Source organism: Pan troglodytes, chromosome 19, assembly GCF_028858775.2.
Source record: "Pan troglodytes isolate AG18354 chromosome 19, NHGRI_mPanTro3-v2.0_pri, whole genome shotgun sequence".
NCBI lineage: Eukaryota > Metazoa > Chordata > Mammalia > Primates > Hominidae > Pan > Pan troglodytes.
The window spans coordinates 32,943,717-33,086,380 of record NC_072417.2 but is presented as its reverse complement, the minus strand read 5'-3'; the positions used below and the strand labels follow the sequence as shown (position 1 = coordinate 33,086,380).

At 50.3% G+C, this 142,664-nt stretch overlaps 2 protein-coding genes across 3 annotated transcripts; one reads left to right on the top strand and one right to left on the bottom strand.

The window, feature by feature from the left end:
• Nucleotides 1–51,991: 51,991 nt before the first annotated feature.
• Nucleotides 51,992–57,311, bottom strand: TMEM132E-DT (TMEM132E divergent transcript). Of its 2 annotated transcripts, XR_675287.5 has the most exons (3): nt 56,742–57,311; nt 54,995–55,487; nt 51,992–54,441 (listed from the first exon to the last, which is right to left on the bottom strand). XR_675287.5 is itself a non-coding variant. In XM_003315524.6 (2 exons), exons 1-2 carry the CDS (start codon nt 57,149–57,151, stop codon nt 55,394–55,396), a joined length of 504 nt encoding a protein of 167 aa, XP_003315572.1. In that variant the 5' UTR covers nt 57,152–57,311; the 3' UTR covers nt 51,992–55,393. The 2 variants fall into 2 exon arrangements, 1 of the variants encoding a protein (XP_003315572.1); XM_003315524.6 differs by having other exon boundaries at nt 51,992–55,487.
• A 124-nt stretch (nt 57,312–57,435) lies between these two features.
• Nucleotides 57,436–117,191, top strand: TMEM132E (transmembrane protein 132E). Its single transcript, XM_016932005.4, has 9 exons — nt 57,436–59,017; nt 103,960–104,890; nt 106,405–106,551; nt 106,854–107,046; nt 107,851–107,994; nt 110,548–110,753; nt 112,643–112,931; nt 113,851–114,042; nt 115,052–117,191. The coding sequence occupies exons 1-9, from the start codon at nt 58,951–58,953 to the stop codon at nt 116,105–116,107; spliced, it is 3,225 nt and encodes a 1,074-aa protein (XP_016787494.1). The 5' UTR covers nt 57,436–58,950; the 3' UTR covers nt 116,108–117,191.
• The last annotated feature ends 25,473 nt before the right edge of the window (nt 117,192–142,664 follow it).

Below are 142,664 nucleotides of genomic sequence, written 5' to 3'. Positions count from 1 at the left end.
AAGAGGGTCAGGGCCTTTCTTTCCAGGCTAAGTGGTTGTGAGCCGGATGGGCAGGAGGGTAGAGGGCCAGGAGAGAGGGCCGTAGATCTCTTGCCTCCTGCATGGTGGCTGCTACAGTCACCGCTCAGATTCATCGGGAGGGCCCACTTCCGGCAGAAAAGCAGGCCGGTATATCTCCATCAGAGACTCCTGCTCAAGGGCAGCACCATAAATCCTGGGGTGGGAGTGAGCAAGCGAGCAGGCCAACCACTCCTTGGTGAGCATCTTTCCTCCTGGGGCCTGGATGCTCTGCACGAGGTGGGCACGGAAGCCCGTGCAGGAAGCATAATCTGCAGTTCTGCATCTGATCCATCAATAACACCAGGAGAAGAGCCTTCCTCCTGCTCCAAGCAGGCGGAGACAACTGCCTGTTTCTCACCTCCCCCTGAAGTCAGGAGTTTAATGCTCCCCCAGGACCAGGATCTCTCTCACTTCCTGCGATGCTTCTGCAGCTGCTTGCCTGTGTTCACCAGCTCAGCCGACCCTTCCCAGCCCAGGCTGCTGAGGAGAGAAAGGAGTACTCTGGCATCACACAAGAGGGAGGGGTGGGTGGGAAAGGAAGGATGGGAGCCAAAGCAAGGAAGAAGAGGTGGGCGGGGCTGGAGGCCTAGAGCCACAGACTCCTCAGCCAGCAAGCTACTTGTGCCTAGATGTTCCCTTCTGTACAATGGGTCTCCATGCATTCATTTATTCATTCCACAAATATTTATGGGTCAGAATCTTGTTCTGAATGTTATATCTAGCAATGAATAGCAAGATCCTTCCCTGAGCAAGCTTGCATTCCAGTGAAGGAGACCAGCAGTGTCAAGGTAAACAGGTAGAGAAACTAGATTATTTCTGGTAATAACTATGCAGAAAATTGGAGGAGTGTTGGAAGAGAGGGTGGCTGGGGTAAGGATACTACATAAGCTAGGAGTTCAGGGAAAATCTGAATAAGTGGCATTCGAGCTACGGTCTCAGTGATAAAGAATAGCCAAGCAAGGAGATGAAGGGAGTGTGTTCCTGGCAGAGAGAATAGCAATACTAAGTCCTGAAGCAGAAAGGAGCTTAGCTTGTTCAGGCAGAATGGAAACCAGTGTCACTGAAATGTGGGAGGTGGGTGTCTAGGAAATGGGGTTAGTGAGGAAGGCAGAGGCACATAATGCAGGGCCTCGTAGACCATAGGCTGCAAAAGGGCTGTGGATTTCACTTACAATGGAAACACATTGGAGGGTTTTGAGCCAGGGACATGCTCTGATTTAAATCTGATGCAGCCTCCTGGAGCTGCTTTGTAGAGAGTAATTTGAAGAGGGCAGGAGTGGAAGCCCTAGGTAAGGAATGAGGCCCCATAATAGTTATAAATATTTGACCTAAATGAGCTTAGAAAGGAGGCAGGTAAAATGCAGCATTAAAAGGGCAGATTCAACAAAGATAAGCCAAAGAGCCAATGCCATGCCAACCCTGGTAGGCCAACCTTCTCGTGTTTAGTTGACAATCCAGCAAACATTTATCTAGCATCTTCTGTATGCCAGGTGACGGGGAATCAGACATAAGGAAGATGTCCTCAAGGAGGTCTCAGACTAGTGGGGGAGACAGACAAGGAGACAAATGACTTCAGGCAGAGGCTGCAAGTGGCCCCCTTAACCAGAGAGATGGCGGGGGGGCTTCCCAGAGGAGGTTACCTCTAGCATTTTCAGGAAGAGAGGAGGTTAAGACAAATATGACATGTAGTAGGGAAGTCTCAGACACAGATCCCAGGCCAGGTTGAATGGCCAAAACCTGGACTCCAGCCCATGTGGAGAGGAACTGAGGCCCCCAGCAGGAAACCAGCATCAACATCCAGACAGATTCCAGCCCCTGGTCCTTGAATGGTCCATCTGAGACCCCAGATATCACAGGGTAGAGAAAAGTCCTCCCCACTGTGCCTTGACCCAATTCCTGACCCATAGACTCTGGGAGCATAATGAATGGTTGTTTTACACCACTCTGTGTTGGGGTAATTTGTGACACAGGCAGGGTAGCTAGCACAGCTCCCCATTGCCAGCTCTTATTATTAAGTCCAAGCTCTTCAAACTTACTGGGCCCTCCATGACCTGGGCTCCTCTCTCCTCTCCTCTCCTCTCCTCTCCTCTCCTCTCCTCTCCTCTCACAGCCTTTGCTTCTGCAGATGAAATGCCTTAAATTCTGGATCACAGCAGGCTCCACACTTAAGGTGGGCTCTCCCTGTTTCCCAGAACACTCCTTACTCCTCAACGGCGCTGGCTAACTACGCCACCAGGTCTCACCAGAGACCCCATCTTCCTCAGGCAACGAGTGCCCTTCTCAAATGCGCTCAGGATACCCTCTGACCCCAAACACGGTAGTTATCACTCACGCTGAGACCATTGCCTGTCCTCGCATCCATCTGCCTCCCTTGACCAGAACCTCTGTAAGGGCAACCACGTTGTTGTCCCTTTCATTGTTTAGTCCCCCAACACAATGTCTGGCACAAATGTGTTGAACAAATGCACAGTTGAATATATGAGTGAATTCTTCCTCAACAGGAGCAACGAAGGGCACGCCAGGCATTTCTTGAGCCCCTTCTATGTGTGGAGCACTGCTGGGTGCACAGTAAGTGCTGTCAATGAGGAAAGAAGCCAGCTCTAGGGCAATCGGAAGGACAGCTCTCATCCATTGGGGCTTCCCAGAGGAGGTGGCATTGGAGCTGGGCCTGGGACTGCTGGGCCTGTCCAAGGATAGACAGGATTTTGACAGGCAGGCAAGGAGGGAAACAGCACAGTCAAGGGAAACAAAATGAACTGCCTGGATAAAGTCTAAAGCAGCACAACCCAACATGCCAATCCACGGATCACACTTTGAGTAGCACCGGTCTCAGTAGAGAGACCAGGACCCAGAAATGGCCAAGGCATCCTGATAGAGGAAAAGTTGACCCCACAAGGGAGAAGTCAACCTGTGTGCCGGTATCCAGTCCCTGAGGGAATGCAGAAGAAAGGTGTTTGGAGCTGGGGATGGGGAGCATATTAGGGCAGAGTCAGAGTCTCCAAGGCAGAATAGCCAGGCAGAGATGCCCTACTCAGAGGCCACAGGCCCCAGATAAGACAAAGCATAAAGCTGCCCTCTGTGTGCACTGTGCGTAAGCAACCAGTTCCTCAGTGATTCCCGTCATTCGCAGGCTGGTGCGATGTCTCCTAACCTTTTTGCAACAATAGACCACTTCGAAGACTCTGTTAGCGCTGTGGACCCTCCCTCTGAAATATTTCCACGTATCCGTGCACTCACATGTTGACCTACAATTTCAGAAGTTCATAGACTTTCACCGTCCCCCCTACCCCTGCAGCTAAGAACCCTGGTCTAATGTACCGAGAAGCTCCTTGGACAATGTGTGGGAGCCCCTAATTCCAGGATCACTAGAGTCAAGCAGGGAAGGCACCACACCTCAAGAAAGATCTGAAGGCATGTGGGGCTGGAAAAGCAGGAAGGGGAGCTGATTCAAACTCTGCCTAAAGGCAGGGCAGAGGCTGGGAGAGGCAGCCAGCCAGGAAGTGAGGTGGGAGGGAGGAATTAGGCATCTGTGGGCTGGGGGGTTAAAGCCATGGAGAGGGGATGCGGCTGGTGAGGCTGAGGCAACCCCAGGGGAGGGTGGCTGATATTTGGTTCCCGGGCAAGGGGAGATCTAGGGAGAGATCCGGGCACCAGGTGTCTCAGCCTTAGCTTCCCCATTTGTGAAATGGGAAAATACTCCTCTTACCTGCTTCCTCCCCAGTGGATTCCAGTGAGGAGGGCTTCAGTAAAGCCCATCCGGCACCCTGGGTCCCTCAGAGAGGAGCCCTGGATTAATGTGAAGATTAGGCTCATTATAAGGAATCTGCTGTACTGCCCAGGAAGCAGGAGGCATGTGAAGCATCCAGCCTTCCAGGGAGAGAGATAACAGCCAGACCGATAATGCCGGCAGAGGAGGATGGAGAGCATCCAGAGGGTTTTTATGGAGATAGGAGGGAAGAAAGCAGCCGACTATGCAGAGGGGGCAGGAAGCTGAGGGGAATAAGTAAGACAAGGAGATAGTTGGAGTATTCCACATCTAACACTGGTTCCTGCCCCTCTGAGGACCTTGGAAGTTGGGGAGCAGCCCCCTAGCCCCACACCCCGACTCTGCCTCTTGCTTACCCCATGGCCCCCACCCAGCCCCTTAGCCTCTATGAGTCTCAAAGAAAGGGGGGTACTTGGTGGTGCTCAGGACACATGGGCACCCCCTATTCCAAGAACATGTTGCTCCCTGCCTCCTGCCTGCAGGGAACACAGACCTAAGGCCTTCGTGCCACTCTACCAGGTCTACAGATGAAGAAACTGAGGCACAGAGACATCAAAGAGAGTGTCCAACTTGAGAGCTCAGGTCTCACTGTGTTATTCTGGGGTCTGGGGTAGGTGGCTGAGGCTGGAAGAGAGAAACTGGAACATCCTGGCCTAAGGGGAGGACCCTTCTTACAGGAAGAGCTGGCCTGGGGCTCATGGAGTAGGCAGCCCTCTGGCTAGGCCTGGAAGGAGGAGTGGGGCTGGAGGTGGAAGCAGCAAGTGTGGGGGTCAGGGACATTGAAGGCAGCAGGCAGCAGAGCCTGAGCTAGGCTGAGAGGAGACACGAGGTTATTAATCATTTATAACAGCTGTAATTAATTGAGAACCTACTATGCGCCAGACACTTGACTTACAGAAGGTGTCCCACTGAATCCACACAACGGCTGTATGAGAAGGACTCATTAGCTCTTTCTGACAGGCAGTCAGAGAGGTTAAGTGACTTGCCTCTAGTCACCCAGCCAGGAAGTGGAAGCCAGGATTTGAACAAGGTGTGTCTACTGCTTTTCTCACTGTCTACACTGCCTCTCAGAGCATCTATTTATGTTCCCACCCACATCTAGGGTGGTTGGGATTTAGGTACTCAGTAAGTGGCAACCACAGGAGGGTCCAATTCCCACTGTGGGGAGGAGAGCAGGTGTCAGTGCCTCTGAGGCCTTAATAAACAAGCCCATGTGTCTCAGGAAGGCCCCTGCAAGCAGGAGCTGGAGAGCAGGGCATTCCCCTGCTTTGGCCCCGGAAGACTGCCTGTTTTGTCCCTCAGTCAGTCATCAGACATCATTGGGTCTCTGGCCTCTCCATGCCCCAGAATGCCCGGCAGCATTGGCTTTGCTTCACATGTTAATTTTTTGATCTGATAAAAGATATTTGTCTCCCAGCCGCTTCTCTTTTCTACTAGAGAGGGGCATTTCCTGAATTCTGACCCTCAGGGAGACAAACACCGTTAAAAAATCATCAGCCTTCAAACAAGGCTCAGGGACACAGGGCTGGAGCCTGTCGCCTGGCTCTGAGCTGCGTGTTAGATTCCTGAGCATAGCCCCCAGCTCCACGTGGGGTGGCTGACATTCCTTGGGTTTCTCTCCACCCTCCCTGCTGCCCACAGCCCGGAGGTCCCTGAGCTCTGCCTGTTCTCATCCTGGTCCACTGCCCCTTCTGGGGACCTTGGCATCTCTTGGCTGTACACTGGCCATCCTGCCCGCATGACTGGCCCCCACACCAGCTTCCTGTACTTATACATTGGTTACTTGGTTCATTCAACTCCTACTACGTGCCAGGACCTACTATGTGCTAGCACCACTGCTAATCCCTGCCTACTGGAGTGAAAAACATAGTTCCTGCTTTCTAGGAGCTTACAGGGTAGTGGAGGCGGGATGGTGGGTTTCGGGGGGGTTGGGAGGGGGACCATGAGACTCCACGAACTTGGGAATGAACTCTTTCAGGGAGGGGTGGTGAAGCTTAGGGTGAGGTAGGTCCGGTGCTGTAGGAGGAAAAGGGCGGCGCAGCTGCTGCCTCAGAACGGGTCCCAGCACAGGGGAGGCATGAGTTCAGCCTTAAAGGACGAATAGGAGTCAGCCACCTGGGCTTTGCCCCTCCCTGTTTTCCATCTGTCAAAATTCTAACTAAAAGGCCCAACTTAAAAACCCTTTCCCCACCACGCATGCTTCCACTCTTATGAGTACTCAGTAAATGTTGCAGGCAAGGTCCTTCCCTAGGCCCCTGCTGACTGTGCAGGGTCCACTCAGGGCCTCCCTTCCCAGGGTGGTAAGAACAGCGCCCCCTAAAGTTCTGCAGTGCATAACCTGCACAGCTACACAGGATGGCCCTTAGGCTATCGGTGATTTTCTTCCTCAGCATCAGCCCTGCCTGCTTTCACACAGCAGAATATCAAATCCGTCCTCACCTTGCTCGACTCTGCCGCCCATCCACCACTCTGTCCATTTCCACCTGCCTCACAGGCCCCTCTCCTTCCTTGAAACCTTACCTCTGCTTTCAATGGCTTCTGCTGACGTGGCAAACCACGTTTAAAGTGACCACGGCCGTAGTCCTGTCCCATCTGTGTTCTCAGAATCCTCCTCTGAGCATCGTTTTAAGAAATATATCGATTCATGGAATTAGGGAGTGTCAGCATGTGTGCATGGACTACAAATGGAAAAGGGAAGTCACGTCATTGACCATATACTGTGTGCAAGCCACCGTGCTAGCTGCTTCACATATCTAGATAGAGACTATTTTAAGTGAAAAGAAGAAAATTATCTCAGCCTTTTAGGATGGAATGGAAGGGAGCCAAAGCTGGAGGCGTTTGCTGAATGCACACATTGAATACATATATGACAAAGCGCTTCAAGTTCCATTTTCTCCCTTCCTGAAACTCCTTCTGTACATATAATGCCCTTTGGTCTATCATGATAGTGTAGATGAGTGTGAACTGAAACAGACAAATGAGGGCTTGAGACTGTCTTCCTAAGAGTGGGACTTGAGCCCATCATTTCAGCTCTCCAGGCCTCAACGTCTTCATCGATGCTGTAAAGGTAACACTAGAAGCACCTCGCAGGCTCACCAGGATTTACTGGGCAACCCCACACCAAGTGTTTAACATGCTGCCTGTCACATATTAAGCAATACACATGAGCTACTCTTACTGTTGCCGTCATTGTTGAGATGCCAGCTTCTTTCCTTGTTGGAGTCTCCATGCCTGCTCAGTGTACATTTGAGTGATGAGGATGAGGATGGCAGGAGCTGCACCAGCCCCATTCCCATGCCCATCTCCATGGGTCCAAGCAATCCAGCAAGTGGGAGTCAGGGGGCAGCCCTGTGAGAGGTATCCTGGAAAGCACTAGTTGGGGCACTGGTTCTGCCAAATCCACTTTTCTGGGAGCCACTGTCACCACACCAGGGTGGGAGAAATAAACCAGGAGTATGCATACAGCTCCCCAAAGGGTGCTGAGAGGCTGAGAAGGTTGATGTTTTCCAAGTGGTTTGAGATTGTCAAGTAAAATCCCCTATGTAAATATGATTCCCTAATGGATTCATGGCAGCAAGGGAGATGTCGTTCAACTGACTATTTAACAAAGCTGTTTAAAGAGAGAGATGGTGGAGATCATGTTTTATGTATTAAATGTGAAAAAATTCTCTTTAAAATTTGTCTCAGTCATCTGAACGCTGGAGTTCCGATAAAGACCCAAGCTTTATGATATATGTTTTACAAGGATGCACACCTTCTCTGGCCTTCTCTGGCATCACCCCACCCTCCACTTCCTTCCCTGATCAAATCCTCAAGAGATACATTTAATCCTCCCCCATTCCCAAAATGTTCTAAGGCAAATATGCAATATCATTTTTCAAGTGTGCATTAATAATGCAAGCTTTACACCAAGTTTTCAAACTGGATTGGCATCCTGGGCCGATGTAGAAATGTCTGGGTCAAAAATACTTTAAAGAAAAATTTCTTTAATTAGTTTCTTTTGAACGTTACACAAAGGCCTTGCCTGATAGCGAGGCAATTTATTGCCATCTTGACATTGCCTCCGTGTTTATCAGTTAAATGATTCTATTGCATTGAAAATAGGACATCTTAGCTCTGAAGGACCTTGCAGACTTGTGTACTTACTATTCTTCTCCTTGTCTGCTTTTGAGAAGGCTCTGGGCATTGTTCTCTCTGGTTTGAAGGTGAAAGGGTGGTCAGCCTGGCCTGGAGATCAAAGTCATTTGGCCAACATTATAGAACAAGGAGAAGCCAGAGTTAGATGAATAACTCAAATCTCCCTGTATGGTCCTGGCAAATTGCTCTATCACCCCAGGCTGAGTTTTCTCATCTCTGAAACGGGTGTAATGATGATATCTCCTTGATAAAGTTGTTGTGAGGATCAAATAGGATCATGAATGTCAAGTGCCTATCACATAGTAAATGCTCAATAAACTTTAGCAATTATGATGATAAAAATCATTATTAGTCTCCTCTCAAGATGTTTCCTCTCTCCATTCCTGAGGTCCTGGTATTAAAATCCTCTCCAATGCCTTCCTTATAATGTTCAGGAAACCTGACTACTCTCTTAGAGGAATAGACAAGGTTCTAAGTGCAGGTCATCTAGCCCCGCACTAGTCAACCATTAATGTGCACATAAATCTGAATATCTTGATACATGAGAATTCTGATTCAGTAGGTATGGGTAGGGCCTGGGACTCTGCATTTCTAATAGCCTCCCAGGAGATACTAATACTGCTGGGCCATGGCCCACACTCTGAGTGCTAGGGGCTAGCCCACAGGGTAAACATTTGTTCTTGGGAAATGTACACAGCTTGTGGGAGGGAGGGTTGTAGGGGAAAAAGGGGAGATATTGGTCTTTTCTCTCCCTACCTCCCTCCCTCCCTTCTTCTTTCCTTCCTTCCTTCCTTCCTTCCTGGTTACTTTGCTTTCACAGGCTGAGCCTCCACTGTCCAAAGAATGGAGGGCTATAGAATGACCCAAGCCAGGACAATTCAGTTGTTCAATCCAGCCCTGCTTCCTTCCTCTTTCAACAAGCAGGAATTGCATAGCTATTATGTGCCAGACACCACACACAGAAAGAAGGCCAAAGAAACAAAATTCCTTCTTATAACCAAAAACCAGTGAGACAGCCCTTGATGGCTACAGGACTCTGGGTGAGATCTTTACACTGACATATTTTAGAAACTTGGGACCAATAAGGAGAGCAAAGCCACTACAGAGGTCAGAGTAGATATTGTTTCCATAGCCACTGATCAAGAGGTCAGGGGATTGCAGGCTGTTTCCAGGAATCGTGAGGGGCCAGGGGAGGGGAGGAGTCATAGCAACATTGACCCAGACAGCACTGTCTGGGAGGAAAAGGGCACAGCCGGGATAGGCAGGCCACGGGCCCAATCCCAGCTCTCCAGGTCCTCCCTGGGAGACTGAAGCTCCCTAACCTGTTAGTAAGAGCACCTCCATCCCAGAGATGCAGGAAGGATGAGTGTGATCCTGTGTGCACAGTGCAGTGCCGGGTACATCCCTCTCTCCATGTCTGGGAGCTCCCTTCTCCAGCCATCCGAGGGAGCTGGGGATTTGGTCTGCAAGTGACAGATTGAGCAGCATTGAATTATAAGGCGTTGGTTCTTTTGTTTGTTTATTTCCCATCGCAAGCCTGTCTACTCAATAATTCAATTCAACAAGCCCTACTTAAGCTCTGCCTTATTCTAAGGGCTGTACAGTGCACTGGAGGGGATAGAAAAATAAAGACAAATAAGACTCCATTCCTGCTCTCAAGGAACTTCCTGTCCTGCCAATGAGGAAGCTAGACACCCTTACACAGCCCTGCTCCCCAGAGAGGGGCCCAGGGTAGCAGCCAGCAACATAAACAACTATCACAAGTGCATGGAATCAGCTGTGGGTATTATTGCAAAGACGGAAATCTGATTCTATTTGCTCTGTAACAGGGTTAAAATTTCCCAAAATTTTATTAAAGAAGAAAACAAAAATACAGATTCTTGGTGGCATCTGATGAAAAGGTCAAGACATCAAAGATACCTGAGCATGCCCTCTGAAATACATCCACTATTGTTCTTTTACTCCTCACTCCATCTATACACACACATAAATCTGATGTCAGGTAAATTGAGATCAATGCTATAATTAAGATGCCCAAATAGCCCAGACTTTTGCTGGCCATCACAATTTCCCATATTCCATTCTGTTGTCTCCCTAGGTACATGAGTGCTTGCCGGGTCAGTTGTCCTGATGTGGGGCTGGGAAAATGTGGTCGCCATAAGGATAATGGACAGTTAACCACGCTGGCTGCCTTATTTTGGAACACCTAGCAGAGTGCAGCATAATAAACTGCTTTGTTGTCTCTCTCCAGCTCTAGGACAGGTTCTCCAGAAAGGCAGGGACTGTGTGTTTTATCAGTGGAAATTCTATGTGTCCAGGGACTGGTATGTAGATTGCTTTTCAAATAAAAAAAAAAAAACAACTAAATAACAGAAGGCCCATTGCATCTTGCATTGGCGAACAGCTGAATAAAAGGAGAAGGGTAGAAAAGAAGGAAAGGAAGGAGGAAGGAAGAAAGAGAATGGAAGAGGAATAGATCCCTTCCACCTTGGAGGAATTACTCCTTTGAGGAGGTGGGAGTTGTATCCGTTTATTATGATGCTAATGAAGTCTGACTTATTCTGGCAGGTTCCCAAACCTCTGCCTTTCTCCTCTGCCCCGTGCTCCCTCCAGTTAAAGATTAACGTGATCCTGATAGTGATGCTGTTTTGTGTGAGTCCAGGGCAGTCAGCACTGCTGAAAAGAAAAGAGCATTTAGAAACACTTGGGGCTCTCAACCCACACTCAAGGCCTAGGGTGCTTAGAGATTCCTGTGGCAAGGGGGACTAGCCCCAGAGCTAGGGTCCCTGTTGCAAACCCAGCATTGCACCCTCCAAGACTCTAAGCAAGTCACAACTCGCTCCTCCTTTCTGAGTCTTAGTTTTCCCATCTGTAAAATGAGCATTTGAGATGTGATCAGTGAGGTTCAACCTCTGCTCCCTGCAGTTGTAAGGAATCTACCAAAGTGGATGGAAAGAGGGAAGTCGAAGCTGGGAGAAGCCTGGCCCCACCCACCACTGTCAGAACAACTCAGCTTGTATCTATATATAGACTGGGCCTCTGCATAAAGTTTTCCTTTGAAGAAAGGGTTTTGAGGTTAAAAATAACTTGAGAATTACTGGATTGGATGTCCTCTGAGGTTTCTTTCAGCTTTGACATTCTACTTCCTTCCTTGAATCTATATCTTGAGCGCCCACTGCAAGTCAGGCACCAGGCTGACTGATAGGAAAGGACTGGCGATCAAACCCCCATCCCACCCACAGGACCTCACGGTCCCAAGGTGGGGACGATGCAGCCATTCAGAGTGCCACACTTAAAAGCAGCAGCTGGCAAGTACTTAGTGGCAGGAGCCAGCTCCTGAGGGATCGCACTCAACCCCAGGCAAGATGGTTCCCAAGCCATTTCTAGGAAATAATTCACAGGAGCTACTCCTCCAAAGTGAGTTTAGACACATGAAGAGGACAAGCTTAGGGATTCAAATGTGGAAATGCCCTGACTGCTACCTCTTATCCCCAGGATTTCGCACAGGCATAAGGACACAAAGGCATCGGGTGCTCACCCGCATACCAGCACTTTGCCTGAGTATTAAATCTTCATGCTCTTACAATCTGGGCATTCTTATCCCCCTTGTACAGATGAGAAAACTGAGGTTCAAAACCACAAAGTGACTTGCTCTCCACCCTGCTTTCCACCGTCTAGAGTCAAGACTCGCCACAGCCTTTACTAAAGATCATCTGGTCTCTACTTGGCCCTGTTATAGGGTATAAAGAGAAGAGTTGTTTGTCCATGGTGGGACCAGAGTGACACTGAAGGGCCAGCATCCCCCTAGGGCCAGCGGCAGAAATTGGAATGGGAATCTTTGAGAAGAGGTGGAGCTGAGATCCTTGTCCGCTGCTCTCCTGCCAGCCCCTCCTTCCTACACAAACTTGGAAGCATGGAGTCTTGCATCCAGACCCGTGGCATTTCTTACAGTACGCGGATGGGTGAGAGGGTGCCCGCCACTCCACAGATCACTAGGGCTAATTGGACTGGCTTTGCTGGCTGGACGAGATCACCCTCATTTGTCCGTGGCCCATGCACAATCCCCCAAAGAGGCTGATTTTCCAAGGAACATCTGATCCTTCTTATGCCTAGAAATGGTTAAACATTAGGACTCAAACTGACCTAAGTTCCAATTCTGGCTCCTCTGTTTATTAGCAACCTGACCTTGAGTGAATTATTTAGCCCTCTCTGAATCTTGGCTTCTTCTCTGTAAAACAGAAACAGTAATACATTACAGGACTATTCCTCTTTTTTTTTTTTTTAGAATTAGTGTGTGATTTCTAATTTAATTTTTGTTTTCTTCTGTGTTATACATGCTTATTGTTTAAAGGTCAAATCATTATTCAAGACTTTTGAAAAATAGCTGCCATCTCTCACTTCTCTAAGACACTTTCAATTTTAGCAGCTTTATTGATATATAATCCACAAACGATACAATTCACCCACTTAATATGTATGGATCAGTGGCTTTTAACATATTCACAGAGTTGTGCATTCTTCACCACCAATGATTTTAAATATTTTCATTATCCCCCTAAAAAGTCTCACCTCCCTTTAGCCAACAATTCCCAGCTTCCCTATCCCCTCCCTAATCCCAGCCCCTGTCAACTACTAATCTACTTCCTGTCTCTATAGATTTGCCTTCTCTGGACTTTCCTGTAAAGGGTACCATATAATATGTGATCTTTTTTGTGACTGGCTTCTTTCACTTAGAATAAGGTTTTCAAGGTTCACTCATGTTGTAACATGTAGAGGTACTTCATTTGTTTTTTTGCCATTTTGTAGATAGACAGTACCACATTTTATTCATCCACTCATCAGTCAATGGCTATTTGGGTTGTTTCCACCTTTTGGCTATCACGAATAACATTGTATGAACATTTGTACACAAGTCTTTGTGTGGACATGTGTCTTTATTTATCTTGGGCACGGACCTGGGAGTGGAATTGCTGGGTCATATGGTAACTATGTTTAACCAGCTAAGGAACTGCCAGGCTGTTTTCAGAAGCATCTTAGCCATTTTACATTTCCACCAGCAGTGCATGAGGCACAGAGTTGTTCTTAGGAGGTTTCACTGAGATGATGTTTATAAAGTACCTAGTATGGTGTGTGACATGTAGTCAAAGAAATAATAGTTTCCTCTTTCCCTTGCTTTATGATTATAATATGTCAGTGTTCTTAACACTTTTAACTCTTCTCAACACATAACCTAAGGCTACCTGCTCACCTAATTCTAAATCTAGGGCAGAGTTCCTTTTCCCAATTTATATCACAGTTGCATAGAGAAAGTTTCTTTAATCAAATTAACCCCATGCATCAAGGGAGGGCATGCTAGGAGCCCCCAGCAGGACCTCACTTGCTCATCCCCCAAACATAATTGGGAGGGCCAACTTTTGGCTTAACCTCACTTCATCACTATTGCTCATTCTTCTGGCATCTTGCACATCTGCACTGTCCCAGAGGCACTTGGGAACTCACATCCAAGTCAAGAATATGCTGTCTTCTTGGCATTAGGGTTACAACTCAGATCATGTACATCCTGCCCAGCACCCAGTGTCTGTAGATAAGGCCCACCGAGCAAAGCTAGAACAAAATTCTAGGTATAGAATTCCAGCCCTGACTATCTAAGCCTCCCTCAAGCACAATGGGAGTCTGTAAAATACTCTAAGATAAAAGGGCATGAAAGATGCAAGAAATAAATACAAACAAGAGAACCATGGCAGGGGAAATTCACTCTAAGACAGGCTTTCCTGACTTTTGACAGGGGACACATCTGAAATGATACCACCACTTAAGTGCCCTCTTTCTTATATAAAGGTCTGTGGCCCTTTCCTGCTGGAGACAGGCTTCTCCATGGGGTTGTGTAGGTCGGACAGAAGGGTAGGGGTAGGTGTTGTGCCCTAGATATTTCTAGGCTTAAATAAATCCAGCTTAGTAATCTCAAGCAACAAGGAAAGAGTTTTTTGCCCAAGAGTCTGATATAAAATTCCAGGTCAAGCTTGGGCCATATGCCCACCCTGAGTTTGAAATGCTGAGGTTGGAGATTCCACTAGTACTGCATGGAATGGGAGACAGGAAATTCCCCAAAGATGGGGAGTTGTTTCCCCCAAGACGGGGAATCTTGAATAGACAAACACAACAGCGCTCCTATGTGTGGCTTTTCCATCTTCCCAACAAGCACCACAGAGTCTCCCGGCGCCTGGCTCATTGGCATTTAGGCCTCCTTATAACCACACCTTTTACCTACTGAATGCCCAGGATCTGCCAGGCACTACCCATGGGATTTCCCTAATCCTCCCAACAGGGTTCCGAGATAGGTGTTAGCACCCCATTCTACAGATAAAGAACCTGAGGCTCAAGGAGGTCAAGTAAGTTGCCAAAAGTCACAAAGCTAGAAAGTGGCTGAGCTGAGATTCAAACTCTGAATCCAAATCCCATGTTCTTTTCTCTCATTCCCTCTCCTTAGTGACAACCCAACAGCCAGCTGGCATCTGCATGCTAGCCGCCAGCACAGGTGTGTTCTCTTAAACTTTCTGACAATGACTGAAGCCTTTTGAAGGAGGTTCCTCTGCCTCTCTCCATTCCCCATCATCCTTAGGCAGGCTGGCTCCCACCAGAGGAGGCTGGGATATTCATTACAAGGCTAACAAGCTTGTGCACCTGTCATTCAGTGACAGCACCTGAATAAGCTTTCAAGACTCGCACAGAAGGACTGTCTCCCACCAGGCAGGGATGGCAGGAGATGTTCCAACAGGGTTAGGCATTGCCTGGGTTCAGCAGCAGCCACAATCCAGCAGAGGGGTCTATCCTGGGTGTTCTGGCAGCTGGTGACCATGTCCTCTGGTTCCATGCTGACAAAATGACAGCCTAGCAGGCAGCCAACTTTATTTCCAAGCTTCAATGGGCAATATAGCATGTGGGGTCTGGAGCCAGACTGTCTGGGTTTGAATCCTAACTCTCTCACTAACTCTACAACCTCGGTCAAGTTATTTAACTTTCTCTGTGCCTCAGTTTCCTCATCTGTGATATTACCATCAAGGTATTGTCATGAGGGAATAATAGAATAATACTCATAAAATGTTTTAAACTGTGCCCCATAAATGCCAGCCATTACTAGTCCAGTGGCTCTGTGTACCCTTGACCAAAGGGAAGAGGAGGGAAGGGAGGGATAGCAGTTCCTTGTGCTCCAGGGTAGAATGACTAGATCTACCTCCTCCCAGGGGCAGCTATGACATCTTAGCTATCACCCAGATCTGGCTCCCAAGTTGTCTTATGGCCCTGGATGCTTCACTTGACCCTGAAGAGCTTTAGTTATGTTATCTGCAAAACAATGGTGATAACACCTGCCACTCCATGTAGTTTATAGCAGTGACAGCAACATGTGAACTCTAAATGATGATTCACATTCAATAAGATGTCCTGGTAGGATTACTGGGAAAGTGGATGCAAAATGAAGGTAAGCAGGACCTTTCCCTAAGCAGATGCAAAAGTTAAGACCAGGCTCTGGGCATAGAAATCTGTGGGGGTTAAAATTCTCGTCATTCTTATCACCATCTCCATCATCATCATCATCATCATCACCATCATCATCAGAATATCAAATGTTGTTACTAAACGCTTGATTGCATATGGTAATTGATGGGACTATTTGAAAATAATTACCTGGTTTCTGCCCTTACCTGTGGATAAGTTATTCTCTACATTAATGGTTCTCAACTGGAGGTAATTTTGCCCCCCAAGGGACATTTGGCAATGTGTAGAGACCCTTTTTGGTTGTCATAACCAGGGAGGTTGTCACAACCAGTGGGTAGAGGCCAGGGATGCTGTTAAACGCTCTAAAATTACAGGAGAGTTCCATAGCAAAGAATTATCCAGCTCAAAACATCAATAGTGCTGAGGTTGAGAAGCCCTGCTTTACACTCTTGATATTTAAAGTGTGACTGAGGTCCAGACTTACCTGGGAGATTGTTTCTCAGGACTGTTGAATAAGAATCTGTATACATATTACAGTTGAATAAGCATGCTTTAACATAGTGAGATTCCATCTCTACAAAAACTAAAATAAAAAAAATGAACCAAGTATGGTGGCATGCACCTGTAGTCCCAGCTACTTGGGAGCTGAGGCAGAAGGATCACTTGAGCCCAGGAGTTTGAGACTAGCCTGGGCAATATAGAAAGGCCCCGTCTTTACCAAAAAAAAATTTTTTAATTAGGTATGTGCAGTGGCACATGCCTGTAGTAGTAGCTACTCAGGAGGCTGAGGCAGGAGAATCACTTGAGCTCAAGAGTTCAAGGCTGCAGTGAGCTATCATCATGCCACTGCACGATCTGTCACTCCAGCCTAGGCGACAGAACAAGACCTTGTCTGAAAAAAATTTTTAAATAAAAAATAAGGCCGGGCGAGGTGGCTCAAGCCTGTAATCCCAGCACTTTAGGGGGCTGAGGAGGGTGGATCACCTGAGGTCAGGAGTTCAAGACCAGCCTGGTCAACATGGTGAAACCCCGTCTCTACTAAAAATACAAAAATTAGATGGGCGTGGTGGCACATGCCTGTAGTCCCAGCTACTGGGGAAGCTGAGGCAGGGGAATCGCTTGAACCTGGGAAGCAGAGATTGCAGTGAGCCAAGAATACACCATTGCACTCCAGGCTGGGCAACAGAACGAGTCTCCATCTCAAAATAGATAAATAAATAAATAAATAAATAAAATTTTAAAAAATAATAATTAAAAAATTTCCTTAAAAAACCCAGATGCGTAGAGAATACATAGACAGCAAAACTCTTTAACTATTAAGCATGTAGGCCAAATGCAGGGCATTTGGGCATAGGAAAAACAGCAGACAGACTAACAGTGGGTGATGGGAGGATAGATGGATTGGCAGAATTAAGATTTGTTGAACACCTAACGTATGCCAAGCACTATGTAGGTTCTTTACATAGGTTATCTCATTTATCTCCAAGATAACCCTGGGCAGCAGGTATTCCTTCTCATTGTTACTGATGCTTACATATCTAAAGTCTGGAAAGACTATGTCAACCATGACATCCCTATCTACACATATGTAACATTTTCCAGAGTCTGCCTACTGCCATCTAAACCAGATTAGATGGGGAACATAGTTTCATAATATGCTTGTATGTAAAACCTTATTTACAGTTGGCATTTGATATTAACCTCTAGTTTCTCACTCAAGTAGAGGCTTGTCCTTTTTACATGCACAAGAATACAATTTTCTTCTTTGTTTTCTCTTAAAAGATCAATAAACATCTTGTTTGCCCTTAACAAAAGTTATGTGAATTCTCTACAATCAGCACTTATTTCCTTTTATTAAGAGGATATTTCTACAGTTAACAATAAAGTATAGTAACATTGGGTCTTTATGATCCAAAAACTCAATGACTGCACAACAGGGATATAATAACAATAATATCTACTATTTATTAAACCCCTCCTGCTTATGATCGGCTTCATAGGAGCGCTGTTTATCACTTCTTATTCCCATTTTTCAGAAGAAGAAACTAAGGCATAGTTTAGGTCAGGATTGGACGTAAGACCTTCCTGGCTCTGAAGCCCAAGCTCTCTGCCTGCCCTCACACTGTCTCTTACTCGGAGTGGTCCTTGGCACTCCCTGGAATGTCAGCAGGGTCCAGTGCACGTGCTCAAGGTTCCCATTCTACCTAACTACTCTCATTCCACGTCAGAGTCATGTTTCTCCAGGTCTCCTGCCCCCTTCCATCAGCAGGACCCACCTTCCCTCCAGCTCCAACTTATCCCTGGGCTTAGAAGATGTGGCACAAGAACTTCAATGCTAAAGGTAGATGGTTGTTGACCTGGCTCAGGGTCAGCGGACTTCTTCTGTAAAGTGTAAGATAGCAAATATTTTAGGCTTTGCAAGATATACAGTCTGCATCACACTTACTCAAATCTGCTATTGTAGCACAAAGGCAGTCAGAGACAAATACATTACAAAATGGATGTGGCTGTGTTCCAATAAAACTTTATTGACAAAAACAGGTGGCAGGCCAGATTTGGGCCCCAGGCTGTAGTTTGCCAACCCCTCACCCATATGATCTCTAGGGTTTCTTTTCTTTTCTTTTCTTTTCTTTTTGAAATGGAGTCTCACTCTGTTGCCAGGCTGGAGTGCAGTGGCACAATCTCGGCTCACTGCAACCTCCACCTCCCGGGTTCATGTGATTCTCCTGCCTCAGCCTCCCGAGTAGCTGGGACTACAGGCGTCCGCCACCATGCCCAGCTAATTTTTGTATTTTTTAGTAGAGACGGGGTTTCACCACATTGGCCAGGATGGTCTTGATCTCTTGACCCTGTAGATCCACCTGCCTTGGCCTCCCAAAGTGCTGGGATTACAGGCATGAGCCACCGCACCCAGCCTGATCTCTAGGGTTTTTGTTAACCCGCTGGTGTTCCGTGGCTTATGTATGAGAGAAAGGCCTAGACTAGAGATTGAAAAATGGTGATCCGAGGCCACATCCAGCCCGCTGACAGGTTTTGTTCGACCCAGAGTGTTTATTTTTGTGATGATTTTTTAAAACATATTCAAAAGCAAAGACGAGCATAATTAACCTGCATATACATACCATCCAGCTTCCCTATCACCATTTTGTCAATCTCATCTCATCTATCCCCAACACACCTTTTTGTTTCTGAAATATTTTAAAGCAAATCCAGACATTATATTATCTCACCCATAAATACTTCAGTGTGTCTCTCTAGCAGACAAAGACTTTTTAAAATCGTAACCACAAAACCATTATCACCCTAACAAAATGAAGAATAATTCCTTATTAGTGTCTATTTAAATTTTCCTAATTGTCTCAAAAATGTCTTTTTACAGGTGGTTTGTTTGAATCCAAATAAGGTCTATGCATTGTATTCATACAGAGCTTTAAAATTTTTGAATTAGTTGTCAACATGTGAAAATCTGGATTTCACATAAACATCAGGTTTTCAGCTTGTCTTGAAAAAAACCTGGAAGATCTGGCAAATTTGCCGCCTCCTTCCCCAGCGGCAGGAGATCAGTCGGCACACAATTTAGACAATGACCTGCCTTCTCCTGCCCCCACTATGGCCCCCACATTGTCACCCCTTCAACAGAATCCCTGAGGGCATTAGAATTTGCCATTTCTACTTTTGCCGATCCACTCGCTCCCTCTCCCCTCCTATACAAAGTCACTCAAGCCATTCCCTGGCCTACTTTGCCCTCCACCTATGCCAAAGCTGCCCCTTTATCATTATTTTTCCTCCTTCAAAGCAAATTTTCAGAGTGTATCTGATTCCAGAAGGGTGAGCAGAGAAGAGGGATTTGCCCAGCATGATCAGCCACCCCTCTAGCCCCTTGGGGTGGCTACTTACAGGGAATTCAGGAAAGCTCCCCAGACCCCCTACACACACACCCTCCCACACTGGCTCAGTTTGTGCCTATTGCTCACAGAGCACAGAACCCTTGCTTTCAGGTGGAAAGAGAACAAGCCTGCCTCAAATTTGCTGTGTGACCTTGAAGAAATCACTCTCCCTTTCTGGGCCTCAGTTGCCCCTTTTATACAATGAAGGAGTTCATGAGGGGGAAGGTCGGGGAAGAGGATGGTCCAAATTGAATTGCCAGGTGAGACATGAACATTCTGGAGCGGACAACCTTGTGATCCTAGGATTCTGTTGGCCGTACACGGCCTCTTCACCTCATCACTAGGATGGCCAAGGGAGGAGGGAGAGGGGAGGGGACATGAAATGGATCAAGAGCAAGGCCAGGAGAGGTGCCACCTTCAGGTCTGAGCAGGAGGGGGAAATAACACACACCCCTCCTTTCCCTTCCACCTTCTCAGGCCATCATCTTCTGACTGTGGGTGCACATTGGTTCATGATTCTCTTTCCCTTTGGGTATTGACTGGTCCTGTCTGGCCATGCCTCAAGAATGGCACATATAGGATATCCACCAAGGTAGGAAAGACGCTAAGGCTGGCTGTGAGCCTCTGTGGGGGTGTGTCCACATAGGGAAGAAATGGGATGGTGGTGATAGGTTCAGGGTCTGAAAAATATGATTCAGACAGTGGCCCATCCTGGGTGTTCAGTCATGCCAAGGAGTCCAGCTTCAGGAAAACCAGGTGGCAGTCCCAGCCCGGTGGGGCAGTCAAACACATAAACAAGCAATTACAACAAAATGCGGTAAATACTAGAGTAAAAACATGCATCAGACACCTTGGGAACATAGAGGAAACGATCTATTTGTTCATCCAGTTATATGTACCCCAACCGTGTTCCAAAAATGATATGTACCCCAACCGTGTCCCAAAAATGATTTCAAGAGGCCAGCAAAGCTCAATACAGATAACAAAGTGAAAATTAAGTAAATGAGGAAAGGGAAATGATGCAGGAAGAACAAGATGAAATCAAGGGTAAAGTTAATACCCAAAATATCTGCCAAGAGTTTCTACACTTTTGCTAGAATTAAGCCACAGACTTGGCGCTGAGCTTCCTAGCAGTTGATGCAAAAGGAGAAAGCCCGGGAGTTGTCAAACATACAGTGTTCCTAAAAATAAAGCCTGAAAATAGCTCTGGAGATGCTCAAGCAATCCTGAGGCTGAGACCAGAGAGATAATTTCCTCTCTAGGCTGTTCTAAGGAAGAGCCCCTAAAGCCACGGGAACAGTATGCGGAAACTCTCTGCACCATATTTTCAACTTTCCTGTAAATCTCAAAATGTTCCAAAATTAGATTTAAAATAGAAAATCCACAGGTAGAGCCCAATTGTAGCTCCAAGTGCCCCTCCGCACTGCACGGACCTGACATAAATTGGTGCTATTCCGATTTGTAACTCCAGGGGGCGCCATGCACACAGGCACAAGGTCTGACACATAGTAGGTTCTCTATATTGTAAATATCAACTGATAAACCCTTGAGTGGTCAAAATGGACATTTTGGGGGCCTCGAGAAAGGACTGTCTATTATACATGAAGGATATGGACCCTGAACTGAGGGAGTACTTACTAGATAATCCCAGGTGTTTAGGGGCATTTTAAACTACCTTGATAGGCATCAATAATTCGACATTTTCGTCTATGCCTGTTGGTTTCTGTAAATGTCATGTCCTTGGGCAGTAACAAAGTCACAGGATAGAATTTAGAGTAGGATTTGCAGAACCATGACAAGATTTGGGAGAACCATTTTGAATAAGCAATTGGACTTTAACTGGCTCTCTTTTTTTCCCTTTTTCAAAACTATTAACTTTAAAGTGACACAATAATTTTCTTTCAGTAAAACTATAGTTGTTCATCACCAGAACATTATCCGGGATATCTGTCCTTAAGGCTACAAGGAAAACAAGATGACGGGAAGGAAATGGAAGGCATGAGAAAGATGCTATGCTGAATTCTGAATGTTGTCACATATGGCCTGCCTTATTTTAGTCACATTAAAATCCCTAGTTGATCTCTAGACCAATACAACAAACCACAGCCTAAATCTGTGACTGGGCCTCACACAAAATGATGGAATTCTTAACCAGAACGTGATTCTTAGTGCGAATATATAATCCTTTAGTAAAAATGCTGTGGTGTACTTTTTAGCTATACCTTTGTAATATGGATACATCTACCTGGGATTCCCATTTCCAGCCGCCACTCCCTCAGCAAAACCAAAACAAAACAAAACAAAAGACCCAGGGTAATGGGATAAATAAGCAATGGTCTCTAATCATGCAGTTGATACAACAGTAAGCTTCCTAGGGCAGGAACATCAGGGAAGCTTTCCCAGAGGAGGTGACTTTGGGCTAAGTCCTCAAGGATAAGTAGGAGGTTGCCAGTTCGACAAGGGAGAAACAGGGGAAGGCAAGGACTTTTAGGCAGATGGGAAAGCAGTGATACCTTCCATTTGCCCCTTTGGAATCACTCTCTCCACCCTCTTCTGGGACCCACAGCTTCCCACAGAGTTTGGCCAAGGGGATGCTGAAGATGTTGGTGCTTCCCCTGCTGCAGCCAGCATCGACTTCCTGCCTGAACTTTGAGTGGAGGAATTAGAGGAGGGCGTCTAAAGATGGAGCTAATGGTGCACTTTAATTGGGAAAGATGGACATGTGGGTTCCAGGGCATACACACTCCCTGCTCTCTGTGTGGAAGATGATGCCAGAAGCCTTTCCAAGGTGAGTTACAAACAAAGTGCCCCAACCAGCCTGCTCACCAAACCTCCTAATTATGCCAGCCTTGAGCCAAAAATTCTATCCTAACCCACTGGGAGGGTGGAGGTCAGAGGGATACAGCTGTCTGCCTGAGTTCCAATCACAGGTCTGAATAGGTCATTTCTTGTATCACGCATTTGCCCCAGAAAGGGCTGGAATGCTTTTCCAACACAGGAGAGGTCAGAATAGGACCAGTCACAAAGCCAGAGCTTGTGGTCTCAGAGAAGCTGCCCAGGAGCCTCCGGGCTTCCACTCCTCTGCCCACATGTCCTCCCAACCTTGGTCTTGTGGCATCTTTCCAGACACTGTCAGGGATGGTAGGCCATGGAAAGATTCAAAGACCAGGACAGTGGTGCTCAGAACTTTGGTGCACAACAGACTTCAGGGAGAATGTTGACAATAAAAACATCAGGATGGTTTAGGGCATCTGTGTGGTTAGCAAACTCCCTGTGTGGCTCTGAGGCATGCCAGAGTTTGAGCCTACTGGACAAAGGAAATCCTCAGATGGAAAAAGGATGGATGTCTCTATTTGGTAAGCATTTATTATTGTCACTACTACTATTAATATTGTTAGAAGAATTGAATTTTACAGCAAATGTTGTAATAGTCAAGTAGCTGAATGATAATAATTACCAATAATGATAATATCATGATTTGCAGCTACTGTGTACCAGGCTCATTTTGTGCATGAAAACATATCCTTACGTAAATAAAATGTGGTATATCCATACAACAGAAAATTATTCAGCCTTTTAAAATACAGGAATTTCTGACACATGCTGCAATATGGATGAACCTTGATGACATTAGCTAAGTGAAACAAGCCAGTCGCAAAAGGACAAAGATTGCATGACTCCACCAATATGAGGTACCCAGAATAGTCAACTTCATAGCAACAGAAAGTAAAAAGGTGGTTACCAAGGCTGGGGGAGGGAGGAATGGGGAGTTACTGTTTAATGGGGACAGAGTTTCAATCTGGGAAGATAAAAAAGTTCTGGAGATGGATGGTAGTGATGGTTGCACAACGATGTGAATATACTTCATGCCACTGGACTACGCCCTCAAAAATGGTTAAAGTAGTAAATCTTATGCTGTGTATACTTTACTACAATTTTAAAAATTATTTCAATAAAGCTAGGTTGGAAAGTGAAGCATGAACTTCGGAGTCAGGCAGGTCTGGATGTGAATCCCAGCTGCCTGAACAATCTTTGGCAACGTGACCTCCCTGAGCTTCCACTTTCTTTTCTGTGATATGAGGAGGGGGCAAGAAGCAACATCTTGGGGTGTATGGAATGGCAGCCATTTTACAAAAATTATCTCAGATATCTGTCCCCCAGCCCTATAATGCCAGTGGGTAATTATTAGCATCATTTTACGAATGAGAAAGTTGAGCCTAAGTGAAGTGATGGGGTGTGTGTAAGGTCACACAGTCAGGAAGTAGAAGGGCCAGGGTTCAAAATATAAAGATAAAGATGAACATAAAACTGGGCTCTGCATTTCCTGCATTATGATCCTCCAGACACATCTTGAAGCACACGCGGAATCTCACCTTGGGTTTGAAGACTTGGAGGGCACAAACCCAGATGCCCGATTTAGGGACCACTGTTCAGATTCTGATATAAAACCTACTGTTTTAAAGGCCATTACCCAGCACCTCTCAGTTTATGGGCCTCTTTTATATTTACAAGTCCTATGAATGTGCAATTGAAATAGACCAAAAAATGTGTCTCTAGAATCTTACGTGCTTGGAAATCAAAGCAGGACACACTGGTGAAGACAGAAGTTGTTCCAAAAGCTGAAGTCTAAATTATGGGAATCAAGTTGAAATCTCAGTTCTCAGAGTAAAGTTCAAAATACATAAAGAACCAGACAAGATAACAGGTATCATTGCCAAGAGAAGGGAATGGAACTTCAGCAGGAAAAACAAGCCCAAGAAAGTTATCAGATGCTAAAGACCCAGGGTTTCCATGCCACTTCCCCGCCGGGGGCCTCACATGGAGCCCCCTGACTCCAGGATGTGCCATTCACATGTGCTATTCGATAAGATAAATGGTGCCCCCTTAAGTTGTGCGGTATGCCAGCGGGCTCCATCTTCAGGTTATGAGGATTTCTAAAGAGATCAACCATGGTGGGGAGTCAAAGAAGATGGTGAAGTAAGATGTGGGAAATGCCCTTTCAAAAGGTGAAAGCAACATATCCAACATGTGTGCAGCACGTGGTCTGTGTCTCCTTCCTAGGTCTTCACTTGTTTTGTCTCATTTTATTCTCTGCATCTCCCATTTAAGAAGCTCAGAGAGGTTCAATAACTTGGCCACAGTCACACAGCTAGTTTTGGTAGAACCCCAGTTGGAATCCAGATCACTGACTGCACATCAGTCCCTCTCCATCCAGCCACCAGCTGAGAGGACTCCAAGCCAGTCTGGACATGATTTTAACCAGGCCAAACCAGGCTGGAAGAGCCATTGAGGGCTGATGGAAGGAGGAAATTAAGCCACAGAAAGGTAACCTGAAGGGTTTGGGGTATAAACAGAGGGAGGAGGAGACCCAGTTCCTTTAAGCTCTAAGGACCGGGGGGATGAGAATTGAGGGGTTACTGTTGATTAGCATCAGTGAAAACTAGCATCCAGGGTAGGGAGCTGCCACTTGTCTCCCCACTTTCCCAAGTCTCTGTCTTTCCAGGCTTTACTGAGGGATGACCAGTCTGTCCCTGGGTTCTGAACATTCTGGAAATGGCTCTACTGGGGTATTGGAGGGTAGGGGCACTGGAATGCAAAGCTCTGACTTTGGGTCAGGAAGCCTATCTCAGGCACTTGGGTCCATAAGTGGCCTGTGAACTCGGCATTGGATGGGAGAAAGAGGGACTGAGGTCTTGTCCTTTCTTGGCCCCTTTGAGCTTGACTTTGGGTGTGTCACCTTGCCTCTATGACACTCAGTTTCTTACTTCAATATAGTACAAGGAGGTTAGACTTAGATGATATTTCTAACTGTTTTTCCATACCTAACATCCTTTGTTTCTGGAATTTGCCTCTGCTCCAATCAGAAAGGCTAGAGTAAAGCCTTCTCCAGGGCAGTGGCCTTGTTTTGCAGGCTCACTTGGTCTGGGTGGCTCAGATGTGTCCCGCCCTTCTCCTTACCCACATGCTCCAGGGCTCAGGCTTCATGAGGAGAAGTGGGGGAGGGGAGCAGCGGCAATGCCTCCCTGGTTCCCAGCACCTCTCTACCTTTCTGAATTTTTTAAAGTGCCTTTACTCAAAGTTCATCAAAAATTCATCAGGCTTGGGATTGGCCCAAGTGTTTGCCTGAGGAGCCAAGTCAAGGTGGAACAGGAGGCCGGCAGGCGGTGCAGACCTCTGGAGCTGCACTGAGGGCATGGCACAGGCCTATATGCTGAACCCTGCACCACCCCGTGGAGAGAGGCCAGAGACCAGAGCAGCAGCCTGCCTGGGGAAGCTTGATCCCACCTCTGGAGACAACCTTTCATCAGCCTGGGCCTTACCTTCTGCAAAGTAGGAGTCAGAGCCTGCCCGTCCTTTTCAAGGAGGTCGGGAGGATCGATGAGGCAATGGGCAGGCCTCACTCTTTCTAAAGTGAGGGCTTTAACATATGGAAAGGGAATTGGATAGCATCACAACTGACTTTAAAGGAAGGTATTTGAGAGCTCCTGGGAGAGCCCAGTGTTTCCAGCCTGGGCAGATGCAAGGGGAAGAAGGGAGATTGCTGGGCCAAACACTCTCCTCTGGGCTTCCAGTAGCTCCTTTCCTCATCCACCTTGTCTCTTTAGCTGCTACAGAAGATTCTGTTTTGGAAAAAAAAAAAAAAGATGCTGTTAACTTTTTAAAGTTTGCGTAGTACTGAATAGTCCACTCTTTCTTTAGAGAAAAAGAAACGGAGGCCCTGCATGGAGAAGTGACTTGCCCAAGGCCATTCAGCCAATCAGTAGCAGAGCTGGGGCTGGAGCCCAAGGGTTCTAGCTCCCAGGCCAGGAGCCTGCCTGCTTCTGCATCAGTTTCACCTTGCCAATGCCTTTGTCTGGATGTGTCCTTGGTCACCCAAACCAGATGTCAGCTTATCTGACCACAGAAAGACATTCTCCAAGTCAGCATGACCAGGTTAAGAAAGTGAGTGGATCTTCATTGGACGCCCATGATGGGATGTTCTTGTTTGTGTCTGGCTTATAGGTGCCCCTGGCTGGAGTCTTTCTGTGGAACAAAGTGAAGACCCTCCAGCCCCCAACAGGTACTTGGGTTTCAGTCCTCAGAGCACTGGGTTATCTGGTCCAACTGTCTGGTTTTCAGATGTGGAAATTGAAGCCCAAAGAAATTGTAAGTCAAGGGCAGGCATGGTGTGGGTCACACCTATAATCTCAGCACTTTGGAAGACAAAGGCAGAAGGACTGCTTGAGCACAGGGGTTTGAAACCAGCCTGAGCAACAGAGCCAGACCCTATCTTTATAAAAAATAAAAATAATTAAAAAATTAGCTAGGCACGGTGGCACACACCTGTAGTCCCAACTACTCTGGAGGCTGAGGTGGGAGGATCGCTTGAGCCCAGGAGGTTGAGGCCACAGTGAGTCATCATCAAATCACTGTACTCCAGCCTGGGCAAAAGAGCAAGACTCTGTCTCTAAAAAGGAGGAGGAGGAGAGTTGTGAGTCAAATTGACACTAGGCCTCCTGGGTGCCCAGTTAGTGCTCCTGCCACATCACCACGCCTCCACTGGTTCTCTGTTCTCCTAGAAGTCCGCTCGGCCCCTCCTCCCCCAGAGGTGTCACGAGGCTGGGGAGGTATGGGGATCCACTCTGGAGGTCTTCGCCTCTCGCACTGTATCAGAGAGTCTTGGCCAGCTCTCAGAACCAGAAAACCCACTGAGGACCAAGCAGGACCATAAACCACAATAATCGTGTTTTTAATAATCGCCTAGAGTTTGTTTAACATACAATCACAGCCAGCAATAAATCCAAATTAAAGGCCCAACCAGGAGGCCTAAGTTAAGCTGCCTGCTTGGAAATAGAACAGCTGAGGAAGAGGAGGGGAGAGGAGGAAGAGGAAGGGTAGGAGCAGGAGAAGGGGAGCAGCCCTCTGAGGAGGTAACACCCTCAGGAGGGCCAGGGAGGTGGCCCCAAGCAGGTTAGTAGGTTCCTGCCTGGCCCTAGCTCCAGCCCCAACCCTAGCACAGGTCTTGCTATCTTCACCCAAAAGGATTTCTCAATGGTTCAAGCAGAGAAAATATCTAAGTTCCAAAACCTCAGAACTGCAAAAGAAAGAGACAGTATTCACTCCTCTGCCTGTGGGCACACAAGCTCCATAAGGGCAAGGACCTTCTTGTTATGTTCAGTTCTGTGCTGCCCCCAGCTCCTGGCATCTAGTAGGTAATCAGCAAACATCTGTTGAATAAACACATGAATAAATGAGTGAGTGTGAACGAATGCTTTCCCATCCATTTATTCATTCATTTGGGATATTTTTCCCTCTCAAATATTCATTGAGCAACTATAGTACCTGCAGGTACAGAGATGAACAAGATTCCTGTCATCTAGAAACTGAGTGCCAAAGGACGAATAACAGAGATGACTCCAGCCTAAGGGGGCCTGGCCAGGCCAGCAGTGAAGGGTGGGAAGAGTAAAGGGTTTCAGAAGGGGTTTGCTTAAAGCTGAGTTCTGAAGGGCAATTAAGTGTTAACCAGACTCGCAGGAGCCTAGACCTGGGTGTGGCAAGTGATACTGACCAGAGGATAATGTTCTAGACCAAAGGGGCAGCATGTGCAGAGCAGGGGAGCAAGAGAGGATGTGGCATTGCCCAAGAACCACAGAGAGTTCAGTGGGGCTGGGAACAGAATGAGAGCTGGAAGCCGAGGAGGAAGGAGGGAGGGAGGTGGACAGTTGGCAGGGGGCAGCCATGGACAGCTGTGTGAGCCATGCTAAACAGTTTGGACTTTATCCTGGGGGCAAAAGGGAACTTATGGAAGTGTTTGAAGCAGGAGGTTGACATGACCAGAATTGAAGTTTGGAAAAATCGCTCTAGCTGCAGTATGGAGAATGGATTAGAGGTGAAGGTGCCTGGGGCCAGGCAGAGCCGTCAGGAGGTGGCTGCGGTGATCCACTGAGAAAAGCGAGGGCTGGAACCAGTGAGGGATGTTGACACAGACACCAAGGAGGGCCAAACTCAAGGGATGGGGAGGGAGCAAAGGGCCGCAGTGACTGAGTGTGGGAGTGAGGCAGTGGGGGCATCTGGTGTCTCCCAGTATCTCAGGTGAGTGGGCAATGGCAGCGCGCTGAGAACCGAAGTGGAGCATGCGGGCCAAGACACTAGGTCTCCTGCAAAGGCCTCTCTGGGAAGATATAGCCACTTGCCGCCTGCAAGGGAGGACAGACACACTCCCCTAGGTCTGCCTTTGGTCCAGTTTGGAAACTGAGGCCTAGGGAGGGTAGAGACTCACCCAATGTCACTCAGCGAGCTAGTGGCAGAGCTGGGAACAGAGTCCAGGTCACCTGACTGGGAGCAGAGGCATTACAGTGATGGCATAGTCCAGATTCCCCAGGGCAGCTCCCAGTCCAGATACACCATCTGCCTGTTCTTTTTACCACACTTGAGCTTTTCAAGTCTGTGTCCCCCCTGAGGGGTCAGAAAACACCATCTCTGTTACTGCACTAAAGTGCAGAACTCAAAGGCTACACCATCGTTTAGACTCTAACCATGGAGGAGAAAGGAAAGAAAACAAGGCATTGGGACATCTGGTTTGAGCCCTTCCTTTTCTGCTTGCTTAGGCTGGGCAACTTCCTGACCCTCTCTGAGCCCCAGTCTCATCTGTAAAAAGGGAATCAAATGGGCTCAAGGTATGGATTGAATAAGAACACACACATGAAAGATGAACTGTGAAGCACCACAGATAAAATGATGGTTTATTTTCACATCAACTCCTTTAACAAATATTTGGCCTCTGCCTGTTCCATTCTGGACCTGCCTGGAAGCACCATGGTGCATGTGGAGATGACTAAGACAAGGGCTGCCCGTGGGAACCGTCCCCTGGTCCACAGGCTCTGGAATCTGAGTGAATCCATACAGAAGCTGGGGGCTGGGTCGCATCAGCAGGTGGTCTTACGTGCCAGGGCCTCCCATCCCTTGCACTGCCCCAGGTCTCACTCACACTATATCCTCAGCCTTGAATTCCCACCTGGGACTATCATCCCAAGCTATCCAACATTCATTCAACACACCTTTACTGTATGCCAGGCATGGAGATAAGTGCTGCGGTCGCTGCCCTCTGGGAACTTACAATCTGACAGGCCTGGGTGCATATGGGTCCAGTCTGCAAGCAGCTCATGGCACACTCCTGCTCAAAACCCTCCCATTGCACTTAGGATAAAAATCGCACACCTGCCCTTGTCTCAGGGATGTGTCCACCACACTGACCTCATGTCATAGCACTACCCCTCACTTGTGCCACTCCAGAGACAAGTTCTTCAAACACACCAAGAACAGTCCCACTGCAAAGCCTGTGCACATGCCATACCCTCTGCCTGGAATGTTCCTCTCCAAATACCTACATGGTTCACTCCTTCACTTCATTCAAACCTGCACAAATATCCCCTCCTCAGAGATGCTTTCCCAATCACCCTTGCTAAAAGAACTGCCCCAATCTCATTTCATCCTCCTAACCTGATGTATTTCTTCAAAGCACTTACTATGACCTTTCTTTTAGATTATTTAGATTCAATTATATTTTTATTTGTTTACTATCTGTTTCTCCCAATGCAATATAAGCTGCATGAGATTTGATTTCGTTAACTGCTCCCCCTCAGTGCCTGCAACAGAGGTCAATAAAGATTGATTGATTGATTGATTTGTTGATTGATTGGATGAGTGAATGCCTGAGTCAATACTTGTGGCCTTTGTGCCATGAGAGAAGCACTGACTGCTTCTCCCTGACTCCAAAATGCACTTTTCAAAAACACTTACTCATTTCTGAGATGGAAATACATACATTTAGAGCAGAGTTTCTGTTCCCCCAAAAGCTATTATTAAATCGATGGTGCATCTCACAATCGATGGTATCTCACAATTGAGGGAATGCACAGTAACCCAGAGAGGGCAGGGAGTCCTGCTCCCCAAGGAGACTCGGTGGAAACTTCTCCAGACAGATAATATTTCATGGAGCTTTAAGGAATGAGTGAGCATTTTCTGCAATGAGGTGGTAGAAAAAGCATTCCAGGCAGGGGAAACAGCACATCCAAAGGCACAGGGGTCTGGAACAGCAGCTGTTTGTTGCCAGAAGAGACCCACAGTCTGGAGCAGCTGGAGTGGAAGGCATTGGGGGTAGTGACTAAAGATGAGATGACAGGTCATTTAGAAAGGGCCTTAACTGCCCCTCCAAGGGACATGAGCTTTGTTCTGGAGGCAGATGGTAGCCATGGAGGGGTGTGAGTTCCTCATTCTTCTCTCTCATGTCCACCCCATATCAGACCACACAGAAAAGCATGCTTCCGGATTTAGTAGGGTAGGTTAAATCCTACATCCAAACACCAAAACCCAAAATGGATTTTTTTCTACTTTCTCTCCATTATGCAGGTGATTTGCTACTAGACCTGTTTCCACTTGGCCTTCAGAAGCCGAGCCTGTGGGGCATGGCACTCCCTTTGGCATCCCCTACCAGGCCTGGGGAAGGGCAGCAGTCTGGTCCTCTGCCTGCCCAGGATGGCCTTCCTGCCTCAGGGAGATTGATTTCCCTCCTGCTCTGGAAAGGAAAGAAAGGAGGAAGCAGAGCCCCAAGGTGCCTCCTGATACTACCAGGTGCCAGGTACTGTGCTGAGCACGTCATATCCATTACCTTCTCTCCCTGGGAGGTGGGTAACATTGTCATTCCCATTTCACAGATGAGGAAACTGGGGCTGCCGCTCCAGCACCTGCCATTGCCTGGCCCATAGTGGACACTTTATAAACATTTCATTTTCCCATAACATTAACTGGGCACTCACTCTATGCAAGGCCTTCCACCAGGACCTGTTTCTAAATGCTCATGCTGGTCTCTCTGAACGGAGTCCCCTGTGCCCCTTCACACCTGGAAAACTCCATGGATTCTTCAAGTTGCTGCTCAGATGCCACCTCTTCTGTAAGGCTTTGCCTGACCTTCCCCCGCAGGACCCAGTACTCTGTCCTCTGCTTCCCTCCCACTCTGCACAGCATGAGACTTCCCTTCTTCTAGGGCAGGAACTGAGCCTAGCACACAATCTGGCATACAGTGAGTCTTCAAAACATATTGGTTAAATGTGTGAGTGAGTGAATGAATGAATGAATGAACGAACAACCAAGTGATCAACAAAAAGATGCTCCCATAATGGAGAGCAGAATCAAAAGTGGGGAAATATACCAAGCTGAAGTAGCAGTCAGGGAAGGCCAGCTTCCTTCCACCAAGCTTAGGATGTCAGAGCCAGGAGGAAGGCATTCTGGGATTACTCCAACCAGGGGTGAAGGAAGGATGAGGGGGGTTTTCACAGAGGAAGTAGCTTCGGATAGGGCTTTGACAGGAGTTACAAAGGACTTGCATGGGAGGAGAAAGAGCAGTAGGAAAGGCCAGGCCAGCTTGTCCTGGCAGCAGCCATGCCTGAGGGTGGGGGCCCATTTAGCAAATGGAGCTCAGCATTCAACCGCCCTTCACCAAGCACCAGCAGAACAGAAGTAATCTTTGGGTTTGCAGTTAATTTGTTCTTTTAATGGACCTGTATTGTTGTCAGTGATTAAAATGGGCTTCCCCCATTAGCTGCTGGATTCCAGGGAGGCAGCTGGTTTCCCGGACCCTCTGCCTTAACAAAAAGTGAATGGATGGGCACATATGTGTTCAGGACTGGGGGGAGCTGGGCAAACACACACTAGCTCAGAGGCATGTGTACCCCTGTGGATATGCACAGTGAAACTTAAACACAGGCTATTTTGAACATGGAGACTCAAGTCCAGTACATTTAAATGTGAATCACACCAATGTCTGTGCATATGGATTGAGAAGATTCAGTGATTCCTATATTCATGAAAAGGCTGAGCTGAAAAAAGCCTTAGAGACCATTGAATCTAAGCCTTTTTTTTTTTTTTTTTTTTTTTTGACAAATAAAAGGGAAATCCCAGAAAGGATAATCAACTTTCCTGAGGCTACACAGCACCTTGATGCCAGAGCCAGGTCTGGAAGCCTCCTTCCCTGGTCTGTGTCAGGTACCTCCTAAAATATGAGCAGCAGCAGCAGGTCCAGGCACCTCAGAGCCTGAGTTCCCAACTGTCCTCCAGGGTCTGCCTTCTTGTTCATTTTCTGCTCCACCAACCTGTTTCCTAAACATAAATGTAATTACGGCATCACAGTTCAGCTCACAACAGTTCTACCTGCTGACATGTGTGCAGCACTTTACAGTTTGCAAACTGCTGCACCTCATTAACTCTCGGTCTCAAAGGTAGGCAGAGCTGGTATTATTTTAATCTCCATTTTTCAGATAAGGAAGCCAAGGTTCAGAGACAGTAAGGGATGTTTCCAAGCTCACAGCTTGAAAAGATAAGACCAAAATTCAAAGCCAGGCCTCCCAAATCCAAATCCCAGTTCCCCCAAAAGCTGCTCCACGGTTGCTGAGTGCAGAAACCAAGGTTCGTTCTTCTAAAATTGCATTCAGAAACACGACGGTCAAGAAGCACACACACACACACCCATCACCCCAACACATGTGCCCGAACAAATGAGCAAGGCTGGGATGTGTTCATCAGCCTCCCCTATTCATACATTCCCTCCCCAACCTAGCCAAGGCTGGTCCAAATCTGCTGACACTCCGGGCACTTAATAAACAAAAACATCAAGTCACTCAATCAATAAGCTCAGCTGTCAACAACAAGTGGGGGCTGAGCACTCCTAAGAGCTAATAATGCTTTGAGCTATAAACATGGCCATTAGCTGGGCTCCTGCCCTGCCAGGCGGGCTCTGCCACTGTAGGCAGGAGTACCTGCAGCAGGAGGCCGTGGTATTTCATGGTCGGCTGAACCCACCAGCCCATCCGGGCTGGGCTTTTGCTGCCACCTCCTTCCCCTGACATCCTGGGTACCCCTGCCTGGGACATAAGGAGGGGCTGCCAGGCTAAGAAGGCCCCAACTGAATCCTCCCAGAAAATGTGGAAACCCCAAGGGCCACCACTTCCAGGGCTTCTGACTTGGAAGCCTGTGCTGCCTCCACAACCACATAGTGCCACCCTTGAGAGCTGCCAGTGGATGATGCTACACATCAGCCTTGGAGGAGTCCCATTCAGAGAGGATGCCAGACTATCTGCATTTGAATCTGGCTCGGCAACTTAGTAGCTGTGGACCCTGGGCAAGTTACTTAACTTCTCTGTTCCTCAGCTGCCTTATCTGTAAAATGTAAATTACAGCCATCTCCCAAGGTGACTGTGAAGCTCCTGAGGTGGCTGTTGTGACTTCTGTGCCTAGCAGAATGTCCAGAAGATAAATGATGCCTGGGAAATGACACAAGAGGAAAGTAATCCACGGAGCCACCTATGTGGGTGGGAGAAGCCATCACGGTTGAAAGGGGGAGGAAACCTGAGCCAAGAGGACAATGTCCCCACCCTCCTGTCTCCCATACCTTGATGTCAAGCATAGTCGGGCAGCAAGCAGAGTCCACCTTTTTCCAGCTGTTTCCTCCAGATGATATCTGACCTTAAAAATTTTGTTCAGCCTGGGCAGGTGGGGGAGGTGAGGGATTAGCAGGCCTGGATGGTACCGGAAGACAAAAGACAGTGGCCTGCCAGGATGCCAGCCCTGGACTAGGGTGGGCACTGAGGCCCCACCCTGGATCCTAAATCCAGGCACAAGATTACACTACTAGACTCTTCTTTTAAATGAGTATAAACCTTGGCAGGGAGTTGCACCACCTGAGCTGTTGTTGCAGCATGTAGAATCAGGGGTCATGTACTCCTCCAGCTTCCCAGAGGAAAATAAGATGCCTTCTTTGTAAGTAGGATTACTTGTCAGCACTTTTGACATTCCAGTGGCTTCTCCTATCTGTCTCCCTGCCTGCCTGTCTCACAGTCTCTGTCTCTCTCCTCTATCTCTCTCTATGGCTCTGTGCCTGTCTCTGTCTGTTCCTTTTTGTCTCCCTTTATCTTTTTGTCTCTATTTTATCCCTCAGAGACAGTGTGAGCACACACACACACATATGCACATGATCTTATTTCACCTACCACTAACTCTTCACCCAGTTCAGAATTCCTGGGAACTTTTGGATAAGAGTTACCACCAATGTCCCAAGGTTAAGGGGCGAAGCATCTGCCAGGTATGACGGTTCAGAACCATGGACAGAGTTTCGTGGCTGGGATCTCCTGGCCCTTAAGGAAGGAGGGCAGCTCACAGTGTCTTGGATGGGTCAGGGGAGTAGGGGAAGAAGCTCCTAAGACTGGCAAGGGAAGAAGAGGAGGAGCCTGGAGAGGTGTGAAGGGCTGGACCTGTGAAAGGAGGTGGAAGTGAGTGTCAAGTGGTGAGGCTGACTTGGGCATATCTGCGTGTAAAAGTGAAGTAAATGAAATGTAAATGCCGTGACTGTGTAAGGGAGTTGAGTGGATCTGAAGGCAGCTATGAAGGCCATGCTAAGGAATGCAACCCAGAGTGAGAGCTGTGTTGGCTTCAGCCTTCCTAGGGTTTCCCTCCTCACTGACTCCTGGAAACCAGAGTGAGTCCCAGGGGCAGCAGAGACCTACCAAGCTAAGCCCCAGGGAGCAGCAGGAGAGCTGAGTGCCTGTGGAGGGAGGGCAGGCAAGAGAAGCAGGACATTCCACCAGGCTGGAGGGTAAATATTTAAAGGGCTGTTTCCATGTGTATAAAAACTCAGTGCATCTGCTAGGCAGTATTTGCAGAGGCTGGGAGGGGAGAGCTGGACCCAGGCCAGCCAAGAAGCCTGTTTAAACCCTCTAACTCACAGCTCCCTCAACCCACACTGCACCGGCCTTCTGGCTCTTAGAGACACAGGGCCCTCTGCCTACTGATACACATGCTTGCACACAACAATACCCTGTGTACAGGGACATGACTAGACACACAAACATACATACATGCACGCACACACATATGCACAGCTCACTGGTTCCTACAGAGATGCACAAGTGAACACACACTCACAGCACCCAGATACACACCACAGACTCACAGCCAGACAGTGCAGATAGCACACTGCATGCCAGATCTCTCTCTCTCTCTCTCTCTCTCTCATACACACACACACACACACACACACACACACAAACGCACCAGCCACACTGTATCACATACCCAATCAGACCACATAGCTCACATATCATTACAAATACATCCACAGTGGCCTATACATCTCACATGGTAACTCACACACTTGGTCCACATGGCATCACACCCACAAATGTGTGTATGACTTACACTGAAACACACAGAGACCAAGAATCACACATTAAACAATATTACAGGTAAGCCAGTACATACACAGAAAGCCTGCCAGATCTCAAACAGGAATCAAATACAGTCATCCTCCACGTAATGATGTTTCAATCAACAACAGCCTGCATATTCAAGGGTGGTCCCATAAGATTATAATGGAGCTGAAAATTTCCTATCGCCTAGTGATGTAATGTTGTAGTACAGCCCATTACTCACATGTTTGTAGTGATGCTGCTGTAAACAAACCTACAGGACTACCAATTGTATAATAGTCTAGCATGTACAATTATGTATAGTACATAATACTTGATAATGATAATAAAGGACTATGTTGATGGTTTATCTATTTACTATACCATGCTTTCTATCGTTAGAGTGTACACCTTCTACTTATTAAAAAAAAAGTTTACTGTAAAACAGTATGCTGTGTTACTCCAGCAGCAGCCTCATATATCTCGTGTTTACTGCACTTCTTGATTGCACTGTTTTCTCTTGTGCTTGATTTAACCTCAAAATGTTTTGTTCATCATAGCCCCAAAGTGAACAAAATCCACTGCTAATGTTGCCAGTAAGAGGCCACATCAAGTGATTGTCCTGGAAACAAAATTAAAAGTGATTAAGGACTATGAAGGTGGAGAATCAGTGATGGTTATTGCTCATCAGTCAGGCATGTGCCATTCCACCATAGCTACAATCTTGAAGAACAAGATCAAAGTGACAGAAGCTGCTAAAGGATCTGCTTCATTGAAGGCAATGATACTAACAAAAGTTCTAAAAGGGCCCATATCAGATAGACAGAAATTTCTAATGACTTGATTTGAAGACTAGACACAGAAGCCTATCCCTCCCAGCACCGTGATGATCACTGCCAAAGCAAAAATTTCGTGATGTTGAAAGAAGATGCTGGACCCAACTATGATGTTGAATTTACTGTTAGCCCTGGGTGGATTAAATGATTCAAGAATCATTATTTATTACATTCTGTGAAAGTGAGTGGTGAGTTTGCAAGTGCTGATGTGATGGCAGCTGAAGAATTTTTGAAAACTCTAGCAATCTGATCGTGGAGGAAAATTACTTGCCAGAGCAAATCTTCAATATGGATGAAAGCTGCCTATTCTGGAAATGGATGCCTGAAAGGACTTTAATCCTAAAGAAGGTCAAGTCAATGCCAGATTTCAAGACTTTTAAGGACAGGATGACAGTCTTGCTTGGGGACAATGTTGCAGGCCACAAATTGAAACCCTTTGTGATCTGGGACAGTGAGAACCCCAGGGCCTCAAGCATATCAATAAGCACACATGGCCAGTGTACTTCAGGAGCAATAATAAGTCATGGATGACCCAACTCCTCTTCCAAGACGCCCCCTTGAGTTGCTATGCCAGCAAAATGGAGAAATGCTGTTTGGAGAATAACATACATTTCAAGATTTTGCTTATTGTTGATAATGCTCCCACACATCCCTCTTTTATTGGTGATCTTCATTTCAATATCAGCGTGGTCTTTCTGTCTCCAAACACCACCTCTTTGATTCAACCAATGGAGAAACGAATTATAGCAGCTTGTAAGACCTACTGCTCAGGGAAGATCTTTGTTCAGGCTATTGCTACAACTAAGGAAGGCACTGAGAAGATATTGACGCAATTCTGGAAAAATTACATCTTTGCATCGTGAACCTTGCTTGGGCTTAAGTGATGTCATCAATGAGTGTATGAATGGCATCTGGAAGAAGACACTCAAGAGGTTTATCCAAGCTTCAAAGGATTTTCCAAGCATAAGGGGATTAAAAATCAACAAGGTTGTGGTTGAAATGGCAAACAACTTCAACCCGGGTGTGGATGAGGATGACATTGAGGAGCTCTCAGAGGTGGTTAATGAAGAATTGACTAAGGAGGAATTGTTGGAACTGGAACAGGATCACATAGCTGAAGAAGAGGCAAGAAAAAGGGAAAGTACAGGAGAAGAAAAAGAACGCTGAAGAAAATTCACAGTGAGGAGTTTAGCAGAAGCTTTTGCAGACCGCAACAAGCTCCTTAAAAGGTTTGAAAATGTAGACCCTAACAACAAAAGGTTTGCATTAATAGAGAGGAATGTTCATGGTGCATTATTTGCTTACAAGCAAATCTATGATGAAAAAAGAAAACAACCAAGCAAACTACCATGGATACGTTTCTGAAAAGAGTGACACTACCTCAGGAACAGCCTCAGGCAGGTCCTTCAGGAGGGATTCCAGGAGAAAGCATCATTATCACAGGAGATGACAGCTCTATACATGTTATTGCCCCTGAAGACCTTCCAGTGCAACAAGATGTGGAGGTGGAAGACAGTGATATTGATCATCCTGACCCTGTGTAGGCCCAGGCTAATGTGTGTGTTCATGTCTTCACTTTTAACAAAAAACTTTATGAAGTAAAAAAGAAATAAAAAATTTTAAATAGGAAATCTCTTATAGATTAAGGATATAAAGAAAGAAGATATTTTGTACAGCTATACAACATTTGTGTTTTAAGCTGTTATTACAAGAGTCTGAAAGTTAAAAAAATTAAAAAGAGTTTACAAACTAAAGAAGTTACAGTAAGCTAAGGTTAGTTTATTACTGAAGAAAAAAATATTTTTAATAAATTTAATGTAGCCTAAATGTACAGTGTTTATAAAGTCTACAGTAGTGTACAGTACTGTCCTAGGCCTTCACGTCCATTCACCACTCACTGATTGACTTACCCAGATCAGCTTCCAGTCCTCCACATGCCATTCATGGTAAGTGTTCCATACAGGTGTGCCATTCTCTATCTTTTATACTGTATTTATACCCTACCTTTTTTCTATGTTTGAATATGTTTAGATACACAAATACCACTGTGTTAAAATTGCCTACAGTATGCAGCATGGTAATATGCTGCACAGGTTTGTAGCCTAGGAATAAGAGGTCATACTGTATAGCCTAGGTGTGTAGTAAGCTATACCATCCAGGTTTCTGTAAGTACACTCCATGATGTGTGCACAACAATGAAATCACCTAATGATACATGTTTCAGAATGTATCTTCATCACTAAGCAACGCATGACTGCATATACTTTAAATAGCATGTCACACTCACACATAAGTGTGCACACACAGACATTTAACACTCATGAGCTCACATAGCTCACACATCAGTTTACTTATTAAAGGCCCGAGAAACATCCTGCAGCATTACATGCTACCTTGCATATGCCACTTATCACCACTTAGGAGGCTTGAGACTATAAGTATAAACACTGTACATTTAGACTACATTAAATTTATTAAAAATATTTTTTCTTCAATAATAAACTAACCTTAGCTTACTGTAACTTGTTTAGTTTGTAAACTCTTTTTAATTTTTTTAACTTTCAGACTCTTGTAATAACAGCTTAAAACACAAACGTTGTACTACCATATAAAGTTTATATGGTAGTAATTAAGAGACTTACTCTGGAGTCAGATGGCCCGGGTTAGAATCCCAGTTCTGCTATTTATAATCTGATCTCGGAGGTGCTCATGAGAATTAAACGAGATAATGAATGATGAACTTAGAATGGTATCAAGCACATGATATGCACTCAATAAACCCTATAATTATTATACAGTTTGCAAATATTTACAGTGCCCATTTCACAGGTAAGGAAATTGAGGCCCAGAGAGTTGAAGTGATATGTCCAGAACCATAAGAATGATAATAAAGATGGCAGTGGTGGGGATAATTGTGGTGATGATGACAATAATGGTGACGATGGTGATGACAATGATGGTAGTGATGATGATGATGGTGATGATTATGATGATGATACTGATGATGGTAGTGATGATGATGGTGGTATTCATGGTGATGACAATGATGATGGTGGTGGTGATAGTGATGATGGTGGTGATTATGTTGATGATGATGATGGTGATGATGGTGACAGCAATGATATATAACAGCAGATACTTATTTAGCACTTACAAGAGCCTAACATAGTCTTCAATGCTTTCATGTATATTATCGCATTTCATACACATAACATTCATATGAGATAGGCACTATGATTATCCCCATTTTACAGTTGAGGAAACTGAAGAACATAAATGTTAAGTAACTTGCCCCAAGTTGCATAGTGAGTGATTCAAAGAACCATGCAGCTCTGGCCAAGGAGCCTTAACTCCTCTGACTTCCCTTCTGCTCTTCTGTGAAATGGTAACAACTATGTCTCCCTCAGAGGGATTGTTTCTAGGACTGGGCATATTTGCAAGCATAAATGGTCTTTGTAAACTATGAAACTATCTATAGATATTGACAGCAGTACCATGGATCTAGAAACTTCACAGAAAGTTTGGCTTTCAGTTTCTGTGATCAGAGAGGCATCTGGATCTCTGTCTGGTTTTCTTGGGAACATTCACAAATGCCAGAATTCTTTGAAGAAAGTGCTCAGAGAGAGATGGTTCTGGGGCCAGCAAGGGTAGAGCCTTGGGAGCAAACTGGTTTACATGACTTTTTCTAGCAATGAGAAAAGTTACATCTCAGTTCAGCATAGGCTATGTTACACTGTAGTAACAACCCCAAAATCATCTTGTTGTCATTAAATTTCCATCACCATTCAGCAGGAGGTTCTGCTCAGGGTCGCCACTGGGCCCCGGACTGATGGAGTGGCTAACATCTTGCATGTTGCCAGTCACTCTACCAGAAGGAGAAGATTGCTCTGGAGGGTCTTACTTTGGCAATTAAGCGCTTGGTCTGGAAGTGACACATGCCAATTCTGCTCACAAAGTGAGGAGACAGAACTAACACAAAACCCCACTCAAGAGGACCAGGCACAGCAATCCTACCATGTAGGTGGGGAACAGGTGGGGACAGCTGGAAATAGCTGTATAGCAGTACTAATGATGGCCACAAGGAGGAAAGAAGCAGCAGCTATGGCTCAAAACAAGGGGAGTGCTATGCTCTGCAGCCAGAACTGCTGGGGTGGATCTGCCTGCTGTGGCAAGCACACCTGGTCCTGAGAAAGCTTCCCTCCCAGGGTGATGTTCCAGGGAAGACTTGGACTATGGAGTCCTAGAGATCTGGATTTGGAAGCTGGTTTTGCAACAATTCTATGTAACTGTGGATGGTTATATCCTCTTTGAGCCTCAGTTTCCTCATCTGCAAAACAGGGTAAGCTCCCTACCAAAAAAGATATCGAGGAGATAGCACCTGTACTGTGCTAGACACCATACTTGGTACATACCAAATGCTTTAGAAAGGGTGGCTATTCTTCTCCAAGGGTTAAGGCATTGAAGACACCTATCCTCCACCCTGGCCCCAGCCTCTGAGCCTGGACTTTCCCACCTCTCAGTCTATCCCACCCTGTCGGCCTCCTGCTGTCATCAGGTGTCTGCAGCCCTGTCATGCCTTGCAGTGACACTGGCACATCCTTTACGCATGAAAGGAGAGAGGGGAATGCTGCCTACCTGGCAAAGGAGTGAGCCAAGGAAAACTTCAGTGGTTTATATGCATGCTCATTAATGAGGAAAACAATTATCCCCCCAAACCTAGGGACTTGATGAAGAAGAGATGTTCCAAGGTAGCACAGGTACCCTCATCCTGAGAATCTGCCTCTCCCGCAAACTATGGTTGCCTCTGGGTCCAGAATGATTCGTGGGCATCCCCAGCTCAGGTGGGTGGAGAAGAAGAGGTGGGGGTCTGCTTTCCTCAAGCCCATACTTCCTCAGCTTCCTTATCTTTTCTCTTTATTCTTTTTCCCAAGCACATGTTTACACCCCCATATCTCCAACTGCTGCCCATAAGTGTGCAGCTCCCAAATTGCTCTCTGGTCCAAACTTCTCTCTCAAGCTCCTAGCTCATGTTCTCCTTGCCTCTTGTGTATTTCCATGTCCAAGTCCACAGACACACCAAGTTCAGCCTGGTCCAAACCTAACTTATCTTCTCTCCCAGCCCTCCCCAACCTGGTCTTCCTCCCACATTCCCCATGTAATTGCATGAACATTTAAAGACATCCATTTGTTCAACACAACTTTAATATCCTCTCTCTAGCAGACCCTGTGCCAGGAGCTGGGGATACAAAAATGAAGGACATGGTCTCAGTCCTTGGCAAGTTCTCAGTCTAAACGGAAAGACAGACATGGACCAAGCACTGTGAAGCAATTGCAGGGACATATGGGGGCAAAAGAGGGAGTAATCAACTTTGCAGTTGAGGCTGGAAGTGGTTAGAAAAACCTCCCAGGGAAGGCAACTTGAAAGGTGAGCATCCTGGGAACAGGTGGGAGGTGGCATTCCAGGCAAAGGGAATAGCAAGTGCAGAGTCTCTCAACATCACAGCACATTCGGAGAGCACAGCCATCTGTGGCTAAAGCATCAGGTGCAGAATTGGAGGAAAGGAGTGAGTAGGGGTAATTAAGTGCAAAAGCAAGCAGGGGACAAGTATTTCGGTGTCACTTCACTATGTCCTGAGAATAGATTCCCTCTACTAATGGGGGCGCATTGACAGGACAAGTGTGTGTGTCTCACCAAGGAGTAAGGGATCTCTAGGATCACTGGGGACTCCCTTAGCCCAGTCCACGTTCAACAAAACCTGCCAAAAATGGGAGGTCATTTCCTTTTACCTTGTAGCTTCTGCTTCCTCTTGGCTTATGCGTCCTCTTAGCTTGTGCTGGCCATGACCTCTTAAGGCCCTGACTCTTCCTCATTTTCCTGGATTCTTCCGTAAACTCTAGTAATTCTGGAGCCTTGGGTTGCCTGGTCTTGCGTTAAGTCTACCCCAGGTCCAGCCAGCTGAAACCCAGGGAGACCCGTGGCTGCCCTTTCACTAGGGAATCTGCACAGATGAGATTGATAAGGGAAACAGAGGGGTTTGAGTAGCTCAGCCACCTCCAGGTCTAGTGCTGCAGCAGGTCTACAGGGCCTTAGAGGAAGTACTTGGACTTTATTCTGAGGGCAATAGGTATCCATAGATGGATTCTAAAAACGAAAGTGATAAAGCAAGATTTTTGAATTAAACAGATGATGGGAAGATGATCTAAGTGCTTGGCAGTGTGGGCCAGAACATTCATGGAGGAGGTAGCCCTGGCCCTTCTGCCCATAAATCAGAGGCTCTGGGGCACAAAGTGCACTAATGGGAGCTAGTCACTAAAGAAAGTTTATTTCCCAGACTCATGGAAGGCAGAGCTCACTCATTCCCACTTATTCATGTAGATAAGGAGCAAGAGTCTGGCTCAAAGTCACTGTATGAGAGTCCAAGCTGAACTTGAGTCCAATCTCTAATCCAGTGCTGCACAGCTTCTGTGGCTGAAAGCCTCCCCACCTTACAGAAGGGAAGAAGCCATTTCTAACTCCCTATAAACAACTGGGAGCCCCCACGACAGCTCCTTTATGAATGCAGCCTAAACCTATCACCCCACTTCCTCCACATCCTATTTTTCAGGACTAATTTGTCAAGGACAGAGGCAGCCAAATCAGCAAGCCTGCTGCTGTGAAAGCCAGGTGGCAGGGAGGTAAAAATCCATGATAGGAGGCCCTAACACCCTTTCTGGTCCCTGAAAAAAACAAAACAAAACAAAACAAACAAAAAAAGCATTCTGAAGCCCACAATTCAAACATGCAGACAAGCACACACATACAATACACACATAGAAGTTGCCAATTCAGCCAAAAACCTTTCAGAAGTATCTCCAGGCTGCACTGTCTGTCCTCATTTTAGCCAGTTCTCCCTGGAGAACTCTGGGTGAGGATCCTGAGCAGAGACCACCACACAGATCAGCTGCCCCCTGGTCCTGCTCAAAAACTTACTTTTCCTCTCTAGGCTTTTTGCCTCTTAAATCTCCTCTTTGACGTGTACTCTGTCTCTTGGCTGCTTTCTGTCTCTATTTCTCTCTGTACCTTCCTGGATCTTAATGAGTCTTTTGTCTAGGTCTTCCTAGGTCTCTCTGGGTCTCTGCCTTGGTCTGTGTGTGTCTACGTCTCTGTCGCACTGTCTTTTTCTATTTTTTTTCTCTGTTTATATGACTCTTTTTCTGTGGCACCATTATAGACTAGCAGAGTAGAAAGAGCCTTTGGACTTTATCAGGCCCAAACCGGTACCTGTGAAAATGAGGAAATTGGAGCCCAACATGAGGAAGAGACTTACCCATGAACATACATCTAGTTTTGTACTACTATGACTAAAGCCTCTCTTGTTTTATCAAAACTAGAGTTTTCCACACCAGTTTGTATTGGTGCCAAGTAGAAGGAGGAGAAACAAGATAAGGAAGGCAGTGGAGATTCTACAGCAGCTAGGTGCACTAGGAAGAGCCTTGAATCAGTAGATAAGAACTCAGTTCTAGTAAGAGTAAGTGAACATGTTGCTTAACCTCAGGCATGTCACTTACCATCTCTGAGCCTCAGTTTCCTCTTCTGTGAAATGGAGATAACTAGACCAATCCTGCCTGTTTCAGCGGTCTCTGATTAATTTCTTATTAGAGAAAGGATGTGGAAGTATTTTGGAATAAATTATAAAGCATCAAGCAGGAATGGAAGGCAGGACAAGGACAATAACTGATGACTGACAATGATGATGATAATGATGGTAGTGATAGCAATGAGAGTGGTAATGATGACAATGGTGGTGGTAATGAGAATGATGATGCTGGTGATGAGAGTTGCGATGATGGTGGTGACAGTTATGATAATGTTGATGTTAAGGTTATTGATGGTACTGATGATGGTGATGTTAGTGACAAGAGCTGTGATGATAGTGGAGATGTTGGTGATGACAGTAACGAGGGTGATGAGAGTTATTATGAGAGGGTAATGATAATGTTAGTGATGATGGCAGTGATAATGGCGATGTTGGTAATGAGAGTTATGATGATGGTGACAATGATGATGCTCGTGATGATGGGGGTGAGAGCTGTGATGGTGGTGATGATGGTGATGAGAGTTATGATGATGGTAATGTTGGTGGTGATGGTGGTGATAATGGTGATGTTTGTGATGGTGGTGGTGATGCTGGTAATAATGGTGACAATGGTGATGGTGGTGATGAGAGTTGAGATGAGGAAGACAATAGTGATGATGGTGATTGTGTTCACAAAAACAAAATGTAATGCCCTGGATCCAGCTTTCTGAGAGTGACATATAAAACAGTGAGCATGCTTTGGAGACATCAGCACTCCTTCCATCTCATACCCAAGAACTTCTCCCCACCCCATACCAACCCAGGCCTGCAATCACACCTTCTCCTCCAAGTTACCCCAAATCCCTGATCCAAGCTCCAGACCCCTCAGCCTTCCCATCTCCTCCAGCTCCTTCCTTGCAGGTGCCACTCTATGCTGAGCCGATGTGTGTCACCTCCCTCTCTGCAGCCTCAGCTGCTCTCCCCTGGCCACCTCCCCAGCCTGTTCTTTCCCTGGACTCACTCCTACACCCAGGAAAGGAGAGCACACACAGTCACCATAGCTATTTATACCTGGAACACTTCATGTTTTCCTGCCTCGGCCTCCTTGCATTCAGCACCGCCCTGCATCCAGCTTTCTAATACAGGACAGCCAGAGCTCTTCCTACTGCCCACACCCTAGCTCTTCCTTGACTTCTGCAGCAAGACCACTATGGGATGTAAGAGGGTTGCTCACAAGGTAGAACCAAACCCAATTCTCAGCCTCAGTTTCCCCAACATGGGAGTGATCCCTTAGGCTCTGGAGACTATGAGAAGAGTTTCCTAGCATGCATAGATGGAGGGTCAGTGGCTTCCAACCTCTGATGACACCCTTCCCTTCCACAGCAGGCTGGAGCCAGAGGAGTGCAGCTGTAAGATGGGCAGTGTTCTCTGTGTCATGGGGCAACCAGTGCTTCTTCCCATTGCCCTCTCTTTAGCACAGAGAAAGGATCAGGACCAGTCAGGGGATTAGAAGGGATTAAGAGCAGGAGGGAAACAGAGCTGTCAGACAGAACTAAAGGCTGAAGTTCGGAGCTCCAGTGTCCTTATCCTTGTAATGCCTCCCATCTGTTGTACCTCAGTCTCCCTTTTGTAGAAGGCATAGCCTCTGAAAGATGCAGAAGCCTATTGAATGGCCTCAGTGCACAAGGGGACAGCGGCTGGCAGCCTCCTACTGCCCTGGCCTCCCCTGCACCACCTCCCCCACCCATGGCTGCATCTTTGACAAGGACCGCTAGGGAATCAATCACTCTCAGCGGAGCCAGGCCCCGGCCCCTGACATTCCAATTAAATGCTTCACTCTGACCTTGGTTGCATCATCTCAGCTTGGAATAACGTCATCTATCTTCTGTAGATGGACAAAGCCTATGGACCAGGCAGCGGAAACTAGCAGCCACCAGTCCTCAGAGCCACCTCATCACCACAGGGACACATTTCAATCAAAAGGAACTGCAGCAGCAGCACTCTCAGGTAGAAAAGCCATCATCCTTCCCAGGGACAAGCATTCATCTCTGCTGGAGGAAAGAAACAGCCTGAGTCCCTGCCAAGGGGAGCCCCATGTTTATCCTGCTGCCTTTCCCATTAGTCGGCTGTCAGCATTCAGTTGGGAACTCTGGAGTCCCAGGTGGTGATCGGTGGGAAAAGGGAGACCAAGGACAGGGCTGATGGAACCTGGTTAGAGCTGGAAGACAGCCCCCCGCAGGGAGTGCCCTTGCCTGATGGAGTACATCCAGCCCTTCCCTGAGGCAGCCCACACACTTAGAGGGGAGAAGATGCCTCTACAGTGGAGCTTCTTCCAGACTGATAGGAAGAAGACCCTCCTTTCTGATGAGGAGACACAGCCCTTCCTGGGGAGAGCCCAGTCTGAGAGACACAGAGAAGACATGGCCCCTCCCTGGCTGCAGAGACACAGTGCTTGCCTTGTAATACTCCATCTGAAGGGGAGTATCACAAGGCCTCTGCTGCATCATGGGTATCCCCCCTGCATTCCCCCCAATGGAAGGCCTCGGGAAGCTGAGCCCCTCAATGCAGGGATTCCTAGAGGAATGTTTGTAATCTCTGATGTCAGACAGGCCTGACCTGGGTTCCAACTCTAACTCTATGTTTTCCTCCCTGTGTGTCCTTGAACCAGTGACTCAACCTCTCTGAGCCTCCTCTCTTTACCAAGAAAGTGGGAACCACCTTGAGAAGGAAGTGAGGTCATGTATATGAAACACAGAACGTCTGACACACTGAGACCCTCAGTGGAAGACAGTGGACTCTGGGCGTGTCCAACTCAAGGGACAGGGAAAGGGAGCAACCCAGGTCCCACACGGTAAGAACCAAGTCAGCATCGGGGACCAGGAGTGGGGCCCCCAATCTGCCACACCCCTCTTTGGACCACCAGAAGGCAGCACAGAGGTCAGATGCCCAGGAAGCATACAGAAGACAACCTGGCGACCTAGATTGTAGGGGCAGGGGCCAGGACTCACCCCCAAGACAACTCCAGGTTTAAAAATTAGAATCTATTATCCCAGAAGCAACAGAAGAGGTTCCTTGAACGCCCCCACCTCCGAAGAGCTGCTTCTGAGCTGGCACTGTTTCCTATGGGGTTATTTTTAGTTTGTTTTCCCAGTAATTATTCTTTTGGGTGGATTTCAGGGTTGTAGCTGGGTGCTCTCTGGGAGATGGGCACGGTATCCATACAAAAAAAAAAAAAAAGAGGGTTGTTATTCATAGTAATTCAACTGGATTTGTAAAGTTGTTATTAAGCATTTGTCACCACAAAAGTCACTTTGATTTGGCTTTCCTTGGAGCCGTTCTTTCTGCCCAATTTTGCTTCCTTGTCTTACAAGGGAGGCCTAGAGTATTTAAGAGGCCTATCCAGAACACACAGAAAGAAACAGAGATGACTCTTCGCAGGAAGAGAAAACAAATCCTCTGAGGCTTGCATCTCAGAGGAAGAACATGATGTGGATAACAATGATAGCAAACGTGCACAGAGCACTTACCACGAGCCAGTCACTGCTCCAAAGTGCTTTGCAACTTTACAAGGTAGGTGCTATTAATATCTCCATTTTACAGATGAGAAATAGGCACAGAAAGGTTAAGTAAGTTGTCCAATGTCACATAGTTAGTAGATAGCCAAGTTGGTATTTGAACTCAGGCAGCCTGACTCTGGAACTTGGCTTCAGAACCACCCAATGACAGCTCCTGGTGACCATCTGAGAGTATCTGAGAGACAGATGGTGAGATGGAAACGAGGACAGGGCCCCCGTGAGACCAGGGTTAATTTTTGTGTTCTGTTCTGCAAGCCTAGAACATTACTTCACTTGGCCTGGGGAGGGAAGGGGGATTTCCAAGTGAGGAAAACACTCTGCAGGTACCCCCAGAATCCCCTTGAGGATCCCCTGCTGATGGATGTTGATGCGGACACAAGAATTCCCAGGAAGATCAGCCTCAGAGGGCATTTATAATCAGATGTGCTGTGAGCTGGTGAATTAAACACAGGCTTTAAAAACAAATAAACTTGAGATCAAATCCCAGCTCTGCCAGTTTCTAGCTACATAACCTTGAACAAGTGACTTTCCCTCTCGGAGGCTCAGTCAGCTTCCTCTCTAAGTGTAGATAATATTTACACACCACTCAAGATGATAGAGAAGCTTCAAAGGGGCTTTGGATAGAAAGTAACTGAGAGTACAGGGCTGTGGTATCTGAACTACTGCCTCTTTTGCCATACATTCGTTTGTTCAGTAAATGTCTAGGAACATTTACCCCATGTGTGCCGCTGTGTTCAATGTTATGGAAGATTTAAAGATGAACAAAATGTAATCTGTGTCCCTCTATTAATCAATTATTGCATTGCTATAAAGAAGTACCTGAGGTAATTTATAAAGAAAAGAGGTTTAATTGGCTTCTGGCTCTGCAGGCTACACAGGAAGCATGGCACTGCCATCTGCTTCTGGTGAGGGCCTCAGAAAGCTTCCAATCATGGAGGAAGGCAAAAGGGAGGGGCTGGCATCACATGGTGAGAGCATGAGCAAGAGAGAGAAGTGGGAGGTGCCACACTCTTAAACAATCAGATCTCATGTAACTCAGATCTCACAAGAACTCACTCATGATCTCAAAGACAGCAACAAGCTATTCATGAGGGATCCACCCCCCATGACCCCTCCCACCAGGCCCCACCTCCAACACTGGGGATTACATTTCAACATGAGATTTGAGGGGACAAACATCCAAACCACATTAGTCCCTACAGATTTTATACGTGAATGAGAGGAAGGCTAAACAAAGATCAGATGGATTCTAACAATGAGGCAGACAGTGATTGATTCCACCTGCGGTGGATGAAACAGCCTTTACAGAAGGGCCCCAAGAAGAGATGGGGAAGGAGGAACAGGCATTCCAGCAGAGCAAAAGGGCACCACGGCAGAGAAAGGCATGACTTATTGGGGAAGAATGGCTAAAAGTGGGGAGGGTGGGCTGGAAAATATGTGTCAAACCCTAAATGTAAATCTGGGGAATTTGGGATTAATCCTGTGGGCATTGTGGAGCCATAGATGGGTTTTTAGCAAGAGGAAGATGTAAGTGAGCTGAGAATCAGATTTGGGAGGTGGGGTGGGAACTTGAAGCAGGATTCCCATCTTAAAGGATCTGGAAAGAGAACCTGGGTTTTGATCTCAACTCTGAAATGGGCTCCTGTGTGAAATCAGGCAAGATACCCACTGCTGTGGGCCTCACATTCCCCCTGTAATGCTCACGGGTTACCAGGATGGCCTCTAATGGCCCATCTGGCCATATGTCTATGATGTGAGGGCTTCCCCTCTTCAGAGTAGACCCGGCTTCCTCTGCAGTCCTCAGCATGCCTGGCTCCTTCTCTCACCCTCCCAGCAGGCCCAATTGGCCCTCCTGCCCAGTTCAGGAATCCTGGGCACTGCCAACCCCAGGAGCCAGGCAGAGCTGGCTCAACAACTCTGGGAGGTCACGGGCAGCTGATCAGGAGGCCATGGAGAGAAGTTGGGCCCCTGGCTCTTCCTCTCCCACTTGTACCTGGCAGCCAAGTTGGCCAACAAACAAGAAGTTGAGGAGCTTGTAACCACATCAGAGTTCGCTGCCATTTAGCTGCTGGGCTGTGGCAAAGAAAGTGTCCTTGCTCTCTTCGTCTCTGTATTTCCGTCTCTGGCTCTTGCTCTCTTTCTCTGGCTCGCATTAGGCAAGTGCTTTGCCCTGGAATTAAATGAAGCTGTATGGGGGTGGGGAGGAAAAGAGAGGGAGGGGACAGCGGAGCCCAGCCTGCATGGCTCAAGTCCAAATCCTCCCTTGGCTGGGTGCCCGGGGTGGTCCTAGCTTACTGTCCACGTGGGCCAGAGGGAGGAAGAGAAAGGGGACAGCTAGAGTCAGGGCTGGCCACGGGGTGGGGGATGGAGGAAATGTGATGCCTGAAGAGGAACTAAAGGTAGAGATTCTAGGGAAATGGGAGTAAAAAGATCTGTAAGCAGCCAGTACAGAAGGTAACCCATTTTGCAGAGAGTTGAGTTGCCCAAATAATGTTGGGCATTAATGTGGGGTCGGGGTCAGGGACTGTGCACAGATGTGTGGGGTCGGGGTTAGGGACTGTGCACAAACACACTGATAAAATGTTTCATAAGCCTCCCAGTGTCTTTGGCCCCAAACGTGTGAAGTCGTATAACTGAATATAGTAACCACGAGCGTGCATGTCACCACAGATAGGTATCTTTGGGCACAGAGGCAATGGGCCTGCTTCCTCTCCAGCCCCTTTCCTAGTTTTGCCCCAGCTCTCAAATGCCCCAGCCATGCAGAAACACTCACTGTCTCCTGATCACACCATGTCCTCCCTGAATCCAGGCTTTAAAATGTTATTTTCTGTTCTTGAAGCAGCCTCCTCCCCTCCCTTTCTTCTCCCCACTTCCCCAAACCAGCTTGTCCTTCCCTTAGTGTAGCTCAAAGTCACCTCCTTCAAGAAGCTTTCCCATATCCTGTAGCACTCATGTCCTAGGCTGAACTAGATGCCCCTCGTTCCTGCCCCAGGGCTCCTGTGCTTCCTTCCAGGGCAGCACCCACTGCCACTGTGCATCATAATCCTATGTGTCTGCCCACTTCCCTCTCCCACACAATGGCAAACTCCTTGAGGGCAGAGGCCATCTCATTCATCTAGCATAGCTCCAAACACACAGTAGGTGATTAATAATTCACTTAGTCAATAGCCATTAACTGAATACTCAACAGACATCAGGCAAGGGGCACACAACAAGGGTCAACGCAGATAGTGCCTGCCTTCCTGGGTCTCCCCTTTATGGGAGGAGACAGGCAAATCAAGGCAATCTGAAAGCTGCTTAGATGTGGGAGACGCACAGCCCTGCAGGTGAACTGAATAGGGATGGGGGTGTGGGCAGTGTCAGGGAAGGTTTCAGAGAGGAAGAAATGTCCAAGGTGAGGCTGAATGACTGAATGAGTACATAAATGCAACTGCTAGAACTGGAGTCCAAGGTCTGGGTCAGTCTAGCATCCACACTGCATCAGGGATAAATCCCTGAAATAATTATCCAAGGAGCCTCATTCTCTCTAGGAAAGAAAAGATGGGTTTCCAAGTCCGAGGCAGGGCTGAGCCAGGCAGTGAAAGTTTGGGAATGGGCACACCGTGGGGCAGGGAGCCAGGCATATCCTTACATGGGGTTATATTCCTGTCTGTGCCAGTAACTGGCTGTGTGGACTTGGACTTGTCACTAGCTCTCTCTGGGCCTTGGGTTTCTTATCTATAAAAATAGGAAGGGGGTGGATTCTGAGCAATAATCTTAATGAGAACATGACCCCATTGCAGGGGGGATTTACTGTATAGTGATGACTAGGCACTCAAGGTGCAGAGAGAAACTAAACAGAAGGAAATGTGGTCAGAACTTGAACCCTGCCTGATTCCAAAATCTCTGTTTGTTCTTTTTTTCCATGAGGCCATATAACCATTTCACAATGTGTCTGAGAACTTTATAAAGAAGACCCCTGAGCTGAAACGTGAAGATGGGCACGATTTTAATTGGTGGAGAAAAACACAAAGGAAGCTGGGTACAGCAGGAACAAAGGTGGGGAGGGAAGAATAAGCCTGGCATGAAGAGGAGCATCCCTCGTGATGGTGGTGGCAGGGAGTTCGGCTTGGCCTGGCTGGGGCAGAGGAGTCATGTTGGGGAATGGTAGGAGATGCAGATGTCTCTGTCCTGCAGGACTTGGTGGTGGGAAGTGGTGGGAGGAATCAGGGCTCTGGGGTCCCAGCCCAAGCCCTACCAGTCAGGATGAGGCTGACATGGCAGGTGGAGGAACTCCAGCCTCCGCAAGGAAAAGGGCATAGTAACAGTTGGGACTGCCAAGAGAAGCATCAGGGGCATGGGCTGTGGGCTCCCAGGCTCTGGAAGATCATGGAAGTGAGGTGCCAGGCAGGGCCCTTATGGGAGCACAGACCCAAGACCCAATTATCGGGACTGGGTAAAATCAAAGACCCAGTTACTGAAGTAAGTGAATATGGATAAATAATCCAGTCAGTTTATTTTGTTAAGCACATATGCCAGGCACCATTCTGGGCACTGGGGATACGTTGGTGAATGGTTTATACAGAATCTTGGCCCTTGGGGAGCTTACATTCTATCAGAAGAGACAGATAGATACACAGACAATTATAAAATAAAATACCAACTGCTATGAATCCAATTAAAGTAGCATAAAAGAATAAAGCAATGGAGGTAGAACAATAGTTGCATTATTTTATATCAGCTCATCATATACCTCGGAAGGTATCTCTGAGGAAGTGGCAGTTGGGAAAAAACCTGAATGAAGTAAAGGAGCAAGGGGTTAGGGGAAAACATTCCAGGTGGAGGGAACAACAGGTACAAAGGCCCTGAGGCAGGAATGTGCTTGATATATGACTGCTGGGTGGCCTTTGTGGTGCCAGTGTAATAAAATAGAAGGGAGAAGGGGGAAGGGGGAAGAAATGAATTTGGAAAAGCAGCTAGGGGTCAAATCACATAGGCCCATAGACCTCAGTGAGCAGTTTGGTTTCAATAATAGCAATGGTTAACCTTTACAGAGCATGCAGTGGTGCTCAGTACTGTCAGGTAATCAGTATGCATTTACTAGTATTTTAAAAGTGCCTGCTTGGGGGAGTTGATATGATTATCTCCATTCAACAGATGAAGAAACTGAGACTCAGAGAGGTGCGGTGGTTTAAAAGAAGATGGCTGTAGAGTGAGTGATGGGGCCAGAATGTTAGTGTGTCCATATGTTCCAGTTTGCCCTAAATGGTCCATTTAAGACTGCTGCTCCAAAGTAATTTTTAGCCCATTTATGCCTAGTGTTCCATTATTGGAATGCTAAGCATGTGGGAATTATTTATATCCTACCGCTCCAGGTCATTGCCAAGATCTGATTGCAAAACTTCAAAAAATTGCAACCTCAGGCATAAATGGGTTAACAAAACCCCTTTTTACTCTCAAATATATCTTCTACCTCCAAAATTCATACGTTGAAGTTCCAACCCCAAGTAACTCAGCATGCAACAATCTTTGGAGCTAAGGTCTTTAAAGAGGTGAGTAAGTTAAAATGAACCATTTTCATGGGGCCCAAATCCAATATGACTAGCGTCCTTATAAGAAGAGGAAGATAAACCATGATTCATGAACACAGAAAAATGACCGTATGTGAAAACATAGCAAGAAGGTGTCCATCTTCTAGCTAAGGAAAGAGTCCTAAGGGGAAACCAACCCTGCCAGCACGCTGATCTTGGACTCCAGCCTCCAGAACGGTGAGAAAAAAAAACTTCTGTCGTTTAAGCCATTTGGTCTGTAGTATTTTGTCACAGCAGCATGAGCAAACTAATACAGTTGCCTTGCCTTCTAGGACTGGAACCCAGGTCTCTGCTTGGGAAAGCCACATGCTGGCCATCATGCTGCCCTTAACTGCTGACATTCTCCTGTCCCACAAATAGCTATTGGTGCTGGAATCTGAGCTGGGAGCTCAGCCTACAGGGGAAGGCAAAGCAGCCCAGCTGCAGGGTGAAAGTTCGACAATTGCTACAATAGCCACGTGTATGCATAACTGTGTACTAAATGGGGTGAATGTCTAACAGCATGTAGGTGTGAATCTGGGTGCTGGGGAAGGGGAACAAGAGGCTGAGCTACTCAGAACAGTACTGCAGAAAGAACACTACTTTCTCATCAGAGGTGCCTGTGTTCCCAGAGCCCCTGTGCTGGCCTCCTTCACACACTGCCCTCCCCGTGTTGAACAGCCTATTTATGCCTGGTACCCCACTGCCCCTAAACATGTCCACCCAGAAATGGTAGCTTTGCTATATATGAAATCCTAGGCCCTTGCATATCACAGTGAAAGTGGCTAAATGGGTTACGTATCTGAGCTTTGGAATCACATATATGTGGTTTTGAGCTGTGACTCTGCTACTTTATAGCTCTATGACCCTAGGCAAGAAACTTGCCTTCACTGAGCCTCAGTTTTCTCATCTGGAAAATGGTTATAATAACAGTACCTACGTAACAGCGTTGTAGTGAGGACTCAGATAATGCATGCAAAATGCCGGGCACAGTGACTGGCACGTAAAAAGCATGGATTCATTAACATTAGTCATTAATATTACTAGGTTCTCTATATGGGTTGGTGAAAGCTCTTGAACTTCTGCTATCTGGGCCTTATCTGTCTTGTTCAACCTATGCATTCCAGTACAGAAGCATTCCATAATACTTCACACACAATTAGAGCTCAATAAAAATTTCAAAGGATTTCATAAAATGACTGAATTAACAGGCCTCCGTTTTTGCAGCTGTAAAATGAGAGGGCTAGCTTAGGAAATCTCGGAACCCCCTTGAGCTGAGACAGAGTCGGATTCCAGGATGATCCCAGGAACGTGTCTTCATGATGCTCCACATTGGCTCATCTGATTGTCTCCTGATGGTAGACATTCTGAAAAACAGAGGCATGCTGAAGGACAGATGTCACCTGGCCTATCATGAGGGCAGGTCAGGCATGGGAGGAAGTGGGTGCCAGTTTATGTATGGGTCCTTGATAAGCATCCATGCAGGGCACTGGGGCCTGGGACAGAACCCCACTTGCTGCCTGGCTTCTTGGCAGGAGGACAGGGCTCTTCCAGGCATCACCTGGGAACTGGTGACTGAGATAACCTCCAACCATTACCAATCCTCTGTCCAGAAGACACAAACAGAATGGAAACAGCAGAGACACTACCACCTTAAGTTGATAAGGTGCTCATCTGGGATAGAAGAGTACACACATGCCAGGTCCTCTCTCCAGCCCGGGCTCCAGTTGGGGTGGCTCCTCTGACTTCCCCTCATCTAAGCTCCAGTGGCATTGCTGTTTGGGAATCCGTAACTAGGACTAACAGGTGAAACCGAGGGCAGTCTGCTGGGGTAGTAGGAAAGGCAGAGGGAATGTATAGAACCCCTTTCCAGGTAAATGACATGCAGGATTGGAATAGCTGAAACAACTGGCTGTCTACCTTGTGCCAACTGCCTTCTCTCTGAGCAGTAGGATTTACACTGCTGAGAATGACAGGTCCACGGAGCACTGGAGGTTGCAGTCATATTTTATTCTCCAGGTGGGCTATCGGCTGCCCTTCACTTCCCTGAGGCAAGGAGGAGGAAAATCTGGCATTTGGAGAGTCAGAGGATCATCAGGCCCATGGACTTGGCACAAGGCTTCAATCCAGGAAGGGTAGATCCATATCGGAGGTACAGGAAGAACTTGAGGCTGAAACTGTGTTCTCTAAATATAGCAGGCTGCTCCCTCGCCCTTTCCAACCACAGGCCTCAGTCTTCTCCATAAGATGAGCAAAGTGCATGATGCCAAATCACACCACAATTGCAAGCAATTAGAAGCTTAGTGTCTGCCTTCCCTCCTAGAAAGTTAGTTCCATGAGGACAAGAGCTGGTTTTGTCTTGCTCACTGTTGTACCTACAATGCCTGTGATGTTGGAGATATGCACCATACTACTGTGAAAGGGAGGGACAGAGACAGGGAGGAAAGGAGGGGGAGAAACTGAATCACAAAGGAAGGTCACATAAGAGCTATGGGGTAGGGTGAGATGGGGTTGCAGAGAGAAGAATTCTATGTCTGAGTCCCTGCCCACCCTGACCAGAACACTGTGCTATTTCCACAGATGGCTGGGAGAGATGCAACATTGCTGCCCCTCAGACCCTAGCGTCAACTGGGAACATTTGAGGAGAAAGGAAATTTGATCCACAACACAGGGTAAGGTGTGTCTTGGGCTCAGAAAAGCACCTTGTCTCTTCCTTCTGGCCATGCTCAGGCTCCATGACCCTTCTGATGGGGTGCTGGGCAGGGATGGAGGGCCCTCCCTGCTTCCTTCCTCCTCTTCCTGAAGCCCTCCTCTGCCTCAGGAGGTGGATCTTTCCCCCTTTCTCCCCCACACAGAGCCTGATTGCTAGCTTGCTTCTCAGGGGGTTGGTGAATAAGCCCTTGGGTGACATTAATTGCCATCAGGCATTAGGGGCCTAATGAGAATAATCTTCTTTGACGACTCCAGCACCTTCTATCCCCAGGGCCTCCAAGAGCTGGCCAGCTCTCCTCAGGCTGCACCTCCCCCCAGCTCCAGACAGATGTGGGGGTGGGGGAAGGGCCAGAGCAGCCCTCTACAGGCCCCAGTACCAAGCGAGGCAGCAACAGCCAGCAGCCAGGGAGGAGGAAGCCTTCCATGAAAAATGCAAGCACATTTTCCAAAAACAAAATGTCACTGTCCTAGATGAAAGGAAACTCTCAGGGTCAAGAGGGCTAGCATGGAGTCAGGCAGATGGAGGGCACGGTTTGAGTGCTCCAGCTGGCTTTGCTCTGACCTGGCCCCACACTCTCACTCCAGTTGAGTGCAGAGGTATGGAAGGGTGACCCTCGAGATCCATATCCTCCCCAGTAGGGATATGTCCATGGGATTGAAGACCCTGTCCCTCCAGAGCAGGGTAGGATTGAAATTCACCCTCTGGGAATTGGAGTTGATACCCAACGAAGCTATAAAATCATTGCCATGGATCCGATGCCTGGTTGACAGATGAGGTGTGAAGGTTGACTTGCCGGGTCTGATCTAGCTTGCACTCTAATGGAAAGGGCCTGATGGTGGGAACAGATATCACTCCAGCCACCCCTCCCGATAGTCAGCAGGTGCCTGGGTGAGTATGCAAGAGGGGCAGTTCCCCACCCCCACCTCATGCCTCTTTAAAGGCTTGCTAAACAACCTGTAGGAAAGCACTGTCCCCTCCTCTTCTCCGTCTTCCTTCCCCAGCAACAGAATAAATAGCTTTCCCGCAGCTGCGCCCCGGACCCATCCCGCACGAAGCTGAGCCCCAGAGCCCCCGCGGCCCGAGAGGAGCTGGGCACAGCAGCGAGGCTGATTCCCAGCCAGTGCCCAGCGAACTCTGGGGGTGGGGGTAGGGTGCCCCCTACCCGCGCCTCTGGAAGAGCGGCTGCAAAACACCTCCGGCGCCCGGTGGGGAGCGTGCATCCTTTGAAAAGGGACATCAGTGACTGCGGTGGCGTCTACCCTGGAGAAACGCAGCTGAGGGAGGTGGAGGCTCCTCCCGCCGCAGCTGGCCGGCCCCATTCGGGTCCCAGCGCTAGCCGGCGTTGGGAAGGAAAAATCAAACATAAAATAGGGGCGAGCGGAATCGCGAGGTCGGCCCTTGGCCCGAGTCTCATTAAGGAGCCGCGCGCGCCGCCAGGCTAGGAATGCGGAATGGACACGTGGACAGAGGAGGGGGAGCTAGGAGTGGGGGAGTCTCCGTGGCGCGCGAGCTGTGGGCCGCGCGCTCCGGGGCCACGTGACCACGGGGAATCTGGGAGGGGTGGGAGTGAGCGCGCCAAGCTCGGCGCCCGCTTCTGCCCGGGTGGGCGCTGAATCCCGGACGGAGGAGGAGGGCGGGCGAGCGCGAGTGTGTGTGTCTCTCTCGAGTCATTTACGGCGGAGCAGCCGGCGCGAGCGCCGAGGAGGCGGCGAAGGCGGCGGCGGCTGCTTCGTGCAACTGTGGCTTCCCCCACCTCCTCTTCCTTTTTGCTCCTCGATTCTTCTTCTCCCCCCACACACGTCCATGGGGAGCCGGCTCCCCTGCCAGCACCTCCTCTCCTCTCGGCCCCGTAGGCACCAGCTGCCGCTTCCCTGGCCGCAGGCTGCGCAGGTGCCGGCTGCCCTGGCCCCTGGCGCCGCGCCCGCGTCTCACCGCCCGCAGCCCGGACTGGCGCGGCGATCCGCTCGCCCAAACTGACTCGGAGGGAGCGGGAGCCGATGCCCGGCAGCATCGAGACAGCGGGCGAACGGGCGTCCGGGGACAGGGTGGGGGCGGCGGGGAGGAGGCGTCGGAGACTCTGAACCCCAGAAAAGTTCAAGGTTTGTGCAGGTTCCCCCAGGGAAAGCGAGGAGCGAGGCGGGGCAGCGCGCCCCTCTGCCGAGACAGCGAGACCTTAGCGGGGTGGCCCGGAGCTGCCGCGAGCTGCAGGAGCCCCTCTGCATCTTACAGCGTTTATGGTCATCAAGCTGGAGTCGACGTCCTGGGCAGGAAGGGCTCGGGGCAGGGCGCATTAGCCGGCTTTCTCGCTCCCTCGCTTCTCCAAGCCCCATCTACATGGGGCAGCCCGTTCTGGCCGCGCCACCCTCGCCCCAGCCGCCGAGCGGCTGCCTGGGCAGGAGGCGCTGAGCCGGCCTGTGTGGAGCCTGGGCCCTGATCCAGACTGGAGAAAGCGCGCTGGAGCGGAGGAGCGAGCCTTGCGAGGGGACAAACATCTGGCCGCCCGCCTCGGGCATCCGGTCTGGGCGTCGCCTAGGGTGGTGGCGACCGGCGTCGCCAGTTTCAGCACCGCACGGAAACTTTTCCTTCTCCAGATGGATTAAAGTTGTCTGGATTTTCTCTTTCTTTGAGAAAGACAGCATTCATTTACACCTGACCTGGGATTTTTATGCTGGGCTGCTGCAGAGGCTTGGAGGAAGAAAGCGGCGCTATCCATGTGCGGTTACTACCGAAACCGAGGAAACTGGGGATTGCGTTGGAAGTCTGCACCCTCGAGTGAGTTCGGATTCGAGCTGGGCCGTGGGGCCGGGAGATTCAGCACTGGGCTCTAGGTAGCCCCCGGGACGCCCGCGGCCACCGGGCTCCGGACTGCACGTGCAGCTCCCCCCGCGCCTCGCAGATCCTGCAGGGGGCACCAGCTGGGGGAGGTGGAGGCTCCTCCCGCCCGGAGCTGCGCCCCCACCGGCTCCGAGGGTGTAGCCGCCAGCGCCTGGGACGCCCCCTCCCCGCAAAGTGTCCCCGAATTGCACTCTCTGGTCCCGGAGCTGCATCTGAGACAGCCGGGCGCCACGGCAGCCCTGAGTTGGATGTGACCAAGCCCAGCCTGGGGCCAAGTCGTCGTCGTCGACTGTTGCCCTCTCGGACCCCTCCCGCCCCCGCCTCGGCCATGGCCCCGGGGATGTCGGGCCGCGGCGGCGCCGCCCTGCTCTGCCTCTCAGCGCTGCTCGCCCACGGTAAGTGTCGCGGCGCGGACTCGGGGTGAGGATGCGGCAGGCGCCACTGGAGGGGGTACGGGGAAGACTGGGGAGAGGAGCACCCACACCCCCTGGACTCGCAGCCGCCACTCCGGGTTTGGCGTCTCTGGCTGCAGCTCGAGTTACCGCCAGCCCCCGAGCCCTCCGGCGAGCTCAGCTGAGGGGACCGAGCCCGGCGCCAGAAAAGGGTGGGGGGAGGGTGTCGCTCCAGTCCTCTCCTGGTTATAAAGAAGGGTTCGAACCCGAAGGTCTGGGGGCGTGTCCGCCCACGGAAATCTAGAGGGATCCGAGGGATCCTCCGGATCGCGTCCAGGCCCCCCCCCCGCCCCCGTCTCCCCCTGCAGCCGGCCGGGCTGGGGGCTGTTGGGATCCGCCGGGATCGCGTCTTTCCCCGCCCCGGGCGCGCAGGCCGGTGCGGGGCCGCGCCGCCCGTCGCCTCGCTTCCTGCGGCGGTCCTCGGGAAGGGAAGTGGACTGACTCCGGGCCGGGGAGCCGCCGCGGCTCGCACGCCCGCGGTCCTGTGAGCTGCATCTAAATGGCCGGCTTAGGCGAGCCCGGAGGGCGGGGGTCTGGGCACCCGCACAGGCCGGGGCCGTGGGCCGTGGGCCGCGGGCCGCGCGCGGAGGGAGCGGGCTCCGCGCTCTCGCATTCTGCAATCTGTTGCGTCTGCTCCCCAGGCTCGCCCCGGGCTCCGCGGTAAAGGGGGTGGGAGAAGGAGGGATTGAGGTTGGCGCGCTTTGACGATGGGACAGCGGGCATACGGGTGGGGGGCAGCGGGTTTTTGAACAGCCCCCAAGAGTGGGAAATCAGACCAGAGGGAAGGAGGCTGCAGCGGGCCTTCCTCAAGCTGGAGACGCTCCAGGAGGCGAGGGGAGCAGACCGAGGTGGGAGGGAGAGAGCTCCGAAAGGAGAGTGGAGAAGCGGGGCCCTCTGCTCCCTCCTAACGTGAAACCAGCCGACCTGGGATACATTTTCTTAACCAGCAAGGCGTGGCGGGGTTGGGGGGCGGGGGTGTTTCGATGCTCCACGCTGAGGGGTGAGCCTCAGGCAGAATGGAGGGCGCTTAGATGGAGGGGGCAGTGGGCTCTCCGCATTGGTGGAGCGCCCTCGGTGTGCCGGGCTCAGCTCTTGCCCAGATCTGCCCAGTCCCTAAGAGCCTGCTCAAGCTCGCCAGGAGTGTGCCCAAGGTCTCTAACCAGCGGCCTCTTTCACCCTGACCAAAGCGCATTCTCAAGGTTGAGAGAATAAGAAAAAGAGGGGCTCTCGGAATCGTAGGGTCCTGGGGCTAGGAGGGGGGCGGGGAGCAGGCAGACCTCCCTCTATGGGTGGCTTGGTTATTCCCGGCTGAGGTAACTCCAGGGGGGTTGTTTTGCATTCAGTTCACCAGAGACAGCTAACCTCGGTTCTCTATGGGAGGAACAGGCAGAGCAGCGAGCCAGCAGGGGGGCGAGGGTGAGGTGGGGCGAAGTGGGAGCATAGCGGGGAACCAGAAATCTCTAGGCTCTGTGTGCAACACTGAGAATGAAGGTGGGGGAGAGGGAGGTGGGCTGCCTGTCTGCGCACTGGAGCTGCATGGGCTGCACTTGTGACCTAGCACTGGCCGGCAGGGAGTTTCCCTGCCCAGTAGGAGGAAGCCCAGAAACCCAGGCCTGAGTCTAGGTGGGTTCTTCCCCTCTTCTTACATCTTGCTGTCGGAGTTCCCTTCCCAAAGCCCAACCATGGCGTCACCTCAAACGCTGATGATGGGCAGCTCAAACTCTGTCATTAGGGTCCCTCTGCCCACCTTCCCGATCCCTGAGCCTGGAATTAAAGATCCCTTTCCCTTCCTCACCGGCCAGAATCCTGCCTGTTCCTAAGACGCAGTTCCAGCTGGGCCTTAGCGTCCTGGCTGCCTTCCCTTGGTCTTGGCCTTGGCCTCCTTTTTTCCTTAGGCACCAGTGCCCTCTCTGTGCCCCAGTAGTCCTGGATTGGTGGAGGCAGAGCCATGGGCTTATTCCCTGTCTCTCCACACAGCCAGTGCCTAACACAGTGACAGCACACCTAGGGCAGAGGGCTTGGCTGCCTGAGCAGAAAGAAGGTATTTGAGGAGGTAGGGTCTGAATCGCCCTACTGAGCGGACATTTCCCCTCCTGACTATCTGGCTCCCTTTCCAAGCTCCTTCCCTGAGTCCTGAACTCTCTTCTCCATCCCATGTCTCAGTCTCCCCTGCCTCAGAGAAGGGTGCCAGCAGATACTTAAAACTTGGGGGATCCCCCAGATGGGTAAGGCCAGTATGATAGAAATCCCCCCACAATAAAACCCCATCTCCCCTGGGCTGCCCTCCTCCTCCAGGGCTGCCTGACACCCACGTAGCCACCCCTTCCCTCTGTTAAGAATAGGGTCCGAGGACTTAGTCTCTCCCTTTAAACTGACTCTTGGTTGGGGTTCCTGGGCTTTTCTAAAATGCTGGGAGATAGAGGGACAGTTGCAGTTTTCTGTGCCTGGCAGGCAATTGAGGTCACAGGGTTCTGACCACACAGCCAGACTGGGAGCCAAGTAGCCTGGGTTTCAGTCTGACTCTGGCGCCACCGGGCAGGGTGACCTTGGGCTGCCTCCCTCACTTTCCCCATCTTCCACAGGCAGCGTGGTCTCTGGCCTTTCTTTCCCCTTTCCAGTTTCTGCCAGGACTCCTGGACAGAGACCATGTGTGAATGGAGCCTCACTACCTTTTCAGGGCCCAGTTCAGCCCATGAGATAGGCAGAGTGGTGTGTTTGGGCACCTCTACACTGTTCCCAGTCTCCAGCCCTCTTCCAGGGAACATCTGTGAAGGCCACTTTCTTGTATCTAATATTTGGGGAGACTCCCAGCCCCACTGTTAGTTTGAATAGGAGTTTAGGGGTCAGCGTGGTGGATAAATCTGTTAGAGGGCTGATTATGTCAGCTCCCTACTCAGGAACGATTACTGGTTCCCCACAGCCTTTAGGATCAAGGGTACACTCATTGCCCTGGCATCCAAAGCCGTTTATGATCTTGTCCCAATCCACATCTTTACTTCAAAGATACTGGCCTCTCGCCATCCTCCGTGTGCCCTATGAGGTATTGCTTTTCTCACTTTCCTGTCTTTCTGCTTTTGCACCCACCAGCCCCTCCATCTGGAATACTTTGCCTCCAGAAATTCTTACTTAACCTTCAAAGCGGAGTTCAAATGTCACCTCCTCCAGGGAGCCTCCGTAGATTACCCCCTAGCTTCTCACCAGCAGTCCCCATACCCTGATAGAAATAAATGAACTTTTTCCATGACTTCTTTGGTACTTCATGCTACTTTTCTAGCACTTTTTCCTCATAGGCTGCTGTGTGAGGTGTATACATGGGCATGCTTACCTGTGCAATCCTCCTGATCCCCACGTTCTGGCATTTAGGGCAGGAGCCATGTCTTCTATGTGTTTGCATGGCTCTCCAGTGTTTGACACATAGCAGGTGCTCAGAAGAAATGGATGGGGTAGGAGGACAACTCTGTATTGAGGGACCCTCCCAGCATCAGTTGAAAAGGGAGCTCTGGGGTAGAGGGCAGAAGAGGGGCAGGGGAGGAGACAGGCAGAGATACCACAAAGAGAGCAAGAGGATGGAGCAGGCCCATGCCATGCCCCTTGAGTGGGCACATACAAGACCCATGTGTCTCCGGTGACATGTTATGACATGGTCTCACAGGATACAAATGTAGTGTCCAGGGTCATTCTGAATACATGGTCTCAAAACGTGTCCTCACCTCCATGATCCCCAGCCCAGCAACCTTGAGTTTCTCCTGCGGGTTGTGTCCACACCCCTACCCCATCCCCCGATCACCCAAGCCCTGAGCCCTTTTGGAGATGCAGGAGGAACACAGCAGGACAGGGTAAGCACCAGCCCTTGGGAGACCCCTTTATTGCCGGGCGTGAGGGATGATGCTTGCTTCCCCTCTCTCACACCCATCTTTCTTCTGGCCACATGCAGCCGTATTCACAACATAGCCTTGTTAATGTTTAAGACCAGTAGGTGGGGATGTGTTATAAACTTGGTGGCAGGAAATGAGCTTTATTGGAATCCATTCTGAGGACGGCTGGTGCTTCGCTGTGGGAGATAAGGCCACTGTGGAATACCAGAGCTGGACTTGGGTGTCTCCTAGGCCCTTGCCGGGGGCCTGTCTGGAACTGACAGACCCTGGACTTGAGATTGGTAGTGAGTGCTGGCGATGCTGCAGAAACTGAAACCCTGAGAGGCACCAACTCCCACCACTGGGGTCTGGCCCACCTACCTGGGGCAGGGGAGTGTGCAGTAGGGGGCAGGGTCTCACCTTGTTTCCCTGCACATAATGATGTCCAAAACACTGAAAGAGGAACCACCAAATCCAACCTCATGTGGATGAGGAAATGGACACACAGGGAAGGGACTGGCCAAGCTCACTCTGCAAGTTTGTTCTGGAATCAGAACAAGCACCAGAGCCCAAATGGGGCTGTCTGCCCCAGACTCAACAGATTCCATCACCTCTACTATCCCCTCTCTCTGCAGCTTCTTCCAGTGATGGGCTTCTAGCCTCAAGCCAGCCTCTGGTTGCAAGCAGTCATGATAATCAATTACTAGTAGCATTCATTAATAAACCTTACCAAGTGCTATGAAAGAAATGTGAGGGATTCCAGACCTGACCTCCAGCTCTTTCAGTAGCTCAAAGTCCAACTGGGGGGGAATGAGACAAAGGTCCAAAGTCTTGAAATTCAAAGCAGTTTGAAATCACACAGTCCTCAGGATACAGGATATCTGGGTTCAAACCCTGACTTTGTCATCAGTTTGCTGTGTAGCCACAGGAATTTCACCTACTTCTCTGGGTCTTGTTTTCTTGCTCTCCCAAATGTGAGGGGGCGGTGCCCTCCAAGCCCCCTCCCAACTCTTTTGTTCTGTGATGAAGAAGCCCCTTCTTACCTCCCTCATCTTTCTCTGTCCGAGCACACGCCTCTCTCCCCAAGCACACGCCTCTCTCCCCTGGTTCCTGCAGCCGATGCTAACAAGTGGAAGAATCGTATTCTTCCTCCCCGTTTCCTCCCCAGGGTCTTCCTTACTTCTTCCTTGCCCGTGCTCAACACAGAATTTTAATAAGAGATTAATGAACCAGTTGTGTGTGTGTGTGTGTTTTTAGGAACATAAATTTCTTTAAAATTTTTCCTTCTCTGTCTTCTTAAATGAAAAGAAAAGTAGGCCTTCTTATCACCAATTCAGCTGGCTCTGCCATACTCCAGCAGTCCCCAAGGATGGGACGGTGTATCACAGAGCACCAACACTCAGCTAGCTACTGCACGGGTCTCTGGGGGACAAATGCACTGCCCAGAGAAAGGGGGGACTGAGACAAGTGAGCCAATGTTGCAACAAGTGGGGACAAGCAAGCCATTAGAGTGGTCTCAGCACCCACAGTCCGAGTCCAGGCATCATTATCTCCTTTCTGCTGTGTCATTTGACCCTTTCAGCTCCCCACCACCACCACTTCCCACCCACTCTCTGCCATACACACTTCCATCCCAGGCCCTGCTGGCTAGCAGACAACCCAGCAAGATGAAGTGGAAAATGGAAGCAGTTACCTAGATAATTCAATGCTTGTTGCACGAATGAATGAGTGCAAGGATGAATAATTCAATGCAAAAAAAAAGGGAAGTAGAAAAGATAATTGAAGAAAATCTCTTTTTGCCTGAATTATCTAGGACATTACCTGCCCTCAAAAAGTTCTGCTTTTTATCAAACTGTAATCCTTTCTGCTGCATTCTCACCCACACTTTTTTTGGCCTGTGAGAATGAGCAGCTGGTTATTCTCTTCTCTTACATGACTTTTTTTGTTCAGTTCAAACTGACGGCAGTGGGCAGGATGTGTGCTTGCTGGCAGAACTTCTCAGATTTTCTGTTTCCCTGGGCCTATCTTTCACGACCACTGGAGCTGGAGAGTGAGGTTACCAGGATGGATAGGATGACTCCTAAAATGGTCCAGGTTCTCAGCAGCATCTCCATCCAAGAATTCCCAGAACTGAACATCAGACCCCACGGGGCCCTGGCCCTGAGAGAACAGGCAGCTAGGATACCCCACCCTTACTCCTAAACCCCTCCCCAGGAACACAGCCCTGGAGCTGGCCAACCCTTAAACAGAATTAGTCACAGTCACAGAGTGGCAACCTCTCTCTTTTTCTGAAGAAGAAAAGCTGTGGCAGTCGGGGGGAATGGTTCTTGCACTTGGGGAGCACCCAGTATAACAAGGGAGGCAAATTTCCATCTTCAGAGAGGCCCCAATAAGATGAGGGAGGCACAGCTCCAGATCTCAGGGGTAGTCTTTATTCCTTGCATGGTGAGGGTCTGATAGTGACTGATGACCACTTTGCCCAGAGACTGAGGACCCCACAACCTTCTCAGCCCCTCCTGGTCTCTCCTTCCCTACCTCAGCCCCCAGGGTTTTGGGGGAGCCTGGCTCTGGTCCAGAAGCCAGTGTATTTTTAGTAGCTTGGTACAGGTGATGCAGCGGCCTTGTCATGGTGGAAGAATGGTGTTGGTGGGAGGTAGGAGCACAAGTGCACACTCATGTGCACACCCACTCAGTCACGGCCACACACTGCTAAGCTTGAGCATTCTAACTCTTCTCCAGTTCAGATCCATGATGGCTTTGTTTGTCACATTGGCTGCTATGTGAAGGCAGCACTGTGATCCCCTTTTTATGCAAGGCAAAGCTGAGGCTCAACAGAGTCCTGGCCGCACTGGCTTTTGAAGTCATGACCCTGCCTTCGGAGGTCTTCTTGCCATACCTCTCTGTCTCCTGCCAACAGAATCAGCACAGATGCAGGCAGCCAGCCATGCGGGCCCTTATACCTGAGTGAGTCCTGCCGGGTGCTGTCAGGGCCCACTGACCCTCCAGTTTCCTCTGAGCCTTTCTCTTCCCTTGCCCTCCATGCTTCTTTCAGTCCCTCGAATAAGTCATGCTCTTTTGCATGTCACAGTCTTTGTGCATGCTGTTCCCTCTGACCAGAACACTCACACTCTTCCACTCCATTGCCTACTCAGCTGTCAGGGCAGAGCATATCCACCACTTCTTCCTGGAAGCCCATCCCTATTCTAAGAACAAGGACCCACTACCCACTGCAACTCATTGCAGATTTGCCGTGGTTTTAATTCTGCATTGCCTGGCTTCCTGCTGGCCAAAAGCTCAAATAGACCTGGACCGTGTGTGATCTTTTCTCTGCCTCTGTATTCCCAGAGTCTGTCTGGGAGGTGATGTCTGGAATAAACTAGGCAACCGATGACTTGTCAAATGAATCAATGAATGAATCATTGTGCACATACAGGCACACAGAGATGTTGTCACTCAACAAGTATTCAGTTAGTGCATACTACGTGCCAAGCACTGTTCTAGGCATTTGGTTGTAGTCAGCGCACACAACAAAAATCACTGCATTCATGGTGGGTATGTTTGTCAGAGGAGGGATGCACAATATACATTCTTATGTATATTGTGGGTGGGGAAGGCAGACAGTAAATAATAAATTCATTGAATAAGTCAATTATATATGTTCAAAGGCAACGAGTGGTTTTTGTTGTTTTGTTGTTGTTTTTCTGAGACGGAGTCTCACTCTGTCACCCAGGTTGTCACCCAGGCTGGAGTGCAGTGGTGCCATCTTGGCTCACTGCAACCACTGTCTCCTGGGTTCAAGTGATTCTCCTGCCTCAGCCTCCCGAGTAGCTGAGACTGCAGGTGTGCACCACCACACCTGGCTAATTTTTGTGTTTTTGGTAGAGATGGGGTTTCACCATGTTGGCCAGGCTGACTTCAGGTTATCCACCCACCTTGGCCTCCCAAAGTGCTGGGATTACAGGCAAGTGCTATTTATTTTAAAGGCAGGGAAGCAGGGTGAGGGGAATTGGGAAATCTGAGGTGGGTGTGTATGTCAGGGGAGGGATGCGTAGCATTAATACCAATGATCAGTTGATAGAATGTCCTTTGGCAAAGACGTTAAGGAGGTGAGAGAGAAACTAAGTGAATATCTGAGAGCCTTCGGGGCGGAGGGACCAGTCAGGATAAGAGCCCTAGGAGAAGTGGGCTTGACCATTCAAAGAACAGCAAGGAGGCCAGCGGGGCAGAGCACCTGGACGGACCAGGAGGGAGGGGAAAGGGCCAGGGGTGCCCTTGTAGTCACAGTGACTGGCAGGCTGAGGGAAAGAGGGAGCTGTCATGATGGAGGCCACATGCCGGCTGTTCTCATCTGCCCAGGGCATATGGGATGCTAAGCAACCTTCAGTGTATTTCACAGATTTGGATTTTCTTACTAATTACCTGCCTTTACAAAAAATCAGTTCAGGGGCAGGGATTACATGCACTTGTTTGGCCTGTCTGATCTTACACCACTCTGATTTGGGGAGTGCAATAGTGGCAGGTGTGGGGGTCCTTGTGTTCAGGGACTGCAAAGTCAACTTCTTCTGAGTCCCTGAGCACCCCGCAAAGGCCCTGGGTTACCTGTTGCTCTGACCTTACTGCCTGTTGCCGTTCTATGTCTGCAAATGCCTTAGTTGGTAGTCCCTCCACCCACCACCGGAGCCCTGCCACCGCATGACGGCTGCAGCCCACACCTCCTAGCCAAGGAGGTGACCTGCCCCAGGATGACCACATTGTCCCCTGCCCTGTCTCTACTGGAGAGAGCCTGGCTTATGGGGTCTTTTTCCAAAAGCAAGGAACTATTGGATTGGAAATAGGAAAAATGGCCATTTTCTCAGCTGCCAACACAGCAGAGAAATGATCTCAATTTTCTATGGCTGTACTCGGCAGGATAAAAACTGCCATCAGCCAGCCCCATGCATGAGAGGTCTGAAATGCTGTGGGAGGTGGTGGGGTGAGAGGCAAGGGTACTGGCATGGTGCAGAGGGCTGGGCTCCATCCTGGGGCATTGCCAGCCCTCCTGCCTGGGAAGTTCGCCCCCACCTCCAGCCACCACTGACCACACACCTGTGTCTGAGCAGTTATTGAACTAGCTAGTTATTTCAATGGTCACTTATGAAATGAGCACCTGCTATGAGCCACGTCCTGTGCTGGACACCAGGAATCTTCCCCCCACCATAGCTGGCTATGGACTCTATTCTCTTGGCTTGGTCCCGACACTCATAGCTTTCCTCCTCCACTCTCACCCTTTCCCTACACTCAGCTCTAAAACCAACCTGTCTGCTGTCCTCACTTCCACATCTGCACAGATTGTAATAAAATGCGGAGTCATTGACATGTTGCAAAGGATACAGAGCATTGTGGAGGAAGAGGGAGAAATGTCATAACTGTTAGAGGGATCTGGGGAGGCTTCATGGAAGAAGTGCCACTTTAGGAGCCCTTGACTAAGTTCAAGAATTCTGCTTCTGAAGACTAATCAGCCAGCATCTACTGTTTGTCTGATACCCTGGATAAGATAAAAACACAGGGCAAAAATGGTCACTGGCCAGCGAACTCTCAGAGTCTTGGTGGGAGAGAGCCAAAATGCCTGTGAAGAAATAGCAAGATACAATGCTAAATTCAGGGTATGTAATTGGTAACTCTTTACCTGGGTGATCTTTAAAGACTTTGGCCCAATGTTCCATGAAGTGCTGGGGAGGTGTAGAGAGTTATGGAGTGAGGGAGTGACATCATCAAAGCAGGGTTCTCAATAATTACTTGATCAGGGAACAATTGGCAGATTGGATCAATGCTGAAGCAAGTGTTGGCAGCATCTGATCTGGGAGTGGGGGCCTTGGGATGGGAAATGAGCACTAGAAGTCATCTGAGGCGCCACCCCATGACAAAGAGCTCACCGTTAGAATCAGAGGGATACATCTGAGTGTGAGTGCTGACTCTGCCGCTTACCAGCAGCCTGACTTAGGTTTCCACTCCTTGGTTTCCACCTCTGTAAGACTGGATGGCAAATTGAAGGTGAGGAGCCCGCAGCACGAGGGCTCAGTACGTGGAAGTGTCTTTATTATTTTAGCAGCCAACGCCTGGAGAGCAGAAGGGACATGCCTGTGACTTCACAGCCAGTTCTGACCCCTTGGTGTACAGGAGCATCCTTACGGTCCAGTCAGGAGTTCTGAAGAATATGGCCAAGTAGGAGAACCTAGAGAGAGATGGGATCTCCCTCACTATTTTTTTTTTTTTTTTTTTTGTGAAAGACAAAGTCTTGCTCTGTCACCCAGGCTGGAGTGTAGTAGTATGATCACAGCTGGCTGCAGACTCAACTTCCTGGGCTCAAACAATCCTCCCACCTCCACATCCCCAAGTAGCTGGGACTACAGGCACATGCCATCATACCTGGCTAACTTTTAAGTTTTTTCTCTCCCTGGGGTCTTGCAAATACATCGTTGCCCAGTCTGGCCTCGAACTTCTAGCCTCAAGTGATACTCTGGCCTTGGCCTCCCAAAGTGTTGGGATTATAGGCATGAGCCACCACATCCAGGCTCCCTCACTATTTTTAATGGAGAACCAGCCTACCTCCTCATTCCTCATCCAACAGTCAGCCAGCAGCTGAAGGAGCGGATCCACACAGGTGTCACTGTCAGCATTTGGGCCCCAGGAAGGTCTTAGGAACCAGTCATGTCAGAGAATCGTAGTGGGTCTTCAAGTCACACAAATGTAGGTTGAAATGGTGTGGGCTGCCTGCCCTGCTGCAGTGTAGCTGAGTGACCCTGGAGCACTTGCTGACATCTCCCTGAGCCTCTCCTCCCCTGTCTGCACTGGGAGTAATATCCTCTCTCAGGCTGGGCTGCCACATGAATGAGATCCCACGGTGTGTTTGGAAGTATCCAGAACAAATGCTACGTGCCTGCTGGAAGGGCTCGGTAAACTGGTGTCTTTCCATCCTTTCTTGCCTAGAGCCAGGCCTTACTGCTGGGAAGCATGTTTAAGACAGTGCCAAAGACTTCCCGGAGAGCTGTTTTCTGGTGGTTGGGTTTTTTGTTTTGCTTGGGATTTTTGTTTTTTAACCCTTGATGCCTCTTAGCAACATGCTGCTTGTTTTAAAAACAGCAGTGGCCAGCTGCTGGCCCCCACCCTTCCTCCCTCCCCACTTTCCTTCCCAGGAAAGCAGTCACAGGCATTGCCCCATGTTCCCAGTGCTTCTGCAGCCCAACCGGGGTGGAGGAGGCATTCCTGGGTCCAGCAGCCGGCCCCCATCACAATGCCAAAGTTGCACCCAGCTGGCAAGCCCACTGCTTCCTGAAATTTGCTTCCTCCCCACGGTGGGTATAAAGTCTGTCTACACACTGCCAGGACAGCACTGCCATTGCCAGATAGCAGGTCTAGGGTTATAGGGAGTTTCTGACAAGGAACACAGGCCTCCCTAATCTGCAGCCTGAAGGTGTATGGGGAGAGATACAGGCTTGAACCCTGAAGATCCTGGAGCAGGAGCCTCCTCATCCACTCCTAGCAGGATGGCCAGGTAACCATAGGCATATTACTCTTTCGTTTCAGTTTCTTTATGTGCAAACAATAAGAAGAAAAACCTACTCATCTTGCAGGGTTGTTGAGGATGGGGCCACTGCAGTTATGCACTCCGCCTGACACTGTCAGTGCTCGCTCAGTAAATGGTTGCCATAATCATTATTTCATAATGGTATCATTGGCATCAAGGAACACTTAGGAGTCACCTCAGACAAACCTGACCCACCCAGAGGGTCCCCCACCTCCCCACATTCCCACCTCTGGTGTTGCTCTTTCCACCACTGTTCTCTCAGCCAACTGCAAGCCCTGTGATAAACCCTTCCTCCCAGTGGAATTTTGTTTTCTTGTCTTTGAAATAGAGGTTGCTGAGCAGCATCGGCACTGTCCAATAGAAATATAACACCAGCCACGTATCTCACTTAATCTTGTCTATTTATCACATGAGAAAAAGTGAAAAGAAACAGGTGGAATTAATTTTAATAGTATGTTTTAACCAATATGCCCAAACGATTGTCATTTCAACATGTAATCAGGGCCAGGCCTGGTGGCTCATGTCTGTAATCCTAGCACTTTGGGAAGCTGAGGCCAGAGAATCCCTTGAGACCAGGAGTTCGAGACCACCCTGAGCAACAAAGTAAAACTCCATCTCTACATTAAAAAAAAAAAAATTATATTGAAACAATCAAAAATAAAAATGTGTAATCAGTATAAAAGATTATGAATGAGATACTTTGTTCTTTTCTTTTGTATTAAATCTTCAAAATCCCCTGTGCGTTCTGCCTTGCCAGCAGCATATCTTCATGCCAACTAGCCACATTTCAGTTGCTCCACAGCCACATGTGGTGAGTGGCCACCCAACAGGACAGTACCGGGCTGGATGCTGCCCACGGGCTTATCCATACCCAGTTCTCCTATTGGAGGTATTTTCAGGGCCCCAGAGTCAGTGCTCTGGGACTGATGAGCTGAGCCCACTCACCTCCTGCTGCCCTTCTTGGAAATCCCCTGCCCAGCTCAGTGCCTGCTCAGCCCTTCCTCAGCTCTGGCATGATTTGTGCTGACGATGATGACTCCCATCCATTCAGAGGCAGCAGCTTCTAGGGCCGGGGTAGGCAGCTTCCAGCTGCCTCCTAAGGCCACTTTCCCTTCTGCTCTGCCAGGAGATCCTGCAAACCACAAGTCAAATCATCACCCTTCTTCTCAGAACCACCTCACTGAGAGTGAGAGCCAAAGTCCTCACAGTAGCTCATACCACCAGCATGATCTGTCCCTTTTCCCGACACTACTTCTTTGACCCAATCTTCCCCTTCACCTGCTCGTCTCCGGTCACGCTGGCTTCTTTTCTGTCCCTGACATGCCAGGCACAGAGCCTCAAGGACTTGGCTGGCCCTTGCTGCCCCTCGAATAAACACGATTCCCGCCTCTTACCTCCTACCTCTTTCAGGTCCCTCCCTGGTCCCCCTCTATCTAAAGCAGCCCTGTGCACTTTCACTCTGTCCCCTGACCCTGCTCTGTTTCCCTTCACCTGACATATGACATGGTTATGTGTCCCATTGGAATGGAAGCCCTTGAGAGCAGAGGCCATCTCTGTTTTGTTCACTGCTGTATCCCCAACCCCTGGGGCCTGGCACAGAGGAGATGCTCAATAATGATCTGCGGGATGAATGAATGAACCTGGGAGCCTACTCCTTCGCAACTGCTCACCCTTTCCACCCAAGGAGTCACTAGCAAGACAGATTGGGTGGCATGATTGGCAGTAACCAGAGAGAGAAAATGTATTCCTTCATTCACTCATTAACACATTCATCTGCCATATCCCAGCTGTGTGGTCTTGGAAATATTGTTTAAATTCTTTGTGGCTCCGTTTCCACATTTATAAAATGGGATAATAAGAATGCCTTTCTCATAGAGTTGCTGTAATGAATAAATGAGTTAATGCATGTAAAGTGCTTGGAGCAGTGCCTGGCTTGTAGGAAGTGCTCAAATAGACACTCGCTATTGTTTCATTCAGCACATTTTTTTTGTTTGTTTGTTTGTTTGTTTTGTATTTTAGAGACAGGGTCTTGCTCTGGCATGATCATAGCTCACTGCAGCCTCGAACTCTTGGGCTCAAGTGATCCTCCTGCCTCAGCCTCCCGAGTAGTAGCTGGGACTACAGGTGCATGCCACCATGCCCAGCTAATTGGTTTCTTGGGGTTTTATTTTTGGAGATGGAATTCTAATGATGTTATCCAAGCTGGTCTTGAGCTTCTGGCTTCAAGTGGTCCGCTCGCCTTAGTTTCCCAAAATGCTGGGGTTACAGGTGTGAGCATGTTTTTGAACACCCACTGCACACCAAGCACTGTGACAAACACCAGGCATGCAGAGATGAAGACACAGTGGCTGGCTGATATGAGACAAGGATGCAAATAATTTCAGTGCAGTGTCATCGATGCCAGGGTGCTGGAGGAGCAGGGACTGGCCTACCCAGACTTTGGAAAGGGCCAGGTATGGCTTCCTGTCATTCTGTAGGAACCACTGCCAAAATCTGTGTGAACTGATGAGTTGAGCTCCAGCAGCATCATGGAGTAACATTTCGTCCAGAGCTTTGCCCATTCAGCCACTGCAGTGTGGTGAACAGAGCACAGCCTAGGAGTTAGGGAACCTCAGCTCTGACAGCAACCTGATAGGAGTCACTTTTGTTCCCTAAACTTCAGTCTTCTTACCTGTAAGGTGGTCTATAATGAACAGTGCCCACCTCTTAGATCATAAGAATTCAATGAGCTGATGGATGTAAAGTACCAGCATGTGCCTGGATGCTCAATAAACAGGACAGATACTCTGATTATCCTCATTATTGGTACCAGCCAATGGGAAGACCTCCTTATAGGGTGCCCTGCATACAGCTGGCACTAGATCAGTGTGTGTGGACCTGCACTGAGAGCCTGTGTGTACTCTGAATTCCTCTCTGGACTGTGGCACAGAGGGCTTCACAATGAGGTGTGATCCTTAAAGTCAAAGAAACATGGGACAAGGGCTGGCAGGGAGATTCAGGCCCCTCTCACCTGGAACCATTTCTGTTTTAAAGATGGGAAAACCAAAGTCCAGAGAGGGGAGGAGTTATAAAGCCAGGGTTAAGACCCGTGTGCCTGACTCCCAGGCCAGTGGTCTCCTTCTTGTGTCTTCTTTGGTTTCACATGAGGGTATTGACAGGGGCAGCAACGCCAACAATTGCTGAAGGAAGTTGGTTGGTCACAGCTGTGGGTACCCTCACCTCTGGCTTCTTCAGGGACTGTATTTGGGGAGGCGCCTCAGTAGGCCTGGTATTTACATTGAGTAACCAGATTCCATCTCCAATAATCGCATCACAAACAGCATGAAATGTGAACTATGGGGAAGGCTTTGCTAAATATGTGACTGGTTTTCTTATTTTTCCCTTCATTCCCCTCCCTCGGACCCCAACCCCTCTCTCCCTCTCACGTCTCTCTGTCACACACACACACACACACACACACACACACACGACTTGCATTCCCCAGGCAACAAGTGCAGGCCTCTGATTCCAGCCCAGTGAAGGCCATCTTTAGAAGAGAGATTTCCCCTGTCTGGGGTGTGGCAAGAGGAATTGGTATTTGAAGATCAGGTTCTTGCTCCTTGCAGTTCACCACTGTTCCCCACCATGACCAAGGAGTGTGGAGCCCTTGGCAGTTTAAAAATGGCTAAACATCTTACACCATGTAAGCCTCATCCATGAAATTGGCAATCATGATTCCCATTATATGGATGAGGAAACTGAGGCTTAGAGTATGGAAGGGATTGCCAGGTCACAGAGACAGAATTAGCAGAGCAGGACTCTAGCTCAGGAGACAGTGTCCTCTACTCCCTCTGGGCCCTAATCCTCTAGGCCTCCAGCCCCTAGTGTCATAGAGGATGTGTCACACCCATTCAGCTTGGTCCCAGTGCCATCAAATTTACCTATGCAGGTGCCCCAGTCACAAAAAAGGGAAACTGAGGCCGGGAATGGCTGACTCATTCCTGGCAGTTGCTTTTCTCCTCACGCATCTTAGCCCTTGGTCCATCATTTGCTTCCTTTTCCTTGGTCCCTGGCTATTCCCAAGGGTCTCCCAGCCCTGATGTGTGGGACAGAACCCTGCAGGTCCTCCTCAGAATCCAGATTTTCCTCCACATCTCTGCAAAGCTGATCAGCATAAAACCATCCCTAGGCTTTGCCTTTAAAAGTCTTCATCTTTTCTCTTCTCCCTAAACGGCCCCTAAATGATTTCTGTAAATTGCTCTAAGTAGCTCAAAAAAAAAAAAAAAAAAAAAGGAAGAAAGAAATAATAATAACTCAGTGACTGCCTGCCTGACCGGAATCTCGATGGCTCTCCTCCTGCCTGGCTGCACCTCCCAGCTCCATCCCACCGAGCATCCAGACACGCAGCCCCTCTGCTCCAAAGCTAGGAAGGGGGAGCTATGCCTCAGCCTGAGCCCTGCCTCCTTCCTCAGGCAGGAGGCTGCCCAAGTCAGGGCTGCAGCCACCGTATCAGACAGGGAGCGCCTCAGGACAGCAGTATCCTCCCCTTCCCTTCCCCTACCACCACCAGACTGGGGAGTCTCCCAGGGGAGACCTGCACTTCCCTCATCAGTCTGGGGACTCCTCCAGAGGAGTCCAAGACTGCTTCCTTCTCAGACTAGGGGCTTCCCCAGGAGAGGCTGTGCCTGCCCCAACAGACGGGATTCCCTCGGGGCAGGGCTCCAGGGGCACTCGGAAGCCCCTCTGAGTCTAGCTTTCCTTATTCTGCATCCAGCTCCTTTATAGAGCCTCATTTATTTTACCCCAGGTTAGAAATCTAGGTCCTGATTCCTAGGAAAAAGATCTTAGGATCTTTTTCATTGATTCAGTCAACTATTCATTCATTCATTCCATTCTGCAAAGGTTTCCTGAACACCGACTGTGTGCCAGACACTGACTGGATATGTGTCCTTCTGCAGATGCGGTCCCTTTGAGGAAGTCCTGTGGCCAGAGACCCCAGGCATGATTCTTCTTGGGGCAGGGCATCCAGCCCAAGGCTGACACCCCATGGAGGTGAACCCAGCCTCAGCTCCTGGCCACCATCATGATCTTCATGACCACAGCCTTTTTTCAGTGTGGGCCAGGAAGCAGAGGCCAGAGGTAGGAGGGCCCCACCAGCTCTGGTGCTTCCCATGAGCCTCTGGCCTGGCCCACCTTTCCATCCATAACCTCCACTCATGCTCTCCTCCACACTTCCTGCCCATGGAGATCTGCCATCTCCTGGTCACTGGGGGCTGAGATCCTGCCCAGAGACCTCAATCCTAGCAGCTCAGCCCCTAAAGTGATGGTGTGGCCTTGAGCAAGTCCCTTCCCTCCCTCTGGGCCTCAGTTTCCCTGTTTGAGATGAGACAGAATTGGACTAAATCAATGATTTCCTAAAACATTTTTAGCCAGTAAATTATATATGTAATAGATAATGCATTACAATATGTCATATACATTACATATAATACATGTATTATATATAATGCATATATGATACTGGTAAAAGCAGAACTACTGGTTGAAGAGAGAGTGGAGGTACCTCCCTAAGGTCTCATCTGTCCCACCTTCCCCTGTCACCCCATGGAAGGCCTTGAGACACCCCCAGAGAGCCCAGCTGGCAAGTTGTTGGTGAACTTGATCCCTTCCTAAGGCCACTTCCACTGTGCCATGGGGAGAGGGGTCTGGGTGGTGCTATTGAGCCCATCAGGTGATGGGACAGTGAGGGAGACATGGCACAGTGGGGGAGACAGTCCCATCAGAGAGTCCCATCACCTCTCTGCCCCCTGATTACCTGGGGCCCCACTCTGCTTTCTGGTGGGGGTGAAGCCCAGGAGAAGGATTGGCTCTTGCTGGGTACCCAGCACCCTCTAGGACTGGAATGAGTCCAGCCCCTGATTAGAAATGCAGGCCCCAGGGAAGCTCAGCAGGCAGAGGCGGGGCCTGCCCGGGACAGCCCTGCCCACCCCTGACAGAAGGCGGGATTGTTCCAGATGAGATAAAGCCCCTTTGTCATCCTCCCTGCACTCCCTTTGATGTGAAGAAGGTGGAAGGAGGAGAATAAACACAGACACAGTCCTCTGCTTCCTCTCTGATGTAATTGGAACCCAATTAAGTGAATAATTGTTACAAATGTTGAAATTACCTTCCACCAACTTGGGGATGTGAGCCTGCTCTCAGCAGGAGCCTCTGAGACCCAGGCTGGGACCTGGCCCTGGCCTAGCAGTTTTGGGTTTCCCTGGGGTGGGGAGGTGTTGAACTACAGCACTCTTGATTGTCCCGCCAGAAGAGATGCTGAGCGATCCAGTCCAGCCCCTGGCTGCTGCAGACCCTGGCCCCCAGCCTCAGATATTCATTCAGCTAACCTTTACTTACACTTCCAGAGCTTACAGACACTTGCTCATAGGAGCTGACCTGAGTCCAGGCGGATGAAAATAACTAGCACTGTTGAGGCATAGACAGGGGTCCCAAGGAGAAACAGAGAGGGAGGGCCCCAACTGGAGCAGTGCAAACCTTAGGCAAAACCTTGCAAGATGGGTGGGAGTGAGGTTCCTGGTTCTGTCCAGAGTGGACATCTTCAGTAGAAACTGAGGTGGGGGGTTCCCCACAGCAAGAGGGTATGTGGAGAATCAGAGCATGGAAGATGAATGACTCAGATTAGGATGCATTCTAGAAACCTGCATAAGGAACACCCCACCACGGGGCGCCTGCTAATGCTGCTCAACCCCCACTGTCTAGCCATAAGCGCAGTTGCACCATCATGGGGTGCGTCCAGCCCTCACCTTCAGGGCTGGTTTATCTGATGGTGGCCTTTGTGTTGGGGCTTTTAGGGTATACCAACCTCATTGATGACACTTGCAAACTGAATGGCTGATGCCACTGCTTCTGCCAGCAGTGGGTGGAGGGGAGAGTAGGGGGACAGGGCAGGTGTTAATTTCGTAATGAATTTGGTGGATTCAGATGCAGGGAAAGGCAACACTTTTGTGAAAACTAGAACTCAGGCAGTGCTTCTCAATCTTGGCTGCACATTGAAGAGATTTTATTTTTTATTTTTATTATTATTATCATTTTTTTTATTCCAGTACCTGGGTCCTAGCCCTAGAGATTCTGAATTCACTAATCTGGGCACAGCCAGGGATCCCAGGTGCTTCTAATGGGAAATCAAGCCTGAGCCTCACTGTCAGAGCAAGGCTTCCCAAGTGTGGTGGAGGGAGTGGGGAGGGGGCCAGAATCACCTTCTCAGCACCTAGACCAGAACTTCTGAATTAGGATGGCTGGGAGGGTCCCAGGGACCTGCATTTTATAAGGCCCTCCAGCATTGTGACAGGCCTAGGGCAGATCCCCTGATGCTGGGGGCCCTGGTGGGGAGGGGGGCTTGGAGGCCCTGGGGCCAGAGGACAGGACCCCAGGAAGGAAGAAGAACATAGAAAAAGTGTGGAAGATAGGTATGTCCTATTTTTAAATGATTTGAAAGGGAACCTTTATTCACTTCCTATCTTCTTTTCTTCCTCTCGTTCACTTAGTCCCCTGTTCTAGGACCCAGAATCCAAGATAATACTCTTAGAACCACTCTTTAGTCTCATTAGACACATAGTAGATGCTCAATAAATATTGACTGAAGGAATTATGGGTAAACTCTGTTTGGTGGGCTAACCTGGAAACGTAACTACTGATAATTGCTACTACTACTGATAATATTGTCCCTGTGTAGGAAAGTATTGAAATGTGTTTCCAAGCTCTAATAGCTAATTTCTAAAGAACTTTTGATAAGCAGCCCGTTTGTTAAGTTTGAGCATATATGAGTGTGTGTGTGTGTGTGTGTGTGTGTGTGTGTGTGTGTGGCAGGGTGGGGAAAGAGAGTTCTGCTCTCAATGAACCCAGCAGGGGATCCACCCTTGGGAGTCTGCCCTGAGGTTTGCCATGGGGCACCTGGATTGATATTCCCAGTGGGGCATTTATGGAGATGGCAAAGTAGAACAAGGTCGGGGTAGGAGGGCCTGAGTGACTGCTAAGGAGAGAAGCAGCCAGGAGAAGCCAAAGAAGGCTGACAGGTCTAGGGCAGGAGGGCCAGGAGTTGGAGTGCGGCCCTGGCAGAACTGGCAGTCCAGGATGGAGCTGTGAAGTACCCAGAGCAGCAGGGCACCTTGCACGTGGCCTTTCCGAGGCGTGCAAGAGCAACCCCAGCAGGTCAAAGGTTTCAAGCAGGAAAGTGATGGATGCACCTGCAGAGGCAGAGCTGTGAGACAGAGGCCATGAGGTCATGGAAGCAGGAGGTCACTGGCAGCCTGGAGCCCCTAGACCCTCGCCAGCTCACGGCAGACACTCTCTCTCCATGTTTGCTCTGGGAGAGAAGAAGGGCTGGTCTCCACTGGGGAGCAGGCAGAATCCAGGAGGCCATTGGGCTGGACAAATGGCCTTCCTGCCTTCTCACAGTGTGAAATTTGGGCAGCAACAGCCAACAAGAATCCCAGGGGGTGCAGTTTTCAGGAGGATTTCAGGAGATCTCAATTTGATTCTTGCCACATCCCCAACACCCTCCATGCCAGCATTAATGAGGAAATAGACAAAAAGCTGAAAGAGAGAGAAGCAGAGCGGGTCCAGAGGCCTGGGAAGAGCCTGCCCTTCTGTGAGCCTCTGGAAAGCCCAGGAGGCAGACAGCATCTTGTGGGGGTACTACAGTCAGCGTTTCCCAGTGAATCCCTCCCTCTCCCTGGGGCAGCCATTGAACTCAGAGTGAGGGGCTTGGAGGAGATCCCCCAGTCCCTGACTGCCCTGTCCCAGGCTGGGCTGTCTCTACTGTCTACTGTCCCAGGCTGTCAGCTCTGCAGGGAACTCCGGCCTCTGGCTGGAGGCTGTCTTTGTCCCCAAAGTCCCAGCCCTACTTTGTACTGATGGAGGACTCCAGAGAGGGGGCAATTCACAAGGGAGACGAACCTGATGGCCTTGTGGGAGGGGGCTGTCCCTGACCACACAGGGTGACAGTGATTAAATGCACCAGCAGCTGGGCCATCAGGGCCCTCCCTGCTGCTAATTTGGGTCAATTAAGCCAATTTGTCTTTGTTGACTTGAAGTCTCTTCTCTGTAATGGCTCCAGCCCCTCTGGGGCTTCAGAGGGAAGAGAAGAGGAAGGAGGCAGTCCCCTGGCTACAGGGCTACCTCTCCCTTCCCCACCCCAAAACCCCAGGCCCGAGTACCTTCCTCAACCTTGTGACCCCTCTCATTGTCCTGCCCGAGGGCCTCCACAGCTGTCATCCCTGCTGATGCCTCAGGGTTAATCTCACTCCACAGATGAGCAATTAGGGGTCCTCTAGAGAGGGTGCTACTCCAAGTTAGTGGGAGAGGGGGGACCCCAGCATTTGGACTCACAGTCTAGTGCTCCTCTCCAGTCTCCACAAGGCACTGGGTCCATGGTCTGGCCCCTTGGGAGTCCTGCTACCATGGCCCCCTGAGGGGTTCCAGGGAACACCATTTAAAAACCACTTCCTCAGCCCATTAGGCTCCATCTGGTACCCAAAAAATGGGGGAGGCAGGGACCAAAAAATGTTGTCTCCAGAGAGAGACAGCTGCCTCCGCATGGCCTCCCAGTCTAGGAGAGGACGGAGTCTGAAATGAACAATCGTGCTGCCTTAAAGCTGGCTCTCATGTCCCACTGCCCCCTGGGCTGGCCCAGCCCGCAAGAGATTGAGGCAGCAGCATATTGGGCACAGGTCAGAGACAAGGCTGACACAAGGCTCTGTCCATTCTGAGGCCCCTTCACTTCTCTGGGCCTCAGTTTACCCATCTCTGGGATCCCAGGGGCTGAAGAGGAAGGCTGCAGTAGGCCCCTGCAGCTCTCACATTTGGAGAGTTGGCCTGACAGGGGCCAGGATGGAGGAGGAGGCTTTTCTCCCTTCTAGCTTAGGAGATGGAGTGCTTCCTCTCTGTCTCCATTCTTGACAGGTGAGAGCAGGTGGGACATGTTGTCACACTGGAGACTGGCAAGGACAGGAAGACCCAGAGCTTCAGCATCCCCTGCAGGAGGCTGCAGCTCCAATTTCATCCCCATGGAGTCAATCTGGCAGAGGGAGGGCTTCACCCAGGGCAGTGGGCTCAAAAGGGAAGGAGCTGTGGTTTCTGGGGAAGAGAACCCGGGAGCTGTACACAGCAGGATTAGTGTCCACGAAGGAGAGAATTAGCTGAGTTTCCCTTTCAAACTCCACGAGATGGCTTCCTTAACCCATCTGTGGCCAGGACCATTGGCGCCAAGGGCAGAAGCTGGGGAAGCAGGTCCACGTGGGATGGAAGTAAGTGGACTGTCATTGCAAAGAGAGATGCCAGTTGCCTCTCCAAGATCTTCCTGGAGGTGCTGGTGTCAAACACTAGAGCCAGCTACGTGGGGCTAGGAGGTGGCATTGCCTCCCAGGGAGGCACAGAGGCTGTGTCCTCCCAGCCTAGGCCTGTCTTACACAGGAAGGGGGTCATCTTCTGGTGTTAAGCCACCTGCATTAAGTCCTTTTCGTGGCTGCATCTAGGCTGACAGAAAGTGGGATGGGCAGGGGTCAGGTTGCGAGACAGTGATGCACAGAGGAGACCCTGACCTCGTAGCCATCCTCCTGGGGAATAAGGCAGTGTCTGTATCAGATGTGTGTAACCTCAGATTCCTCCACTGCAATGTTAGGGCCTCTAGGGCAGGAGCCTGGAGGGTAACAGACACAGACCCTCGGACCCCCCAGAAGGAACCTGAGGGAAGGGCTGGCTCAACCCCCTCTTGTTATTACTGGTGGGGAAACTGAGGCGAGATGGCTCCCCACAGCTAGCACCCTGTACAGACGTGTTCCACAGAGGCTAGAGTATGATTCTCAGGCTCAACTGAGCACTGTTTCCCTAGTCATACTTCAGAAACCTCCATGCCATGCCAGGGACTGCAGGAAGAGGGGCTGTGTGCCATGCCTGCTCCTGCATAGGGATCCAGCAGGCAGAAGACACAGAGGTGTCAGGCAGCGATGCTGAGTGGACCTGGGTCTGGAGCCTCAGAGGCCATTCCTTCCCTGTGTGGGCTGTGGCAGGGTCCTCCTCTGGCCAGCTCTTCCCCCTGGGTGTTCCTGTCCTCCTCTCCCTAAGCCTTGCCTTCTCAGCCTCATGGTGGCTCCTCTGCAGTGCCTGCCACCCTCAGTGATATGCCCTTGTGGGCCTCCATCCCTGGCCATCTCAGCCATACTCACTGTCCCAGCTGCAGCTGACCACTCGTCCACCGTCTCCTGTGGCTATTCCGTGAGTTCCTCACTGTGGGTACCAGCCCCCTCCGCCACCAGGCCTGGTCCTTTCTTTCATCCCCCTCCCTCACTCAATGGAGCCACCCTCCCTCTACCTAGAAGCCACAGCAGGACAACTGCACCCGTCCCTCTACTCCCTCCTGCCCTGGAGCCCCCTTGGACTGTGCTGCTTCAGAGTAACAGCAACAGTAAGCCTCTTCCTGAGTGCTGGGCATTGTTCTAAGGGCTTTGTTTAATCCTCACAACAACAGTACTTGTACTGTCTTCACTTCACAGGCTCAGAGAAGGCAGTAACATGTCCAAGGTCACACAGCACTGATAACAGTGGGGCTGGGACCAAGTGCAGGCAGAGTCTGAGCTCTTCAGAATGGCTTCTTAGGAAGGGTTCGCTCCTTCTTTGCTGCTACTGCCTGTTGGGGACTCCACATCTCTCCCCTGGACCATGACAGCTGCATTCTGAGCGCTCTCCCTAGTCTTAGTCTCCCCAGCACACCATCCGCCAAGAGAGCCCTTCCCAAAATGAAAATCTGACCATGTCACCGGCATCCATCCACATTTGATAGCTTCCATCTCCCATTGTCTGTGTGGAGGATGAGATGCTTCCAGCTCCTCATGGCAGCATCCAAGGCCCCTGTGATCTGAACTTGCCTTGCCTATTCTCCTGTGTCATCACCTGTGTCTCATCCTCTCCCTCCATACCTGTGCGCACCCTCTGCCCCCTCCCCCCACTCAGATGACCATCTGCAGGCTTCCAGCTCTGCATCTCCACTAGTTCTTTGTGGGTCTGTCCCCCTCAGAAACCAACTTTGACCTCTCTGTGCCCCTCCTGGCACACAGTAAGTCCTTGAAGGAGCAAAGAAAGGGAAAGAATGCATTTTGAGGGAAGATGAAGTCCAAAGTCTAATGAGAATGATTTATTATTAATAGCAACAGCTAATGTTTATTTCTGAGCATTTCTGTGCCAGGCACTTGCATTTCCTCCTCACGACAGCCTCATGAGCTGGATGTTACTGTTGTCAGCACTTTAAAGGACAGGTGGCTGAGGCTCAGCAAGGTTAAGCCACTTTCTCAAGGTCACACAGCTGGAAAGAGGCTGGATTGGGATTCAAAGCCAGGTTTATCTGAGCCCAAAACTTAAGCTGGAGACCTCTACTTTCTGTAACCCACCTTCCAAAGCTGTCCAGAATAACTGGGTGATCCTGGATGGGGCCTGTGATTTCGTAGCCTGCACTGAGAGGGATGTGCCTGTCCTCCACTTCCTAAAGAGCTGCCTGTATTTTCTTATGTAATCAGCCATGAAGTCCTAAGTGAGTGGATTCAGGTCCCTTGTCACCTACTGTCACACGGGCTGTTGGGGCCCTCAGAGCATGAATCGTGTAATGAGTGAGGCTCAGCCCAGCTTCGGAACCATGTGGTGCTTCAAAGCTGGGCCCGGAAAGGTATTTCCTTTTGGAATAAAGTGGTCAGGTGTACTCAGCACCTCCCTCAGTGAGTGGGGTCAGCCAGGAGGAGTGGCCCCTTCCAGGCTAGCTTCTATGGAAGGCCTTCCCTCACCATCCAGAACAGGCCCCACTGAGCCAGCCTTCCCCAAGTACCCCCAGCATCACAGCATCCTGACCCCACCCTGCTGTCCTGCTTGGGCTGAACACAGACAGGGAAGAGCCCTGTGGCTCTCCTAAGCAATAACTTTGCCTACAGGCAGAGGAAGGGCTGAGGTTATCCTTCAAAGCCCCCCACCATCAGCACCAGGATTCCAAGCATCTAGGAAAGAAGATTTATTCGCTATTGCCACGATAAAGCCACATAACAAACCACCCCCAAATCCCATGGCTTGAAACAGTGAGTGTTTAGTTCTCGTGAGTCGACCAGATGTCTGGGGTTTGGTTGCTTTAGGCTGGGTTCAGCTGGTTGGACTCCCAGCTGCTGATTTGGTCTTGGTCTGTTCATGCTTCTCTCCTCCTCTTTAGAACCAACGCTACTTGAGACGTATTCTTCTCGTGGCGAAAAGGCCCAATTGTGCGAGCATGTTTCCAACCTCTACATGCGTCCCATTCATTAAAATCTCATCCACTAAAACAAGTCCCATGACTGAGCCTCAAATCAGGAGGTGGAGAAGTAGATTCCACCTACAACAAGGCCATGGCAGGAGCATGGCTGTGTCATGCTATTCCAGAGCAATGTGAAGAACTGGGTCTGGGCCGGGAGCAGTGGCTCATGCCTGTAATCCTAGCATTTTGGGAGGCCAAGGCATGTGGATCACCTCAGGTCAGGAGTTCGAGACCAGCCTGGCCAACTTGGTGAAACCCCATCTCTACTAAAAATACAAAAAAATTAGCCAGGCATGGTGGTGAGCATCTGTAATCCCGGCTACTTGAGAGGCTGAGGCAGGAGAATCGCTTGAACCTGGGAGGCAGAGGTTGCAGTGAGCCGAGATCGCACCATTGCACTCCAGCCTGGGCAACAAGAGCGAAACTCCATCTCAAAAAATAAATAAACAAAAATAAAAGATTGAGACTGATAGTTCAGTCTACCACACAGGAAGAGAGTAGTCCAGAAGTCAGGACTGGAAAGGGCCTGAGAATTCACAAGCATAGAAACTGAGGCCCAGGGAGGGGAAGAGACTTGTCCAAACCACAAAGCAAGAGCTGGGCAGAACTAGGAGACGCACACATGCTCAGAGTTCTGGATTTGTTCTGCCCCACAGCTCTACCTCCCCTTCGCCCTCACAGACTTCCGGGAAGCCCAGTCCCTGGACGAGGGGTGTTTAGGGAGCTATGAGCCCAGTCTCATTCTCAGACCATGGTTCTTACATAGGTCCCCTGGCAAGTTGGAGGAGCTGGGCCACCCGGGGCTGGGGCAGTGATGTGCCATTCCTGAACCCAGAACCACCACTAATGAGCAGAGAGACATGGCTGTTTCAGTTTTCCCAGCTCCAACCCTGTGTGACCTGCCTGGCTGCACTTCCTCTGCCCGTAAAACAGCACAGGGGTCCTCCTCTCCCCACTCACTCGCTCTCTCTCTCCTCCTTTCCTGGCCTCCTTCCTTTCCTCCTCCGCCTTCCACACAGCAGGCAGCAGCTCCGAAGAATGGCAGCCTCCCAGAATCTCACAGCTGGAAAATCATGCAGACCAACCAGCTGCTTGTGCAGAAGGCTCTGCATGGCATCCCTGATGGGAATCAATCAGCTTCAGGTGGCTGGGATCCTTCCTGGGACAGGGAGCTCAGTACGCTACAAGGCAGCTCCTTTCATTACAGCTCTGACCCTGAGAAATTACTAACCCATTTTTGGTTCCAAGACAGCCTTCCCCAAACTTTTATGCACTGATCTTAGCTCTACCATTATTTAGGGAGAATTTACTATGTAAAAGCTGTGGACTGGGGATACAGAGATAGGGTCACTGTGCACCTCCTCAAGGGGCCCAAAGACCACAGGGGAGACAGACATGGCAACATGGTGCGAGATGACACGTGCTCAGGCAGAGAAGGATGGGGGAACCAGGGTTGACTTGGGGAGGACCCCTATTCTTCCGGCAGCAACAAACAAATCTCTTCCCAAAGGAAAATCCTGCTCCTCTTTTCACAACATTTCAGACACCAAATGTGCAGGATTTTATTCCTCACATGAAGGCAACTCTCCAGTTCTCTGTGGGCACGAAATGGGTGTCCACAATTCAATTTAGTTCTGATATTAACTGCCTGGAGTTAACACAGACTCCACAGGTTAAAGGCTCAGTCCCACAAGACTGCTACCCATTTCAGATGCCAGTTGCAAGTATTGAGTGCCCAGGTACCACACTTCTGTCTGACTCGGCTATGACGGGGATTCCCAGGACCCCTTCCTCAAGTTCAATAATTTACTGCTATGGCTCAAAGAACTCAGGAAAATCTTTTTTTTTTTTAACTATTAGCAGTTTATTATTAAGGATACAATGAATCATCAGATGGAGAGGTACATAGGGTGAGGTCTGAAAGGGTCCCGAGTGCAGGAGCTTCTGTCCCCCTGAAGTTGGGGTGTACCACTTTCCCAGCACACGGATATATTGTTCACCAACCTGGGAGACCTCCAAACCCCGTAGTTTAGGTAGGTTTTCAATAAAGGTTCCATTATGTAGGCGTGATTGATTCGATCATTGGCCATTGTTGATTGGCTCAGTCTCCAGCCCTTGTCCCCTCCTTGGAGGTCAGGGAGTGGGGCTGAAGGTTTCAACCTTCTAATCACAAGCTGGTTCCCCTGGCAACCAGCTACAACCTCCTGGAGTCACTCCATTAGCATAAACTCAGGTTTAGTTGAAAAGGGCTTATCATGAATAACAAAAGGTGCTGTTCTCACCCCTATCACTCAGAAATTCCGAGGGTTTTAGGAGCTCTGTGTCAGGAACAGGGATGAAAACCAAATATATATTTCTTATTACGTCACAATGTCACACTTCCCCAGGACGCTCTGCAGATGCATTGGTGCTAGTCAGACCTGAGTTTGAGTTCCAGATCCATCATCTACTAGCGATGATCTTGCACATGGCTAAGCTGCAGTGTCCTTCTGTATACAGTTGGGAAGATGGACGCATATTCTCATGGGAGAATGGAAGGTAGAATACATAAACCACTCAGCACATGCAAGAACCCAGTGAATGGTGCTGTGGCCGTTATTATTGTTCATTATGCAACCCAGGATGGAATTAGCACTTAGCATATCTGTACTCATGAAATTAAAACCTTGTCCTTCCAAGTGGGACTGTACACTTACCCCACGTTGGAGTCTGCAAAGAACTGTTGGGAATATGACTCTGTTATCTGCCTTCTTGTCTCTTCCTCTCAGAAATCAGGATGGAGGGGCTTGGCAGCAAGACCCAGCCGTGGACCATTCAAACCACATAAGACCTCTTTTTCGCAGAGACAGGGGAGCAGGTGGCCTTAGCATTGAAGAAGATATCAATATCATCTGCTCTTTTGTGGCCTCATAGGGAACCTCAAAAATGTCCAGCTGAATACCCCGTCTGATTATTGTAGTCAGAAGGCTAAGGACAGTAAAGCTATGACATGGAGGCCCCTGTTTCCCATCTAGCACTCGCAGCAGGCAGCCTTAATCAGTCATGGCTCTCTTCTTCCTCTGAGTTTGGACTCAGATCCTGAATCATTCCCATCTCAGATTCCTTGGCATGAGAGAGAAAAACCTTTTAACCAGCCTGGCTCTACAGCAGTCGGGACAGTCTTCCTGGAGAAGGTGGGATTTCAGAATTTTGTAAAATGGGGGTGAATCACATTAAGCAGATGTGAGGAAAGCATGTTTTGAGTATGGAGTCTGGGGGTGTCTGAAGAAGGTCTGTGCCCAGTTCTGCATGTGGCCTGGAAGAGAAGCCTCCGGCTGCCCTGCCTGTCCTAAACCTTCCTCGCAGAGCTTGGGTAAGGCCTCAGGAAGGGCGAGGAATGTGAGAAAGAGGATGAGATGGACGGAAGTGAAGTGAGATGGGGAGAGGTGCGGAGGAAGAGGAACACAACTGTGAGCAGATGAGGTCATCAGGTGAGGGGAGTGGCGCCTGCCCCTTTACCTCAGGATGCCTGAGCAGAACTAGAGCAGGGGAGCTCTTTCCTCCCCAGGACCTGACAGATTGCTGAGATAACTTAAGCTGGAGAACTTAATTACAGCACTTGCCTCTCGCCCTATGCACCAGCCCCATGGAACGGCAGCTCTGTCTGCCTCCCCTGCCTTGGCCCTGCTGTCCAAGTGTGTGTGGTATGTGTGGATGTGGAGGAGACAAAGACAAGCACCACCTTGTGGTCTCATTCCCCTGCTCAAGAACACTAAAGGCTCCCTATTGCTCATGCCGTGATGGGCAAACTTTTAAAAGTATAGGATCTATTATTTTTGCAACAGTCTATGTGAAAAATCATGACAACAAAAGCTGACCCTGGGACCTGGGACTCCTCTGCAAAGCCCCAGGGCTCTAAGGAGTACAGTTTCAAAACCCCTGGGATAAAATCCACAGACTCCTTAGCTTAGCATTCAAAGCCCTTTGTTCTCTTGGTGTTAACCTGCCGGTCCAGCCCCATCTCTTTGCTTTCCCTCTTCCATGCCACTCAATCCAAACCTGCCTTTAATCCCTGGACCCCACTTGCCACTCTGTTCCCTCCATCCCTGACCCCACCCAGGTCCCACCACACCCAATCAGTCCTCGAGTTTCTACCCATTCTTCAAGATCTTACTACTCAAATGACTCCTGCCCCTGAAAGCCTTTCTTTTGTGGGCATCTGGCTCTCAGAATGCTCAGGGAGCTCTGCACTTCTCCGAAGCCTAGCAGCACTTCCTACCTTTTAGCATGGTTATTTATGTACTTGTCTGGTCTCCCTGTTAGCCGGCAAATTCCTTAAGGGCAGAAACTATCTTCTTTATCTCTGTCTCCCTGGCAGTTCCCAGCAGGGTCTGGTGCAGAGAAGGGGCTGAATAAATATTTATTTGTTGAATATCTTTACTGAGTGTCAGTTACAAATCTAGTATTGTACTAGGCAGTCAGGCTGCATGGTGAAAAGCCCGGTCTCTGCCTGCAGCAGGGCCTCCATCTAAGAGAAAGTAAAACATGCAAACCGACAGTTGCAATGCAGAGAAAAAATACAGAATGACAGATGTGAGCAGACCAGAATCCTGCTTAACCCACCCTTGTGGAGTGGTCAAGGAAGGCTTCAAAGAGGAGGTGATGCTGGGAGAAAAAGGACATGTGACACTGATACTGGTGGGCTGAGGGAGGTCCCCAAACACCGGTGCAAAGCAGCTGGTGTCGAGGCTCTTGACACTGTTGTGAGAATGAATTCAAGGATGAGTCAAATAACAGTGAAATCACAGAGATTTATTGCAAAGGGAAAAGCACACACTCAAGAACAGGGAGTGGGAGCATACTCAGGAGAATCATGCAAGTGGGTCGGGGCTGCTACCTTTATGGATTTCTTTAACTGAGGGGTGGAATATTAATGAAAACTCCTGAAAAAGTGGTGATTTCTTGGAACTGTGGTGCTACTCATTTTTATACCAAATATGGATGTTCTCAGAACTGTCATGGCACTGGTGAATGTGTGATTTAGTGTGTTAATGAGTGGATAATGAGGTCCTAGGTGAAACCTAGATCAAATCCAGTGCCATATTGGGTCCAGTCGGTCTTAGCCAACTTGATTCACACCCTGTTTTTCAGGGTCTTATCAGCCCATAGCCTCTAGTCATGTGAAACTGCTGCCTGGAATTTTTTATTTTTGTCTCAACACCTACCAGGTGGAATGTGTGAGGAACAACACAGCAGACAGAGGGAACAGCATGTGCAAAGGCACAGAGGCAGAAAGAGTATGACTGGAGATGCCCAGACCTGGGGGTGTGGGTTGGGGAGTGGGAGAAGGGAACTCAGAGCAGGCAGGGGTGGGACAAAGGAAACACTTGTGGAAAAGTTGGATTGGGAAGTAGGAAGGTAAGCAGCCCTAAGAGATGAGAAATGAGCTAAAATGAGACAGAATGGCAGATGGGAGAGGAGGGAGCTGTGAGACCTTGGGTGGACTTTTTCTCCTCTCTGAACCTTAGTCTTTTCTGGAAAATGAGTGGTTTGAACCACAGTCTTGAAGGCCCCTTTCCAGCACTGAGTTAGAAGTGCTGATGAAGCAGCAGCCAGACAACTGTCAATCAATCAATATCGTGCCAAGAGAAACCAAGTATAATAAGGCGTAGGCTTGGAGGGGTGGTTAGAACAGGAAAGAGCCCATCAGGGAGGGCCCTGTGGGGAAGACCAGGCAGCTGGAGAGTGGGGACATCACGTGCAAGCCAGGGTCTAGGAGAAGCACTCTGCCTGGATTCCCATATTCACTCCACAACAATTGTGTATGGGTAGGTTTTGTTGGCTCCATTTTGTAGATAGGGAAGCTGAGGTTCAAAGACTGAGTGTCTTGAATTCACGGTGATGATTCCAGGGGCTTCCATCCTCCACCCCCAACCGAAGAAACTGGCCCAGTCCCCAGTCACCTCTGCACACATTGCAGGTCTCTTTTCTGGGCCTTGTCACCACACCCTATGGGGCAGAGAAGGGAGGTTAGCCTCATTCTGAGGGTAACTAACTGTCCCAGTTGGCCTGGGACCGAGGGTCTACTATTAAACCTGTAATAGTCTCAGGCAAACCAGGACAAGTTGATCAGCCTACTTATTCCACAGATGGTGAACTGAGGCCCAAGTCACCCCTGGCAGGTGGCAGTGCCCTAGACCCCTAGAGTTTGCCCTACTCTCAACGCACACACACCTACTGCCTAGAGACCAGCTCAGGAAGGGGGCTGTCCTTCCCAGCCACCCAATTCTCTAGGCTTCATGTGACCTGGCCCTGAGTTGGAGGCCACTGAAGACACTAGGAAAGTAGACAGCATGTAACTGAGTCAGGGAAACCAAGCTAAGACTCAAAGCGCAGAAAGGAAGGGGTCAATTCGGGGCTGAGGAAAGCAGGCTCCTCCTCCAGGGGCAGGTGCCCAGAGGGGCTTGGAATGTGCTCTGCTGTTGCTTCACTCTCCTCCCCAACTGGAAATGCCCTGGCTTTTCCAGCAGGGGCCTTGGCTTATGGGACCCAACTGTGGAGCCCTGGCAGAGCCCCCACTCAGAGGTAGGAGTGTGAGTTCCAAAGCCCACTCTCTGCCACTAAACCTCTGGGATCTTGAACAAATATCTTCCCTTTTCTAGGCCTCAGTTAAAACAGGCATCAGAAGATGGTCCAGGTCTCAGGAATGTCGTCAAAACATCAGAGATCATTCACACACAAGTGCCTGGCAGAGCAGTGAGGAAGTCCCACCTTCATGACCAAGCCCAGCTCAGGTCTGGGATCATAGCTCAGGGGATCTCTACGCCTGGTCCCCAACTTCCAGGCTCACTGCTCCCATGAAGTGAGCCCAGGACCAGGGAAATCAGGAGGGCCGGTGGGGCCTAACCTCAGCTGTGTGTTTTGGGGAAGGCTCTCAGCCTCTCTCAGCTTTGGTTCTGTCACTGGGAGGGGCGGTGGGGTGGGAAAGATGCAGTTTTCCCAGAGTTATTGTGAGGTTGGGGCGACACTCAGCCAGTACCTAGCACTCCAGAGGCAGCCTCTAAATGTTAGGGGGACCCCATGTCCCCCACCCTGCACCTCTAAGGCTGCTGTTTGTTGCACCTCTTACCTTGCCCAGGGCTGAACGGGCTGGAGGGGTGAGGTGGTTCCCCAGCTTCCCCCAGAGCCTCCCCTCCCAAAGCCCAGCTCCAAAACCTTCTCCACCCACTGCAGGCCTATGGTGGCACTCACACACTCTCTCTCTCTCTCTCTACACACACACAAACACACACACACACACGTTCTTACATTCTTTTTCCGTTGTTTGCGGCTAATTGTTTATTAGGAGATGCAGGCGGCTGTGCCAGTGGGAAGGCTCAGCTTGCTCTGCTATAATTAGGATAATGCACATTAGTCATTTAGTGTAACTCTGAGAGCAGCCCCCTCCCCCGCACTCCCCTCCCCCGCTGCTCCTGCTTAGCTGGCTGGGTTCCCAGGCCAGGGCTGTGCAGGTTTGTTCAGGTTCCCTCCTGGGCCTTCTCAGTTGGCCCTGGCTCTACCTCACTACTAGTCCGTCCAGCTGTCCCTAAGCCCCCCACTGCCTCCCCTGACTCCAGGATAGGGTTTTCTCTATTTTCTCTCTCCAGGCTTATCTCCTATTTCCTTCCTCTCTGTCCCCTCTTTCTCCACCTCCCCCTATCTCTTTCCTTTGAACCCTAGCTTTCTCTCCCTCTCCCCTGTTCTCAGCCCTTCTCCCTAGCTTCTGCACCCTTGCCTTATTGCGGGGGTCTCTCTCCCTCCCCCAGCCCTCCATGGGTAGGTAGCCCAGCAGAGCAGGTCAAGCCTACACTCCAGGCCCTGGGGGGTTGGTGGCAGTTCTCCTCTCTGGCGTGACTGTAGGAGGTAGTCCAGACCCTCTCCCTGGGGCCTGATCCTCAGGAGGTTGTCCTTGCTGCTGCCTTCCCTGACACTCCCCGCCCCCAAACACAACCCACTATTTTTGGCTGAGGACTAGGCTGGCAAAGGTAGGCCATTGTCTCCAAAAGGCCCTTCCCACAAGCACACCAGTGTGGCCGCATTGCCTTGTTCCCCCCTTCCCTCGTGGTCATCCTGAGATCCAAGAAATTGGGCCCCATAGGAGGCTAGGGTGCTGGGGGGTGAATGTGAGGGCTCTCATCATGCTGGCTGGAGCAGGTAGCCCTCTGTTTCATGTGGCCTGGATTGGGCACCAGGCAGCCGGGTGGTAGGGAGTATCTTTTCCACTAGGAAAGAGAGGCTCTTCAACAGTGTCTTTTTGTCTCTAGCTGCACAGCCACTGGCCAACTCCAGACCTGCTGACAAATAAACCTCCTGACCCCTATTCCTACATCCCTGAGACCCCCACGCAGCCTTTTCCATCACAAAAGGGACCTCACATCAAAGCCCATTACAGCTAGGCAGACTGAGCTCTAGGGCCAAGGGTTTGCCCTGCAGGTTGCTGCTGGGGTAAGGGTGAGGGTGGGGTCCCTCCAGTGTTTCAGAAATAAAAGAGCTGTTCCCCGGGGTAAGTGATGCTTGATTGGAAGTACAAAGCCTTTCTTGTCTTCATAAGCCTGTTGATGTCTCTGGTCCTGATCCTGAAATCACAGATGCAGACAGACTAACAGACACAGGCTTACAACTTGCAGGGCAGGCTCACAGAGCAGGTACCACAGAGGGCCTGGGGTCACTGTGCACTTGGAAGGGCCAGAGCTTCTGTCCCCTACATCTGATATCTCTCCTCTGCCTGGACTCTCCATGCAACAACTGGGCCTCCAAACTCCAAGCCCCTCTTGCCTTGGGACCCCTCCAGCCCAGGGATACCAGCCTGAGTTGTACATATTGTAGTCCCTGCCCCTAGAGGTCCACATCACCCTATCCTGAACTACTCCTTCTCACCCTCCTTCTCTATCATGTGCCCCGAGGCTCTGTCCCTCAGTGCCATGTGCAGCTTACAGGATCCCATGGGAGCAGAGTCTAGAGGGGAAGGGAGGGACCATGGCCCAGCTGATCTCCCAGGACCAGGGAACCTTTCCTTGGCCTCCTCTTGGGATTGCTTCCCCATAGGTGGCAAGGCTCCAGGGGCCAGAGGAAGGTACCCCTGAGACTAGCAGGAAACTGGGAAACAAGAGCCCTGGTTTTCAGTAAGTCTCTCATACCACCTTGCTGTATGCTTTCAGCAAGTCTTCCCTCCCTGGGTTTCCCCAGGAGCAGGACTAGGAGGCCAGTTCAGGGGCTGTCCTGGTGGCAGCTTCTTGGGGTCTCATGGCCACCTGTCCTTCTCGTACCCTCGTCCTCCTTCAGGCTTTCAGGAAGCAGACCTAGCCCCCAAGTTAGCTGAGCTTGATTCATTCTTTCATTCACCAATCTGTAGTTTAGTACCCCCCTCCCCGATTCCTCTGCCTAGGTCTCTGTGATTTCCTTCCTTCCTTACTCTCAAAGATGAGGAAGTCACACTGAGCAGCAGGCTTGGTCTGGTTTTAGGCAGAGGGAGCAAAAGGAGTGGCCAGTTTAGGATAGATATCCCAGGATGGGGTATAGCAAGGGTGCCTGCAAGGGGAAGACTGGCACAGATGTGTGTGCGTGCGTGTGTGTGTGTGTGTGTTAGCACAACCACCTCCCAGGGCCATCCCAGTCATTCCTTCACTCACTCATTCACTCGACAATCCTCTGTTCCACACAGACCATGTGTAAGACTCTGTGCTAGGTGCCAGGGATTAAAAAAAACCAGCAGTGTCTCCACCCTTAGCGGCAGGCAAGTTGAGCCCCAATCAGAGCACAAGAGGATTCGCATTGGGTTCACATATAGGAGAGAGGGGAGTCGGTCGCTGGGTCTTGGAGGATCTCTGCCTCCTGACTCAGGAGGCCGTGTGGGGGATCCATTTAATGACGATGATAATAACACTCAGAGAACAGCTAACATTTAAAGAGGGCTGCCTGTGTGCCAGGCACCGCTGAAACATTTCACAGGTAATCTTATAACATAGGCATTTTGTTAGCAAAGCAAGTCAGTGAATAAGGGGCTATTCTCACTCCATTGTACAGTTTAGGAAACTGAGGTGGGGGATGTGAAGCCACTTGCCCATGATCACACAGCTAAGAAATGACAGAGCCAGCCTGACCCAAACCTTTGTGACCCTTTTTTCTCATCTGTAAGGCGTAGGGGAGGGACCCTGATATCCCTTCAGCTAAGAGATGGGGAGTTCCCAGGCAGATGGCAGGAAACCAGAGCTGCTGGGAGTCAGCAGGCAGGAGGTCTCCTGGGAGGGGATTCAGGGCAAAGTGGAGGAGGGGTGCCCCTCCTGCTGGCCCCTCCCCACAGCTGACTTTTATTCCAACATTGGGTTCCAGCCAAGCGTGGGGGTGGGGTGGATAACAGTACTGGGAAGCTGCTTCTCCAGGATTTACAACCTGCCAGGGAGTGGGCAAGAGCCATCTGGGGGCTGCTGGCTGCTGGTGGCTTCAGTGGCTCTTCCTCCCACCCACCCACTAGGGGAGTGGCCACAGCATGGAGTCAGTGATTATGTATTCCCTGGCTGCATGTCCTTGCTCTGGGGCTCCTGCTGCTCCTAGCGCAGCCCAGGCTGCAGTCACCCAGAGGCACTCAGAGTTGGGAATACGGCGGAGAGAGGAAAGTGGAGCCTCCAGGTTGATGAAGGAGCCACTAGCCTGTGCCAGAGGAGAACCCAGGCTGGTCCTAGAGATGGGGTCTGCAGCTTCGTGGTGGGGAAGGTTTGAGCTGCTTTGGAGGAGGGAGGAGCTACAGGGCTGGGGATGGGGTGGACATCTCCCTCAGACCCCAGACCTCAGGGAGGCACTCATCCCTCTGTCTCTGGACTGGACCCCTCTTCTCCCCTCTGGCCCAATGTGGTTTACTGCAGCTCCAGCCTGGGGTGGGGACATGCCTGTGGGGACCAGCTTAGATGGTATCTTTGTGCAATTTAGAAAGATACAAAAGCAGCCCCTCACTAGGCACCGGGCTTGGCGAGCAGAGCTGGGGCTGGGTTTTAACCTCTGTTTGCTCCTTGAGCTGTGCATCTTTGTCCAAGACACCAACTGTTCAATAGTATTATACATAGAGGCCCTGCCCTGGTGCTTAGGGAGGGCAGTGTTCAGGGCCCACCGGGCCCAAGTCATCACCTCTCCTTCAGCCAGCTGACTGCTACCTAGTCCAGAACTCCCTGCAGACATAACCGCTACCTACTTCTAGGTCACTCATGTGGCATGCAGAGCAGGGACTATCCTCTTCTCCCAAAGAAAGAAGCTGAGGCCCGGAGAAAGGAAAGAAACTGCCCAAGGTTACACAGCAGATCAGTGACAGAGCTTTCTGGGCCAAATTCTAGGGCCCCTCAACAGCTGGCACTCCTTCCAGCCTCGGTGCCTCTTTGGAGGCCTTTGGGACACTGCTCCATGTCATCTCTGTACTTGTCTTATTTAACTTAACCAACCTTGGCAGAAGACCTGCGTGAGCCAGACAATGCACCAAGTGCAGGAGAAAAACAGGTGAGCACTTCCATCCTCTCAGAACTAAATAACCAATAAATGTTGAATGAATGAATGAATGAATGAACGAATGAACATTGAACACCAACTTTGTACCAGAAATTACACCAAGCAAGCAATTTGCTTATTTAATCACAACTCTGTGAAATAGGTTCTAAGCTCTTCATTTCACAGGTATGGAAATTGAGGCTCTGAGAGGTTAAGTAACTTGCCCAAGGACACACAGCTATGTCAGAGCTGGAATTTGAGTGACAGTTTATGTGACTCCAAAGCCAAACGGGCTCTTTCTTATTTTTTTAAGGATTTCCTCTTTAAAAAAATTCTTGGAACAACTTCAAACACTTTCATTTATTTTTAATGGCATTTATTGTTCCCTTTCTAATTTTACAAGCAATGTGTGTTCATTGCAGACAACTGGAAAATACATAAAAACATAAAGTAAAATATAGCAATCATCCATAATCCCCACCCCCTAGAGATAACCACCATTAGCATTTTGATACCTTTCTTCCCAGTGTTTACATCTTTGTACATAAAATTGGTATTATGCCATATAGCCAGTTTAATGCCCTGCTTTGTTAATTCGCACTATTTTGTGAACATTTTCCCATTCAGGTAAATATTATTTTTGAAAACTTGATCTACAATGGCTGCATATATCCATTTTTATACATTTGCATTTATTTAATCTAACTCTGCTTTTGACATTTAGGTTGTTTCTAATTTTTTACTATAAACATAGCATTACAGTGAACATCTATGTAAATTTTTTTGTTTTTTGTTTGTTTGTTTTAGAGACAGGGTCTCACTCTGTTGCCCAGGCTGGAATGCAGTGATGTGATCATAGCTCACTGCAGCCTTGAACTTCTGGGCTCCAAGTGATCCTCCTGCCTCAGCCTCCCAAGTAGTTGGGACCACAGGTCCACGCCTGGCGATTTTTTTTTTTTTTTTTTGAGAGATGGGATCTCGCTTTGTTGTCCAAGCTGGTCTCAAACTCCTGGTCTCAAGCGATCCTCCCTCCTGAGCCTCCCAAAGTGCTGGAATTATAGGAGTAAGCCACCATGCCCGGCCAACATTTGTAAATCTTTGAGCAGATTTCTGTTTATTAGATGCCCAAAGCAGCATTTCTTGGGTCAAAGAGCATGAACAGTTTTAAGACCTTTAAAGCATATTTTGTAATTGCTTTCTAGAAAGCTTACCTAGTTCACCCTCCACTAGGAGGGCAGAGGAGTGCACCAGTTCTTTAGCCCCTTGCTAACACTGGGTATCGCTGATTTTTTAAAAAATGAAACATCTTTCTCAAGACCCAGGTTTTTCCCACTGCAACGCTCTGCTCCACAGGAATGATTTGGTATCATGGGCTAATAATTTCCCATTTGCCTAGGGGGAAATATGGCCCTGGAGAGCAGAAATGACCTGCTAGGTCAGATTTGCCAATCAGCCAAGGAAGAGCAGGCCTGGAACCCAGGCATCCTTCCTCCCAGTTCAGAGCCCTCTTCTTTATACCCTTGGCCTCAGCTTCCTCCACCGCAGGTCTCCTGGGTTGGGGGTGTTTCCCCAGGGCCAGTCCGTCCTACTCCCTTAGGTTATACCACTCCTGTGGTCCTCCAGGTCTGGGTTGAGGTGGGGTCGCTGGGCAGAGCCTATTTCTGGCCTCTTCATCATGGACCACATAGCACCTGGGATTCTCACCACTGGCACTAATCATGGCTCATGCCCCCTCTCATTCATTCATTCATTCATTCATAGATTTGATAAAAAGATGTGTTTTGCATCTATATGGGCCAGGCACTGTTCTAGGCTCGGGGTACTTGTCATCATTAACTATCAGCAACGCCAACGTTATGCTGCGCAAGTCACAGCCTCTTCAGCATCTTCACCAACTCTTCCTACTTAGCGCTATGTTCCAAGCATCTGCCATAATAACAACGCCTGGAATGCTTCATAAACATACAGATACCAGGCCTGTCCCCTGGAAATTCTGACTGTATAGGCACTAGTCATGGCTCATGCCCCCTCTCATTCATTCATTCATTCATTCGTAGATTTGATTAAAAAGGTGTTTCACATCTACATGGGCCAGGCACTGTTCTAGGCTCTGGGTACTTTTCACCATTAACTATCAGCAATGTCAGCGTTATGCTGTGCAAGTCACAGCCTCTTCAGCATCTTCACCAACCCTTCCTACTTAGTGCTATGTTCCAAGCATCTGCCATGATAACAATGCCTGGGGTGCTTCATAAACGTGGATACCAGGCCTGTCCCCTGGAAATTCTGACTGTATAAGCCTGGGCCCTTCCTTAGGCATTGTTTGCTGTTGTTTTGTTTGCTCTGGTTGATTCCTATTTTCAGGCAAACCCAGGAGCAAGTGCTAACAGATCCCTAAACACTGACATCTGGTGTGGATGCATGTGCATGTGCACACACAGGTGAGCAGGCCAAGCTCCCTCCCAGCACAGCCCAGCACCCTTGAGCCCTGCTGGCACACCTGCTGTGCCTCTGAACCACAAACTCACCAAACCTAATGACAATTTTTTTTCTGATTTGCAAGAGATTAGTTTTAATTTGGAGACAATTAGAGGTAGAAGCAGGAGGCATCAGATCTTGATTAGAAGCAGGGACATGGCCAGGGGAGGCCCCACCCCTAGCCTGCCCGGCCCTAGCTTCCACAGAGATTCATTTATGTGCCCAATAAGGTAGGGGCTGGCCTCTGCACCTGGGGAGAAGGTTGTCTGGGAGAGGCAGAGGGCCCCTGCTGTGCTCCTAGACACCTAAGGCAAGCCTGGGCAGGTACCCCCAACCTCAGAAAAGTATGGAATTGACATTTGTTTAAGCACCCACTGTGTGCCACTTGAGTTGGGCATCTTTGTCCAAGACACCAACTGTTCTATAGTATTATATATAGAGGCCCTGTCCTGGTGGTTAGGGAGGGCAGTGTTCAGGGCCCACCGGGCCCAAGTCATCACCTCTCCTTCAGCCAGCTGACCTTGTACTACGCAAAGCTGGTCCAGCCCCAGTGTCCACCAATATCCCAGTTCAGCTGCATAGGCAGAGGTATGAAAAACAACTATGTGCCATCTAATGGTGGAGATGGCTTGAGAGACCTCTGTGCAGGCACAGGGACACAGGAGCCAGTGTCTCATGGCCCCAGGGGAGCAATCACAGAAGTGACTAATGAGAGAGTTCCCAGATCACATGCGTTTCACTCATACCAGGACCAGGATCCTCCTGATCTGTCAGAGTCAGAGCTGGCCAGAGCAGAGCAGTGGCAGAGAGGAGGAGGGGTTGAATGACTAGGATGGTGGCCGTGAGAGGTATCAGAGAAGGCTTCAAGGAGGAGGCGATGGCTGAGCTGGGCATGGAAGGATGAGGGGGACCCCCACATCCTCCCACATGCAAGTCTGCTCTTGGGTCTTGTTGGGTCAGATACCCTCCTGCAGAGCTGGTGAAGCCACTATTCATGTATTTGTCTTTTTGGGTTGTGAGAAGAACAGAGCTGGTCCAGCTCATATGGAAAGGGTCCCTCGTTAAGCACAGTCTGGCAGGGGTCGGGGAGGCTGGGGAGAGCTGGGAACACCTCAGTCATCATCATTATCCCCATGTGCAAAAGCTGGATGATCCCAGCCTGTCTTCCTCCCCCTGTATGTTGTCTCTACATTTTACTGGGGAAACTGAGGCTCGGAGGGGCAGAAATACCAAATCCCCATGTATCAGTTTGCTAGGGCTGCCATGACAAAGTTCCACAGGCTGGGTGGCTTAACAGAAATTTATTTTCTCACAGTTCTGGGGGCTGGAAGTCTGAGGTCAAGGTGTCAGCAGGATTGATTTCTGGTGAGGGTTGTCCTCCTGGCTCGTAGACAGCTACCTTCTCACTGTGTCTTCACAACTTCTCTCTGTGTGTGTCTGCATCCTCATCTCTTCTTCTTATAAGTACACCAGTCATATTGGATTACGGCCCACCCTCACAGCTTAATTTTAACCCTAGTAGCCTCTTTAAGGATCCTGTCTTCAAATACAGCCATATTCTGAGATACGGAGAGTTAGTATCTCAAGGGCAGGGCACAGTTCAGCCCATAACACCCCATCATAAGTCAGAGAAGACATGGAGAAGCCCCTTTTCTCAGGAGACGGCAGCAAGGGAGAGGGTCCCAGGGCCAGACCCAAATGACTGAAGACCAAGTCAGAGCCCAGGTCATCAGCAGGAAGGCAGCAGGCAAACTGGTCTGCAGGGCAAACTGGGGTCAAAACAGAACTGCAGCCTGGGGGCACAGTGGAGCCAGGGTTCAGAACCACGCCCACGGAATTGTTATGGGCAGCCTGCTGTGGAAGTGAGGGGCGGGCAGGTGCCAGCCTGTGTGTGTGTGTGTGTGTGTGTGTGTCCTCCCAGGTCAGTCTGGAGGGCATAGGCACACCTTAGTGTTGTGCGTCCAAGGTGGGTCCAAGCAGTGCCTTCCCCCACAACCTCTCTTCTCTTCCACCTCCAGTCCTGGCCTGACCTCAGTTTCTGTGTTGATCAGCCTCCCTTCTCCCCACCCCACATCTGTCTTCCTTCAAGGAACCTTCCAGTAGCTTTTCCTCCCATGCCATGCTCCATGATGTCTGGCAGTCAGAGCTCTGTGCCGAGATGCAGGCCAGAGTGCATGTTAGCACACACGTGTGTGTGCACTCAAGCACATATTTAGTGTCTCTGAAAACTTGACAGACCAACTGATCTGCTCATTCCACCAGTCTTACCTCTTCCCTCTCTAGCCACACCAGAATGCTTCCAGGGCCTTCTCCACCTCCCAGGAGAAACTGAGGTCCAGAGAGATCAAGCAGGTTCCTTTAAGCTCCAGAACAAGTGAGTGGGAGAGCAGAGATTAGTGTTAGGTCTCAGGGACCCACCCTGCTCCAATGCTGAGGAGACTGAAGGGCCCCAGCAGGATGGAATGGTTCATGGTGGTGATGGGAGAGGCTGCTGTGGGCCACAGTGACATAAATAAAAAATTGCAATGCCCTAATGTCAGCTTTCCGGCTCCCTCTTCTGAATGCCAGCTGTTTTCTTGATACAGGTTACTGCCCCTTCCAGAAACTCAGCTTTCTTATCTGCAAGCTTGCTGACAGGGTCCAGAGCCCCTAGGCCTAGTGCCAGGAGCCCTCCCCTCAGTGGCCACCCAGTCTCCTCTTGGATGCCCCATTGACAAGGAACTTATTACCCTCACAGCATCCCAGTCACTGCTGGGCTGCTTATTCAGAGAATTTCATTCTTTCAACAAAAATATATTGAGGGCCTGCCTGCTATATGCCAGGCCATGTTGTAAGCACTAAAATAGAGCAGGGAGTAAAGCCATGTCTGTGCCCCTGTGGAACTTAATTTCTAGTTGGCAGAAACAGACACATGCATATAATATAGAGGTAAGTGGTGGTAAGTGCTATGAAGAAAATGAAACAGGAAAAGGGATAGAGAGAGATCAGTGGTGGGGCTGGGGGAGAGACAGCGCTACTTTAGATAAATGATCAGGAGTATGTCCCTAAACAAAGATTGATGAGAGAGAGAGAGAGAAAAGAGAGGGGGAGAGAAACATTGAATATCAAGGGGAGAAAATTCAAGGCAGGAGGAACGGCAATGCAAAGGCCCTGGGGTAGAAACATTTTCTCAGTGTAATCCAAGAACAGCAAATGGTTTGGATGATCCAGGATGTTGGTTTTGCCAGACCAGCTCCTCCCCCAGGGGAGTGAGGGGATTCGGGTGGGGCATGCAGTCACAATTGTCCAATCCCTTCCTTCATGCCCCTCTGAGTCCGGTGCCCATCTGGTGGTCTCTGCCCCTGCCGTGCCTCCAAGGAATCCAGATGGTCAGCCGTGAAGTTGGAACAGTAAGAGAGGGCAAAGGGGACTAAGTGCCACTTAGCAGCTCTGGGGTCTCCAGGGGATGGATAACTAAGGCAGGGCTAGTACCCCCCCCCCACCCCCGACCCTGTCCCTCTACAGCCTGGATAGTGAGCACTGAGAGCCCACTGACCACAGCTGCCCTTCTCCCAGCCCAGAGGGAGGAGCGTGGGGCCCCACCTTGGCCTCAGCACTCAAAGGCCCTGTACCTCCCCATACATGCAGCAGTGCCCCTGCCCTGGGCTGCTCTGCAGGTCCCAGAAGATGTCCTGTTCTTGGTCTTTCAGCTGCTCTCAACATCCCTGTGAGGGGGAGGGACTGATGTCACCACCACAACTTTAGAGGTGGAAACGGAGGCTCAAAATGGAAAGCAACTTGCACAGTGAGTCTGTGGCAGGGAGAGGGCTTGCACTTGAGTCCCAAAGCCGGTTGGTTCGCCTGCTTGCTGCTGCTTCCAAAGCAGGGTCCAAATGTGGACCCTGCATTTCCACAGTTGGCCTCGGGGCCAGCATTCCCCAGGCTGCAGGGACACGTTATGAGACCTAGGCACCAGCCAGAAAAGCTCTCCCCATCTCTGCAAACAACTTCCTGTCCTCACTTGGACTCTGCTGCACAACCCCACCCCACCATCAGCTCCCAGCATTTCTTGCCGGTGATTTCCCCAGTTGGTCCTAAGGGCTGCTCACGTCCTTCCGAGCATGCCACAGGAGAAGTGGTGAGAGCATGTGCCACGCCTCTTAAAACAACTGACCCCGAGGGCCTTTGTCATGCCCCGAGCCTGTTGTCTTATTTTTTGAACAAGGAAGATTACTGCAGATTTTATTTTTTTGAAGGATATTGAGACCAGAGCCTCAAGAGCAAGGAATTTTTAGTTCACCGCTTTTGCGAGGAACTGGATGTGAATGTTTGTGAAACTGCCAAGGTTTAACTGACAGTGGTAAAATGATAAATATGCATAAACTGCAAGTAATATCTAGTACTGACTAGGAGTCTCCTCTTTGGGACATAGGTCTCTGCAGATCACTCAGTGTAGATCAGCCATGATTTGTTGAAGGCTTTCTTGGTGCAAGGCCAGGTAGGTAACTAACTCCCACACAGGCAGGATGGGAGGTCCCTTCAGAGAAGGACAAAGCTCTGAGGAAACCCCCAGGAGTTGAGGGCACATCTTGGAGGGCTTCATGAAGGAGGTGGCATTGAAGCTGGACCCTGGAGGAAGATTCAGATTTGGATGTGCACAGATAGGAAAGGAGATAATCTAATGCAGAGGGTGCAGCATGAACAAAGGAGGGGAGATAAGGCAGCAGCCGTGAGTGTGAAGGTGAGTGAGTTGTCCAGTTACGCCACCAGCAGGGGATTGGGAGGAGTCCTAGGAGAAAAAGGATGCTGACGCCTTGTGTAGGGGGCCCTGAATGTCACACTCAGGTACAAAGTGAGTTTGGATTTTATTTTGTAAGCAGATAGCAGCACTTCTTTGATATACACACATTTGCATTGTGTCGCACAATTTATAGAGTGCTTTCTTACTTGATTCTGAGAAACAAAACAAATGACAACACAGCCTCCTGCGAGACCAGCATTACTGTTATCATTGTCCTGTCTTTACAGTTGAGGAATGTGACTCGGGAGGTTCTTGGGGAGATCCAAAATAAGATTTCAAACCTCAAACCTCCGTTTGGGTCCTTTCTGTTCCTTGACAGTGTCCAACGAGTTTTGGGCTGGGAGTGAGAGGGGCAACAATGTCTGATTTGTGTCCAGGAGAAAAAAATACTCTGGCTACTGTGTGGGGGAGGAGAATGCCAGAGAGGAGGGGAGACCCTATTGGCCAGTGGTATGTCGTCATAGCGACAGCAGTAAGGCCAGAATGGGGGCAGGGAGGGAGGACAAGGGGCAGCCTGAGGTGGAATTGCCAGAAGTTGGCAGCTTCCTTGGTGGGTAGGGAGAGGCAGTTAAGAGGAGGGAGGAGGCCCATGTTTAGGTGTGGGAGACTGAGGATAAAATTTCCTGGTTATATAGTCTGTGGCCAAAGGGAGAAGGGAGAGAGCTGGATCCCTGGGGACCCTACACCAGCTGAGAGAGCAGGTACAATACTAAGGAGCTTGGGTTCGAGAGTCAGGGGACCCCAGGTTCAAGTCCCACTACTGGCCCCTTTGCCCATGTAACTTGGTTAAATTATTTAAGTGTCCTGCACCTTAGTTCATTTATCTGTAAGATGTTAGGATTGGCACTCAAAAAGGAAGTTACTGATAGAAAACTGGTCGCGTGGATGGAGATCATAATAAGAGGTACCTCAAAGGATTGATCTGAGGATGAAATACACTAAGGCCTGTCCCACACGGAGCGCAGTGCAGGATACACAGGGATCACAGGGACTCTTTTCAGCACCAGAGTCCACTCAGCCCTCTATGCGCACGACTTTGAAAGTCCTCACAATGGCACTTTGAGGCAGAAACAATTTTTATACTTGTTTTACAAGTGAGGATGCTGGGGATAGAACCTCCTGAAGGTTCACAAGGTTTTGCGACGGTATTATCTTTACCCCTATGTCGCAGGTAAATAAATGAAGCGGTGGGTGAGAGGGTAATTCACATACCAGCAAAGGGGGTGCCAGGCTTGGAGCTCTGGGAGCCAGGCCTGAGCCAGGGTCGGGGCCCACCGGAGGATGGACAGCCAGGCTGAACCTCCCCAGCTAGAGGAGTTGGCAGCCCTCTGTGGGGTGGGAGAGACGAGCCTGGGGGCACCCTGGGGTCCCAGCGTGGCCTCTCCTGACCACCCTGGGCCTCTTTCCTCTGTCTGTCCCCAGCCTCTGGCCGCTCCCACCCGGCCAGCCCCAGCCCGCCGGGGCCGCAGGCCAGCCCGGTGCTGCCAGTCAGCTACCGCCTGTCGCACACGCGGCTGGCCTTCTTCCTGCGGGAGGCGCGGCCCCCGTCACCCGCGGTCGCCAACAGCTCTCTGCAGCGCTCCGAGCCCTTCGTGGTGTTCCAGACCAAGGAGCTGCCGGTCCTCAACGTCTCTCTGGGGCCCTTCAGCACCAGCCAGGTGGTGGCGCGGGAGCTCCTGCAGCCGTCCAGCACCCTGGACATCCCCGAGCGCCTGACGGTGAACTGGAAGGTGCGGGCCTTCATCGTCCGCTCGCACGTGCCCGCCTCGCAGCCCGTGGCCCAGGTGCTGTTCTACGTAGCCGGCCGGGACTGGGACGACTTCGGCGTCACCGAGCGGCTGCCCTGTGTCCGCCTGCATGCCTTCCGGGATGCCCGGGAAGTCAAGAGCTCCTGCCGCCTCAGCGGGGGCCTGGCCACTTGTCTGGTGCGGGCCGAGCTGCCCCTGGCCTGGTTCGGGCCCCCAGCCCCCGCTGCGCCACCCACGGCCCGCCGCAAGTCCCCGGACGGGCTGGAGCCCGAGGCGACGGGGGAGAGCCAGCAGGCCGAGCTCTACTACACGCTCCACGCCCCTGATGCGTCGGGGGGCTGCGGGGGCTCCCGCCGGGGGGCCGGGCCCGGGGTGGGGGCCCGAGCGGAGAGCCCTACCCAGCACCCCCTGCTGCGCATCGGGAGCATCAGCCTGTTCCGCCCGCCCCCCAGGAGGACCCTGCAGGAGCACAGGCTGGACAGCAACCTGATGATCCGCCTGCCAGACCGGCCCCTCAAGCCCGGGGAAGTGCTCAGCATCCTCCTCTATCTGGCCCCCAACTCCTCCTCGCCCTCCAGCCCCAGCGTGGAGCACTTCACACTCAGGTAGTAGGGAAGATGGGTGGGGATCTGGTTTCCCTTCCAAGATCAAATACATACCTGACTCCTTGTGGGTGGGTTGGGGGGCGGGGGGACCTCCCAGCTGTATCCCTGTCCAGCATCCTAATCCCGGATCTGTCACTTAGCACTTGAGCAACCTCAGGAAGATACCTCGCTTATTGGAGCCTCAAGGCTCTTATCTGTCTAATGGCAACAAACATTCCTGCCCCTATTTCTGGATCTCATAGAAATGGCATCATGGTAAAGAGGAAATATCAGTTTCACAAGCATAGATTTCCAGAATAATAGAGCTGGGACTAGAAGGGCCCTTAGACATTTTACAGACAAGGAGACTGAGGCCAAGGAAGAGAAATGGGGTCCAGAGAGCAGCCTCTTGGCTGGGAGCCAAAAGAATCGTGTGTGTGTGTGTGTGTGTGTGTGTGTGTGTGTGTGTGTGTGTGTGTGTGTGTGTTTTGGGACATTTGCCCCAGTCCTAGAGTTGGGAGAAAAATTTTCAGAATTCCCAGCTCTTTCTATCCTTCTACACCTTGAAAAGGACACAGTTTGCAAACTCAAAAATGCCTTAAATTGTATCACATCCACCCCAAAAATGATAATATTTCACACTAGGAATCTGTGGTTTGAGTTATGTTGTGTGACTCTGAGGACACCCACCAAAATGCTTCCTCAGCCCCAGGCACTATGCGTTGGACCTGAAACATCACTATAAGCCTGCAGCTTCTTTAAGTATTTCCCTGTCTCCTCAGTGTCCTACCTTCAAGTTTAAATGCTGCCGGAAAGGGTCATGCCTCATTCAGTGATTGATACCTGAATGTGAACATAAGTTAAATCAGCCATCAGAGATCTTGGGCTGCATTAATAGGAGTAGAGCTTGCAGAATTAGAGAGGTGGCAATCACCTTGCTTTAGCCAATGTTCATTGGAGTGCAGCTGAAGTGTCGTATTTAGTATGGGATACTTCACATTTAGTGTCCAGAGGAGTGTGACTGGCTGTGAGGTGATTCAGAACTATGGCAAAAAACAATTGGAGGCACTGAAGGAAAGAAGATTCAGAGAACACCTACTCACCTCGGCAGCTTTTTGAAGAACTACTACAGTTAGGACGGAGGGGAATTGTTCTCTGTTGCCCAGCAGAGCCTGTGGCTCAGCTACATCCAGGGAAGATCTTTCTAGTTTTCTTGGTCTTTCTGAAAAAGGAATGGGATGTGTGCAGAAGTAGTGAGTCCCCTGTCACTAAGGTATGCCAGTAGAGATTAGGCAAAGACTTGGCAGGGATATGGTAGAAGGGATTGCAGCTTTCACCGAGGGTCAGAGTTTTCAGCTGTGTGATACCAGATTCCCCAAGTTCATCTGAAACATTCATCTGAAACATCCAGGACTCGGGGTAACTTAGCTTATCTGTTCCCCTTCCCCCCAGTACAGTCTAGTGATGGTGGCCAGGCAGGCAGCTTTGGGCTGTAGCCTGACCCTCTCCCTCTTGTTCCTCCCACTTTGTCCCAGGGTGAAGGCCAAGAAGGGTGTGACCCTTTTAGGTACCAAGTCACGGAGTGGCCAGTGGCATGTGACCTCGGAGCTGCTGACTGGGGCAAAGCACTCAACAGCCACCGTGGATGTGGCCTGGGCTCAGAGCACACCCCTGCCCCCCGGGTGAGCCCGAGGTGGTGCATCTACCCACCTCTTCGCAAAGCAGCCATCTGAGAGGGGTGGGGAATCTTTGAAGGAGGAGGCTAGGCTTGGGGAGGGCTGGGGCTCGGTCATTGGGGTCTCTGAGGTCCAGGCCCCTCAGTGGGATCCTGGGGCTGGAGCACCTCAGATGGGCTGGAGAAGGCCCAGAGGGCCCCATCAGGCAGCTGCCGGGGAGGGGTGGGGTCCCCACTGAGAGTTTCTGAGCTCCTGGACTGCTCCCAACCCTTCATCCTCTGCTCTCCTTCCCTCCCCTACCCTGGCAGGGAGGGCCAGGGCCCCTTGGAGATCTTGCAGCTGGACTTTGAAATGGAGAACTTCACCAGCCAGTCGGTCAAGCGGAGGATCATGTGGCACATTGACTACCGTGGCCACGGCGCCCTGCCTGACCTGGAGCGGGCAGTCACTGAGCTGACGGTCATTCAGCGGGATGTGCAAGCCATCCTGCCCCTGGCCATGGTGAGCAGGCAGGTGACCAGCCCAGAAGATGCCTGGGTCTATGCATGTGTGCACATTTGTGTGACAAGAATGTGAACCACTGAGTATATGTACAAATTGACATGTGTGTATATGTGAGACTTCCTGCCATGCCCAGGTATGCCTGTGTGAGAAGGTGCATGCATGTGTGTTATATTTGTCGGGCCATGAGGACAGCAGATGCTCAGGGGGGCAGAGGTGGGAGATGTCACCATGGAGGGACCACTGATGGGAAGTTTGCAGAAGGAGGTAGCAATGCAGTTGAGTCTTGGAGGTCACCTGGGAGGGAGCCTCCCAGAGATGCAGGGTGTGTCCCAGGCAAGGCATTACTTGGGCAAAGGTACAGTAGTGAGAATATGAGTAGTTTGTTCAAAAGAACTATAGATTTAGAAAGACTGTCATGGAGTGGTAGGGCTGGAATGATTGTCTGGGGCCAGCCCAGGGCAGCTCGAATAGCCAGGCGTGTGTTGGACGTTACTGTGTGAGTCCTGAGGAGCCTGGAAGCTGTTTAAGAGGAGATGGCAGGGGCCTGGGGAAGGGTTGTTTCCCGGCAGCACAGTGAGGTGGACCCTGAGGTTCCTGCAAAAGCCCGAGTGAGCAGACCATCTGTCAAGGAGTGCCAGGAGGGGTGGTTGCCTATCCCTGCACACGGGTGCAAGTGTCCCCACTGGAAGGATGTGCATCTGAGGATTGGGGGCGGGGGCGTCCAGGAGCCGGGGCCTTGGCTAGTGTGTCCCAGGACAGAAGGGGACCACAAGTAGAGCCCCCCCCTTCTCCTCCCTGCAGGACACAGAGATCATCAACACGGCCATTCTGACTGGCCGGACAGTGGCCATCCCTGTCAAGGTCATTGCCATCGAGGTGAATGGCCTCGTCCTGGATGTCTCCGCCCTAGTGGAATGCGAGTCTGACAATGAAGACATCATCAAGGTGGGCATCCTGGAGGTGGGGCCCCTGGGGAAGAAGCCCTAGGCCTTCAGGAGAGTAGAACCTCAAACCAGAGTCCAGGTGGCTGACTCTTACTCATCCTCTAACACTGAACCCAGGCCTCCCTGTGCTGGGACCCCTTCTGTTGCAGCAGCTGCCCCCACCTTTTCCTCCTACAGCACTGGCCTTACTTCATCCCAAGCTTCACCACACCATTCTGAAAGGGTTGATTCTCAAGTCTACCGACTCCCATGATACTCCCTCTTCCTGCCCCTGGATATTGCTTTGGCCAGTCCTGGAGGGCTTCCTGTAGGAATATGAAACAGACAGTCAGGCCAGAGGGGGAGAAGGCAGTGTCAACAACTTGAAATCAATCTAGCAAGACATTATTGAACCTTGGTGTGTGGCAGACACTTGGCAAGGCAGCAGGGGGTGGGTGAGGGAGACAACCCCTCAAAGACCTGCCGTGAACCCAGAGTGCGAGTGATCAGATGAAGGCAATGTAGCTCAGGAAGAAGCCTCAAGAAACATACGAGTTAGGCCGGGCATGAAGGTTGTGTACTGAGGGCCCCACTCCCGGCACACACGCTCCAGCTTCTCCAACTCCTAAAGGCTCCTGTCATCCGTGAGCTCCCACCCCACCCCTGAGCTCCTTCCCAGGGACCTGCTTTGGCCCCAGGTCCCCCACAGCCCAGCCCACATGACACTCATCTGACTCAATGACCCAGTTTGCCACCTCCCCAAGAGGGCTCCAGATTCCCTCCTTCCCCTGGCTTTGAACAGTGGTCAGAAGTGAGTTGGGAAGAGGAGGCAGTAGAGTGGGCAGTGGTGTGAGCAGATGTCCAGCCCTGGTAACTGTGGGGTGGGCCAGCCACTCACTATGCCACCCTCCAGTAGGCATCAAAATCAGATGGTTAGACAACTGAATTTGTTCTTGCTCCTGTAAATAATTCAGCTTGAAGGAAAGCAGGACAGTTGGAATGCAGATGTCCTTCTCCTCCTTGTCACTTGGGCTCCCTCCTGCTCTCTCTCTCTCTATGCTTTGCCTTTGGGTCCCTCCAAGTCTGGGAAGCATGGGGCTCACCTCATCTATCCATGATCCAGGAAGGATGCCTTCCAAGGGAGCCAGAGTAGATGGTCTGGAACCCCCGCTCCACTGCATCACCCCCTTCAGAGAAGCCTCACCAGAAGCCTGTGAGCTGTCCACTGCTGGAAGACTGGGATGGGAAGAAACAGGCCTGCTCCCAAGGGCCCTCACCCAGCACCTTCTCTGTCACCCAGACTCCCCCATCCCAGCTCCAGAGCAGACCAGAACCAAGGGGTAATCAGAGAAGATTCTAAATGAAATTGGTTACAAATCTTGATGAAATATACTCAGGTCTTTACGGAGTTTGCCACATTCTAAGTGGAATTTACAGGTCTGCGTTGGAATTCTTTGCCTTCCGAGGTGGGAAATGAGCATTTCTGGCAGGGCTGCTGTCCCATCCCTCCACCCACCCCTCTGAGATGAAGATGGGAGCTGGCAGCGTTTGGGATGCCCCAGGGGCTCATCTCCATGGATAAACCATAGTCCCAGAGCCCCTGGGTCCTTCCAGAGCCTTCAGGGCATCATCAGCCCACCAGCTGAATGATAGACCTTCCCCCAAACTCAAGACCATGCACCCATGGACGTGCACCAGCATGAGCACCTAGATGCATGTACACACAGGATCCATTCTGGGGTGCCAGGTGTGTGCGTGGGCATATTTAACACACAGAGCCATCTGCATTTGCCCTAAAGTACTGGCAGTGACACCTCTGTGAGTGGGCACAGGTATCAATGAAGATGTACTCAGCAGGCATGTGGTTTCTATCCAGGGAACCTCTAGGAATGCAAGTCAGTATCCAGGTGGGCAGGCATTTACAACAGCCACATCCATTGGTGGCAGCCATTCACCCGTCTGTGCTTGGGGTTCTAAGGTCCTGAGTTTTCCTCTCCCATTCCCTCATCTCCACACCTGGTTAAGCAGCCCCCCTCACCGGAAATTAACTACCTGCCCATTCTCCTGGGGCAGCCATGCCAGAGAGGCCGTGGAGGACATGGGTCTGCCCCTCATCCCCATCCCCTGCACCTCAACTTCCTCCCTGCCCAGTCAAGTGCCCATGTCCTTTTTCTGCATCATAGAGGACTCTACCTGCCAGACCCCTGGCTCCAGAGCCCCGTCAGTCTTGCTGGGGGAGGGCAGCCAGCCCTGAGAGGCCCTTACCCTGGAGCCTCCTCCAAAGCGTGGCTCTGGCAGGTCAGGAACAGCCCCTGTAAAAGCATTTGCATGTTGGCTCCTTACTAAGGAACAAAATCCTCCCCCAGTGGGCACCAAGAGGTGATCTCGAGAAAGAGCAGAAGCAGTGATAGAAGCCAGGACTCCCAGAGGAATCAGTGCTTCCTTCCACTGGCCTCCTCCCCTTCAGCCTCCTAGGACTTTCCCTCCAGCCCTGGTTGTCAGACTGAAGTCCTCTGCACTGCCTCACAGGAAGACCTGTAGGGAAGATGTGCCAACTGTTCCTCCCTTCCCCCAGGTATCCAGCAGCTGTGACTACGTGTTTGTGAGTGGAAAAGAGTCTCGAGGGTCCATGAACGCCAGGGTCACCTTCCGCTACGACGTCCTCAATGCTCCCCTGGAAATGACAGTCTGGGTCCCCAAGCTGCCCTTGCACATTGAGCTCTCAGATGCCCGCCTCAGCCAAGTGAAGGGCTGGAGGGTACCTATCCTCCCCGACCGGAGGTACAGCCCTTCTCCCATGGCAGATACTTGGGAAACTCATGGGTGGATACAGCCTCGGCCCACAGTCTGATCTGCATATGGGTATAAGGCCCTTGGTATACATAGTCTGTAGGTTGGTTGTGCAGTCAACAAACTTTCATTGACCAGCTACTGTGTGCTAGGCACTGGCAAGTGTTTGAGAGATGGGGTGAATGTGGCCAGTGCCTGACCCTGCCAGTCTCTCAGTCCAGCAGGGGAGGAAGGCATGTGCATGCCACAGAACATGGTGGTGGGTGGGAAGCCCTGTGTGCAGGGAATCAAGTGGCACAAGGAGAGAACCCCCTCTCCCTCCAGGAGAAGTCAAGGCAGGCTTCCTGGAAGAGACATCTCTTGAGCTAAGTCTTAAAGGATGAACTGAAAGGAGTTGGCTGGGGAGACAGGTTAAGAGACTGCCTGCAGTCAGGCAGACAAAATGAAGCAGACACACCTGTACACATGTGTCCCAGCCTGGGCACACCAAGGGCACACTAGTGAGTGCATGAGTGCAGACACACTGTGACTCATACCCAGGCTCCCTTGCGGGCTCGTAGGCTTAGGCACCTGGGTGCCCATACGTGGGGCATATACATGTGTACTCACCGCATTCCAATCACCCACTCAGAGCTGCTGGAGAGAAAAGCACAGCAGGGAAGAGAAGAGAGGAAAGTGACAGGCAGCTAAGAGCAGGAGGTGGGCGGGGCTGGAGAGGGAAGCAGGTGGTGAGAGAAACAGGCGGCCAAGTGAGAATTGGGCTGAGTTCAACTCAGAGAGATTTGGAAGAGCAAGGTGTGTAGACCAGTGCCTCTCAAACTTTAATGTGTACACGAATCACCTGGGGATCTCAGTAAAATGCAGATTCTGACTGGGCAGGTCTGCGGTAAAGCCTGTGATTCTGCATTTCTCACCAGCTCCTGGGTGATAGCGATACTGCTTTGAGTAGCAAGGATGTAGCGGACTCTGAAGCCAGACAACCTGGTTTAAGTCCTGCCTCTGCTATTTACTAGCTGTGTAAACTTGGGCTACTTATATAACCACTCTGTGCCTCCATCTCCGTATCTGTAAAATGGGCACAATAACACCTGCCTCATAGGATTTTTGTGAGGAATAAATTAATGAACCCAGGTAAAAGAATGCTCTGTGTGAATGAATATTCTGGTTGCTTGATCCTCCAGTACACTAACAAAGCACTAGCTACAGAGAAAAACACTTGGCTTTCTCACCAAAGCACACCTTCCTGGCAGTAAACCTCTCAATTTTAGCATTTTTTGCAATGTGCACAGGCTGAGAATTTCCCAAATCATCAAGTCCAGGTTCCCTTTTGCTTAACAGTTTATTCATGTGTCTCTCTCCTCTCACATTTGACTAAAAGCAGCAAGAGGAAACCAGGCCACGATTTCCACACCTTGCTTGGAAATCTCCTCAGTTAAATGTCCGAGTTCATCACCTACAGGTCCTGCTTAGTTTCCACACAACTGCAGGACACAATTCAGCTAAGATTTCTGGCATTCTGTAAGAGGGATCACATTTGCTCCAGGTTAGAGCTTAGAACAGTGCCAGGCACAAACTTAGTACTGAAGAAGAGGCAGCAGTTGCTGTTAGGATTTGACGCCAGCTATTCCCAGGCTTGGCTTAAGCCAAGAAGAGGCAGAGAGGGACAGGAGGTAGGGTCAAGAATGTACTTTTCTAGGAGAGAAAAGGCTGGGACTCCTGGTTCCAAACTTAGAGATGGAAGGCATGAGCCATAGAGGAAGCTTGCTTTTGCAGAGCTTCTGGGAAGCTGGGAGGACCCAACAGGGCAAGGGTGAGGGGTGTGTACTGTGCAGGTCAGAGTCCAGGTGAGAAGCCTTCAGCATGGCATGTCCCCACCCCAGGTCAGTCCGGGAAAGCGAGGACGAGGACGAGGAGGAGGAGGAGCGGCGGCAGAGTGCAAGCCGTGGCTGCACCCTGCAGTACCAGCATGCCACCCTGCAGGTCTTCACCCAGTTCCACACGACATCATCCGAGGGCACCGACCAGGTGGTCACCATGTTAGGCCCGGACTGGCTGGTGGAGGTCACCGACCTAGTCAGTGACTTCATGCGGGTGGGCGATCCCCGAGTGGCACACATGGTGGACAGCAGCACGCTGGCAGGACTGGAGCCAGGCACCACCCCCTTTAAGGTAGGTATGGGCTCTGTCCCAGCACAAAGGGGCAGTATCGGGAGCCTTATTTCCCTGTGGGTGCAGAACTCAGATTTTTCTAACCCCAACTGGCCCCCAGAACACTCTTCCCTGCCTGCCCCTTGTCTGAAATTCCAAGGTCAGGCTCTTTTAGCTTCATCTTGGTAAAAGTTCTCACTCCAAGCTGTATCAACCTTTATCAATCCTCAGTGTGGGTGACTCAAGCAGACCCCTCCCTGAGAGCAGAGGGGGAGCAGGTGAGAGTCAGCCAGCCTAGAGTCCAGGAAGGTGCATTTGGTGATCTAGGAACTCAACTTTGACCTTTCCTGACTTGTTTCTACCCTGACAATTGGGTGTCTGGATAGAAATCATCTACCTAAGAAACTGTTGTGATCTGTGGGCTAGAATCTGCCTGCAGACATATCTTCTTTGTAAAACAATTGATCCAATGTGTTTTAACTTGGGAGATTTCTCATTTAAAAAATATATAGAGATTTCTGGTTTCACAAAAAATGAATCTGGTAACAATCAGCTAAAGCCAGTATTGGTGCCTCCTATACACGAGAATGAGTTCCCTCATTTTCTAAGTTGTCGCCACTCCCTTTTGTCTCGCTGACATTGAGGTTGCACATCAATTGCTAGTAGTCACCATGCGGGGGTTGTTGTTTTCCTTAGAATTGGCCCACCTCTCTCATTTGTGTTCCCGCCTGGCTCCCGTGAGCCCCCGACCCTCTCATGACCTCTGGACACTGGTTCCTGGTTGCAGACCTGAGGCAGAGCTGCGAAGTCCTGCCTCCCAGCCTGCCTCACCCTTCAGGCTCCTCTTCCAGCCGTGCTGGGATTTCTCCCTAGCTGGGGGTCTTGGGCAGGGGGGTGTGCTTCCCTGGTTCTCTCCCACCCCGGTCCCGCTCTGCCTCAGGTGGTGTCTCCGCTGACGGAGGCTGTGCTCGGGGAGACGCTGCTGACGGTGACTGAGGAGAAGGTCAGCATCACACAGCTTCAGGCCCAGGTGGTGGCCAGCCTGGCCCTCTCCCTGCGGCCCAGCCCTGGGAGCAGCCACACCATCCTAGCCACCACAGCTGCCCAGCAGACCTTGAGCTTCCTCAAGCAGGTAACTGGCTCCTTGGCCCACCAGCCAGGGAGTTGGTGGTATGGAAGGAGAACCTGGGGGCTCTGCTTTGCCCTAGCACCAAGAGTCCCCATATTAGGGCTTTAGGAAATGGAGGATCTCTGCCCTCCATGCCCTGCACAACTGCCCACCCTATGGCCGCAACATCTACATGGGAGGTCAGAGCAAGGTCTTGCTTGCTGCTCTTGCCACCTGAGATGTTCCCTCTGAGGGTCTCCCTCCTGGATTCACAGAGGGCTGTCACCTCCACATCACCCCCAGGAAGTACCCTCACTCATCTCTGGAGCCCCAAGTATACACCACAGGCATAGCCACAGGATGAAAGTGGAAAGGTGACAGATGAGAGTCCTGGGGAGTGAGGAGGTGACAGGTGGGAGTCCTGGGGAGTGAGGAGGTGATAGGTGGGAGTTCTGGGGAGTGAGGAGGTGAGCATCAAGTGCTGAGCCCGGAGTTAGGACACGGGTCCTCTGTCCCTAACTCACTCCATCACCCCAAGGCAATCACTTCTCTCTGAACCCTGCTTCCTCATCTGGAGGGAGGGCAATCCTCAGAAGGTTTTAGCCAACAGGCAGAAGTGGGGAGGGGGTGTGTATTCTCAACAGCCTGTTGTCTGATGGGGGTAAGCCCAAGGTCAGGCATGGAGATATGGAGCTATTCCAGCAGCAGAAGGGACTTGAATTAGACCCAAGGCAAAACTTACCTTTAGGTTATCCAGGGGAGAGGGGTGAAGTGGACAAGGGCATCCTCAGAGCAGTATGAGGCCTGGATGCCATGGTCTGGGATTTACCCTCCCCACACCCTGTGAGGAGGACTCTCACTTGAACAGTAGTTCCTGAATGCCCGCCACAGGTCATAGGCACAGTTCCAGTGCTGAGAATACAGCAGGGAGCCAGAGACCCATGGTCCCTGCCCCTACAGAGCCCAGGATCTAGCAGGAAGCCAGCTGAACCAGCTCTTTGACTCCTATCCCCTCCTTCTCCTTCTCCTCCAGGAAGCCCTACTGAGCCTCTGGCTCTCCTACAGTGATGGCACCACAGCCCCACTCTCCCTCTACAGCCCCCGAGACTATGGACTGCTAGTGAGCAGCCTGGATGAGCATGTGGCCACTGTGACCCAGGACCGGGCCTTCCCTCTGGTAGTGGCTGAGGCCGAGGGGTCAGGGGAGCTGCTTCGCGCAGAGCTAACCATCGCTGAGAGCTGCCAGAAAACCAAACGCAAGAGTGTGCTCGCCACGACCCCTGTGGGCCTGCGGGTGCACTTTGGGAGGGACGAGGAGGACCCCACTTATGACTACCCGGGCCCCAGCCAACCAGGGCCCGGCGGGGGCGAGGACGGGGCCCGGGGAGCTGGCCCGCCGGGCTCTGCGCTACCCGCACCGGAGGCTCCAGGCCCGGGCACCGCCAGCCCCGTCGTGCCACCCACAGAAGACTTCCTGCCGCTGCCCACCGGCTTCCTGCAGATGCCACGGGGTCTGACAGACCTGGAGATCGGCATGTACGCGCTGCTGGGCGTCTTCTGCCTCGCCATCCTCGTCTTCCTCATCAACTGCATCGTTTTTGTGCTGCGCTACCGGCACAAGCGCATCCCTCCCGAGGGCCAGACCAGCATGGACCACTCTCACCACTGGGTGTTCCTGGGCAACGGGCAGCCGCTGCGGGTGCAAGGAGAGCTCTCGCCGCCAGCAGGCAACCCGCTGGAAACCGTGCCCGCCTGCTGCCACGGCGACCACCACAGCAGCGGCAGCTCGCAGACCAGCGTCCAGAGCCAGGTGCACGGCAGGGGCGACGGCTCCTCGGGCGGCTCAGCCCGAGACCAAGCCGAGGACCCCGCCAGCTCGCCCACCTCCAAGCGCAAGCGGGTCAAGTTCACCACCTTCACCACGCTGCCGTCAGAGGAGCTGGCCTATGACTCGGTGCCCGCGGGCGAAGAGGACGAGGAGGAGGAAGAGGACCTGGGTTGGGGCTGCCCGGATGTGGCGGGCCCCACGCGGCCCACTGCACCCCCGGACCTGCACAATTACATGCGCAGAATCAAAGAGATTGCATAGAGGCGCCAGCCGGAGTAGCAGGGACCCCCCCCAACGGGGTCAGCTCGGGGTAGGACACAGCCGGGACCCCCGGTTCACACTGACTCTGGGCGGCTGAATTGATTTTGTACTCCCTGCCCCTGCAGCTTGGCTGCGTGCGGAGCGGGCCGCCTCCGTGTCTGGGCCTTCCCTCGCCTCACACCATTACCCTCTTCTGCCCCCTGCAGGTGGAGGGCTCTTCCTCCAGTGGCTCGTAAGGAGGAAAGCAACCCCAGCCTCTGTTCTGCCCTTTCCAAACCTCCTCCCATCTTAAGCAACCCCCTGCCCCAAGAGTGAGGCAAGGAGGTCCAGCTTGGGGTCAGGTGGGCCCACGCTGTGTCCCGGCCCCGCCTCCCGTCCCCCGTGTCGTCCCCCTGTGCAGGGGGTTCTGTGGGGGTCTTGTGTCACAGGCTGCACAAAGACTTTCCTCAAACTAATATTCAGGGATTTCTGTCCTGCAGGGTGGGGAGGTGGCAGCTGCCTGCCCTGCCAAGGATCTTGCTGTGGACGAAATATCTGGGGGTTAGGGGGACAGTTGTAGCATCTGCTGGCATTCGGGTGCCTCCCAGGACCTGGGAGCTGACTCTACAGAGAGGTCTGGTGCCAAGCCAGGCACCTTCCTGAGTTCTCAGGACTCCCACCTCTGCCCCAAGGGCTTTGGGCAGGGACCTAAAGGGGAAAGAGTCCTGGATCCATCTCTAGCCAAATCACACCCCAGAGCCAGAGGCCTGGGGACCTCCTTGCCTTCCCCTTCCCCCACAGCAAGGTCAACACTACTACGCCTTAGCCACCCCTCACCCTGCTGACTGCGCCTTCCCTCTGCAGCACAGGGCAGGCAGCCACCTATCCCCCACAAGACGGAACCCGGGAGGGGAGTAGAGGGCACCAGGGAATGCTGTGAGGGACTTCAGGGTGGGCAAATGCAGAAGGGAGCCAGTGTCGCCCCTACCCCATCCCACAGCCATTTTTCTCTCGGGTTCTACCCACCACTGTGTCAGATTTTTCTTAAATAAATGGAAGCAGTCAGACTGGAGGTGGGGGCAGCAGCTCCCATGAACAGAGAGTGCATGGTGGCTGGCTCTGTCTCTTCCTTATGCGCATGGGCAAACATACACACATACACAAGCGAGTGCACACATGCACACACACACACTCACACACTGTGGGCACACTACATGACATGAGACCAAAACTCGGCTAGACCAGGCTGTGGTCCCGCTCTTCCTCCCCCAACATGCAGGTCCCTTAAGACCCTCTGGTGCTTTGGGATGCCCAGGTCAAGGGATGAAGAATCTGCTGACCCACAAATGTGCCCTTATAAAGAGGTGCCTCCTCTAAGGCTCTGTCGTGATTGGCTCAGGGGAGGGAAGGGCAGGCCTTGGGACCGCAGAGAAAGGTCTTCTGGGGGGCACAGAAAACTAAGGAGAGAGGTGAGAGGGTTGGCATGCCTACCTGAGTTACTTCAGCTTCCTTCACTGCCCACCTCTCAGAGGTGGCCCTCCTTGTAACCACCTCTCAGGGAATCCTCCCTTCTCTCCCCCTTGGGCTTGATGGAGAAAGCCTGGGGATCTAAATGTTAGAAACCAGGCAGGAGAGAGCACAGGCATGTTGGGGTGCCCCTCCCCAGCAGTGGGCCGTGGACTAGCTGCATCTCATGCCACACTTGACCTGTGAGTGTGCACGCAGCCTGTAATGAGGCCCTGGGAGCCCACACCCCAGCACAGGCAGCAGCCTAGGGGGCACAGGAGCTCAGGCCTGAGGGGGGCAGGAGCTCAGCCAAGGCTACCTGGCCAGCCTCCAGTGCCCATAGACAGGTGGCTCTGGCAGCCACTTTTGGAAAGGAAAGAAACACTAACCAGCATGTGTCCCAGAAGCAGCCAGCAGCAGAACTGGGGCTACACTGGCACCTGCCCAGACATGCTGTTGCCCACTCTGGAAGGAAGCCTGGCCTCCCACAATCATCTACTCAGCTGATGGTGCAGCCTAGGGTGGTTGTGAGGATTAAATAGGATCATGTATGGAAAGCAATCTGCACAGCTCCTGCAGACAGCATGCCTAGTACAGACAGCTGCGCGTAGAGGATATCAATGAATGGACTTTGGCACAACCAGGTCTTAATTTTCAGGCAAGGCATAGGTCTGAAAGGAAGACTAGAGACTGACCAGCTGTGCCCAAGATACGTTTAGCAACAAAGAACAGGTGCAGCTCAGCAGCAAGTAAGGAGCTACCAGAAAGCTGAGCCCAAAGCAGAACCACAGGGGAGCTTGGCGTGGGGGTGGGGTGGGGGGGGTCTCCTTGAGCTCCCAGAACAACAGATATCTGCCATTCAAACATTGCCCTGACTACATACTCCTGGAAGGGTATGGGGGTCTCAGTCATTTTTTAACCCACTTGTGCTTAACCTGGTGCCTGGAATCAGCAAGTGCTCAACAAATGATTGCCTACCAAATTAAGTCCAAATGCAAACTCTAAATGGCTTTCACATTATCCCGTATTGGGGGATTTTGCACACTCTACCACCTTACTTGAGGTTCATCACCTCATCCCCTTGGAGTTCTTATAAGAGAGAGATGAGGAGGGCAGGGACGTGAGTTGAGAAAGAATACCTTACGTTGGGGAAGTGTGCCAGGTGGGGTGGGTTGCTGCTGTGAAACTTGGAACATGGAGCCATTTGTTTCTTCAGTGCGTTAAGCTCCTGCTACACCCTGGACCCTGATGGGGAGTCTGGGAAGCAAAACTGTGGATCCGTCCTCAAGGAGCCCCCAGCCCCGTAAGGAAGATGGACAAGTCATCTGCCCACTGTCATCTGGGATGATGACAGACCTTTACCCTGGGTTGACAGGGCACAAAGGAGGAGAGGAGAAGACAACTGAAGCTGAGTTTGCTGAGGACAAGGCCAGGGACAGTCCGGTAAGGAGGACAGAGGTTACAGACTCCACACCCTGTGTCTTGCTGCCTGACTTTGCACTTGCTTTCCCTGTCCCTGGTGAGAGGGGAAGCACAGAAAACACACATGCAAAGGCGCAGAGACCAGAGAGGGTGATCGGTCCAGCAAGGATGGGAATCAGGCTCAGACATGAGGTTTAGCTCTTGTGAAGGAAGGAAGGATGGAGGGGAAAGGGCATCGGTTAAGAGGATGCTGCAGCAGAAAGCATGAGGCCCTGAGCCAGAGCAGTAGGTACAGAGAGCTGGGAGCAAACTGGTATTCGGCTGCAGAATTCGGCAACTATACATCCCACACAGGGACGATGAGGAAGAGACATGAGCTGCTTGGCTGCAGAGATCTCTTTCCCAGATAAGCTTCGGAGACCAGGCCACCCCAAGCAGAAAAGTGGAATGCTTTTTGCAGGCACCCAGGGTTTCACAAACAGGGAGACGAGGACCTAGAGAGGAGGAGCAACTGGCCCAAAGGCACACAACAAACTCGGAACAGAGCCAGAGCCATGCCTGCTGCCCTGTCCTGTAATTTGTGTCCCTCTCTCCTCATCCCTCACCCCCTGTCCAAATGCGAGAACTCAGAAGCAATTGCAAGAAACGTCAACTCCTGACCCTCGTGGAGTTCAAGCGGGAGACGGCTTGGTGGGAATGCAGCAGGACATTTAGTTAACAGCCCCTCTGGAATGGCCCCGGTCCTTGCACTCCTCTTTAAAAATTTGTCTTCAACCCCGAAAACGAATCGAGGGACCTTGTAAAGAATAGTTATTGACAAGAGAGCTGCTCAGGGAGCACCAGGGAGCCAGGCCCATGAATCAGTTTGCTAGCAAAATGAGATTTCTCAGACAGCCAGGGCTGGTGAAGGCAGACCAGGAGATTCGGAGGAACCGCCCGGAGCCCACCCTGCCCCAGCCCCAGCCCCAGCCCCACGCTTCCCACTGTCCTCTCCACACCAGCCCTGGACGCTTCTCCATGCTTGTCTTTAACAAACACTAACTTCAGTTCAGTGTGCTCCCCTTAACAGAAGGCTTCAGGGAGTGGGGGGTGGGAAGTGGGGTTGGAGTCCAGTTGAGAAAATGGAAAACACGATAAGTAGGCTAGAGAAGGAAACTCTCATTTGAAGGGGCACAATGTTCTAAGATAGGTTGGCAGGGACTCCTGGAGTCTGACAGTGCATTTGCCAGGTGACCTTTACCCAATATGTCACTATTTCTGAACCCTGGTGTCCCCATATGTAAAAACATGGGAATCACCACTTCTAGGCAGTGTCCATTGGCCTCCCTGAAGAGGTCCTGCTATTCCAACACTTGTATTTCTTTTTTTCTCTTTTTTTATTTTTCCTTTTATTTATTTATTTATTTTTGAGACAGAGTCTCGCTCTGTCACCCAGGTTGGAGTATAGTGGCACAATCACAGCGTGCTGCAGCCTGGACATCCTGGGCTCAGGCGATCCTCCTGCCTTAGCCTCCCGAGTAGCTGGGACTACAGGTGTGCACCACCACTCCCAGCTACATTTTTGTTTTTTATATTTTGTAGAGATGGCATCTTACCATGTTAACCAGGCTGGTCTTGAGCTCCTAGCTTCAAGCAATCCTCCTGCTTCACCCTCCCAAAGTGCTGGGATTATAGGCGTGAGCCACCCTGGCAACACTCGTATTTCTAACAAGAGTCGTGGAAGATAGGAATTATGGCTATTTTATAGATAAGGAGGCAAGCACACAAAGAGGGCAAGTAACTTGCCTTCAGCTTAGAAGTGACCTGGCGGGCAGCTCCAAACCTACCTGCTTTCTGCTACATCCGGAGGCAACTGATGATGTTGGAAAGTGAAGGGAATGAGGTTGGAGAGATTTTTAAGTGGGAGAAGAAGAGGGAAGGGTCTTTAAGGATTTGATGTGCTCAGTAGTGGGGTCTAGGCTGTGGGACCCCCATTTAAGTCACAGATTGTGGATAATGTTGGGGCAGATGGAAGACTATGAATATGCCACAGATGCTTGGCCTCTGCCATTGCTGGAGGAACCAGACTCCCTCCTCCACTGGGAACTCCATCCCTAGCTGACTATCACAGCAGACAACCATCAACTCCTGAAAGCAGAGAACCACCAGACCTTCCTGAGCAAGGTGCCGAGCTGAGCTTGTTCGGAGAGCTGGTGGCACAAGCAGAGATGCCTTATGTAAGGAGATGGGCATAAGCCGGCACCTGCACTTTCCCTTGGGATACTGTCTGTTCCTTCAGCCTCTCGGGCTAAGCAAGAGAAACTGGGAAGTGGAAGCCATCCCCTATGGCCCTCAGCCTTGCCACATCGGCTCAGTGAATGTTTATTATACCCTTGGCACAGATCTGACAGAGTAGTGAGCACAGAGGAAGTAGGAGTATTAAACAACCGCTGGCATTCACTGAGAGCTCATTGCCTACTAACCACTGTATAGCCATCATTTTATTGACCCCTCACAATAACCAAGTAAGGTAGGTATTATTATTATGCCCATTTTACAGATGATGAAATTGAGGCTCAGAGAAGAGAAGTTACATGACTTGTCTCATGCCACCCAGCAAATAAATAGTAGAGGCAGGGATTCAATCCCAGGTTATAATAGCTCCAAGTTCTAAAGTCTCCCTGCTGCTCCACACTGCCCTCCTCAGTGGAGTCTGGCAGTTCAGAGAATCATTCTGATGCAGTGGCAAGAGTGCTAGGCTGGATTACAGGGGCTTAGTGGGGTTCTCACTCTGGCATTGACTGGTCATGTGGCCACGAGTCTGGTACCACCCACATGTGGAGCAAGCCAAGACCCTCAACAAGAGGCCAGGAGCCAGATGGTCCCTCCAGTGCTGTCCCTTCCATCTTGATGGTTCTTGGGTCTCATGGTATGAAGCCTGGGCACACCCCGATCTGCCAGTTCACACCCTCCCTTCATCCATCCTCTTGGACAGTTGTTGTGTGGTGGGAGGTGGCAGAGGTGGGCAGTAACAAGCATCAGGGGTCCCCAGCTATCCTCCAAGCTTTGCCAGCTCCGCCATCCTCTATTTGGTGCTGCCATTGGCAGGTGCTCCTGTGGGTTTGGGGTTTGCTGTGTCGGAGGAGGCTGGGCATTGTGAAGGAGAAAGGGAGGGTGGGAATGGTAACTACCCCTTTGCTGTGTGTGCTAGAGAGGCACTGAGTCTCAGGGTTAAGACAGAGCTGGAAATTTCAAGTCGTCTATCCTCTGCCCACAAGGAGTGCTCAGGCGAAAGAAGAGAAAAAGGATCTGTCCTACAGAAGCTCCCAGGATAAGGGAGAAAACAAGACACTGGCCCATGAAGAATACCCAGTCTGATGGGGGAGACTAGTCATACCATGAAGAAATGATGTCAGGCATTCAGGGAAATATACAAATAAGTGCAAAGTAACCTATGCATGTAATTTGAGAAGAGGAAATGGAGCAAATGCAGAAGGCAGGCAGTTCATCAGAGAGGTAGCCTGGAGAAGGGTGGAAATGGTGTGAGGAGAGGTACTAGAATGGGCCCACCAGATGGCTGGGATGTCAAAAACAAGCTGAGGATTAGGAGCAGGGATGGATTTAGCCTGACTGGAGGGATGGAGTCTTGGGGGCTTGGCTGAGAGGAGGAGTGGGTATGAGGAGGCGGAAGAGGTGACCCTCCCTCAGATCTCAGAGCCTGGAGCAGCCCTGGGCACCTCCAGTCACAGTGTGAACTTTCCTGGGCCTCTGCCCTCCTGTGAGATGGGTCTGGACTAAATGTTCTCTGAGTGTCCTCCCCATTCAGGGCCCAACCATAACTTGTCTGCAAAGCGGGTTCAAGCATCACCATCACCGGTGTCTAACAGCCCTCCCTGGCCACTGAGCAGGGCTGGAGCGCAGAGGGGGCCTCAGCCCCCTATGTTAATCCCAGCTCTGGAGCATGAGGCAGACAGCTGCAGAGTCCCCTGAGGATGAGGCCAGCAGAATTAGAGCCTTGTCTCTGCCACCGCCTTCTTGTGTGACCTCAGGCAGCCCCTGCAGCCCTCTTTGGGCCCCACTGTGGGGCTGGAAGGGCCCTTTCCCTCTTGACCTTCTGCAATTCTAGAATGGCTTTCTTTCTCCTCCATTACAAACATTTCCAACAGCCCTCCTGTGGTTCCCGTGGGACAGGGGCACTGGGCTGCTTCCACAGCTTCTGCAAGGTGGGAGGTGAGGGAAGCTGCCAGCGAGGAGAGTTGACAGGGAACAAAGGAAAAGTGGGCATGTCCTGGGAGCCAGCCTTCATGCCCTCATCTGTAGCAGAGCCGTATGGCCCAATCTCTGCCCTGAGGGTTGACCCCACCTGACAGACCCTTCCACATCCAGACACAGAAGAGGGGAAGGGGAGAGAGGGCAGAAGGGAGCTTAGAAGGTTGAAGATGGTGGAAAGTGGCAAGGGAAGGGTCCCTCTTTCCTGCCTCTGCCCTCCTCACTACCCGCCACCTCCATCTCAATGCACTCTGCCACTCCAAGAAGCAGAGAGCCCAGCCCACCCCTCCCCTGGTGGGGTGCAATTCATCAACATTGACGGGAGCCTGGAAGATATCAGGGGAGGGCCCTCCTGAGCCCACCCCCTCTACACATAGACACACTTGCCCACAAAGTCCTCCTTCCAAAGTCCCTCCCTCTCTAGGCTCAGTTCCAGAATCATCACTTGTGGGATGGCATTCTGCCAAGGAAGGGGCAGGCCCCGTAGGGGTGGGAGAGCTAGAATCTTGTTAGCCCACTGGGCAGGGATCACATGTCCCAGCGATTGGGGAGAGAGGAGAGGAGAAGGAGGAAATAATGCTCCAGCAGCTGCAGCTCCTCGAGATCTTTAGTGATGCCAGGGCCACAGGGTGACCCTCCACCCCAGAAAACCCCACTCCAGGAAGACACGGCAAAACATCAATCACACCTGGTGACAAAAGTGCAGCCATTGTCAGGAGACAGGAGACGGGCTCTGTGGGCACTGGGCACACAGGGCACACAGGGCACATGAATGCACACACACTCCCTGCATGCTCACAGGGCACACATTGTAAAGGCACACTCTCTAAGCACTCTGCTCACACACTCGCCACACTCACAGGGTGCAAACATGCAGGCACACATACACACACCCACCACACATGCGCACTTGCATGTATGCATGTGCACCCTGGCTATTGGAGCCACACAGCTCTAGTACAGTAATAACCAGAGGCAGCTAATGGGAAGGCGGAGGTCACAGGGGTGGCTGCCAAACTCAGGCGTGGGCCCAATGGAGAGGGGCTGGAGTAAAGAGAGCAGCCCTCCAGACTCTAGTGTACCCATGGGGTCTCTGCAGAGGGGAACTGCTGCCCATCTGTGTAAATGGCCTTCAGAGGTCCTTACTGGAATAAGAGCTTCTCAGACGGAGGGGTGACCAGGAGCATATCTACTCCATACTTAAAAAAATACATAAATAGTCTCATGGCACTCAGAAGAATAGCCATTTGCATGCAAGCCAACAACTGAGTTAATGACAAAGATTCTTATCTGTTCATTAAAGCAGACTAGCGGGCTCTCTATGTGAAAACACTTTGCAGTTAAAGGGACTATGTTATTAACTCTCATGAAATGATTTATTTGGGGCTGATGCCAGGTGAGTTGCAACCTGGGAACAGAGGCCCTCATTCAGGGGTGCCCCTGGACTTCTGGGAGGAAAGGGACAGAGATCCTGGAGAGATGATTAAAACCCTTCCTGTGGATGGAGAGAGGCCTGTCGGAGGCTGGCTGGGGCAAAAGGGCACCTCATGCGATTCAGGTTCCATCTGGCCTGGCCGTGGAAGGCAGCAGAATTGATTTCTCCCTGAGCTTCAGTTCCCTGTCTATGAAATGGGGATAAAATAGCACCTACCTCATAGGGTTCTTGTGAGGAATAAATGAGTTATTGCCTGTGAATAACAGAAAATGTCTGGCCCACATCTCACCTCAGTAAATGCAAGCTATTATTTTATCATTTTCCAAAGAAAGATGAATTTTCTAAAGGGATGTGACAGGGAGATCTGATCTGATCCTCCATCTGATACTCTAATTTTAAAAACATTTTTCATTTTTTGGTTTGGTGTTTAGAGGCAGGACTTCCTTCTTGAACTAAGTCAGCTCTCAGGGGTACTTTTGAGAAGACGTTAGAAGTACCCCAAAGAAAGATATTGATGTTTTGCTAATTTGGGGCAGGAGGAGTTCAAGCCATCAGTTTGACAATTCAAAAAAGAGCTTACTCTAAAGTGGTGTCAAGGGTAGCTACATTTAAAGCATCCTTCAAGACGGGTTTTTTCCTGGAATTATTCTAAAATAAGGGGTCTGAACTGAATCTTTTGTGTAGAGGGGAGGAGGCACAACAAATTAATCTTCTTTGTCCAGGTGACACTAACTGGGGATAGGAATGCTTAGGCGGGGCAGGCCCTGGACACTCAGCTACAGAACCAGGCCTTCAGCTAAGGCAGGCCAGGGAGCTTACAGGCCCTGCACAGCCCCACTCCCACTCCTCAGTCAGGCACAGAACTCCAAGGACCATGGTGGGCCTCAGCTTCTAGCCCAGCAGAGATGTCTATCTGCAGGGTGGAGATAAGGCCCGGGCCCGGCAGCAGGGAGCTTATCACAGCCAGCCTTTCTCTGGGCTGTGTTCACAAGCTGGCTGGCTGCCACCTCTCCCCACTCCATCCTTCCATTCCTCTCCTCTTCCAAGACCTGCATCTTAGTCCCCCTGAAGGGGCTGTGCACTGGGACAGGGACTACCAGACACACCAGCCTGGGCCCCTTCCAGAGGAAAGAGCTTCTGCAGTCGGGGCAACCAGGGCAAGAGAAGAGAGAGGAGCCTATACCCTTTTCAGAGCTGGGTATCACCAGGAATTGCCACTGTCTCTGATGGCAGGGAGTCTCTTTCCATGGCAAGACACCACCTGGGAGGAGCATGCCTCATCCATGGGCCTCATCTGCAAATGCTTACTCCTTGGTATTGATGCAGTGCAGGTGAGCCCAAAACTGGGGCTTAGCCCTGGAGGGTTCTTAGCTTTGCCCAGGAAAGAATTCAAGGGTGGGTCAGTAGTGTTAGACAGTGACTTTTACGGAAGCGGCAGAGGTACTGCTCTTTGCCAAGCAGGGCGACCCCATAGGCAGTGTGCCCAGAGTAGCAGCTCCAAGGCAGGGTGGCAGTCACATTTATACCCACTATTAATTATATGCAAATTAAGGGCAGGATAATGCAGAAATTTCTAGAAAAAGGATGGTAACTTCCAGGGCATTGGGTCGTTGCCACGAAAAGAGGCAGTAACTTCTGGGTGTTGCCATGGCAATGGTAAACTGGCAAGGCACACTGGTGGGCATGTCTTATGGAAAGGTGACTCCCTTTCCACCATGCCAGTTCACCACCTCCTCCCCTCCCCATCCCTGTTTTAGCTAGCCTCAATTCAGTCCAGTGTCCGAGCCCGACCTCCAGAGTCAAGTCCCACCTCCTACCTCAGGATGATGAGCCTCCTGGGAGGGCTGCAGTCCCTGGTCTTGGGGGTGTCCACCTGTATGTTCAAGGAGATGCACAGACTTTGGCTGAGGCTGCCAGATCCCAGGGCAGGACCCAAAAGCTGTCTTCTGTTTGTCTCCTCCCAGACCCATTGGCCTCTGAAGTCAGTTTTGTGGAAACTCATATCCTGAAGATTTGATCCAGGACTGGAGGACCAGTGGGAAAAGCCAGTGATCCAATTCTTGCTTGGCTATCCTCTCCTCAGAGGGCCCTTCTCTGACCCCTCTACCCAAAATAGCAGCCCTGAGTCACTCTCCATCCCTCCAGCTTGCGCCCTTGTCCTGCCTGCACCCACCCCCACCTGACACCCGATTTTGTTAAATGCTGTGTGTCTCCCCCACTAGGATGACGGGCTCCATGAGGACGGAAACCTTGTTTTAGTCAACACTGTATCCCTGCGTCTGGCTCAGGGCATGGCACACAGAAGGAGCTTCATACGTGTGTTTAATTCTGAGTTGGCGGGGATGTGAGAAGGGGCAGAGGCTTCACTCACAGGGAGCTGGATGGCCCACTGAGCATCACAGGCTGGCATGCACCATCAGTGAGCATCTCCCTCTCAGGTGGAAAGGGAGCCCAACAGGAGTAAGCTCCTGGGGCCCAAGGCCTCCAGCCCAGCATGCCAGTTTCATCCTGGGTTGCCCTGGGCCTGTGAGGTAGCTGAGAGGACTCCCAGGCTGAGGCGGGCCTACCACCCCATCACCAACAATCTGATGACAGTCAGCCATTAGCTGGGGGTAGTGGGAGAACGGTGGGGTGGGGGACTCACAGGCAGGGACTCTTCCCTGGTCAGAAACACTGGGAAGGGAGGGCATGGCCGAGGGGAGGGCATTGGTTATGGAGTCTGAATTCAAACCCTGGAGAAGGGCTCTAACTGGAGGTTTGTGAAGGACATCAGGGAGTCCACAGCCCCCTGAAATGATTCACAAAGGGAATGTGGGTGTGCACACTTGCACACTGACTTTTCTGAATTTGATTCATTTCTCAAAGGGGCCTTGACACTGAACATATTGAAAACTTGAGGTAAGGTATAGAACTGTACTTAAGTCGCAGCCCAGGCCCTCCTCACCCCTAATCCCCGCTCCAGGGTCCCAACTGGAATCCCGCCCTAGGTCACACCTGAAGGGGGATCCTTTTAATGTAAACAAGGCCACTCGCTTGCCTCAGCAGGCAGTGGAAGTTACCACCAAAATAAAGTGAAATAAAATCTCTAACCCCAACTAGCCCATAATGCATTCCCAGACAATGTGGATATGAATTGGAGCATGACGATTCTGTTTGGGATACTCTGTACTCCCCGTCCTTCTGCTGGAAGGAAATGAATGTGCAACAGCTTAATTTATCCTTCGCTGGGAAGCCATGGAGGCTGGGAGGCAGCTCCTGTGAGGTCCAATCAACCCTGTAGAGGATTCCTGCTTATCCTAACCTGCCCACAACCCACAGTCTCTGGGCAGGCGTGGCAGGAGCCGAGCTCTACACCCAGACTGGGAGAACCCCTGCCTTTGATTGCTCAGACTCAGCCTCCTGTAAAAAGACCTGGACGACCTTCTCACCCAGACAGCTTTCCAGGGGTTGGGGGCGGGGCAGGAAAGGAATGAAGTCTGATGGGCAAATAGATGGGGAAGGCTTTAGTAAGGGTTCAAAACTTTCTTCTGGACAACATAAGGAGAACTCATGCTGGCAAGAGGAGAAATCTAGACCCCCAGAAAAGACCCAGAGGCAAGAGGGGCCTGGGAAATTTTAGAAAATCACAAGGATTCTCCCACTGAGCTCAGTGAGCAAGCTGGGAATGGCAGGAGAGGAGAGACAGGGCAGGTAGGCAAGGCAGTCCTAAGGGTCTGGACTTTATCCTGACCCAGAGTGTACCAGGAGAGACTTTTCCAAAGGGAGTGGCTCAAGAAGATTAGACCAATAGGTTTTAGAACAACAGATATGATGCAGGAGAAAGGTGGAAGGACAGGGACTAAATGAGATGAAGCTATGCTAGGTGTTAACTGAAGCCAGGAATGGAAATACTTTCCCAAACAGCTTTTTCAGGATTCCCAAATCCCTCATTTCAATTCCTCAACAAGATTTCCTGACATGCAGGCTTCCAAGATTTGCTGTGCCCTGGGACAGACATGTCATCTAGCAAGAAGAAAGGACTTTGAAGTTCAACAGGGTTGGATTTGAATCTTGGTTCTTCACCTTATTTCTTGCATGTGACTTTGAGTCAGTATCTGTTACCTAATCTGTAAAATGGGGGTGAAGTTGAATTTTTCTAAAGATGGTTGTGGAGATCAATGATCTTTTCCATACAGTCTAAGGCACATAATAAGTGCTCAATAAACAGTGAACATGAGTACTTTGTCTTTAAATTCCCAGCATGTGCTTGTTAGTCTGGAATCACCAATCCCTAGTACCGGGAGGAATCCATTCCAATATTGGAAGAAACAAGACCCAGAGCAGTAGAGTGACTTTTCCAAAGTCCTGGAGTTTTATTAATAAAGGGGCTGGGATTCAAATCCAGCTCTCCTAACCACTGTTCCATCTTCCATCTTCCCAGTAGTCTCACTCTTGGGCAGACTTGGCCTTTGGGTGCTTCAGCGAAATGACCACCCTTCATCATGCTTTAAGACTGTGAGGATGTCAGGTCTGTAGCCAATGCCTTCTCTTCGCCTCTCCCCAGATCACAGCCTCATCGTCTCCCTGCCTGGGAGCATCTGTTTCCAAGTGCCCTCAATGCCCCCAGGCCTGGAGGAGCAGAACGGGGCTGGGACTGCGCAGTGGCGTGGGCGGATCTTGGGGGAGGGAAAGGGCTGCACCGAGGAAGGGAGAGATGCTAAATGTTCGCCCTGTCACCACTCTCTCCCCTGGGCCCCAGCGCAGGGCTGAGGGATGGGCCTGTGCTCTGTCAGCAGCCCCGGTCCACGATGGATGTGGAACCTGGGAGGATGGTGTCGGCAGCACTTGGTGAGATTCATTTCCCCACTGCTATGGGAGAAAAATGTGGCCTTCGTGTCATCCATCTGCTCCGCAGCGAAGTGGTAAACAGGCAAGCCTTGCAGAGAGCAGCCTGGAGCCCAGCCCAGCTCGCAGTCTTCCTACAGGGCTGGGAGGCTGGGACAAAGCACTGTATCCACGTCCCTGGGCCCATGGTGGCAGGGCTTCTTGGGGAGGACCCACTAGCTGGGAGCCTTTGGCGCTGCCACATGCACCTCCAAGAACCAAAAGTTAGAAAGTCAGGTGAGCCATCATTCCATATCCAATTCATTCTCACCTCTCAGGTGGTGCCGGAGAAAAATGGCTGGGATCCCCTGAGGTTCCCGAAGCCAGCCCCTCTGCTCTGGCTGTTTCTCTCTCCGCATCAGTCTTGGAATCCTTCCCATGACCAGCCCACAAGTCACTTCCTCCAGGAGCCGTCCCAGATCCTCCCAGCCTGATCTCAGTGTTCCTAGTGGTTCTCTTACCTTTGGATTGGGCTTTAGGTAGTTGAATAGCTTTTATCCCACCTCCACCCCGCAGAGACATTTCTGAACCGCCTCCCTGTCAGCTTCACTGATAGCGAGTTATCTGCATTCCAGCTCAATCAAGGACTGGGCTGGAACACAAAGAAAGCCAACGTTCACCCTTTCGCCCCAAATCAGAGGCCGCCTCCTAGAAGACTGTATCAAATACTCTTGTCAAATAAATGCGTTGTGCTTCCAGGAAAGCAACTAGGACGCCTCCAGGGGAGTTGACTCGTCCATCTCCTGACACTCCCCATCACCTCCTCCCTTCCCCACCATCACATCTTTCTATAAAACCTTTCTCAAGTCCTTGCCAACAGTCCCTCCAACTATTCTCTGCAATGTCAAAGCACTTTCATGCCTGCTTGCCCTCTTGTTCTCAGGCCTCACTGACTAAGTTGGTTGCTGCTGTGATGATTTCCCATCTTACAGATGGGGAAACTGAGGCCAGTGCAGAGATGAGTCTTTCCCTAAGTGACAAGAAGGCAACACAAGGATTAGGACTGGATGGATTCAATTAAAAGCCTCAGAGGCAGTCCCTTTCCACATTTTTAATGTTCCCAGCACCAGCATAAGGCCCCTGCTGGATCTTTTACTCTGTTTCCCCACCCCTTGTTCTCCCCAGGATAATGACGACACCCTCTCACCCAGCCTCCCTGCCCGGCTCTCCCCATGTACAGCCTTTAGCTGCAGAGCCATCTTTCTAATCTGTCTCTGATCCTGTCACCCCTCAAGGAGGCTGCCTTTCTCCCTTTCCCCTGCCCCTTATAGGTGTCCTTTAGGGGAGTGCAGAGATGACATTTATGCCACCCCAGGTGGGTGGACCTTGTGGGTGCTTTCAGTCTGCTCCATGGAACACCAGAGCCCTCCCCACTTCCAGGACTCTCTGAGGAAATGGGGAGGACGGCTCATCCATCCAGCGACACACACCAGACTCTGTTCAAAGCCCTGGTCTTGTCTCCACCTTTTATCCCCCAGACCTCCTGCCCCATGGTTCACCAGAAGAAAGGGCATGTAGAGGACAATCAGGAGGCCTGAATCAATCCTTCTCCTTCAATGCCCCTCTTTAGTCAGAGGCTGCAGAGACCATGGGGAGACAAAGATGATCACAACCCAGCCCAGCCCCCAGGACTCACCCCCCATCCCATGTGACATTGGACAAGCCCCTTTCCCTCCCCGTCTGTTAAGCAAGAGAGAAGAACCCAGATCTTAACTTGGGGAGGGGACATGGATCCCTTACACACCATCCAGGGGAGTGGTTGATGCAATGACTGCTTCCTGACCATGGATTCCCCTTAAAGCTCCATGGAGGCCACTTTTAGATGCCTTTTCTAGTTTCTGCATCCCCCAAACAGGCCGAGAAAAAGCAGTCCCTCCCTGTCCCCTGGCAGCCAGCTCTGGAATAGGCTAGGGGAGGGGGCGTTTCACCTCTCATCCCTCACGTGGGGTTAGTGGAGCCGGCAAGGCCATCACTCACTGCGCCAATCTCTTGCTCCAGCGCCGGCCCAACCCCATCCCCTCCTCCGGAGAACAAAATTAAAAGAGATTTGTCCTCCAGCGAGGACAGCTCATCTCTCTCACCCCCAGCTCTCAGCAGGCGTGGCTGGGTGAGAGCCTGGGAAGGACCCTGGAGACCACCCTCCAACTTGGCATTCTGCCTGGGTCCTCCTGCTCTCAGCATCTCTTCAATACTCAGCCCCTCCCTCCGGCCCTCTCCTCCCATCCCACTTTCAGCCAAGGAACATTTTAAATGAATTCAATTTAAAACTTCAGAAGCAATCCCTTCCCACATCTTTAAAGTTCACGGCCCCAGCATCAGACTCATTTGTTCGAGATTTCATTCAACAAGGAGCTCAGTCTGTCACCTCTTTGCTGAAGTATCCAAGCTGAATTGTGGCACTCTGCTTGGAAGTCCTAGAATAAGCACTTCCTTGAGCACCCTGTCTTCAGGGTGAGGGCCTGAGCTCTGGCATCTCTGCCTCTCCCACTGGGCTGTGAACCACTCGAGGGCACACACCCTCTGGATTCATTTTCTAACTCTCTACCTGTGCCTGGCATACAGTATGTGCCATGGATGGCTGATTGCCTCTGCTGATTGGGGATCCACTATGTGCCCAGCATCGTGTAGGCCCAAAGGGCTGGCCAAGAACAATGCATCTAGTGGAGGTGACAGGTGCAGAAACCAACAAAATGCCGCTCTGACCATCAGCACAACAAGGTGAGCAGCCCCCACCCACATGCTGTGCTCTTTATCCACTTACCCACAACTCCAGCCACATTGGCCACACCCTCTAGAGCTGAATCAGGCCCCCCAGGCAGATGAGGAGTCCAGCTCTCCTACATTCCACCACTATCATCACCACCACTCTCCAGAACATTGGGGCCAGAAGAGAGAGCTTAGTGCAAGCTCTGCACCTTGAGAGGAGAGTAGGAAATTCTCTCTGGCTGTTCTTATAAAGGATGGGGAGGGCCTGGCAAAAAGGGGAAGCAAAGAGAACCATTCTCTCACTCTGCCCCGACCACTGGCTTACTTTGGTTGGAGGATATTATCGCAAATGCCATGGGGACAGCAAACTCACTACAGAAAACAGCTGTAGCCCTCAGAATGCATTTGGAGGAGCTGCTTTGGGAGATCTTCCCAGCTCCCTGGGTCTCCTCCTTTAGAGAGCTTGCAACTACAGCAGAAGTCTAGACAGACTTCCCATTGTACATTCGGTCTCAGTTCAAGGGGGTGCAAGGAGGAGAACTATTCAGATCTAGGCAAAAGGGGCCCCTGCCCGGAGTTAACAAACTTTCTCAAAGGACCAGAAATAAATATTTCAGGCTTGCAGGCCATCCAGGCCCTGTTAAAACTACTCTGCCCTCGTACCTCAAAAACAGCCTTAGGCAATATCTGGACAAATGGGTCTGGATATGCTCCAATACGACTTTCTAAAAACAGGCAGCTGTCTGCTGGAACTCACACACACCACACAAACACCCCCTTAAAGAACATGGGGTGCCTCCTGTCACTCAGAATTATTATGTTCAGCACTGTCATGATGCAGCCTATAATCCTAAACATCTACTTTCATGATTAACACTGTTCAGGCCCCGGGAAATGTTTTTCCACATCTTTTGCTCTAGGTTCTCAAAAGAAAAGACAACAGAGTCAGAATGCTGTGAAGATGTCTGGGATCTGCTGCTGGTGACATCAGGCTCCACTTCAGAATGTTGAGAGGGTATGCGCAGCAGAAGCTCTTAGATAAGAAAGGAGATAATTAATTAGCTTTTCAAATCCTTGCTCTTTGACAGCATGAATGCAATAGGTTGTTGAAAAGGTATCATTTCCAAGTAATGCCAAGTGTCCATTCTCTAGCTGTCTTCCTGTTCCAATGTATGGTTCTGGAAGAACTCATGAGTTGTCAAATTATTATTTGTAGCATTTACTATGGTTGACATGGCAGCTGAGAAACATTTTTCTACATTAGCAATTCGTATGAATCATATGGTACATACGTAGGTCTACAGGTAAAAAGTACGATGCTGATTGATTACATTTAAAAATGGCACATTTCATGTTACAGTTGTGAACAGTTTTATCTTTATAAAATATTTAATAATAGTTAAGTATGTTTTCCAAAAAATTAAATACAATTTTAGCTGTACTCAAATGGTTTTTGTTTAATTTTTTTATATTCATTAATCATAATGTGAATTACACCTTTTAATTTTATAGGTGATTTTGAATACTTTTTTGAAAGCATATATGAGATAAGTATAATGTTTCAATTTTGTACTATACTTGAACTTAAATGTTTAAGAAAAATACCTTCAAATTTTGGACACTGAATAAGATTGCATTTTATTTTCTAATCCTTTACCTGGGTTGTCCAATACAGTATCTGCTGTTTACATATGGCTATTCAGCACTGGACATGTGGCCTGGCATACTGAGATGAGCTGTAAGAGTAAAATACACACCAAATCCCGGAGACCTAGCATGAAAAAAGGAACATAAAATATCTCATTAATAGTTTTTAAATATTGATTCCTTGTTGAAATAATAACATATTGGGCATATTGGACTGAATACAATATATTATTAAAATTAATTTCACCTGTTTCTTTTTATTTTTTTATGTGAGTCACAACTAGCCACATTTCAGGCTTGCAGGCCATCCAGGCCCTGTTAAAACTACTCTGCCCTTATACCTCAAAAGCAGCCTTAGGCAATATCTGGACAAATGGGTCTGGATATGCTCCAATACGACTTTCTAAAAACAGGCAGCTGTCTGCTGGAACTCACACACACCACACAAACACACCCTTAAAGAACATGGGGTGCCTCCTGTCACTCAGAATTATTATGTTCCAAGTTATATGGAGATCCTCATTTTAACAAAATTGATGTTAAATTTTAACCAGTTAAACATAAAGGCAAGAAAAATAAATTTTATGGAGTAATAATTTAAGCATTAAGTACATCTATTTTTGTGTAATTTGTATTATTCTTTTTTGAGACAGGGTCTCACTCTGTCACCCAGGCTGGAGTGCAGTGTCACGAAAACAGCTCACTGCAGCCTTGACCTCCCAGACTCAAGCAATCCTTCCACCTCAGCCTCCCTAGTAGCTGGGACTACAGGCGCATACCACCATGCTCAGATAATTTTTGTATTTTTTTGTAGAGACGGGTTTTTGCCATGTTTTCCAGGCTACTCTCAAACTCCTAGGCTCAAGCGATCTACCTGCCTCAGCCTCCCAAAGTGCTGAGATTACTGGCATGAGCCACCGTGCCTAGCCAATTTTTCTGTGATTTTTAACACCAATTTATTCTAAATTTCTCATGATTCTGATGTCATTAAGGCTTTTGTTGTACTTGAGGTATAATTTACATACAGTGAAATGCCCTTATTTTAAGTATACAGTTGAATGAGTTTGGCTCAGTGTATATACACCATGCCAACATTCCAGTCTAAATAAAAGATAACTGCATTGTCCCAGGAAACACCTCATACTCCTCGTCAGTTAAACTCACCTCAGAGGCAACTGCTTTTCTGATCTCTATCCCCCTATATTCATTTTGCCTGTTCTTGAACTTCATATAAACAGGATCAAGCATTATCTAGTCTCTTAGGTCTGGCTTCTTTTATGTGCCTTTCTATTATTACTCATCTAAACATCAGCAACCCGCAACAGAACACCAGCACACATACATGAAAAATTTAATTCAGTTGTCTTCAATATTTGCCACCAAAGCTTTATACATATTTTTCGATTTTGTCATTGTGAAGGTATACTTGCCAAGGGAGATGGATAAAACATATTTTGTTTACCAATCTGCTTGCTGAATTAATGACTTGTAGGTATTTAGACATGTGGTATGTGAGCCTCCCTTCTGCCCTTTGCCCTGGGCCCCACAGATGGTAGGTAGGCATGGGCTGGCCAAGGAGGGAGAGAGAACAGAGGCCAGTGCTGCAGAATAGCCTCCACCTTCCAGCCCAGGAGCCTGGCCTGCGAGAGCGGGGCAGAGGAAGGGGCCCTGGGATGCCAAGCTGAAGCAGGCACTACCCATTCCATTAACAAACTTTATTGAGCATCTAGTATCTGCCCACAGTGTGCTAAGTTTTAGAATTACAATGAGGAAAAAGTAAATAAAAAGACATCCCCTCTGGCTTCATGGAGCTTACAAATTAGAAAGAAGAGACAGATATTAATCAAACAGTCACATCCACAAGGGAGAAAACTTACAGGATCCAGCACAAATTTCCTTGACTGATATTCAGGCCTTTATTATTGCTGCCCTCAGTGCTGGAGATGCCCTTCTCACTCTTGCACCTACAGAAGTCCATATTCATTCAGCAAGGCCTGGCTCCAAATGCCCCACCTTGAGAAACCTACCCTGTCATCTGAATTTGTAGCCCCTTCCCCTGAGTTCCCATAGCACCATCCTGTCACCCCTCTTATCCTGTGCATCATGTTAGTTGGGCACCTTTGCCTCTGCATCTGTCCCTCCCACTGAGAGGTCTCTGGTATGGGGGTGTGGGAATGAACAAAGAAGTGATGTGCTTTAAGGCCTGCTTTTTTTTTTTTTTTTTTCAAGGCAGGTTCTCACTCTGTTGCCCAGGCTAGAGTGCAGTGGCGCAATCACGGCTCACTGCAGCCGTGACCTCCCAGGCTCATGTGATTCTTCCGCCTCAGCCTCCCAAGTAACTGGAACCATAGGTGCACACCACCACTCCCAGCTAAATTTTTATGTTTAAATTTTTTTGTAGAGATGGTGTCTCACTATATTGCCCAGGCTGGCCTTGAACTCCCAGGCTCAAGCGATCCTCCCACCCTTGGCCTCCTGAAGTGCTGGAATCACAAGCATGAGACACCGTGCCTGGAAAGGCCTGCATTTGAGGCCTGGCTCTACCATCTCAAAGCTCTATGGGTTTGCCCAGGTGAATTCTCACCCCTGAGTCTGCTTCCTGGTCTGCACAATAGGAATAATGCTAGTTACTCCATACCGTTTTTGTGAAGATTAACTACGTCTACAAGCACATACAGACACTGAGTGGGTTAGTCTTCACACACACACACATTCCTCCCCTATTCATCTGCAAGGCCCAGGACCTGCTGAAAAAAGAGTTGTCCACCCTCACCTGGCCCTGTAGCCTCTGCATCCAGGGCTCAGGGTGCCTCAAAGCAGATAGACAGCTAGGACAGGGACGGAGAGGGACAGAGACAAGCTGAAGGCTCAGGGCCCCCAGGTTCCCTGGCTGGAAGAGCAACTGGGTGAATTGGTCCCCACCTGTAACGTGCCTGAGGGTAGGAAGAGGTGGCTCAGAGCCAGCTGCTAGGATGGACCCTGTGTGGTGACAGAACAGGTTCAGAGCAGCTGGGATCCAGGTGGGGACTGCCAGGAACAGGCCCAGGATGCTGGACCGGGGCCCAGAGCTGCTTTCCAAGGCCCATTTTCTCCCCATTCCCAGAGTGTGGCCACCACGCTGCCAACAGTCCTGGCAGCCCCCAGCCCCTCTGTTTCCAGAGCAGCCTGAGATGTTGCCAAGCCAGCTACCGGTGGGCAGAGGTGCCCCTGCCTGAGCTCTGAGAGTAATACCCTTCATCCATTTCATCACCAAGCTCCAGGCTCTCAAATCACGAGTGGCCCTGGAGCAAAGTCCCCACCCCCAGACAGAGAAGGCAGGACGGAGTCCTCATCTTGAACTCACTGCTTCCTCTCTGGAGCTTCCTTTGACCTGGCTGGTGCTTCCCCTCTTCTCACTTATAAAAAGGAAAGAATAAGCTCTGTGATCCTATCTCCCACAACTCTGTGACTGTAAAATAAGGTGACTCAAGGGGATACGTTTTACACACGGGCCAACTTACTATGTGACCTAAGTCAATGTGTTGCCCTTCTCTGTGCCTTAGTTTATATGAGGCAGCACTAGGACAAAGCTAATATAGTGCTCCCTGACCCCATCTCAGAGAAAAAGGAGAGCACTTCTTAGCAGACATCAAGTTTTCTTTTTTCTCCTTAGAGAAATCAAGGTGGCTTGATTTCCACCTCCCATCTCCATCTGTCCAGGGAGGGTTCCCAAGTCCTGGAAGAAGTCCAGAGGGCGCCTGTACGGAAAGATAAGTCCCCAACCAGAGCCCAGCTCCCCTACCAGCAGCCAGGCTCAGCTGGGCTCCTCCTGCCCCCCGCCATGCCAATTATCACTGGCCCTGGGCAGCTCCTCCTGGCAGCTCAGACCTCCACACCTTGCCCAGCTAAGTCTCTCCTCCTATCATTCCTTCCCTGCTCCTCCACACCTGTCATCATTTTTCCAAAATCATTTCATCTAATAGGGATTCCTCAACAGCCTGCTAAGGCCCAGGCACTGAACTAGGCATGGGGATACCACATAAATGAGACACAGCCCAACTTCATGGGGCATGTGGCCAGAATTTACCCCCAGCGAGCCCAGAAAGATGTGCTTCCTTACAGATGTATGCCAATAGTCAACATTTATTTAGTGATTACCAGGTTCCAAGGACAGAGCTGAGGGATTTACAAGGATCATCTCCTTGAACCATCTCCGCACATCTGTGCACTACAGATACACAGTGCACTGCACAGTAGGGCTCTGCCCTAACACTGATGGTGGGGAAACCAAGGCTGGGTAGAGGCTGTCCAGTGCAAAAACAAAAACGTGGGGTCTCTCTGATATCCTTCCCCATTCCCTGGATCCTTGCCCTGCTATCATTCACGTCCCAACTTTATAATAAAGCAAATAAGTCTGGCCCATGAGATACAGACACTGAGGCTCAGAGAGGCTATTTCTTGCTCAAGGTGGCAATGTCTAATAGGGGCAGAGCCAGAGTTCAGACCCAGTGTGTCGGGCATTAAGTCGCTTACTCTTCGCCTACCACCTTATACCATGACCACAGCTGGGCAATGAGGAGCCACCAAGTATGCCTGGGAAGACCTAAGAATGCTGAGGTGACTTTCAGACAAGGATGGACCTTGGTAGGTGACTAAGGCTTTGACAGGCAGACAAGGAAGAAAAGGCATTCCAACCAAGGGATAGTGTAGGCAAAGGCACAGAGGCACGGGAGTGCCTGGTGGGTCTGGGGAACACCAGGCTCTTACGTATGGGCAGACCCAAAGAGAAGCCAGAAGGAATGGGGAACATGCAAATTTTCTTTTTTTTTTTTTAATTATACTTTAAGTTTTAGGGTACATGTGCACACTGTGCAGGTTAGTTACATATGTATACATGTGCCATGCTGGTGCGCTGCACCCACTAACTCGTCATCTAGCATTAGGTATATCTCCCAATGCTATCCCTCCCCCCTCCCCCCACCCCACCACAGTCCCCAGACTGTGACATTCCCCTTCCTGTGTCCATGTGATCTCATTGTTCAATTCCCACCTATGAGTGAGAATATGCGGTGTTTGGTTTTTTGTTCTTGCGATAGTTTACTGAGAATGATGATTTCCAATTTCATCCATATCTCACCTTTTCTTTACAAGTGAGAGGCTGAGGCCCAGGAGAACTCCACCCACCAAGGCCAAGTTGCCAGGTTGGGACTTCCACTCTCAGATCAAGCTACCTTTCTGTTTCTCCCCTCTTTCCTCCTTTCTTTGCCTCTTCTCCCTGTTCTCCTTCACTCTCTGCAAACCTTTCCTCCCTCCCCTCTCCCCTTCCTGCCACTAGAACCACCTGCAGGAGGTTCCCAACCTTCTGCCACCACCAAGGCTCCTCCCCTTTCTCTATCCCCAGCCTCCTAGAGCTGGCCTTCCATTTGCTTCCCTACTACCTCTGATGGGCTTTACCCATAAGGCAGAGGGTGGAGTGAGGTTGTGGGAATGATTTTCCTAGTCTGTGTACAGGGCTCAGGCCACAAACTGCTCACCCACAGGTAAGATACAGGTCTCAGATTAGCCACTCACTTCAGCCTGCTTCCTGATCATGCACAGGTACCAGTGTCCTGCACGAGTGCACTGTGCCCTAGCACTGGGAGTGGGCAAGCCAAGCCTGGGTAGAGGCTGCCCAGTGCAAAAACAAAAATGTGAGGTCCCTTCTGATGGCTCCCTCCCTTTCCTTGCCCCTTGCCTTGCTGACATTCATGTCCCAACTTTATCATAATGCAAATAATTCTGGTCCATAAAAATGCAAATTGTCTGCAGAGGAATGCAATTGATTGTTGTCCTGTGGATGCTGACTAGATCACTAGGCTTTGCATCTATCTCTCTGTAAGTTCGTGTCAGCATACTGTATCTGACTATATATGGGAGGTACCTGGAATTCTGCTTTGAACAGGTTGTAATATCTCATGGAGTCCCTCACTAATTAGTGAGTTAAATGCAATCTTTAACACATGTTCATTTTATTTCCATATGAGAGTCATGATTGTACTTTTTCAAAATCAATTATTATTTAATGCTCCCAAGATGGCAGTGGCCAGCTTTCATCTGAAAACTGAGATGGTTGGGATTACGGACATGGTGCCCTCAGTGGCAGGGGTGTGCACCCCAACGTCTGGCTGGCGCAGCACTGCTGCTTCTAGGTAGTTGTTCCCTTGTTATCATCCCTCCCTTAATGAAGCATTTGCTTCACTAAGATTTCTTTTTTTTTTTTTTCAAACGGGAGTGGAAAGACTTCCGTGTTCCCTCCTGAAGGGAGGCCTCAGCCCCACACTCTGAGCAGAAAAGGGCCTTTCTCTTCCTAGTCATACCTAGCCCTTGAGTCTCACAGAGGAGGGCTCTAGAGGCCAGACAATGGGGACCCAGGATCTTCTGCTGGGGGTCCTCAGTCAGCCATTCATTCAAGCAGCACTAACAGCGCACCTACTAGGTGCCAGGTGCACTGAGAATAGAGTCCAAGCAAAAGGGCTTCCCGCTCAGGTCTCTCTCACCTTCCCTTGGTCTTGACTCATGACTCACAGCCCAACTGGCCCTGGCTTCAAGTGGGGCCTTATGGAACCAGAGAGGCCCTCTGTGCCAACCCCATCCCTCCCAGCAAACCTGGCCGTAAGTCCTCCCATGGGAAGGAGGGCTCCCATAGGACTCCCGGGAACTGACCCACCTCACTGACCACCCTCCTGCCCCCAAGGGAAAGCCTTCTCACATGACGCCTACTTCCCCAGGGAGGAAATCATCACCTTTTTCCAGCAGAGGTCCTGGATCTTTAGAGTCTCCCATAATAATTCAGTAAAAAGAGCACTGGGCTGGAGCAAAGTTGGAATCCTGGCTCTTCCACCAGTTACTCGCTGTGTGACCACTCCAATTTCCCATATGGAGGATGGGGACCACAGTACAATAGCCCCTACCTCATAAGGTTGTGAACACTCAGTGGGACCATGTAAAACATCTGAGCATAAGCCCAGCACACAGTAAACTCTGAATAAACGCTGTCTGCTATTATAGAGATCATTAATTAGTAAACCCCGCCCCCAGTCCCCATAAAAGGCTAAGTGAGGTCAGGGCTGTTAATTTCATCTCATAAAGTAGCAAATTGAGGTCCAGATGACAAGGAGATTCCAAAATGTCTCTAAATGTAAGGTCAAGTACAAAGCCAGAAAACAAGAACCTGGGGACACCCCACCTCCACCTCCACCCCCACCACTACCACCAGTTTGAATTCCTCTCACCAATTCCTGGGGAAGATAAAAGGATGGGACCACTGAATGGGCAGATGGGGCAGGAGGAGGAGGCTGGCCACAAAGGCCTGAGTACCCCAAATCCCAGGAGTCCTGTGCCCAGTTTGCTGTATCCCCCTTGGAGTAGTTGAGGGGTCACGTAGGCAGCACAGTCCTCCTGGGGCTTCAGCTTGGAGCTCCAGGCACTCCCACCAGGGGCATATGGATGGTGAGAGGCCTCTCCACCTGGGGCTCCCCATCCCCGTCCCTATCCTGCACTCTCTGAGCTGCAGCAGCCAGCAGGGAGCAGCAAGCAGGTGTCCTGGGAGGCAGGTAATGTGAAAGACTTCATGGAAGTTCATTAAAGAGCTATTAGAGGCTCCACTGCAGCCCTGCAGATGGATGGATGGATGAACAGGAGAGTGGAGGGAGATCTTCCCAGGAGACCACAGCCCCACCTCCCCCTGCTGCAGCCCAGGCTGTACCCCCACTTTTCCCCCACGTAGTTTTGGAAGAGAGGAGGAACAGGAAGGCATTTCTGTTGATAACCAAGACACTCTCTTCTTTCAGGCCTGGTGGACCTGGCAGGGATCAGGGCGAAGGGTTCCAAAGGAGGAGAGGGCCAGAGTCCAAGAAGGTGGGGCTTAGATGGATCACAACCTATTCTGGCCCAAGCATCGTGCCAACGACAATAGGTGACCTTCATGTGGCACTTCCTCTGTACCAGGCACTGGTCCAAATGCTTTACTGCGCTATTTCCTTTAGTCCTCACAACCATTAGAAGGGAGCACTGTTATTATCCTCATTTTACTGATGAGGAAACTGAAGCACAGACAGGTTAAGTAACTTGTTGAAGCCAAGCACTGTGTGTACAGGACCTCACTGAATTATTCTCACAACTCTGTGGTGTAAGGGACTATCTCTATCACCATTTTATAGACAAAGAAACAGTGGCTGAGAGGGGTTAAGTAACTTGCATAAGGCTACACAGCTAGAAAGTAGGGCAGTGTGAATTAGAACACGGGAGTTCTTTAGCCTCCTTCACCCCAAGTTTGGGTTCATGATCACCATGTCACATTGCCATCAACCCTGAAATGAAGGTGCATGATCACCAGTCCCATTTTCCAGAGGAAGAGGCCAAGGGGTGAAGTGAGTAGCCCAGGGCACACGGTTAGTAACCAGGGCCACCTGCATCAGGACTGGAGCGCAGTCTGTCTGTCTCCACACTCCAGGACACCAAGCACTCCTTCCACCCACACACATGGAGGCTACATCTTCCACGTCAGGCCAGGCACCCCAGAATAAGGGACTCTCTATTTCCAGAATTTCTGCAGTCTCTAGCTGGGTGTCTGCGCAGTGTAGAGAAGATGCCTCCTCAAGCACAGCTGTCTAAAAACGGACTCAGCACTTCACAGGTAGGGAATTCCTCCCCTGGAAGGCCTGCATCAGAGACTGGAGGGCCCGGGGACACTTGGTGGGCTTGCTGGTGGGTGGGGGCCTGTTTTGAGAGGGC

Excerpts from the sequence above, each read along its gene's own strand:
- TMEM132E-DT (XM_003315524.6), bottom strand. The coding sequence starts at position 57,151 with ATGTTTGATTTTTCCTTCCCAACGCCGGCTAGCGCTGGGACCCGAATG. Across the intron at positions 55,488-56,741 it reads GGGACAGTGCTTTCCTACAG|TAGTATGGTGCATATCTCCA; the intron begins GTTGTTTAGCAA and ends TCCCTTTCACAG.
- TMEM132E (XM_016932005.4), top strand. The coding sequence starts at position 58,951 with ATGGCCCCGGGGATGTCGGGCCGCGGCGGCGCCGCCCTGCTCTGCCTC. Across the intron at positions 107,995-110,547 it reads ACAATGAAGACATCATCAAG|GTATCCAGCAGCTGTGACTA; the intron begins GTGGGCATCCTG and ends CCCTTCCCCCAG. Across the intron at positions 110,754-112,642 it reads CCTATCCTCCCCGACCGGAG|GTCAGTCCGGGAAAGCGAGG; the intron begins GTACAGCCCTTC and ends TCCCCACCCCAG.